Raw genomic sequence first — 143,181 nt, 5'->3', positions numbered from 1 at the left:
AATCTCGTACTGGTTGTTTATGTTTAACTGAGGAGGGTGTTCCAATTTAGTCTTGGTTATAATACTATGACTCTGTTTTCTTTTCTCTAAAGATCCAATTCTTTCTTCCATATGCTTCAACACCGTTTCAAAACCGTTCCATTCTAATTCCTGGACATTTCTTTTATACTTATGAGTAAATGACATTTTTTTATAAAGAAAAGAAAATTATTTAAATCCTTTTAGGATCAATGAAAATCTTTCGATTTTTAAGATCCTTTTTGCATAGAAATCAATTCTTTATTGTTCACCCAAGAGTTGAACGTATCAGGATATCCTAACCATTTTACTAAGGATCTGCTCTTTTGCTTGCGAATGACTTTTTCAATTCTAAATACGTCTTGATAGGACTTTTGCATTTCTTGTTCATAAAAGGTACCTTGTATCTCTTCACCATGATGGTCTGATATTTTATATGTGGGCGGGTCTGTGTACTGAATTTTTGATACAGTAAAAACCTCCTCTGTCCATCTTGGCGTGTATCCTTTTTCAAAATGAGACTTCTTTTTGGCGATCCTCACTTTATCACCCATGGAAAATTTAGGCTCTCGTCTTTCTGCTTGCAACTTTCCATTGAGGCTCATCCATACCCTGCTTTTATTCTTTTCATCGCTCGCTTCAACTGGAGTCATTTTAATGGAAGAGTGTTTGGTGTGATTGTAGTCATCTACCATTTTGTCTAAAACGCCAATGTATCTATTGGTGTTGTTAGCTGAAAAGTATTTAAACATTTTCTCTTTCATCGTTCTATTCCATCGTTCGACAACAGAACTTTTTTCTTCATTTTCAGTAGAGTATAACGACACACCTAGAGCTTTTACATGCTTGTTATAAAATTCTTTTCCTTTATCTACCCACATCTTCATACACTTTCTTTTCTCGAATATTTTGCTAAGAGCGTTGGCTACATCAACTCCAGTCTTACTCTTTAATGGAACAATCCATCCATACTTTGAAAACACGTCAATCACCATGAGCAAATATTTAATCCCGTTGTTGAATTTTGAAAACGATTGCATGTCAACCAAATCAACAGCCCATATTTCATCCCTATTATTCACAAATACTTTTCTTCTTCTAAAATTCTGAATCATCGGTTTATGAAGCTCGTTTGCAAGCTGATCTGTCCATTTTATTTTCTCCGGTGGTTTTTTTTCAGATTTTTTGAATCTGTGGAAAAATCTTTGATTTTTTTCACTCCTAATCCGAATTTGGCTTTGGCTTTGATGATGGGCTCAATTATTTTTCGTTCGTTAATTTCTCTCTGAGTAGGGTTTTGTATAGAGTTCATTTCTTCAAGCATCATTTGATCTGCTAGATTTCTGTTTTGCTTGTCGTTAAAATATTTATAAGCGAGATCGTGATGATAGGCTGCGTTATCCACTCTGTCCACCGGCTTGCTCCAATCTTGATACATGTCTGTAGAAGTTAGCCTTTTGTCTAAATTCGTACCAGGTCCTGCAAAGTTCATCCCTGGGACGTGCATTTCTCCTGGAAACTTTGCCCATGGAAGTTTGATTTTGTTAGAGAGTTTGTTAATCGATTCAACCAAGTCTCCTCCTTTGGCAGACGAAACAAATTTGTTTTTGGGTGATCCGCAGACGGAGCAAGTTCCTTTGAGCATATTTCTATTGTTTTTGCTTATCGCATGACGCAAGTTTTCTGTCTCTGTGTTTCTCTTACATTTGACGCAGTACATTTTTATATTTAAATATAAATTTTTTAATATAAAAATGGATATTACTGATTTGTCATGGAATACCGGCAAAAGCAAAAGAAACAACAATGAACTTTTACCAAGAAGTATACGAGGAATCATTGTTGGAAAGTCTGGCTGTGGAAAAACAACGTTGCTGTTGAATTTACTACTCAAGCCTGGTTGGTTAGATTACAACCATTTACAAGTGTTTGGTAAATCCCTTTTTCAACCAGAGTATAAAATACTGAAAAGGTCATTTGAAAAAAGATTGCCAAAAGAGATCATTCTCGACTTGTTCAAAGTTCAAGGTGAAATAGAAAGATTAAACATGAGCCCAGAATGCGTGATTGAAGATATTTCAAAAAAATGGGGAGACAAAGCAGACATGGAATGTCAATTTTTCGAAACAGCAGACGACGTGCCAGAACCTGAAGATCTCGATCCCTCCAAAAACAATCTGATGATCTTTGACGATTTGCAGTTATACAAGCAAAACAAATGCGAAAAATATTACATCCGAGGAAGACATTCCAACGTGGATTGTTTCTATCTAGCACAAAATTATTTTATGTTACCTAGACAAACCATAAGAGAAAACACCAATTTCATTTGCTTGTTTCCACAGGATTCGAAGAATATAAACCACATTTATCATGATCATGTTTCTAGCGATATGGGGAAAGAAGAATTTAAAAAGTTTTGCAAGAAATGCTGGTCTGAACCTCACGGATTTGCTGTGATTGATCTGTCCTCTAAGAAGGATGAAGGAAAATATAGAAGTGGACTTGACACTTTTTATTTCCCCAATGAATGATTTTTTAAAAGATCTAAATAAAAAATCTCAAATTATAAAATGACAAGCTTTACAATCGACGCTGATGGGCATTCAAGCGTAATCATTACAGATTTTTTAGATAAAATCGTTTTTGATGATGGGAAGAAGTATGAAATGGCTTTTTTAGGCCTTGAAACGTATAACAGCTTTCCAAACATCATCAGTACAAACAATTCTTTCAGGTATAGCATGAACAATGGAGGGAATTGGGAATATATCGTCATTCCAGTAGGGAGCTATGACATTTCTGACATTAACACTTATTTGCAAAAATCTGTTTCAGAAACGATAAAAAATTACACAGCCCAAAGCCCTAGTTTCATTACTAACAATAAAATCAGTTACAATGCTGAAAACATCAAAATTACAGGTAACTTACACACTTTAAAAACAAACGTTAAATTAGGCTTAAATTATATGCTGGATTTTAACGTGAACAACAGTATCGCGTCCGTTTTGGGATTTACAAAAAGGCAGTTGGATCCCAATTCGGAATACGAGTCTGACGACATTTCTAGAATTACGACGATCAACTCGATCAGAGTTCTCAACAATGTGGTTGGCTCCTCCTATGTGAACGGGAAACATTCGACCGCCATTTACACCTTTTATCCAAAAGTAGCACCTGGTTATAAAATCGTTGAAAGACCTGCTCATTTGATTTACCTCCCTGTAAAATTGAGCTCGATTTCCACGATGATTACAAAAATCGTTGATCAAGACGGAGAACTTATCGATTTTCGCGGCGAAAACATTGCTATCCGATATCACATACGAGAAGTGAAATAAATATTTTCCTATGTATATAAAATGAGCAACTACCAAAAAGTACAACTAAACATTTCACAAGGACAAGCTGATAAAATAAAAAAAGCGATTCGAGAAAAGAGTGACGTCAATATAAGACTATCTCATTCAGATCTAGACGGTGAACACATTCTTGCAGTGACGAAAGCCCAATTGAATAAAATTACAAAAGCGTACACCAACGGAACCGGAGTCACCCTCAAACTGAGCAAAAAACAATTATCTTACAACTCCAAAATAGAAGGCGGATTTATCGGTGCTTTGCTTCCACTCTTGGGGATGCTAGGTAGCACACTTGCGACGAGAGTCGTTCCTGCTTTGGCTACCGGATTATTAGCAGGTGTTGGATCTTCTGCAGGAGCTGCCATGGTCGATAAAATTGCTGGAAAAGGCGTCATTTACTTGAAAAAGAACGGAAAAGGAATGAAAATGACTGCTGCAGGATCAGGAATGTTTTTAACACCGTGGGTAAGTGGAAGCTCCTTAAAAGAAGGAGTTTATGCCAAAAACGGTAAAAAATATGAATCTGTTGGATCTGGTTTACTTCTAGGACCTAATTCACCCTTTTCAAGCATCCCTTTTCTAAATTTAATTCTATAATGATGAAAAAAAAAATCTCATTTAAATTTCATGATATACTTTCATCATGAAATTACACATCTAAAAACACAACAGCTTTTAGTTTATGAGATTCGTTTCATCAACGATTTATTACATGTCGGTTCTGGGACATGATAAGAAAATATTCTGCTTCAATCCTAGGTTAGTATGAAATGTCCCAGAACCGGCATTTTCCTACTACTCACGATAACTCAACCCATTTGAGACCATTAAAAGCGCTCATGGTCTCTTAAATGTTAAATAGTTAGATATAGGAGCTAAAAGCTATGTTTTATTTAATTGGTTAGGTTTATAATATTTCGATGGGTTAGGTATACGATATTTCGATTGACTCGGTATACGGCATTTGGTTGGTTTGGTATATAGCACTTCAATGGTTTCTTTTCATTTTTTCAAAGGAGAAAGGAAAAGTGTTTTTAAAGTCATCATGGCGGATAAATTGTTGGCGGATAAATTTTTGATTACACTTTTAGTAAAACATTTAATGCTGTGTTTAATAGTTTAGACTGTGTTAAATCTAGTTCTACATTTTTTACTATGACTGAGGAATTTTTACAATTCTGAAAATTGTTTTTTTATTTCCTTAATTATGTCAAATTACACTACCGGTCTCTGACGTCATACCGATAATACAATTGCTTAAATCAGATTCGTGTAAACCGTGTGAATAATTTTATCAGCCGTTTTATCAGCAAATTTGTTTAACGTGTGCTGTTCGTCTCAAAAAGTCTTATCTAGCACTTTTTTTGCACACTCAGTATTCTTTTATCTTCCCACTAACATTTTCGCTAACGTAACGAGATTCTTCTTGAAAGAAACTTGTAATGATCGGGTATGGCAATTCGAAAGGCCTTCAAAATAAATTTTTCAGATTGGATGAGAACCTCGAGAAAACAATACATGTGTTGGAAATCTTTTTTTTTTCGCAATTGTTTCAAAACTATAAAAGCCGAAAGCATCTATAAAAACTATAAAAGCCAACTGAAAGTATCTGTAAAAACTGTAAAAGCCATTTATAATAAGAAAATACAAATTGTTGTCATTTTGAAGTTAATTTTTTTTCAAATGTCAAAATGAAAACCGCTTCATGTGTTTACATGAAGCGATTTTTGTTTACTTTACAAAGTAACGAACAGGTTAACTACGCTTGTTATCTATTTTAAAAATGTACCTAGTAAATATCAGTACAAGGCATGTTACATCGTGTACTGAGAAAATCTACTTTGTAAATGCTGACATGGACATGTTACGTCCTGCATTGAAACATGTGTAATCTTTGTAAAATGTTTCAGGGAAGGATACTGACACGCCGCTGACCTGCCCACATTACACATCAAAAGAATTTTACATAAAAACTGTAAAAAGGTCAAACATTTAATAGAAGAAGTTAGATGCAAAGTTTGGCTTTAATCCTGATAAACTATTTTCAACTACACTCTTCATATTAATTAGCATTTGATAATTAGTTTAAGAGTAATTCTAAAACAAAAAACAATTGAGAGATTTTTAATGGTTTTTCAGCAAATTAAGTTAGTTGTTTGCACACCTTTCTTCTATATTTTTAAGCAATAACACTGGTCAGCAAAATTTAACTCTTTTTCCGCTGTTTAAAGTTCTGCGAACTGATTTAAGCAAATTTGTGGTTGCCAATTTCAGGAATGGCTTCAGTTTTTGCCTATCACGTCAAGTTCTTTTCTATAGGCCTGGAATCTAATGATGATAATTTTTCCTCTCAAATGAAGGAAAAAGAACAGTTAAACTTCTTTTTAACTGAAAATGATTTTGTTGACAGTTGTAATGCGATTGTAGATTTTCTGGTCTGGGTTATGACAAAAAAAAACACCCGGTGTTTTTGATGGACCGAAAACCAGAAAGTAAATAATAATTTATAATTCACAAACTCCGCAAGTTACATCGAGAAAAGAGCACGGAAATCATTCGTGGATTTTGACAAAAACCTGTCGGGTTTTTCCTAAATTAGATCAAAAGCTTTATTTCCTCCACAGATTTACTCAGTTTTGGAACGTTTTTAAAGAGTCTTAAAGAATCTCATTGTTTTAAGAATCAAATTGTTTGCTTATGCTGCGTAAGCTTAAAGAATCAAGTTGTTTGCTTATGCACTGTAGCAAATATTGGCATAATCGTAACTAGAGGGCTGGTGAGGTTCATGGTAACACGAAATGGTTTAAGAAGTTATTTTTCTAGTTGCAAAACAATCTAAGTTTAAAATCTTTAAAATGTTCAGCATAATTGAGAATATAAATATATATATATATATATATATATATATATATATATATATATATATATATATATATATATATATATATATATATGTATATATATATATATATATATATATATATATATATATATATATATATATATATATATATATACATACTGAAATAAGTATAAAAAATAAATCTCGTGATTCATTACTCAGAAAAAATGAATTGAAATAAATATTTCTTTATCAAAAGGTATTTTGTAAAAGCAGTGGAAAATCTGCATCGCGCTGCTTATCTCACCGAAAGTCTAACCAGTTTCAATATAATGAAGACAACTAGAATTCTATTCCTTTTTTAAAGCCATCAATGGCATTGAATTGAAAACTAGGCATGCGAAACATAATTTCCTTGTGGTAAGAACTGTTCACAGGAGCTGGAAGAGTGTTTTATATTAGATGATTAAGTGAATCACCTATAGCAAACTTACTACATGCTATACCAGACAAAGTATGTGATATAATAAGTGTTATTGCATAAGTGTTATTGAGGATTCCAGCTAATAGTGAAGCAAGGTCAAAAGGTGAGGCCTTTAAACCATCTAAAATCATCAAATCATCATCAATCATCTGAAAGTTGTGTCTGAAAGAGGATTAATTTTACTTGAGTAAAATGAAAACCCAAAAAATTTCTAAGAAAAAGAAGAAAATTTTATTTTTTAAAAGTACATTTTCTTCTGCAAAAGCTTTTTTTTTTTTTTGAAATGAAGAATATAAATGTAAATACATTTGTATATTTATTGTCGTTTTTTTTTTTTTGTGTAAAACAATTTTTTTATTTCTGCAGCTAAATCAATAGCTAGTTGCAATCAATAAAACTATTTAGTACTTCAAAACCTTAAAACTCTAAAAACACATCTTCCGATGGACTTTTTTACTTTTCCAAAAGTCAAACAGAACTATTTAGTTTTAAATTAAGATTTCTTTTACAAAATCGAAAGAAAAAATCTTTACAGCCAACACCAGCGATCATATTTAGGCGACGCAAATCCCTTAAAAGGCAAAAAAAAGGCATAAAATATTTTTAAATATTTAAACGCCTGAAATCACAACTCATGTTTCGATTTCGACGTGTATTTCGTGAAACTTAATTGTTAAACCAGGTTTCTGTTTACGTTTGTTTGCTTTCGTTTCTTACTCAATTTCTATAAATGATGCTTTAGAGAGTGGGCAGCTACGTGAACAGTTTTGACATTGACACGAAGAGCCTACAGAGCCGTTTGAAGAAAGTTATGTAAGCATTTTTCTGCAATTTAAAAATCTTGCTGGTAAAATTAAATACTTTTTATGCATTTTTATTGAGGACTCTTTATTAGAATTATTTAATTTGTTCATCATTCAAAAGCTGAACAATTTTTTATTTTGTATTAATTTATTTTAAAATGTAGTACAAAAATGAAAACAATGCTATGCCTAATGTTCTTGGCTGTGCTGGTTGCTGATGCTTTTCCATTTGAAAATGTTGAGGTTTTTCCATCAGAAGCTCCACGTGAATGTAAAAAAAAGTTTTTAATTCATCATTTAGCTTTGTTATATAAATTATAATTCATTACATAAAACTTGAGAAAAAGTAATCCGTAATTGTATTGATTTTGTTATTCTTTTTATTACATTGATCTGTTTATAAATGTGTATTTTAAGCCTATATCATTTAAACTGGATTTCAAATCGTAAAAATCAGGTGGTATTCTCTATTTGTAGTCAGCAGTAAATAACGAGTATGACATTCGATTGATTACCTACTACAAACCAAAAGTTTATTTTTTAGGATTATTTAAAAAATAAACATAAATCTTATAGAAAAATATTCATTAAAATCATATATAAAAATATTCATTAAAATAGGTGAAGGGGATTATAAACCATGCGGTAGCGGTTGTTACAGCTTGACACACGAGCGATGTTGTAATGATATTCCCCTACCCAACAATGTTTACGGAGTATGCGGAAAGTCGTGCTACAAATTTGATGATGAGATCTGTTGCAACAATGACACTCCTCGTCCATCATCGACCTGGAAGATCTGTGGCGGAGTTTGCAAACAGGTCAAGCAATGTTGATATCGTTTGCGTCTAATAGTTTTCAGACCGTTTAAAATAAAAGTTTTTATATATTCAATGGCGGAGTCCGAAAAGCGATATTTTATGTTGTTTATTTTTTGTAAAAATATTTACATTAAATAAAAGTTGACGGCATCCGAATTCTTGTTCCTACTACCAGAACCATCTCCGTTATACTTTACAAAGCTCAGACATAAAAACTAAAAAATATTGTTTTTCTCTTGTGCAAAAGAAAATTTTCTCTGGGCGCAAAGTGAATATCAAAACAAATTTAAAAATTTTTTATTTCCACGGTTTTTGGTTTTAAGGTTCAAAGGAGATCTTTACAGACACCAACATAACAGCGATCCTATAGTTAAAAGCTTTTTGTCGAGTAAAATTTCTGAATTTCAAAGAGCTGACTTTCACTAAGTTTTACTCAATTTCAATATTTTTTAAAAAATTGGAAAAAAAACGCAGGATTCAGACACAAACTAATGTCCTTTTCTAGAAGATGCGACTACAGCCTCTTCCACATAAGCACTTTTGTTTTATAAGAGCAAATATATATTAAGATCAAGGCTGAGAGTTCCTCATAAAAAGATGAAGAAGATACAAATGTAACTTAAGGAGAATTGAAGACGGAATTTTTCATGATGTTTTAACAAAAACAACATTTATATAAACAAGAAAATCTGTCACTGAAAGCAAATTCTTACATTAAATTTATCAGTTCTCACAATAACTAAAGAAAACTTTTTGTTTACGTAATAGGATCAAGGACTCCTAAAACCAAGACTACCATTTATTGAAGTACAATCTTTATTTTGGAGTCTATTTTGAAGTTTTATGTTTTGTTAAAACTCTTTGACACTTGCTGGTTTTTTTACTACTGAAGTAAATTACATTTTACTAACATTTTACAACACCGAGCAAATATTTAGTAAGAAAAAGATGAAGCAAATTTTACATAAGTTTAGTTATTAATTTTGTTTGTTGTTTTTATTCATTAAGGTTTATTTTTGAGTTGGGAAATATCTTTCAGTTTTTTTATGAAAAGTTTTTTTTAACTTTCGTTTTTTTTTTGTGTACTTTTTTTGAGTTGATTCAGTTTTCAATGAAATGAAAAATAAAAGTGAAGTAAATGTAAAACCATAAAAAATTTATTCTTTGTAACCTCACTTAAGTGAAACTAAAGGTGAGAAAGGCCCCAAAAAAAATGCTTTTTAAAGGAAGATCCTTCGTCTGGCAACCATGGTTTTGCTCTTTTTTTGTCTCTTTTTCGGTAAAAATTTTCAATCATTCTTGTTTTGAACGTTATACTCGCGCGTTGTTTCGCGTCGTTTTTATGGTGGCTTTGCAAATTATTTACTTATCTGCACCGGTAAATGAAGTGCAGTCTTCAAGTTGTTGTTAATTGACTAAGTTGGCGCGTTAATGTTTTTAGAACCATATTTACAGGTTGGAGCAGTTAGCCGAGAGAGACATTTTTAGGTTTTGCGAGTGCATTTTAGGTTTTGCGAGTGCATTTCTTTTTGATATTGAACTTTATACCGGTTTTTTTTTTTTTAAACCAGCGCCGTAATGCATTGCCACAACTTGCACAACATTTTGCATGTAGTAACACAACACAACAACTTGCATGTAGTGAAAGAATTTGGCTTTTAAGTGATAAATTTGATTTCCTTGAAGAAAAAATGATTTCCTGGCTCAAATATTAAAAATGTCCTCTTTCTCTTCCCAGTTATCAAAGCTGATCGAACTTTTCTCTTCCCAGTTATCGAGTGACCTTTTCTATGTAATGTACAGAGTTAATCACCTTTTAATAAATCATTCAAAGAATAGCTTTTACTTATTATTATTATTATTTTTTTTTATTAATGCGATAAGAATTTATAAAAAAGATAAGTTTGGTCTTTTAATTTGAATACTTTTTATCTATTAATAGATGCTTTTTATTGCAATACCACTTTGCCTATTCACGAAAGTGAATACTGGTATAAAGATAAAAGTAAAAGAGGAAAAAGTGAACATTTAAAAATTAAAATTTCTTTAACACTTGAAGCCCCAGGTTTTTTACATACCTAGAAACCCCAAAGTGGATCAATTGATCCAACTTAACATTTATATGCATTTAGACTTATTTTCTTGTTTAAATGTATAAAACTAACATTTAAAACTGTTAATTTTGATGTAAGTTATATTAAATATGTAAATTTCTTTCACCCTACATATATATACAAAGGTTTTATGCCCAAATTACGGCGCGTTTTACTCTAAGTAGAAGCTTAGTAGCATGATTTGCCTAAATCTGAACTACCAGCATATTTATACAGATTATTTAAACCGAAAAAAAAAATAAAATAAAATGCAAACGTTAGCGAATAAAATAAAATATTGTTTCCACGTAATTGGTATAACTATGCTGCCACCACATGTACACCAATATTACTGCTTTACAGTATGAAACTTACTACTATATTGACCTGTAGAAAAATATCAGAAAAGCTATTAATATTATAATGAAACGCTTAAGTTCAGCAAGCGCTTAAGTGCTTCATCATCAAAAACCTCTGTTGCAGCACATCCTCTTTCAATTGACCAATCAGTTACATATCAACGTCCAAAACGTGTGTCGGCGCAACAGCGTTTGTTCATATTACAAGAACTCTCGGAAATCTACAGTGGTGATGAATCAGATTCAACAAAAGAAAATGACGAGGCAAATGTTGTTGAAGATAATCTTTCTGATGACGATGAAAGTAATGCTTTTGTTTACAATTCAGAAAGCAGTAGCGATGATGACGTAGAAGAAAGTTGATGCGGTGGGAGTAATGATTTAACTGTTAAAACTCGTAGAGATGTAAAATGGACTATTGTGTCAAAAGCTGAGGTAACTGGAAGATTTCAAACTCAGAATGTGTTTACTGCCAAATGCGGAACAACTTCTTATTGTCGTAATGTTTTGATACCTATTGATGCATTTAGACTAATTATGAATGAAGGGTTTACACGCTTTATCAAAAAAATGTACTGTTTTATCTGCCAATTTATCAAATGAAGGAATGGAATGTAAGCGACATTGAACTTGATGTTTTCATAGGCCTAACATATCTTCGCGGATGCATGAACGCAAGAAATTTTCTAGTTAAATTCCTATGGTCTGAAAAATATGGCAACAAAGCTTTTATAGAAACTATGCCGCGTTCTCGATTTGAAGACATCATGAAAAACATTAGATTTGATATACGTTCAAAACGTAGAGAGCTCCTCCAAAGTGATAAACTTGCTGTTATGTCATGAGTGATGACAAGATTTGTAGAAAACAGCCAAAAATATTACATACCTGAGGAATCTTAAACAATTGACGAGCAGTTGTTCCCAACTAAAGCTCGGTGTCGCTTTACACAGTATATGCCTAATAAACCGGACAAGTTTGGAACAAAATTCTGGATTTTAGCTGATCCAAAGACTAAATATTGTCTCAGTATCAAACCTTATCTAGGTAAAGATGAAAGCCGTGTAGAAAATTTGGGTACTCATGTGGTCATGTCACTAATGGAACATTATTTAGGCCGCGGGTATAATGTTACTACAGACAACGTTTTTACAAGTGTCGATCTTACAACAAAACTTTTTCAAAAGAAAACGCCAATTGTTAGAACAATTAAACATAGCAGAAAAGAAATTCCAACATTTGATCCACTTCCACTTTACGATTCGACTTTCAGCATAAATGGCCCATTGAACTTGATTGTCTACCAGGCAAAGAAGAAGAAAACTGTAATTTTATTATCAACACTTCATAGAGGGGCGACTAAGCAATGTGATGGGAAGAAGAAACCAGAGGGAATACTTTATTACTATGCGAATAAATGTGGAGTTGGTTTGTTAGATTCAATGTGTCGACAAATGTCAACAAAATCTGGGTGCCGACGCTGGCCGCTTGCTGTTTTCTTAAATATTTTAGACTTGACTGGTGCAAACGCTTGGCTCATTTTTAAAAAAGGTACACAACAAAAAATTTCGAGACGAAAGTTTTCTTTTCACTTTATCTGAACAGTTAAGAGAAGCAAATATTACTCACCGAAAATCTCTTGTTGCTGCCAACAGTAATACCACAGTAGCTACCAACAGCAATACATCAACTCGTTTGGGATGTCAGATAAAAACAAACAGCAAACGTCATCTGACATCAACAGTATGTGCAAATTGTAAGAAACCTGTTTGTGGAAAGTGCTTGTCAAATATATGCAAACATTGCAAATAACCTTAAATATTTGACTAAAATTGTTATGTATATGCACGTTTTCTATAAGGTGGATCAATTGAGTTTAATTGCAGTTGTTTGTTATAGGGCCTAAAATAAGCGTGGTTTGTTAAAGAAGCCTGTCTGAGAGCGGTCGTTGCTGCAGCGCTCGTGTTTTAACATAAAACCAAGATATTCAAGAAGAGAGAGTAGTTTCTTTAACATCTGATTTCCTACGTCGTATTGGCGTGCAGTTTTACTTTTTTACGTGAACAGATTGGAAAAAATTACGTTAGAGAATAAAAGGTGGTTTTTCTTTCAGAAAATGTCGGTAAAAAACGTCGGTAAAAAATGTCGGTGAAAAATGTCAGTGAAAAACGGGAAAATCTAATTAATGGTTGAACCAGATTAATTGTGTTCCGAATCTCGGATTGATTCACTACAGATTTCTACGCTAACAAGTTTAGATTTTATGTACACCAATGTTCACAAATCTCTTCTTTTTCTCTCATTGTGCTCTGCAATCCACGGATTCTCCCAGTCATGTTAGACAATCCACCAAAACTATTGACTGCAACAATTTTGGATCAGCAAGTTTTATCAACATTTTCATCAAACAGCTGAATATAGTGGCATTCTTGATGTTTTTAGAATTGAGCTCCTTAATCTTAGTTTCTCATTAACGCTTAGAATGCAGATCGAAGCTTGTTCCTTGAATCCTACGAAGCGATCATTTCAGATTGTTTGTGCGAACTAAATATTTACTGGGGTTTATTTCAAAAACCCTTTCAAAACGTACGCTTCGTATGAGACTTTCTATGGAATGACGGTGCAGAAGTATTTTCATTTAGGTAGCTTTGGTGCAAATCGTACATAAAAAGTCTTTTCCTGCAGTCATGTTCAACCCATCCGTATTTTTCCATCTAGTTTTTATTAACTAAGTATAATTTTGTCAATACCGCTGTGAACGGCACAACTTGATACCAATTCTTTTCTTTCCTTGAAATCTATTAACATAACTTCTTCATGACACTGTTAAGACAAATTCTGAACAGTTTTTCTCTCAATAATGAAACAACAATAAAACTTCTAAAAACAAGTATAAGCATATATTTTTTTTAAATAATCAAATTGGGTTTACTTTGCAAGCCGAATTTACATTTAATATTATTAATGAATTCTTTTCTTAAAATCTTTTAAGACAAACTGTATTGAATCTTCATTTATTTATGCTCGAACACTGCTGTACTACCTTTAGAGGGACATTTTTCAAAACGAAAATTGATTCTTTCAATTGATTTTTGAACATTTTACGCTTTCCACATTTTCTATTGTAGGCTAAGCTTTTACAATAACCTCAAAAGTTTTCAATTTGGATTTCAAATTTCAGGGCAGTTGACTGAGATATATTACTTAATAACATAATCACAGTCCAACGAAGCAACCACGTTTTTGGTTTATTAAGTCGAAGCTTAATCAGGCCAAAAGACGTAATTGATTTTTTTCGCTTTTTTCCTAATGGCTGATTTGGGATCTATCTTTAAAATAAGCAGCAAACATAATCAAAGAACAATTATTTTCGATAAATTTTTGTTTGTAATTACATATTATCTAATTTTCATTAAAACTAAGAGATGTTTTTATTGAAACATTTGCCATTGCATTTTGCGGAGTTTTTTTTTGAGGATACCCCAGTTAATTTGAATGTGGTGCTCCCGTTACTTTTTATTTTTATGTCAATTCAGCAATGGTGTTTTAGAAAAGAAAATTTAAAGACCTGATCAAAGAAAAATACCAAACTTAATATCATAGGAGGGAAAAGACGTAGAGCTGAACGCATGAAAAAAAAAAATAACAACGAAACATTTACTTTTAAAAGAGATCAGATGTAGCTAAAGTAAATACTATAATGCTTTCAAATATTTACATGTAAACATAAACATATATACAAATAAAAGACCATAAAATGTATGTATGTATGTATGTATGTATGTATGTATGATGTACGATGCTTTTGTGTTTTTTTTATAAATATATCATAGGTAAATTTATACTCATAATGGCAAAGCAAAAACATCAAGTATGAAAATATATGTTAAATTTTAAAATTAAAAAGGTTTCAAAAAAATCTAGTTGTATATTCAATCACCTAGTGACCGAAAATAAGGAAAGTTTATCAATTTATTTCAGTCAGCCTTTTAAGGCGATTTTCAATAACGAAGTCAAGGCCCTCACTTCAGTTCCACTCTGTAGATATTGGGATTAATCAGTAATAAACATACATATCATTTTTCCATCAAGTTTTTTCAAGTTAAAACTCAACTTTTTCTGTTCTTATTTTTAGGAATGACATCAGCTTTAAAACCATCTCTGGTAAAAGTACTTCAGTGACAAATGATACCACCGCCCCATTGAATGAAATTTCACTTTATTCCCAAACTTAACATGCATATCGTAAATGTGACCCTAAATTGCTAAGTTGATACCATGTCGAACTTTTTCCAACTTTTTCAAACAAAAAGCCATTGGAACGGCTTAATTTGAGAGTAAGGTTATTTCAATGATATATATTAAGTGGATGTCTAACTTCACAAAAATTCCGTAAGAAAAAGTGAAGCAAGCTTTTAGAGTTTTTAATGCCGTTTTAAACTGACAATAATTCATTTTTGATTTGCTTTGATTTATAATTGCGTCATTTCAGACTGACAAAACAAAACTGGACTGGCAAAAAATTTGCTTCACTACGGAAGCGCGAGTTAGATATCTGGTTAACATATATCATTGGGTTATTTATGTTTTAAGCGAAAATTCCTCATCTATCACAACACCAATATAAGTTATTACAAGACAAAGACAGTTTTCCACCACTTATTCTAAAGTTCAAGTATTTTGAAAGATTCTGGTTAGTTTTCCTGGAGAAAAAAAATTTATACATTTAACATAACTATTTTTTTTTTACTTTACTTTTAGTACACAATAAGCTTTTACTTGCTCGAAGCCATGGACCGAGACTGGCCATATTCTGATTTATACATATATTTGTTTTGAGTTTGTAATTAATTTAAGATTAGTATCATCAGAAAAATGTTTGATGGAAGCATCAGGATCATTGATACTAAAGAGAAGAGGTACAAATACTACTTTGTTGAGTTGCAGTTGGAATCTCCAAGTAATTTCTGCTTCCTGTATGTCTTTTTTTTTTTTTTTTTTTTTTTATTTCCTTTTACGTCGCATCAGCCATGGGCAGCTGTGGACGGCCTGAAAAGTGTAAAATTTAAAATTCATTTACTTTGGATATTATTATTATTATTTTTTCACAATGGTGATGCCAATGGTGAACCTTTAATTTATTTCAAATAAACAAGAAAAAGATATATTAATTTTATGACGACAATTTTTAGCGGGTACAACTGCTTTCTTAATGAAGATATGAGCTTTAAGACATGTGGATCTTAGAAGTTTGGAAGAAACTTTTATTTTAAAGTTGGAAAAATGTAATGCTCACGAAAAATCCAAAGTAAATGAATTTTAAGCTTCCTGTATGTCTTTTAGCCATATCTTTTTAGATTTCTTGAAAGAGCTTAGAAGCACTAGTTCTTTTTCGATATCCTGAATGGAGTACTATAGATTACAATTGACCTCCCTCCTCCCGCTCCCACCTTACCCTACCTCCCCACAATCACTTTTTAATCAAGTTCAACTTTTTTTAAATCTTCCTTTACTTTTGTTAAAAGGGAGATAAATTTGCTTTGAAACGCTAAAAAGATCATCAAGGTTGATTCAGTGGTTCTTTCAAAAAATTATTTTAAAAATGATATATTAAAAATTGTTAAAATATTCAAAAAATTCCATTGTTTCGTTTTAGTTTTAATCACATGACGATAAATAGTAAGCGTCTGAGTATCGTTATCATTCCGATACAGTATTGGAAAAAAAAAGTGTCATCGGAATGATTACGACAAAATATCGGTAAAAAATTTTTAACCGGTGTTGCAGCTAGTTTAAATCTCGGTATATACCGGAACTCTCGTCATTCCTATGACACTTTTTTTCCAATACCATATCGGAGTGATATGGTATTGGAAAATAAGTGTCATACGGAAATAAAACGATTCGCAGACGCTTAATAAATAGTTTTGGGAATGATTAAGTTATTGTTTTTGGTAATCCTTTATTTTGTTGCAAGCTTCTCGAATTATGCTGATTAAGACAGTTTCGAAAGGGACTTCTCTAAGAAATTGATTCTTAAAACTGGTTTTTGTTTATGATAATTCAACTTTGTCGCTTTTTAATCTCTGTAAATACAGAATTTAAGTAAAGGAACGAAATTGAGAAATCGTATTAGTTATTAATGAATTTCCATAAGATCAGTGATATTTTACAGACAAGCCGTTATGTAAGTATATTACTTAGATTTAAAAAATCTTTTTCGACTTTTTTCGATTATTTTACACATTCTTACAGCGGATAAGTTTAAAAAAAAATTTGTTAAAATGTTGTCATGTATTGAAATAATCTATCTTGTAAATGAAATCTTAATTACTCCTCGATTACAATTTGATAGCAATCCTTAGATGCATAATCTTGTTCGACTTTTAATTATTTTACACATTAATTATTTTACACATTAATTATTTTACACATTAATTATTTTACACATTAATTATTTTACACATTAATTATTTTACACATTAATTATTTGACATCCTAATTATTTGACACATTAATTATTTGACACATTATTTTTTTGACACATTAACTATTTGACACATTAATTATTTTACACATTAATTATTTTACACATTAATTATTTTACACATTAAATATTTTACTCATTAATTATTTTACACATTATTACAGCGGTTAACTTAAAAACCTAGACTGTGTTCTTAAAAGCAACTTTTTTTTTTATTTTAGAAAACAATACAAAGATGAAAAAAATGCTATACCTCATCTTCTTGACTGTGTTGGTTGCAAATGTATTTTCACGCGAAGTTCGACGTGCATGTAAAAAAATTTCGTTATTTAATTTCATTATGTAATTTACAATTCTTTATGCTAATCTTGAGAATACTTAATCCATAGTTGCGTTAATTTTGTTATTCTTTCTATTCTATAAATTAGCTAGTATTCTATATTTCTAGTCAGGTGTAAATAACGAGTATGACATTCGATTACCTACTACAAATCGAAAGTTCTTACTTGAGGATCTAAAGTTTGTTTCATAATTTTTTATAAACTAAACAGTAATCTTACATGAAAATATTCATTAAAATAGGTGAAGGAGGTTATGCTCCATGCAGCAACGGTTGTAATTGTTTGACACATGAGCGATGTGTGATCGGATTCCCAAACTCAACTCGGTTTACGGAGTATGTGGAAACACGTGCTAAAAGTTTGGCTATCGGATCTGTTGTAACAATACTACTCCTCGTCCATCTTCTATATGGAGGATCTGCGCAGGAGTTTGCAAAAAAGTCTAGCAGTGTTGATTGAATTCCTTAAAAGGATATCAGAAAATGATTAGAAAATAAAAACTTATTTTTAAAGAAATCACGACATTTTTAAGTCAGTAATAATATAAGTTAAATGAATTTTTATTTTTTTTGCATTAAGTTAGTATTTTTGATATTTAAATTCGCAAAAATAATGCAGCCTAATAACAGAATTTAATAGTAAAAGAAACACGAGGCAATAAACATTGTAAGATTAGTTGAGCATTAAACAACTTTATTGTTTAAATAAATTTTATTGACAAATGTACAGGTCACATTGTAATTCATTTTTCTAAGATTTAGTTTGCTAACTGTAACCTGCGCACAGCCTGCGCACAACCTGTAACGTATTGCACTTGAAATTGAACCTACTGAAGTACTTCTGTAAGCATTTATTGATTGCTAACCTTAAGAAACCAGTTAGTTTAATAAACTGGTAATCTAGAGGTTAAAATTCCGGAAAAGGAGCTGGAAGAGTGTTTTAAATAAGATGGTTTTGCTAGAGTAGATTTTCTGATTTTATCTTACTTCTTGTATCTCTACTTTAATGTCAAAAACTGACTACCCATGGTTACTTTTCTGTCTCCTTTTAACTGAACCATACAAAGATCTTAATTCTTATAATCAATTTGTCTCAGAATGGGTTAAGATGTGGGTGTGGTAGTACAAAAGCTAGGTTCTTATTCATGGTAGAGTAGGTAATTCAAGGTTCCCATTTATAGTTAAAGAGCTTTTTTATACTTTTTCTCATTTATTAATTCTTATTATGTTAAAGGTAAAGACATTTATAAAGAATAAGTGATACACCCTTGCACCTATGGATTACTTTACTACATAAATCCATTGTTCTCATCGTTCCTTCGATAACATTTTACCTTCTTCTCCCTGGTTACTTTTTTCGCAAATCAAAAGAAAGAAATCACGATTAGATCGACTTGGACATCCAAACGTAGCACAAAAGTTTAGCATCTTTTTTATATCAACTAATTTATTGAACAAGTAAATTATTTAAATTTTAACCTGACATAAAAATAATTGATCCAAAACAAAGATGTGTAAGAATTTAGATTAACTTTGAATATTCCCTTTAAGTGGGTTTTTTTTTTTTTTTTCAATTCAAAACTTTAACAAAATATTGGGAAAAAAACTCACCAAATTAATTCTTGTTAACCCGTTAATTTTAAATTAACTTATAAGTTTTTAACAGTTTCTCGCAATTGAATTCAATTTAACAACAGTTAACTAGTTAATTGTTGTTGTTTTTATAGCTTTTATAGTTTCCCGCGAGTTTGCTTGTGATAATGGCAAACTCTAAAAAACCAATTCTTTGATGTCTGCCGTAAGGGTCTGCGTATCATTTCTAAAGATTGGTTTCTAATAGTTGTAGAAATGTCGTACAAAAGTCGTGCAACGTTCGTTTGATTTGTTGTGCGGTAAATTGTTGTGCAACGCAATGTTTCCATCAGATTGAATTACCGCAAAAATCTTTTAAAAAAAAACCGTTGTAAACAAACAAAAAATGGCCTTCGTAAAAAAAAATCTCACTCTAAATTATCGACTTTTTGTTATAATTTTAATTTTAAGACGCCGAAAAAGCGAAAAAAAAGAAAGCATACGTTTTGGGTCAGAGTGCTATTTAAAAGACGCGTTAAGCAAGGTACGTTTAATTATTTGGTGCAAGAAATGATGCTATTTGATAGGGAACTTTTTTTTATCGATACTTAAGAATGTCTCCTGACAGACTTGAACACCTTTTCTCATTAATCGGATCTTCAAACCTGTTGAAAATCCGAAACTTGTTGTGCTATATGGGAAGTTCTCAAAAAAATATTTCTCAGAGCCCCAAATGGCATAAAAGAATGGCAAAATATAATTAAAGAGTTTATTCAGAGTTAAAACTAAACAACTATTAATTCCTTCCAGAACCTGATGGAATATTTCATTTTGATTTCAGCCACCTTCCATAACTTCTTCGAATGCTTTTATACTTTTCTTCCGCTTGATTAGCAGAGAAGTTTGACAGACGACCAATTTCTTCCCATACATTTTTCTTTTTCCATTTGTCTTTAAATTCCTTATCAAACTTGTCATACAAAACTGGAAACTTTTGAACTTCGCTCATAAAACCTGCATTAGAGATTTTTTCTAACACACAAAATGGAGCCATCGCCATGCTTTGTAAATTATGGTGTTGTGAATAACGTCTTCAAGATGCAATTAGCGTGTGTGTAGGTGTTAATGTATGTAGGTGCTAATGTGTGTAGGTATTAATGTATGAAGTTGTTAATGCATGTATGGTCTTAACGTATTCAATGTGTTAAAATAAGGCGGTTGTACTACTGTGTAAAAGGGGAGCGGAGTTTGTAAATTGTATGATTCGAAACCAGATGGAAAAAATATTGTCAAGTTCATAAAGAAAGTAATGACTCATTAGTGTCTCAGGGGAGGTTAAAATAATTCCTCACAATGGCGTTATTTTGTAAACTTTATTGTTGTACGACAGTTATTGTGTGGTTTCTATTAAAAAAATAAGCTGCGCGTTTTGCACAAAAAACAAAATACCGTTGCAGAAATAGATTTTTTTCAAAACTCACAACCGCAGCTGTACAACATAAAATTTGTTGTACAACCGACGTTAAGTTGTGCAACTTACACTAGAAAATGTTTCCATTATAAAACAAAGTTGTTGTGCAACTGCTGTACGACATTCCTACAACTATTGGAAACCAAGCTTAAGGGTCTACGTATCGTTTCATTTCCGTATTGTTATCATTCCGATATGATGGCGGAAAAAAAAAGTCTCATCGGAATAATTACGACAGAAATCGGTAAAAAAATTTTATTCGGTATTGTAGTTAGTTTAAATCTCGGTATAAACCGGAACTCTCGTCATTCTTATGATTTTTTTTTCAGGTTTCATATCGGAATGATAACGATATTGAAAGGAAACGAACTTTTCTATAAACGTCCGCAAAAAACCATAAAGCAACAAGCGCCATGGCGCATAAAGTTCTCTAAATCAACCACGAGGAAAAACTTGAGAAACATTAATTGCATTTATACAATAAAAAAGTTCTCTACGTTTAAAGTAGAATATGAATGCTTTAAGTAAGAATATGAATGCTTTCAAAAATTTCACCATGTTTAATTGGTTCTAAATCTTCTAATTTTTTTTATAGTTAAATGATTTTTCCAAAATTAATGGCACTTAGTTTAAATTAAAAATTTGAGAATGTAATTTTTCACATATTCTAACAGTTACAGTTCACTTTGAGTTGAAAAACTGTTTTGACTATTAGAAATTTTTTATCTTTTGAAAAAAAAAATTTTTTTTTCATAGAAGTTATAAGGTTTTTGCATTTTCATTTTTAGTTTATTTTAAACGTTATTAAAAATAGCTAAAAAAAAAAAAAAAAAAAAAAATTGACCTAGGAATTTCTTATTTATGTTTTTGGAAAATAGTTTCTTGATAAATATTTATCTTTATAGAACAAATATTATGGCAACTAGCGAAGAAAGTGATTTGTTAAGAATAACACCTCTAGGTGCTGGTCAGGAAGTAGGCAGATCCTGTATATTTATTGAATTTAAAGGAAAGAAACTTCTATTGGATTTGGGAATTCATCCTGGATATAATGGGTTAGATTCATTACCTTTTATAGATGAAATTGATCCAGGGGAGGTTGATCTGCTACTTATCAGTCATTTTCATTTGGACCACTGTGGTATGAATAAAGTTTGAAATAATTTTATCACATCCATGTAAATATATATCCTTTCAGTTTACTATGATTAAGTTTAAATCTTAATATTAATGTAAGGATACATATTTGTGTGTATATGTTTTTGTACATAAGTGTGTATCCCTATATAACCACAATGTTCTAATGCTGATATTCCTTTTAAGAACTTTCTAAAAAATCTTGTATCAGTTAATTTGCTAATATTTCTTTCTGCAAAGTCATAGTTACTATAATCTCTTTCACAAAGTCATTAAAGTAACCATAAGAATCAATGTGCGTAAAGTTTATATATGAATTCATCCAACCTTTGATTTTATTCATTATTCTAAGTAGAAATCTACATTACAAAAGAAATTCCCAGTTTAGAGCAATCATAGTTGCAAGATTTTAAACTCCAGACATTTATGTAAGACATAGAGCTTTAAGAGGTTGTTGACAGACAAATTTTCAACACATACACAAGAAGTATGATAAAAATTACAATTAAGTAATAGTTTGATATCCACCCATACAAATAAAAAATAATTTTGTGATAAAGCTTGATTAATTTTTATTTGGAAATCAAACAAAAATAAGCCAGCTATCAAAAGATACCAGTTCTAAAAGATGGTTGTCTAGTAATATAAGAACTGGCTCAAGTTTCTGTTATTTTGTTATTTTTGTCAAGTTTCTGTTATTTCTTTAATATCTGTTCCTTTGAAACTGCAACTTTAGTAAGGGACTTCAAAGTTTGATATTTACTGAGTTTTTTAAGTCAAGATCAGCTATATAGAGCATAGCTACAGTCAGAGACAGATACCATCATTGGTTATAAAAACTTCTGATAAAAAAATTATCACAATGTGTATCAAACTTGTCCCTGAAGACTTAATCAGTTTAATAAATATTGCATGCTCTGCTTTTTTGATTTCATGAATCAAAAAGCATAGTAAAAAACTACTAAAAAAAATCAAATTTTTGAAAGGATTTAAAGGGAATCAGCTATATCATACCTAATGACATGCCCCTGGTTTATGTCTTGAACTTTGTCAACTTTTCAGATTTGTTTTCTAGGTAGATAGCCTAGTATTTTATGTGATTGTTATGGTTTCATGCTCCAGTTAGTTATTTCTATGGCTAAAATGTAGAGCTTATTACTGATTTTAAACTGGTTCCAATCAAGCCTTTCCAATTCTCCAGTTCTTGAGTTTACAGATGTATGAAACATTTCCTACTTTCTAAGGAATTTTGAGTGCCATGATTTAGTGTTTTTGAAACAAACTTTTTGTTAAAGTTTGTTATTGTTGGTATATGCAAAGTTTTGAAGACAGAAACAAATTACAGTCCTTTAGATGCTTGCCATCTACTTTCTCATTAGATCTTCTGATCCTGTGAAGGGATTGTTTGACAAAGTTTTCAAAGAAATATTCCAAATAGAAACATTTATAGAAACTTAATAGAATGAAATCTCAGTAAAAACATTTTTATGAGAACATTTAAAATATTTCTATTGAGAATGTTTCAATCCTACAATATATCTAAATATAACAAGATTAGTTTATGGTGCTAAAATATATACATAAATACATGCATACTCCTCTTCTTCTTTATTATAGGTGGACTGCCATGGTTTCTTGAGAAAACACATTTTAAGGGTCGAGTGTTCATGACACATCCTACAAAGGCAATATATAGGTAAATTAAATTTAAAAATATATATAGGTAATAAATTATAAAAGTTGGAGTTTCCCTTAAAGCAATGCACTTTGCGATAAATAGAAAGAAGGAAGGTATCAGATGAAAAACCACTAGTGTTGAGCATCACTTTTGCAGCCAAAAAGTTTTCAATAATCTCACTCAACTAGAGAATACAACAAAAAGTGTCAGTATCACTCCATAAATAAAAGTTATTTACAACAGTTCCACTCCATAAATGAAAGTTGCATGAAGATATGCAAAATGGTCCAAAAATGGTCATATTATGCTGTCAACAGGCACAAATATTTATTGTGCATTTGATGCTTTGGGTATGTTTGGCTGGAGAAGCAATTATTTCGTAAAAATCAATGGAATAATTTGAAATTGCTAATCGTTTTCCCACAATCAGGTTTAACTTCCATTATAAAATGAACTTCAAAGTTTTAATTCTTATATTTGTTATTTTTTATATAAGCATAAAATTGTGTTGACACACTCAGTGATCATAGCACACTAAGAACCAGAGAGACTGGTAGGTTTTATGTTGTGTCAATCAAAATTTTTATTATTAGTTTAGTATTAGTCTATATTGATAATTAAAAATATTTTATGACTTATGGCCAATTATTTGATGACCAATTTAATGACTTAAAATGGCTGTCAACTGCTGTTCTTAATCAAAATGCTCTTTTCTGCTACTGAGAATTTTTTGGAGCTAAGTCCAAGTCCCTAGGCATTCTGTTGAAATTTGCTATTATCCTGCTGTAGTTTGCTCTGGTTGTACAAGAAACCTTTACTTGATAAAGTCAGGTAATACACCATCTGGCTTGTGGGAAGAGAAAGTATCAGGTAATTCTCATACTTGCAGTGTAAAACTATTTTTTAAAGTTATTAATTTTTTTAAAAATATTATCATAAAGTATGTCTATTAATCTCTATAGATAAAAATTTGTTTTGTTTTTTTTAACTTATTTAAAAAACTATACTACTACTATTTATATCAAATCATAAATTCTAATGAAGATTATATATTTTAAAAAGTTATTCATATATTGCTTTTGCAGGTTGAATGGAGTAGAAATTCAACTTCAATGCTCCAAAATAGTGAAACCAAACCTATTATTCTTCACCAGATAACTTAAAGCTCTGGAAAATGCTGCACAATCTTAGCACCTAAACATGCCAACAACTGTCCTTCAATTGCTGTAACAAACTTGAACTTTCTTTCCGTAAATCTAGGAAGAATTTAAGCAGAACAAGTTGCAAGGAAATAAAATGACTGTATTTCAAAAGGAAAAACTTTTTCTTTATCAACTGGTGGAAACCTGTTGGTTATAACTGTTGGATGTGCTGCTAACAAGTTAAATTGAAGATTGTTAAAGCATGTGTAACCCATACAATTTTTTAAAAAATAGTCCAGTAAATACTTTTAAAGATGAATTTCATAGATAGTGAAGAGGAAAAGGTATTAATGGTTCTTGTTTATTTTTAAGATACATGTTTCATGCTGGATTTGGTAACTCAACAAGCTCTAGAGCTCCATTCTGCATTTGTACAAATTTCTATAGATGGTGGAGGATCTTTTTTGAAAATTATAATCAATATCTTTAGTTCAAATAAAAGTAAAAGTCTGCAATTTACATAAAAAGTGGTGTTTAGAATTATCAACTTCTTGCAATAGTTGAATATTCCTGAATCAAAGCTGAATAAGAATGATATTAAAAAAACTCAATTTGCAAGATGTCAGGTTTTTTGCAACATTTGATTTTAAAATGCTCTGTTTGATCTGTCAGGCCATGCAGGAAAAAGAGTATTCCTTGGTGTGAAGAATTGAAAAATGAAGAATATGGAAGTCTAGATTGTTGATATAAAAAATATTTGTGGAAAATAACTCCAAAAATCCTAACATGCAACACTATAAATGTAATGCATCCAAGGATTCTCTACCTAGAAGAGAATCCAGATTCTCTAATCCAGCATTTGTTACTACAAAATTACATCTTTTGATTGGAATTATATCTTTTTTTGGATGTCTACTTATGGACATTTGGCCTGAATTTGATGATTGGCTGAAATCTGAAAATATCCTTCAAAGAGGGCACTAAGTAGAGGTTGGGATGGAAGTAATTCAAACAAGATCTTGAAAAACCTAGATGAACTTGGCAAAGTAGCAACATCTCACGTTCCTTAACTTTGACAGTTCAGCGATGTGAAACACTTTAAAGTAGTAGAAGGATTCTTGTTTTGATCAAACTCTTGAGTCAGAGTAAAAGTAAGCATTTGTTTAATTAAAAAACTTATAGCTACCTAAGACCTTGCACAGGTTCTAGAGGAAAATATTTCAGTAATTTGGAAGTTTCACATTTTACTGTTTCATGTTCAGCCTTTTGTTGAATACCATAACTGTGGCCTATTCAAGTTTGCTGAACAGTGTGGAGAGGCTACACATTCTAAATTTCAACCTACCTGCATTAGATTTAATTTATAGAAGAGCAAACTCAGCATGGAGTGCGACTGTTGTCCTCTGTAGTTAATTTTAGTGGAAGAAGAGTTTATTTTAGCATCAACTTTGACATGCTGCCCTAGAAACAAAAAGAAGTCATTAAGTCCAGGACAGTGACTATAATCCTGTCAAAACGGCTATTTTCTTAGCCACAAAAATTTTTAAAAACATTACGAATGGCTTGTTCTGAAATATCTCAAGAGCTGTAACTGACAAGAGCATATTTTATTTTAGTTATGTTTTTATAATCTGCCAAAGGGTTATACAAGTAATAGGTGCCATAAATGTAAAAAAAAAACAAAAATCAGTTTGTTCCTGTTATATTTCTGAAAAGTTTTTTCAAATCATACTAATAGAGTTGCTAATAGTAATACCTGCAATAGAATCTTATAGTTTATAAATCAACAAATGATTTTAATGGAAGAAAATGATTTTAATGGAAGAAGATTCCAGTTATACATGATGAATATATGTAAAAACTTTAAAAATTATTTTTCAAACCTTATTGCACAAACCAGATTTTAAAAATATTTTTAATCAACTTTTTAGAATAAACTAATAGTAAAGATTTTGATTGAGTGACACGACATAAAACCTGGCGGTCTCTCTGGTCAATAGTGTGTAGCAGTCCATTATAGTTAGTAAAACTCGACTAAATACAGATCCTTATTGTGAATTCACTGCTAATGGCTGCATATTTTGTGCAATTATATGTAAACTGTATGTTCATTTATGTTGTTAATTTTTCAGGTGGCTTTTGGCTGATTATATTAAAGTCAGTAACTTATCAGCAGATCAAATGTTATACACTGAAAAAGATTTGGAGAAAAGCATGGACAAAATTGAAACAATGCATTTCCACCAAGAAAAAGAGGTTAGTGGAATCAAATTTTGGGCATACAATGCTGGTCATGTGCTTGGTGCAGCTATGTTTATGATTGAAATTGCTGGTGTAAATATTCTTTATACTGGCGATTTTTCAAGGCAAGAAGATCGTCACTTAATGTCCGCTGAAATTCCTAACATTAGTCCTGATGTTTTGATCATGGAATCAACATATGGTACGCATGTCCACGAAAGGCGTGAACAGCGAGAAAAGCGTTTTACCAGCACCATTCACAATATCATAAGCCGAGGTGGAAGATGTTTGATTCCTGTATTTGCATTAGGACGTGCCCAAGAACTGTTGCTAATACTAGACGAGTATTGGAATCAGCATCCTGAGTTGCAAGATGTTCCTGTCTACTATGCATCATCATTAGCCAAAAAATGCATGGCTGTGTATCAGACTTACATAAGCGCCATGAATGAAAAGATCCGTAGACAGATATCCATATCAAATCCTTTTGTTTTTAAGCATATATCAAACTTAAAAGGGATTGATTCTTTTGATGATATTGGGCCGTCTGTTGTTTTAGCCAGTCCAGGTGTGTTTCAATAAATAAAATTTTTACTTATATTTTAACTTTTCTTAATTTTTTGTAGGATATGTTTTTAATGATGATGTAAAATAGTTGGTAAATGTAGAACTATTGTTGTAAAACCTTGATTTTACATATTGTTTATCATTTTCAAAGGAATGATGCAAAGTGGACTTTCCAGGGAGTTGTTTGAGACCTGGTGCACAGATCCTCGAAATGGTGTCATTATAGCAGGCTACTGTGTTGAAGGAACTCTTGCAAAAGAACTCATGTCAGAACCCGAAGAAGTTACTGCGATGAACGGTCAGAGGATGAAAAGAAACATCTCTATTGACTATATCTCCTTTTCTGCGCATGCTGATTTCGAGCAGATCAGTGATTTTGTTAACATACTTCGACCACCACACATCGTATTAAACCACGGAGAACAGAATGAAATGAGCAGACTTAAAGCTGCCATCATTAGAGACTTCGAAGATAGAGGTATAAGCAATATTCAGGTTTATAATCCAAAAAACTGTCAAAGTGTTGAACTTCATTTTAGGGGGGAGAAAATGGCTAAGGTGATAGGTAGTTTAGCTTCCGGAAAAGCTGAGCACGGCAAGCCGATATCAGGTATTCTTCTTAAACGCGGATTTAACTACCATGTGATGGCCCCATCAGATCTCTCTAATTATACAGATTTGTCTACTAGTACAATAACGCAGCGACAAATTATTGGATTTCGTTCATCATTCTCTCTACTTTGCTCTAGCTTAAAGCAGTTGTGTGGCAAAGTAGAACAGTTTCTTCATGTTGGCAAACCGGCACTTCGTTTGTTTGACGGCCACATTACTGTTTACCAAGATCGTGGTTCTGTCATTCTCGAATGGTTATCTAATCCAATGAGTGATATGTTTGCAGATGCTACTTTGGTTGTGGTATTAGAAGTCGAGTCAAATCCATCTCAAGTCCAATCAAACAAATCTTTGCATAAACGAGCTGGAAACTTCCAGCAACACCTAATGCAGCTACTCAATGATAAATACGGTCCGAAAAACGTGATCGAGAGTGAGCAAGGAGATATGGTGACTGTCGATGTGGATGGGGTGTTAGCTATTATTGATTTTGAAACTTTAACAGTAGATTGCTCTGATGATGGTCTTAAGCATCTTGTTAGTGCGCTTGTAAATAACCTGAGTCAGGCTATGACACCTTTGACATCGTGATAACATATATCCTTACAGGAGATAGCAGACACCAATGTTAAGAGTCATTATTGACACGCCTAGTCACTGATCCATACATGTCCGCAATTAATAGCGGTGGTTTGAACTATCTTTTTAATAGGTGCAGACTTCGTTTTTAGTTGAAAACAAAAAATTTTACTGTGTTATCTACTTGGTAAACTGTTCTTGTTTATCAAGTTTATTTTCGAAGAGAAATTCATAAAACTTTGTTTATTCGCTTTATTATTTTCCGAGCCATATCGGGATAAGTTGTTCTTATCCAGTAAATTTGGAAGAAAAATTCACTTTTTGGAAAGGAAAAAAAAAAATTTTCTTGTAAAAAAAATTAAACATTAAAATCGTAGTTTTACTATGAATTCATCTTATACATAAATAAATAGAGCAATAAGTTTATGTAAAATTTAGAAGGCATGTATTATGCTGGAATATCCAATATATTTCTTCGGAATACCCGGTTGCTCCATTATAATCCATTATAAGTAAACTTAACTGATCACTCAAGTAGGCTGCGATTTGATTTACTAAAATATTGCTTTTAGTCTTGTAAAACGCTACTTTTATTGGGTGTGTACTTTCAAGGATATTCAGATGAATCATTGTACAACAAAAATTTCCTGTTGGTTTTAAGACACTCTAGGGTTCGCTTCGTTTAGGTTTATACTATGCAGTTTAAACACATTGAGCTCTTCGGATAGGTAAATTCTACCTTGTTTCCGACTCGTCTAGTAGGATTCTCGCCCTTACGACAATTAAACGAAATCAGGTACCGCTTATATTGTGCTTTTGAATCATTTTATTCGTATAAAATTACCGTTCTCTTTCTAGATTCACAACTATTCTTTGAGAGGGGCAAATTTAGCTTTTTTATTACTTTTTAACTAAGTTAAAGTTCAAAACTGTATGACAAAAAATGAATTTAACTTAAAAATAGATGTCTTTAAAACGTGTGACTGGGTGGACTTATTGTTGTTCTAAAGTGAAAACACGTCGTCAAGCGAGTAATTTAACTGCCGTGAACAACTAACAAATTTCTTCCAAAGATTCTACATTTGACAAGGGTTAACATTTTTACTGGTAAATGAGGCCTTCATACAATAAATAAAGTATTTCAAAAAGTTTACAGAGCATACGACCCCGATTTGAACCTGTTTTGACCTAAGTATACAAATTGTTCCCGGGTAGATTGAATCAGAAAATAAATTTTTCAAAAGCTCTCTGAGCTTCACGTATGATTCTCATAGTTTTCATTAACACAGCGTTCTTTGCGTTGTATAGGGTGTCCAGAAAGTTAATATAAGAGCAAGTTTTTTATTATATTGGTCTGGTTCTTTTTGATAATAAAATCTTCAAAGCAGAAGATTTTTTTAAAATCTTTTTTTGTTAGTTAGAGAAGAGTCCTTTATTTATTGACACTTTTTTTGTGCATGTGCGGCACTTCACTCTCTTCTATTGATAATTAATCAACTACCGATATTTTATTTGTGAAGAAATGACCATTAAGTTTTTACGAATACTGTTATTTTTGATTCCATTAATCTGACTTCCATTTCTTATGAAATTGATAGCATTTGTTATTTATTAGCTACATGTTATTACTGTTAAAGAACCACATTTGACCGTTAAAGACCGCTTTAAACAATTGAAGTCGTGACTGGACAGAATCAACTGATCTCTTAAAGAGTTTTCAAATTCTTGGTCATGTGTAATTTTTAGTGATGGGGCTATTTTTGAGGTACTAAATCTCTGAGAAAATGTATATGTTAAAAGGTACAAACATGAGAAGTATTCATCTCGCAACGTTATAACAAGATTTACAAGGAGGTGGAGGTTCCACTGGAATATGGGGATGTATTTCTCACTAAGGCCCATATCTCAGCAGTATAAATACCGGAAGAATCAACCAATATAAAACAGCAAAGATACTGAAGAAAAGTGTTTAAAACGGCTAGCTAAATTGTGTTATGGAAAAAGAAAAAGTTGGACATTTCAGTAGGATGGTGCTACAGCTCTCACTGCGCATTTAGTTCAAGACTGGATCGATGAAAAAGGCTACATACTTGAAATGTATATAAATGTATATAAATTTGTAAAAATTCATTGTAAAGTTTTTTTAATTTGTTAATTAAAGCTTAGTAAAGGTGCTTTTCAAAAAATGTTAAAAAATCTTTTGTTTTGACAAGTTTATCAAAAAGCTTGACCGATCTCAAAAAAAATTTGCCCTCGTATAAACTTCCTGGACATACTGTATAAAGAACTCTTTATCTAAGTCTACTGCAGCAGCTGGCAATAGCTGTGTATTGATTTTATGTACGGCTAAGTTATATCCCGTGAAATTAATTACAGTAAATAACGATGTTTTTTTTGTCAACTTAGAAACTAATTTTTTTACACTCGATAAAGTTGGTTCCTTGTTTAATGTTAAGTTCTGTGCTCAATCACATGCTCAAAGACTATTTTGCCATAACCACCGTTTTAATAGGAATGACAAACACAACAAAGCCAACAGATAGTGGTAGTGTGACAAACTCTTGAAAAAAATGATCCTGGATAAATCCTCTTGTGATAAAATTTTAAGCTATTGTTAAAATTCTTGCTGAAATTTAGCATAAATCCTCCATTGTATCTCCATCATACTGCAGTAATATGCATTGATTAACCAAAAAGACAAGATGAAATTTTTTCTATTTGCAGTAATGAATTCTTCCTCTCCAATTATCTTTATGAGGACGAAGATAATGAAATTTAGTATAAATCCTCCATTGTATCTCCATCATACTGCAGTAATATACATTGATTAACCAAAAAGACAAGATGAAATTTTTTCTATTTGCAGTAATGAATTCTTCCTCTCCAATTATCTTTATGAGGACGTAGATAATGAAGAGACAACAGTTTAAATTTCAATTCAGTGTCGTTGAGTTCTAAATTGTTATTTAGGCATACTGACAGGATAGGTGGGAAAGAAAGTTAACGATACTTTGAGCAGCATTTTCAAAAATAAATTTATGTTGATGTTAACAAAAAAGCAAAATGTTCGTAAGAATTTTATTGCATATTCAAAATTTAAAAATTTAAAAATTTTTCTTGCATCAAAATGTAATAATCACAACATATCAGATCATTCTAACATAATATTTTAGATCATTTTAATCAAACGAGCCAGAGACGGAAGAGGACATCCTGTAGGAATACCAGGGTAAGGCCCTGAGGATCCAGCAATATCCAAATGAGAGTACTTTATTGGATGATCGGAGTCGATGCCATGCTATAACATAAAGTTAATCCTTAGCTCGAAGCGAAGAAAAAAAAACAACAAGAAAAGGTATTTTTATGATTTAACTGAATTACTTTATCAAGTCCAGCTGCTTTTATCATGAAAGCTGCAGGGAATTGATGCCCACGAGGAGTGCGACTCGAAGGTTCATTGTTGCACTGAATAATATCTTCATACTCGTTTCGTCCAGCCACAGATTGATAATCCTAAAAAAAAACGACTTTCAATCCTTGGCTAACAAAAAAACTCTTCTACTCAACACCTTTTAGTTTAGAGTCTTCTTGCGAAGTCAACACCACTTAGTTTAGAGTCCTTATTTCATATGTTGTTTTTTAAAATTTTTCATAACTTGATTTTCAAAATGTCGCTCCTGAAGTTTGGTTTGTAACTTACTTATCTGGCACACTCTTAAAATAAAATAAAACGTGAAAATTCTTAAGCAATTCTGTTACTTTTTTTGTTAAATTATGTAACATATTATAATTCTGTTGAATTATATAACACACTTTTAATATGGTTTTTATAATTATATTGTATATAGCAAGTCTTTTATAATTGAAACTAAGATCAAATAGACTATCAATAAATAGAATGAGATTAAAGTTTCAACCATTGTGATTGAAATTGCAAGAGCATTACGAACAATTTTTCTTACCAAAAAAGCAGACAAAAGGCAAGAAATGAGGACTCTTAGCCTAATAGCAATTATTTTATTCATGATTTGAAAAAATTTTAAAAAAAAACACAACTATGGTATTGCAGGCGAGAGTGGTTGTCGTTATTCTGAATGATATCTACGTTACCTCTCTCCTTATTGTTGATATTTCAAAGGGGTCAGCCAAGGTGTCGCCAACTTAAAAAAAGTGTAAATATTATTTAAAAGTTTTAAAATTTTAAATAAAAAAATGTGATTAAACATAAAATACTTCTTTTTTTAATGATTCGTAACAAAAATCGTAACAAAACTTACTCTCTTGAATTTGTCTCGCAAACCCTTCTTTATTAGCTGCTCCATTATCCAAAACAATCTATTTAGAAATTTTTAATTTTTTGTCAAAAACATGTAAATGAAGTTTTTATATTTTTTCAATGAAGGACAAAAAGTATTAGGGAAGACATACTGTGTATTTATCACCAACAGCAAGAATAGCGTGACCAGTTAAAGTTGCAATCGTAAACAGATGAGGATTTGTGCTTGTTAAAGCCTAATTAGGAGATATACAATTAACTTCATGTAAGAGTAAGCAACAAAGCACTTTCTTAACATTAACCAAAACTTGGAAATTGGGTAAATTTTTTATGTTTTTTAAGCAAAAATTTAAATTAACTCTTGTGCTACCTCTTCTTTACAGTGATAAAGTGAATCAGTCATTGCCATTCTTCCTTCTGCATCAGTATTTCCAACACGTACGCGAACACCAGCTTTTGATGTGATGATTTCATCAGCCACATAGCTCTCTAATATTTTAAGTTTTGTTAAAACCCACTTTAATGATTGAAAAGCAGAAAGAAACCTAAAAAATAAAGACTCACCAACTCCAATGCTATTCCTCACAACTGCAAGTCGAGCTACCACTCGAACTCCCTTTGGTTGAAGCTCATTCAAGGTCTATAAAAAAGAAGAATGAAAAGAATAAAAGATGATTTGAAGCATAAAATAGAACTTTTTCTAAAAACTAAAACAAGATTTTTTTACTCAGGAAAATTTAAAGTATATGGGGCTTACAGGACAATCATGTAACAATGGAAAAATTTATAGATATCGAAACAAAAGTCTTACAGCAAAAAGTCCAGCAATTGTTGCAGCACCACATTTATCACTGTAAAACAAAAAATGATGAAGTGAGAGAACCACATCTAATGATATAGCGTGTTCTAAAATTCATGTAATATCTATTATTCATGACAAATATAATAAATTACCGGTGCATTCCAGCCATGTGTCCTCCTGCTTTAACATCAGCACCACCAGTGTCATAAGTCACACCCTAGCAATAGTAATGCTTTCAAGTTAAATAAAGAATTAAAAAAATTATACATTTCATAAAATACAAAATATAAATATTTACATACTTTTCCTACAAAAAAATATGAGCTTTCAACATCCCCCTCACCAGAGTATTCTAAATATATTATCCTTCCTCTGTGACGTTCCACCACTATATAAATTTTTAAAAATAAAAAATTTAGCCAGAAGAATTAAGAAGTAAATATAGAATTTAGAGAACAGGAAAAGAAGTTTAAAAATTTTAAAAGTGAAGATATAAAATTATGTCAAATGTAGAAAAAAGTCAATTTATATAAACCTAAAGTAATATTTTCTATAAAACTTACAATTGGCACAACGATCAACAGCTGCAAACAAGGGATAGTCTGCACGCAGATTATCATGACCCAACACAACTTTTACCTTTAAACAAAAGTGTTTAAGTTATTGAGTTGTAAAAGCTATAACTGTCACCATCATTGTCACCATCTTTATCATTTTTTGTTGCAGACCATCATCAAAACTTAATTTAAAACTTTTTTTCTTTTTATCATTATTATTAATATTATCAAAGAAATATCTAAATATCCATGCATCACCATGACAATTTATCAACATAGGTATTGAAATGTAAAATAGTTATACCGTAATCTTAGTATCTTTAAAAACTTCATGAATAAATTCTTCAACTTTTAATGGACACATCCGCTCAGGGTCAGAACCACCAATGTCTCTTGCAACGATTCTATCATATCAATTAAATACTTAAAGAAGTGTTTCTATAGAGTACAAAACACATTTTTTAAAAACAGTAAAGAAAAATAAGTTGTTTTTTTTTGTTGATCTCAGATCTAGAATTTTTCAAGTATTACTATATTACTGAACTAAGAGAAAAGAAATCTCAAAAACTATGCATCTGGTGATCAAAATATGGATAGAAATAATTCATTTATTATTCAATTATTCAGTAGTTTTATTGAAGATTTATCCAAACACCTTATAAGCATGAGTATCTTCATTTAATAACTTGCCCCACACAGTTTCTAAACTTACCCCATAGGGACAGGTTGAGCAGCCCATTTGTTTAAAGGTAACATATTTTATAAGCAATTCTGAAAATTTTTTTCTTTTAATCATTTAGAACTATCACATAACATAAGTTACAAATCCAAAAGCAACAAAATTATACAAATCAGACACTATTACAGTGATCTGGTAGATTTTTAAAAAACTGCTCAAATAGCCCCATCCTATTCTTTAAAGCTTTTAGGAGAAGGTTGGCAAATTGTTTACGTCCAATTTCTTTCAGTGAATAAAACTGGTGAATAATTTATACTTTGGCCCAACTTTGTCTAAAAAGTGTGTTCATCAACTAAAAGATGTTGTAGTAGAGATGATGTAAATTTCATAACATCAAGTTTCAAATTTTCTATAACTCATACCTAACAAATCCTCAAATAAGAGCCTGGGCCATAATACCTTTGTTACTATTATGAAACATAATGCTATGACATTTACATAATCTCTACTGCAAGATCTTTACAGCTTCTAGCTTTGGCAACAAAATTGAAAAAAATAAATAAGTAAACCAATCTATAAAATACATACAAGCTCATTGTTTCAACTTTCATTTTGACTTTATAAAAAAGAGCTGAGTTAGATAATCATGCAATATTTTAAACTTACCTTCCCCATTCCACTGCACATGCCTTCTTTACTATGGAAGCACCCTAAAAAATAATATAAACTTAATAAAGTTAATAAATATTAACATTAGATGTGGTTATTAGGACTTATAGCAAAAAAAAAATTGATCAAAATTTGAATAAACTAAAGAAATACTTTTTACTTATGGTAAAAAGTACAAAAAAAAAAAAAAAAAAAAAATTTTGTAAGCAGATGGTTCAGTTCTTATCAAAATAGGAAATCAATATTTACTTGTATACAAATTAGTATATGAAGACCACACGGGAAAAAAAAGCAAAGTCACACTTTTGTAGTTTAGAGTTATTTAAATTTTAAAGTTTGAAACCATCTGCAATAGTAATTATGAAACAAAGTATCCCTGTCATTATTTTTGTTAGGAGATTGTCCAATTCACAGTCTAATTCTACAGAAATATTGCCTAAATCTTTTACACTAATAAAGCTAGAAGAATATTTTGTAGGTAGGGTTATAATGGACTCTGCTTTTTTTCCATTGTTTTGGACATTTTACTTTTTTTTCAATTGTTAATGTTCTTAAATTCAACTGAAGACTTATTAAACTAATTTCCCAAGATAATAAAGTAGCTGTTAGAACAAATTGATCATAGGGCCAGTGGAAAAGCATTCATCAGCTTTTGCTGCCAGTGGTTTATTTTGTGGTCAGAACTCACTAGGAGATTTTGTGGTCAGAGCAGTACCTAGCCAACTATATCTTACCCCAACTAACTATACCCATCAAAGCTGAGTAGACTCAGTAGGACTTACACAGAGAAAACAACAAAAATTATGGAATAAATCTAGTATATGGAAGTTCATCTAGTGGATCATCATTAGTTTCATCATGTTTCAAACTGTCATAAAATTCAGGCACTGATGTGAATTTTTTGAGAGCCTGAAGATCTTTGTATTTTGATAAAGAAACAATAATTTTTTTCTTGTATAGTCTTACAGGCTCAACAACAATGACAGTTTTATTTGAAAGGATGGCGTTGGAAAAAATGAGCCCTGCTAGAAAAGAATATCTCAAACCTTTATTGGATATTAAATCAAACTTAGCCAATAAACATGCCCTATCAGTTTGTTACGATTTCAAAACATTTAAATCTTGTAAATTCGCAGTTTGGTCCTATTGTGTGATTTAAAATTTTTTGTTTTTTTTTTTAGTTTTTCTTTTGCTCTTCCAACTACTTTTCTCTTCTTTAGGTTATTTGGAATATGAACTTGTTCAACAACATCCACCATCTTTAATGATGCTAATTATTGCATTAATTTTTGTGACTTAGCTTTTTTTTCTTTGTAAACAATGGACTTTGCCTCTTTTTCCATTGGATAGGGTTTTTTTCTTTTCTAATTTTCCTAATTTTTTTTTCTTCGTTTTTTCACTTGAAAAGTAATTTAGTACATACTATTTATGACTATATGTAGGACAGAGGCATAAACTTAAAAACTTACAAAATGTGACTCTGTTTTTCCCATGTGGTCTTCATATATAGTGTGTGAGAAAATGTATATTTTTATTTTTTAAAAGTAAAGCTTTAAAATTATTTATGGGCTTTGCTTATATATGCAATAAGGATAGTTTCACATGATTTTTACTGTTCTTTACTCCATATAATAAATAAAACCCTATGTTATTAATAAAAAGTTAATAATAAAACGCTACATTATTTAGTTATTAAATGACAGCATGTAACTTTTTTACAGTCCATCAGCAACAGCTGATGTAAAAGATCTGAGATAGTTTTAAAAAAAACAAGAAAAAGAACTCAAATACAGCAGGAATAGCTAAACACAATTTGAAAAATATATGAATAATATATTATGTAATCATAGGCATAGATTGTTCTTTTGATATCACCAGGCCAGGTCTAAGTAATGGCAAACCACAACTAGGCAAGAATTGTGTTAAAGATATTGCCAAGAATTGTGTTAAAGATATTGCCATGAGTTTCTAAAAATATTACACCCAGGGATTTGATGCATGTATGTACAGATTTGATTGTTAATTCAGGTGGAAATATTAAAGACATCACTGTTTCATTTTTCAAGCTAGTAAGAAAACCATTCATGAAAATGCTGCACAACACAAGAGAGGGGTTAAAAAAGTTGCTGAGGAAGCACTTTTACCCATTATAGCTCACTTTGATGAAAAAATCAAAGATATCACTGATGGGAAGAAAGCAAAAAGAGATAGATTTGCTTTCTCAGCTCATATTGATGGAGCCATTAAGCTTCTTGGTATTTCAGTTATGAAACATAGAACTGGAGCTGCTCAGTATGATGGTTTGACTAAGGTATTGTAAGACTATGGAATGTGTGATGACGACAAGAGATTATGTTAAAAATAAGCAGAAATAAGCACCTTTTTAAAAAACTGCTCAACCTATCAGCCAAAGTATCAACTAAGCAACCTTTCGAAATATGTACCCACCACCTCCATCTTATGGAACTGGTGTTTTTGAAAATTTGAAATTTTAGACAAAGTGAGTTTCTGAAACCTAAGTTTTAGTCTTACAGGTAGGGGAAAAACAACCAAAGAAAAATTAAAATAAACAAAATTGCTTTTAATCTCTTCTCATCATTTGTTAAAAAATGAGATAAAAGTTGTAATGGCTCAACTGGCACATGCCCTACTAAATATCTTTACCATATACCATATATAAGTTTATAAAGACTCAATGCATGTTTGTCATAAGTACACTCTTTGTTTCTTGGGTCAGGCTTGCAGTCAAGTTGTTTACATATGATTTGTACACAACTGTGTTTACAAATATGATGTCCATGAACAGGTCCTGTAAATATAATCTAATACAGTACTTCATACTTTAAAGATAAATTTCTGGGTATCTGTGCCATCATATCACCAAAGTGGCCAAAGAAAGTAAAAAAAAAAAAAATACATTTCAAATACAATATTTTTGAACACAATTTTCAAACATTCAAAAGCTAAGCGAAGAAACAAAAAAAATATTTATTTCAGTGTTTTGATTAAAACAATTCCCAATTCCACTGTGGGATTTAAATTAAAAATCTTTTTACTTTAAATGCAACAGTGGAATGAATGAACTGTCAAAAAAAATAAAGCAAAAGCACTTTTCTTAAATAGGGGCCCAGGCTCTTATTTGAGGATTTATGGTATGAGTTATAGAAAATTTAACATGAAAATCTTTAGTTAACAGAGGAATAGAAAACCTGCTTTTAAATGAAATTAATTAGAAAACAAAAAAATTAATCTTGATAAAAATTTTTGATATAGCATTCATTATCTCTGGATAAAAAAGGCTGGATGTAATTTTAATGTTCTACTAGAATTTAATCATAATTATTTAATAATTTTATTATTGAAAAATGTATGATTAAGTACTAGTAGAACACTCCAGTAAAACTATTAAATAATTATGATTCAATAATAGCAGAGCATTCTAACTAGATTGATGTACTTGATTGATATATTTAATTGATGTATTTAATTGATGTATTTAATTGATGTACTTGGTTAATGTACTTGGTTGATGTACTTGATGCATTATGATTTTTGATTGATGTAGTTTTTTTGAATCTATTTATTACTTTTCTAGAATTTTAATAAAATTAAGTTCATGTTCCTTATAATTTAAGCTCCTAAGAGCTAAACTCCAAATCTTGCAGCTGAACTTCTGATCTTGATCAATTTAGACCTTATCTCCTTTTACAATTGATATTTAAATGTTAAACTAGAATAAAAAAGATTTTGACCCAACAGTGAAAAAAATAAACTGCACCAGGATAACATTACTACCAAACTTATACCTCTTCTTCAGATTGAAACTTTGTTGATGAAACTCCAAATTTAGTAACCTTTGAAGCTTTCACAGGAAATTTTTCACGAACTTCCAAAGGCTAAAGATAAAATTAAAAATCATTCATTCATTCATTATAAGCCTCAAAATACAATTTACATTTTCTGAAGCAATACTTAAAATTTTTACTAAATGTATATGTAATTTACACTGCAAGACTTTATTTCTTAACAAATAATAAAATACCACATAGAGAGCTTCAAAAGCTCCTAGGATTGATACAAGCAGAGCATCTTTGTATTTCTCTAATCCAGATGTTGCTGAGTTGGATACAACTAACAACAAATTCTTTTTACTTGACTTTAAAGCTCTATATAAAATTATAGTTTAATTAAAATTGTACAAAAGTCAAAGATTGTATGTAGAAAGTATTCTGAACTGGATAATAGAAAGTATTTTGAACTTTTAATTGACCAAAAAAAAAAGACATTAGAACTTAAACCTAAAATATTTCAAGTTGGTCATTTGTTTTAAAAGCAATGACTGATATTTTTATGATAATTCAACTCTAATGCAATTTATAGTGACTTTAGTTGACCTCATACAACATGGATGAATGTAAATAATGTAACCAACAAAAACACATGAAACAAGTAAATCTACATGAAATAGGCAAATTTTTTTACATAATTTTTTATTAAATAACGGTTTAAAATAAAATGATTCAAATCACTAGAATTTTTAAAACAATTTTTACTTAAAATAAGACACATTAACCTCTTTACTCCTGCAATAGCTGCATCTTTGTACCGTCTGACATCATCATAATCTCTGTTAGTTGGACCAGTTGGTGAGTATACCTAAAACAATTAAGATTGAAATATTAATGATGAAGAATCATAACTATTATAACTTTAAAACGATGCCATGAAATTGTTGTTTCTTAAAAACAAATTTTAAATACTTTAAATTCATAATTTTTATTGTTTTTAAAATCCGCATTGCACACAGATGTTGTGCTCATAAAAATCTACCTGTATCTATGTACTTAACTAAATTAAATGAATTAAGTTCTGCAAAGTATACTTTAAGAAAAGAAAAATCAAAACTTACTACAAATTTGACTTCATGATTTGGAGTTAAAACACCAACAACCTCATTGTATACAAGACCGTCAATCTGAAATAAAGAGGGTAGGGACTTGAAGGGACTGGCATACTAGAAAATAGCATGATGATGATGATGATGATGATGATGATGATGATGATGATGATGATGATGATGATGATGATGATGATGATGATGATGATGATGATGATGATGATGATGATGATAATAATGATGCTTTTAATGATAAAATTTTATAAGGATATATCCAGTTTTGATTTAAATATCTGAAAAAAATTGCAATCACTTTCTAATTTCAATTATCATGATTTGCTCTACATTCTGACAAAGAAGACAGACTGGTTATTTAAGTAGCACCTTTTAACTATCATATTATATCATTTTTCAAATTCTTCAAAAGTGAAACTAAATTTTTGAAACTTAAAACCTTAAAAATTTCTCAAAATCAAAGGTAAGATTAGAATCTAAAAACCTACCTCATTAGCAAAATTGACGGCTGACAAGTATTCATTTAAAAACTCAGGATAAGAATTATTTTCATTGTTTGTATTTTCACCTACTATAACAATAGCGTCATAACTACCATTTTCTAGAGAACTGCGAAACTCAACAGCAAACCCAAGATGATCCATCACAGATTTTTATTTTTTACTTACAAAACAAATAAATAATTTTTCAAATTTAAAACCTATGACTAATTTTAACATTAACTGGTTGCTAAATATTGTTCGTACGCAAGAGATTTCACACAAGAAAGAAGTAAAATCTGTTAACAACGTGTGCGAAAGTCTTGCACAAGATTATTTGAGACCAATCCCTAAGTGATGGGCGTTTAAAACCTAAGACCTGACGTCAAAATGACTTAACTGTGTTGTCTTTAAGGTGTAGATGTAAAAAGGTTCACCGAAACTAAACGATTGTTAATTTTACTTTTTAGTAACAACGGAGGCTGCCAAAATGACGGTAATGCAGTATTGTGAAAAAGTTAAGAACCACTAAATTAAAAAAAAAATTTTTTCAAATAAATTTAATTAATTTTTACTTTAAAGATAACAAAATAGTCTCTTTTTTTTCAAACATATTAAATAGAGCATAATAAAAAAGATTTTTTTTTTTTGAAAATTAATTAATAGAACCTGTAAAAATAAGGATTAAATATTATGTGTTAATTTTTTTAAATATTTTTTTTGTAAAAAAGTTTAGAACCACAAAGAATTTTTTGTGCTAAATGCGGCGGAAACATCTTTTTTAATTTATTTTTACCTTTTTTGTTTAAATATTTTATCAATGACCTGAGTCATTACCAAAAAAACCAATAAAAGTATTTCATTTCAAACGAAACAAAAAATTCTTTTCTTTTGAAAAAATGAGCAGAAAAGCTATTACCTATGAAGCTCGTGTAAAAGTGGTGCATTTTCACCAGGAAGGTAAATCCGCTTGTGAAATTGGAAGAATAATAAAGCGATCACATAGTTCGGTGTTAACAATCATCAAAAGATTCAAAGAGACGAAATCTTACGTTGATCGCCATCGTTCTGGAAGACCGCATTTGATGACACCCAATGATGATCGTTTTTTAATCAGGTTGGTAAAGAAAAATCGAACGATGCCGTCGCATGAATTAAGAAGGGAATGGGAGCTTTCAAATGGACGTCAAGCATTGGCATCACTTGTGCGTTGGAAACTATTAGCTAACAATACGTTATGGAAAAAAGCTGTTCTAAAACCGCAACTTACCAAACGACATATAAAAAAGAGAAAAGATTTTTGCCAAAGCGTCAAAGAATGGTCTAAACAAAAATGGAGGACAGTAATTTTCAGTGATGAGATGAATATCGAGGTTGATAACCGAAAAAAGCGAATTATGATTCGCAGGCAGTCTTCAGAAAAATATAATCCGATTGCATCGTTCAAAGAACAAATCAAGGTGGCGGGTCGGTTGGAATATGGTGCTGCATGACATATTATGGTCTCGGTATGTTTAAATTATTTGATGGTTGACTAAACTCTATTTATTAAGTCGATATTTTAAATAACAACTTGTTACCGTGAATTGATGCACTTGAGCAAAGCGTTCCGTTCATTTTCAAGCAAGACAATGCACCATGTCACAGGGCTAAAACTGTCTCTGAATGGTTCGAAAGCAAAAGTATTGATCATTTAACTTAGCCACCAAATAGCCCAGATCTCAATTGCATTGAAAATCTTTGGAGTTGGCTTGATAAAGAGATTGCCAAGAAAGCACCAAGGAGCCTTGAGGAGTTGCGTAATATTTTACCAGCAATACTTGGAAATGTTCCCAAACATATTTTAGAGAATTTAATAGACTCAATGCCAAATCGAGTGCTTAAAAATTCATAGTAGAATTACACGGTATTAGGTAAAAATTACCGTTTTTTGTTCTGTGGTTCTTAACTTTTTCACAATTTTTTTTAAATAAAAATTACCTAAAAAACTTTAAATACATCTTTTTTATTTGTTTAAAAGTTTTTATCATTATTATTATTTTTTATCTTGTTTGTCTATTTTCTAAAATTTATTATTATTATTTTTTTACCAGAAAAATATATTCGGTTAAATAAAAATTTAAAAATAAAAATAAATTGTGATTTTTTTTTTGGTAGTTCTTAACTTTTTCACAATACTGTAAAAAGATTCCAACCCAAAAATTTGCTAGCAGTATGACTACTAACAGAATAATGCCTCCTATAAGTTAACGAATGCCCGTTTTACGGCAGTCATTCTAATGTTTGTATCTGTCTACTTTGGCAAACAATTTGGAGACTGATCACCACCTATCAGAATTGCAGGATCTCGAAGTCCGCTCGCTGTAATCTTTCAAAGTGAGTTAAATTACAATATTTAACATTTGATTGCTAGCAATATATTTATGATAAATATATTGAGAATTACTGAAAATATAAATCTTTTGATTATAATGAAACAAAAAAAAAAAAAAAAAAAAAAAAGATTTTTTGTCTTGACCAAGAAATAAGTAAGGACCGTCTTGTAAGAAGTTGCCATGCGGTGTCGTCAACAGCGATAAAGGTGAAATCAAGGGTTTTATACAAAAGAATGTAAATAATTAGTTTGAGGTTCTCTTGCAAAAGACTTTTAGAAATCTAAGTTAGATGTTAGAAATTAATGTCCGCAATCGGAAAAGTTATGTTTAATATTGGAGTTTTAGTGAGCACCATAGCTTTCAAGAAAATCCAAGCTCTCTTACTATCTGTAATGATAAAAAGCTAGAAGCTAGAGGTGTTCATCAATTAGGACGATGTGTTCATCAGTTCTTTGAGTTTGTGAAAGGGTTGTTTGAAGGGATTGAAATATCAGAATCATTTTACTGTATTTAGTTTCTCCATTTTAACTTTAAAATCATTTAAACAAATTTAAAGTTGAAAAGGTCAAACTAAGCCATCATTTTTATAAAAAGAAAAGTGTAGCTCAACTATTATTTATGGAAAAGGGGCATACAAGGATCTCCTGTGTGATGTACAAAGATCTCCTGTGTGATGTAAAAGTTTCTAACGGAATATTTGCAACCTTTCAACTCTAAACATTTTTATCTGAATATAAAAGAGAATAATTAGTAGTACCGCTATGGATGTAACTGCTGTGGGTCCAACTGCTATGGATGCAACTGTTGTGGATTCAGCAACTGTGAATTAACTATTTTATGTTAGATCTCCTTTGTCTAATGACAAAAATATTTCTAGCGTGATTATAATAAAAATTTTTTGTGTGTATCCTTTTGTATGTTCTTATCTACTATACTGCTAAAATATACAAACATTCTTACTCTTCAAAAATATTCTTAAACTAAAGGTAACACGAAAAACTGTAAGTTGTAAGTATATATCTTTCAGCCTTCATAACGTTTTTCCATTGTTCGCTACCCACCTAGTCAACAGCGTGTCATATGACCTGCACATTTCACCAATAGTTAACACATCTTCATATTATCGTATTATCGTATTATCGTATTATCGTATTATCGTATTATCGTATTATCGTATTATCGTATTATCGTATTATCGTATTATCGTATTATCGTATTATCGTATTATCGTATTATCGTATTATCGTATTATCGTATAATCGTATTATTCGTATTATCGTGAAGATTGTTCTTGATATCACGAACTTTCTTAGGTTTTGGATTGCTTCAAATGGGATTAATTTACGAAAAGTTTGAAAACAACTCGTTTTTACTTCTCCCTTTCATAATACCCAAGAAGGTATTTTCCCATCAGCTCCTTGAGTTATTTCTCTGCCTTTCCTAATCGCCGACAAACTTAGTGTCATAATGTATGAGCATTACATCATTAACTACCAATTTTTAGGTTACTGACTTTTTGATGAAAGCAAATCCTCTCCAAAATCGGGAGTTATACTTAGATATTGTGTTTTCTTTGTAACATCTTAAGGTATTCAACTGTTTGTATTCAATTTGCTGTGTATATTACGTCCTCACATTAAATGATAAAGGGTAAAGGCTTCTATTATATTATCTTCACTCATGTAGGGTAGCGGAAGACTAATTCGACTTTACATGTTAGCGCTTCTAACTCCTTGTGTTTCTAAAAGATGTTCATCGAATGTCTTCTTCAATGTGATTTTTCCTTATCTAATTAATCTTTCATGAAACCTACCCAAAACTTGACCAAGACGGAATAAATTTTCGAATGAAAAGATTAGCGCAGTCGAGGAAGATGCAACTTCATAAAAAAACTGGATCGTGACAAAAAAAGAGGTGACTCATGTACATACGGGACGAACAATAGAATGTAGTAAACTATAAATACAACGGGCTTTAACAGTTTCTAATGGTTTTCATTTCTAAGCTTACGGGAGAGATTTCATTCCTGGTGAATGAAATGCGAAAAACTTGCAGTGATCAAAAAGCAATTGCCCTTCTACCGTACACAAACGTGTTGCTTCCCGATCAAACCTTGGTAATTTACGGATATTCTAATGTTAACGGTCTGTTTAAAAAGAAACAAAACACTTCTTGTTTTGTTGATTTTAAATTTTTCAAAGATCCCTTATGTTCTTTTGTTCGAGGTTTTTATAAATAGATCCTAATATCTTATTGATTCTTCTAACTCCATTATATCAAGTAGGGCTTGTTCATGAAAAAAAGATACAATCTCGAGAAGAAATGATACGAAGGTTCTATAGCATAGCTACCGTTTAAACCTGATATGTTAAGTAGTTAAATAAGAATTTTATCAACTTCTAACATTTTAGCGAATTTTACTAGCATTTTACACTATTTGAAGGACGTAAAAAAGCAAATAAGACAGAGACCTTGTCTTTTTGCGTGCGTGCGTTAAATTGCATTCGAAAAAGCAACAATTTCGCAACTCTACAGTGAGCATCAAAGAATTCAAGCTGAACTTCTTTCCAACCTGCATGCTCGAATCCAACGCATTTTTTTTTTCATCTAAGTGGGCTTTATGCGCTTGTACTAAGTGGGCTTTATGCGCTTGTACACTTTTCTTTCAGCCAAGTTTTAAGTGTGCTTTTCTGTGACTTTGTCTTGTTTTATTTTATTTATTTTTTTTTTTTCTATGCGTTGTCTGCGTATGCGTTTGCGCAAAACTATTTTGGCAACGTGAACTTTTTGCAGAAACGAAACTCGTTTCCTCAAACAAAGCACTTGTTAGTTTGTTATTACTTTTCAGCGCTCTTATAGCACATATTACTCACAAATTAGTGCAGTTGTTATTTTCACAACTGTTGATTGAAAACGCTATAAAACGCGCTTCTCAAACACAAGCAAGTTCAAACGCAAAGCACAAGAGAGTTCATAAAACCTTCAAACAGCTTGACAATCATGGCAACCAAGATAATTTTCATCGCAGCTTGTGTTCTGGCTGTCACAGCAAACGTAGTGCGTGTAGTGCAAGACCAAGACGCCGACTACGAACACGGGAAAACCGACTACGAACCCAAGAAAACCGACTACGAACCCAAGAAGATCGACTACCAACCAAGGCGCGTTATTTGTGTTGGTAAGAAATTTCTAGAGAACTTGCTTCAGCAAAGTTTTGCTAAAAATTTCGCACTTTTGTTTCACAACCAAGTTGCATGTTTGAATAGAGCGCGGTAAATTTCGCTGTTGTTTTTGAGCGAAGAAGCTCACTGTTTATTCTTATCTTTGAACTTTAGGTGTCGACGTTACAAATGACTGTATCTATCGTGCTGACGGCAATTACGCTATTGACAGCGAGCCTCGATCTGGCTACGTAGTATGTGTCAACAAAATACCAATATGCATGCCATGTCCATACGGATTAGCCTTTTGCACAAAAGCTGGTTACCGTGGTCTTGGACAATGCCTCAGAAAATATGAAGAATGTCCACCCCGACCTTACTGATTGTAGTTTTGTTAAAAAATCCAATGATTTTAGAATGTTTTGAGCATTACTCGTTTATTTATTAGTGTTGCGCTACTAAATCGATGTTGCACGGTTTGCAAAGATCCTAGGTGATCTATTCCGGTCTCGTTCTGGAGATGAGAGAAAAAAACAAAAACAAATAAAGAAACGTTCGGGGAAAGCTACAGCTCCGCAAGAGATTTCGCAAACTTAAGGGACCCTAAATAAAACTGCCTTTTCCACTTTGTTAACCGTTTGATGCGTTGCAGGAAAAACATTTGAAGCCGGTAGAACCCATCCGCGTCAGTGCAAAACTTTTGCTTTAAGCTCAAAATTAGATTTAAACTTCTCTCTCTCTCTCTCTCTCTGCGTTTTTTAAGTTGCAAATGTTTCAAAAAATCTTTTCGAATAGTAAGCTCAGCAAAGGACTCTTATTTTTGAAAGTTTGGCCAGTCGGAAAGCGCCTTATCTGTTCGCTCGGCACAAGCTTGAGGTTTACGCCCCGGTTGTACGGTTAGCGGTTTAGCGTTGATGCGCTTTCACTACCGAACATTAACGCTGATCCGCATAGCCGGCCATCCGGTTAAAGCGATCCCAGTTCGTTATTGATCTCTAAAGAAAAACGGAAAGTATCAGCTTTGCCTTAGATCTTTTGAGTATTTGTTTTAGCAAATGTTGACTTACCACCCAAGCATTTATACGAATCGCCTATTTTCAACATCGTTTCAGACGCGCTTGCATTGGTGACGCTCCTAGCAATCGCCATAATGTTTATCATAACCATAATGCTTACATAATCACGATTTTCTCATTTTACGCTCTTTTGGGTAGATGAATTAATTAAACCAAGAAAAAATTGCAGCTAGTGCTAATGAGTAGTTCTGCCTGTGCTGAATGGGAAAAGATTAGCAAAGCCGAGGAAGGTGCAACTTCATGGAAAACTGGATCATAACAGAAAAAGAGTTGACATATGAACTTACGGGACGAACAATGGAATCTTTAACTCAAATTGAACCTGGAAACAGTTTACACTGATTAAATTGAAGTATGAAGACGGTGGATCTTTGAACCTTTTTGAATACCTTTTTTCAATTATTGAATTTTTGTATTAATTATCATGTTTTGTATTAATTATCATAATGTTTGCTAAAGAAATTCTTATCATCTATTTATTTTTTTCTTATGTTCTTGGTGCAACATTTTGTCGAAGTTTTACTTTTAAGTTATAAAAGTAAATTACTTTCTTCATAAATTTACTTCTGATAAAGATTAGGTCATAATTCTGTTCAGTTGGCCACGTTAAGGATGACATTTTATCAACGTTTGATCTTTTAAATTCATCTGGATTTTAAGATATCGATTTTCTGATACATCTTAAGTGCGCTTAAAATAATGGCATACAAAATTACAGTTAAGAAAAAAAAATCATTCTCTTGGATAAATTAAACACCTAAAGTAACATGAAAATAAACTTTACCAATAAAATTGTCATGGTCAAGTTATGAAAAAAACATTAAATTATAGATTGAAACAAACTTTTGTTGCCCAGTGTTATTATTCCTAAAAATATTTACGAATCAATTTAACTTTAATTTGTGAAGCGAATTATATCCATCGCATTCGGTTCACGTTATGGGTCAAAGTCATTGGGTCAAAAGAATGACAATTTTCCAAAATTTAGCATCCTATAATGCCATATGGCAATGCTGATTGAATTGAGGAGAGCAGAAACATGTAAATATTTGATTCTAAGGCTAGCAAAAAAAATTTGCAGACATCTGATGTAATTTCACGTATTTAACAACACGCGCCAATATTTCTAGTTTCTGCCAATTTTAGCATCTACTATAATGTTATCGCGGGTCTGGCAGCTGTACACTGGTATTTTAAAGACATAGGTAATATTGATTAGTTCAATTTAGGAAATAGAAAATTTATAATGCGTGATAAAGAGTTAACTGACGTAGAAAAAGCCCAAATAATCGGTTGTTGTTGAGAAAAAGTTCCAATCAAAAATAATAATTGAGCGTACGAAGAAGAAACTTTTAAAAACATTTCTTTTAAAATTCTTGCACAAGCTAAAAGTCTTCCTTTTGGAGTAATTCTTTCAGATAAAAAAACATACTGGTAGGCCTATATTAACTACTAAGGGGGCTGGTGCGTTGATTAACTACTGAGGGGGCTGGTGCGTTGATTAAACGAATGATGATCAAGAATCCCCGATTAACTGCCGCAGAACTGAAAACAGCGCATCCATCCTTGCTTGGAAAATGTCTGTTAGAACAAACCAAGTTTGACTTCAAAAATAACTAGGCTTAACATGTCGCATGTCAATGCAAAAAGCACTGCTTACGGCCACGGTTAAGAAAATATTTGCGTTTGCTTGTAGCCATAAGAATTGGACAATAGTCTACCGTCATGTGGACGGAAGAAAGCAATTTTTCGCTGATAAGTACAGGACGATTGAGAGTGCGTCGCTATCCCCCCCCTCCCCCCACCTCCTGTAGTTCTGATCGATTTAATCCCAAATACACCCAAAGAACTGTCAATCATCGCGCATCTCAATCATCGCGCGCGCGTAATGATTTGGGGTTGCTTTAGTAGCAAACAGGGCAGAGGAAAACTATACTTTCTTCCTAAAAATGAAAGAATGAATTCTGAACGCTACGTAAGATTTTTAGAATACAACTCTTCAAGAGATCGCAATTCTTCAACAAGCAGTTATAACGGTGAGGTTAAATGATAAATTTTGGACGGTAATTTTTTTACAGTAAAAATCGTATTCTAACCATTGCTTGAAATTGTCGGTTGTCTTATGGTTAGTTAAATACAGTTATAAGTTGCAAATTTTACAATCTTTTTTTGGTTTTTTCTTCATCTTTATCAGTCACTTATGAAAATTGGCGCTATATTAATGCAAATTATGATTAAACTCGTGAGCAATTGTGTTTGTTTATTTTCGACGTTGTGTAAAATTACTTCGAAAATTTGATTTATTTTAATATTGATAAAGATGTTTGTATTTCATTTGTTATCATACGTTAGTAACGGAAAAACCAAACGGCGATGCTTAATGGGCATAAACTTAAAAGTATGGACCTTTTCAAATGGAACAAACTTCATAAATCAACGAACGTCTTTTTTAACTAAACGTCCGCAAAAATTATCCATAAGATTTAAAGTGTACATTGTGAGCAGTCGCTAAAAATGGCGGGACTTTTTGCCTGTACAAACTGCCATAGTCGTCATGCTTTTGAAAATTTAAGTAAAGAAGATCAGCTTTGTAAGGTGAAGTATGTTTTAAAGCATTTTTTTTTTAGTTTCTCTCAAATTGTTTTAGTTTGACCGTAATTTGTCGGTAATAAATAATTTAATTGCAGCGTTACTACAATTGTAACTGACTGCACTGTTGTTATCACTCTCATAGTAACAATAGAGTTGTCACTGTTATAATTGCAGCAACGCGTCAACAAAAAGATTTCATTTGCTAACAGTTAAGGTAGAAGTAAATATGGTGAACAGTAAATTCCTTCATTTACCTTGTTTTGAATTATTCTTAAAACGAATTCTGATATTACATTAATAATATTTTTTTCAGTGAATCACTATTAGCAACGAAGTGTGTTCTAACACATTTTTATAAACACAGAACGGACATTAATTAATTGATTAAAATTAGAAATTATCAAAGTCTTTCTGAAATTTTGCTTACAAGCAAAATGAAGTATTGTTTTGTTTTCTTTGACATTTTCATGAATTGCTGTATGCTTGTTAATGTTAGATTGTTATAGAAATTTTTATAGAAATCAAAGAATGATCTAATTTGTAGATTAGTTTTTATGTTTTAGTATTTGCAAATCATCCAACAAAGCTACAAGTTTTAATGTCATTGGTTTTGTATCTTTAGACTATTTAAATAGTTTTTTTTAACTGTAGTCTTATTTAGAAAATTCATTATTATTTTTTGCTTTTATAATTTTTCACCTTTTCACTCTAACAGTTTTTTGATAGTGTTATTTTGCAGATGAAACTTTTTCAAAATAATGTTTTAATAAGTTTTGCATAGGCTAATTTTTGAATTTGCTGAAAATTTTATAATCTTAACTCATAGTGATTCTCTCATCTTAGTTGTTCATTTCTAATATATTTTGAAAATAAGGGGTTATTTTGGCTTACATTTATGAAAAAAAGTTGTTTAGGCATGCAGAAAGAAGTTTCCACTTGTTCAATGTAGCTATTGCCGTTTGGAATTTCACATATTCAAGTAAGTCAAAATATTTCATTCAAATTGTTATAGATTTTGCATGGAAAGATTAATAGGTATTCATTTTATATAAATACCAATGCATAAAAATTCCTGTTTTTCCCTATTTTGTATTGGTATCATAGGACAGTTTTCATAAAGATTGACTGATCCAGTGACCACACAATACATTCCATACTGAGACGATGATGTCTATTGAAAATATCATAAATTTTGCACCAACATAAATTTCTTGCATTAAATGGAAGAAATAGTTTAACTAGTCTTTCACAGATGGCTCTCTGTAATTTCTTAGTTGTATTAGAAATGGTTAAAAATTTAAATAAATAATTATTAACTAAAAAAATTTTTATCGAAATTAAATGACTTAGGGTGTAAAGACTTATTATAACCAAAAAGTAAAAAGTGTTTCTCTCTCCCATTTTTTTATTTCCCAATTTTTAATTTTTTTAAATACAGATCTTGGTTTTTATTTTTTCTAAAAATTTCTTGCAGATCAGAATCTAGGTTCAGATCCAAACCCAATCTCTACTATACACTAATAAGTTATTTTTGCAATTATCATATTTGGTATCTTTCTTATTTCTTTCATGGTTTTAGGAAACTTCATGGAGTACCAGTTTGCACAAAGTGTTCTTACAATATCGAAACTTATGGGGAGGTAGTTTTAATTTTTGATTTACTGTCTTATCTGAAATAAAAACTATATATATATATATATATATATATATATTTGTATAAGCGCTTTCCAATATTAGTTTCAACATTTTTGCTAAACGGGGGGTTATACCATATAATTTTACGTTTACGATATTTACTTTGATGTTTGTCTATTTGCGGTTGGTAGGTGAGTTTTGAATTGTATCCTGATTTACATAAAGACTCTTCATACGGAAGAATAGAGTTATTGAACACAGTTTCATTTATTGCCATAGTTGATAATCCTGACTCAATAGTGATTACATGGAAGATTGTAGCACAATGCAAGCCCTACAATCAAGCAGCAAAAGTCTGTAATCTTTGTCTTCGTGAAAAATTTCATATATTATCATACAAAGGAGAAAACTTACTTAACAAAAGATATGAAATAATATCAAAGTGCCTTCATGCAAAGAAATTTTTGCTATCCTTATTCGACACCAGGGACTAAAACCTTTGACGTCTTTTTGTTTAGTTTCGGTTTAGTAACGTCAGAACTCGTTCTACCATGATTTTAATTTGTAATTTTTAAACGGTTTTTAAGTAACGATATATACTATATATATAGTGTATATCGTTACTTAAAAATGAACACATATATGTATATATATATATATATATATATATATATATATATATATATATATATATATATATATATATATATATATATATATATATATATATATATATATATATATATATATATATGTGTGTGTGTGTTCATATTCATATATTCATTTGAATTTAGCCCAAAAAATGCAAGTATTGTCAGACAAATTCTGCTTTCAAAAAGAATCTATGCTCCCACTGTTCCAGTTCTGAGAAGAAATATGGTAAACCTTTAAAATGTCATCAATGCAAACATGATTGTGCTTTCAAGAAAAATAGTCAAGACACACAGGTTTACTTGATTCTTTCAAGAAGTATTTTGATTTTGTGTTTTTGTCATCAAAAAGTTATAGAATTTTTATTTTGCAAACAAATTATCATAATTAGTTATCAAAAAAAAAAAAAAATTATTTTTTAAGAAAATGTTTAAATTAAAGTTTAGAATATATGCTTAAAAGATGATTAGGATTTAGAACGGTAAATAACATAAGTTTCTAGAAAATTTCCGCTTTTTTTTGGGAAAGAAATGATATCTAAATATATCTAAAAAAAATTGGTTGTGAAAATAGATACTGCAGATGAACTCAGACTGCTTCTATCATTAACTTGACCACCTGATAACAAAAGCAGTTTTTTTTTTAACCACTTTTTAGTATTATCACTGTATTGGTTTCTTATAATATTACTTTGTTTTTTACTCTTTTATTTATGTAACATTTACAGATTGGAAGACTTTTGTGTTTACACTGTACAATAGAGCATAAAAGAAAGCAGCATAAGTTGGAGAAACAAGAGCGTAAAAAAAACGAAAAGCAAGATCAGAGTGCTAAAATGTCAGAAAAGCAGGAACAAAACTTTAGTAAAATCTCTAAAGCACTCAAGTAAATATAAAAATTTTGCCAGGTTTTTTCTTCTAAAAAGTAATTCTAAGGGGAAGTATAAATAAACAGTTCAAATATATATTGTCCAATTTTTTTCATATTCTTTTAAATTAGCATATGCACAACTCTTTGATTTGAACACCATTGAATTTCATAAAATTAGTAGCTCTGCTTTAGAAACTCATCATAATATTTCGGCCATACACTAGTGGTAGTGATCTATCAAGTAGAATATTGGCAACTTTAAAAGCTGAAAATCTAAAAATATTTTTCAAGTGAAGAGTTCAAATGAGCCCAACAAGTAGGGGGAAAGGGGGGTAGTTCTTTCTTAGATAATATTCTTTAGTTGCCTAGCTTTTAGTGTGCAAACTTGTGTTTTTCAAAATGTTTTTTAATAAAAGTTAAATTTAGTAAGTATTCTCTTTTTTTTTCAGCACAGATAAGGGAGATAAGGAAGATATGTTTGTTGATCCAATCTCTAATATCACAAAACTGAGAGACCAGGTATATTTCTGCATAGTTATGAAATTTTGAGGTCTTTTAGACCAATAATGAAAACATAGACACAATTAAATACTGTTAAATAGTAGAAAAGAAATCAGGATATGTTAGTGAAAAAATTTAAAAATATACAAATTATTGAGTAAATTATTTAGTTATCAAAAAACAAATTGTTTGCAGCAGGTACTTAACATATTTAGGTCGTAATTAAGCCTAAAGGCTTATTATTATTGTAGATTAGATACAAGAGGTGCATCTAGAAGTATTGTGATGTTGCAATGAGTTAGAAACTTTCAGTTTTTAGTTAAAATAACAAATTTTTCTGAAAATTTAGATAGCGTCATTAAAGAGGAGTATCATACAGAAAGAAAAAATCATCTTGGAGAAAGATAAAAAGGTAATTATTTTTAAAAAATGTTTGCAATCTTGTTTTTTCCAACTTAATATCCCAATTTTCATGTAAACATAGTTATCGCCTACCAATTTATGAATGACCAATTAGCAAAGAATTGTTTATTAGACTTTGCTTCTTTGTTTTTGTTTTATTTAGATAGCTGAATTTCAAGCAGAAACATGGGAAAAAGATAGAATAACTCGTCAAAAAATCCAAGGGATACAAAAAGAGTTTAATGAACAGTTAGAAAGCTTAAAAGTAAATTTTATATTGTGTAAGCTCTAAAGATTTTTTAATTTTTTTTTTTTTTTTTTTTCTTTATTTTTTTTTTTTTTCTGTTGTTTTTTAGACTGAAAATCAGATGTTAAAGAAACAAATCTCATCATCTGCCAATGTAAAAAAGACACCAAAAACCAATCATCCTATAAGTCGCATACGAATTGAGCCGGATAAACTTTCTAATACCATAAATTCCGAACGAAAGGTTTTTACTGCCAACACTGAAGAAAACATAATAAATGAAGTTGATAAAGTAGGATTGATTTAAACATTTCGTATTTCGTCGTTTATTTTACTGGAAAGAAAAAAAAAATTTCTGTGTATTTTACATTTTGTTTTGTTGATTTTTAAGGTAAAATTTGAAGTAAATGAAGATAAAGCAAATATTGAAGAAACGTCACCATCACAAGCGACACCGTCATCACCACAGCGTCACAAGCGACACCGTGGCGATGACGATAGTGATATTGAAGAGTACAATGAACAGCAAATCATAAAGAAAAAGAAATGCAAAGTGATTAGTGATGATGAAGATGAGAGTGACAATAACTTAGTCGGAGTTTTAAAGAACGAGACCCCTGCCATTCAAGGACTTTTGGATTTAAAGGAAACAAGATCAGAAATGTTAAGTGAGCCCCATTCTTCAGATGATGAAGGGACATTTCAAGGATTCTCTGATGGCGAAAATTAGCATACATCTGAAATCCTGTATCGATCTTGAAGGTTAAATGATTTCTTTTCTTCATTTGTTTCGCTAATATTTATCCATTAATATCCTTCGTATTTTTTCTTAACCTTTCTTTTTTTTTTCTCTTTCACTTTAGCAGATGGAGATGTTAGATGAAAATGGAGATGACACGGAGAGGACGAAGTTTTGTTTACCCTAAATGATCACTTTTCTCTGATGATGTCACTTTTTGTTTGTTTGTTTTTCGTTTTGTTTTTTTCCACCAAATTTTATAAATCTATATTAATTTTTTGTGAAAGTTCCCCTTTCTAATTGTTATAATATTTATTTGACCTTCTGAAAACGATGCTACGAAAGAATAAGCATGTTATATAGCAAATGTGCTGCTTTTAAGATTAGTGAATTATAATCCGCTTTTGCGTTTTTTTAAAAATTACAACTCCAGAACTAAGTTTGTCAGAAACAAATTATGCGGTACAATAATAACACTAAGAAACGATTTATTTATGTCTATGTTCCTGCAGAAAGAAATGCTAGTTATGCGATTATTGTTTGACTTAATGATAATTTTATAATATTCATAAGAAAATTATAACAGTTATATATATATATTTATATGTGTGAATATTTGACAATGTGATTGTTTTCCATTTGGGGAGCGTTTAATCTGATATTTGCTCTCTCATTTTTTCAGCTATATCATGCTATAGATCCCCAATTTCCATAGCAATAATCAATTGTTTTTTTTATGATCAAGACTATGTAAATATTAATTTTATGGTTTTGATGCCAGTATGAAAAACACTCGTTTTTGTTACACCACTTATTTGTTTTCTAGTTTTATTGCTTTGCTGTAATTTCAATAATCTGCAACTTAGAGAATAAATATCTATTTAGAGTGAAATTAACCAGGTTTTGCAGTGGAACTCGTAGGGTGATAGGGCCATTGGCTGATGTTATCTAGATAACGGGTTTTTTACTTATATGTCAGTTATTAATTTGTTATTAGTATTATTGTTAGGGTGCATGTGTCTCGTCAAATGATACTCGTGTATGGTTTGTGTAATGGTAGGCTAGTTGACTTCTAAGATTTTAGACGTACGTAAAGTTTTGACAATAAAATTTTACAGCAATTAATACTAACTTCTGAATTGAAAAAGATGTACTAATACCACTTACTCTGGTAGTCTTTCGCGTCCTTTTATCATACTTAAATTTCGATGAATTTTTAAAACTCAGTGTTTCTTAAATCAGGTGTTGTTCTAGAATAAGAAATTAATTTTATCTGCAAGGTCGTGTAGTTATTTTATTTCGACCTCTAATTTATGGTACTCTGCAACATATTTTGTCTCTGGTCTCGATCCATTTGTATAAATTATATTACAGTTACTGTCAACCAGGATAATTTTGGCCTTTATTTGCGATTTTGTTTCCCTGCAAATTATTTATGTTTTTATATTTAGTTCTGATAAATTATTGCCTAATGAAGTTCTTTCTGATCTATTAATCTTAAAGGAACAAGAAAATAATTTGAAAGAAAGCAAAATCACAAATAGTGGCCAAGAAAAGTCACCTTAATTGACGGTACAGAACTGTCGTCAACCTTATTAATTGAACTACTACAATTTTTTTCAGTATAGTTACAACCGAGTTTCAAGTCGTTATTGCAAAAACAATTTCATATTGTGTAACTGTTTTGCTTTTCATGCAATTTTTGTCCACTCTGCTTTTTAAGCTGTCTCGAACTTTTCGATGAGTAATTTGTCTGAAGAGTGAGAATAACAACATCTATAATAATAACTATACCCAGAACACTGTTTATCAATTTTTCTGAGTCGAGTAAAAAAGTAAATCTTATGTTTATTACAATAAGCAAAAAAAAAAAAAAAAAAAACCCTCGCCAGAATTAAAAGTAAAAACTATGAGCGTATTTAGAAAGAAAAAATTAAATAGCTTTTTGAATTCGTATTTTCTCTAATCAATCTCAAAAACATCCGAAGAACCTAAACTTAATCTCGTAGAACGCCTACTAAAAACCTATTGTATTAATGAACTAAGCAAGAAAGCAGGTTATGGTATATGGGCGTGCATAAATTACAACGAAATTGATTGTTTTAAGAATTTTAATGGTTGTTTAGTACAGGTACATCCCTAAAAAAACAACTTTGTATTTCCAGTTTATATGTAACATTTTAAAAGATTAATTTGGTTCAAAGACCAAACACTGAAGTTATGAGAAGGTCATCAACAAAATTATTTGCAGTATCCATCTACAACTTTTTAAAAAGATTGCACCACAATTCTATAAATGGTTACAACTTTTTTTTTACGTTTCTAGAAAGTGTTTAACTCATAAAACATGTGATCGTACTCAAACTTTTCTTATCAAAACGTTAAATGAGTTCCAAATATGTTGAGTAGGATGTTCTTCCAACGTGTAAACAAACACTTAACAATTTAATTAAAATTGAAGTTTCTTTTGAAAAATTTTTAAAAGTAAAAAAACTGTTCTTTGCTTGATATTAAAATGTTTGTATAGCGTTAGAATTGCCTCTTAAAATTTATACTCACCATGTTACCTATTGTTCGCTTTAAACTCACCATCTCAAATCAGCATGAAAAATATAGCATCAGAGGTAAGCATGAAATAAAAAGTTCATACTAAGCTATTAAAGCTTAGTATATGAGCCATTTATTTCAAAACCATCGTTTTTTATCAACGAATTATAAAGAATACATCTTATAGACGTTTTGTAAATTAATGGCTAAATTACAGCACATTAGAAATTTTGCCAAGCAAGTTACTAGAAAACACGGCAGTAAGTAAATTTTAATTGGCTGATAAAGATAACAAGTAGTTGAAAATACTGCAATTAAAAGTAAAATTGATTTTTTTAAAGAAAGGAAATTTCTTGCAACTAAAAGAAAATTTATTGAATGATTCGGATCCTCAATTTCCGAATTAAATTGCGTCGTTGCGTCTATATCCTTCATTGGTTTTTTCAACCATGTTTTTAGCGTTATTTGCAAGATGATTATCAGGTATCAAATTATCTATTGTCTCCTGCTGCGTCATTACGTGCTAGTAAAGACAATTATTATTTAAAAGGACCAACAATATTTTATGTTTAGAGATATGTGTTGGGGTTGAGAGAGAGAGAGCGAGAGAGAGAGAGAGAGAGAGAGAGCGAGAGAGAGAGAATATGACACGAGGAGTGACTTAAATATCTTGATGATATTTAAGTCATATTTAAATATGTTGTTGATATTTAAGTCGGTCCTCGCGTCGTATTCACTTTCTTTCTCAAACCCGTTATTGAATCTCTAATTTCTCGATTGTTCCCGCAATATTAGTTAACCTTACCTTTTGGTTCCAACGGAAATTTGTTACTTATTTAAAACCATCGATTCATCTTAGTTGTTTTTAACAGTCTGAACTTTTCTAAGTTTTATTTTCTTAAATATTATTGATAGATTAAAAAAAAAAGACATTAAAAACAGAATAAAGAAGAATTGTTTACGTTTAGAGAAATTTATTACGTAAGACTTACGTAATCAAAATTACTTTTTTTTTTTTGTTTATTAATGTTTGATATGACGATTCGTTAACCCGATCTGCACTGGGCTCTGAAAATAACGATCTAGACCTGTGGGAGTTAGATCCGCCCACAGCTTACATGTTCTTTTAAAAACAAGTTTACTGCGAATTATTCAGTATTTTGAGGTTTAAATCACAGTTGTAGCTTTAAGGTGGATACACCCCACCATAAATAAATTCTTTAAAGTAATTAATAAATAATCAAAAACCTTCGAAATAAGTTGAAATTATTATGCCTAATAATTTTTTTTTTTTAGAAGAAGAAATCTTGATTGTCCGACTTTTGCCTAACTAATTCAATGCAATTTACCCAAAAGTGAGGATGATTTAAAACAAGATATCTCTAGATCAATACAACCTGTGAAGCTGAAATTTTCAGATTATATTCTTAAAAGATCGGTAAAGATTATAAACCAAAATAATTTATTGTGGATGCATGGGACATTTTAAAATATTCATAAAACATTTTAAAAGCAATTTTTTATAGCTTTTGAAATTTTTTAATAAAAAAAAAAGCAGAAAAAACTTTGATTCTATAAGTATTTGTAATTTGGTTCATTAAGTCAATAAAAAAAAGTCATTCAAATGAGCCAACTAATGATAAAAACATACTGAAAATTCAAGTCACTAATGTGTTCCAAACTGAAAATATCATGTTTTAAAATTTACGAATCGCTGAAAAATGACTTTTTGATAAAATTTAAAAGAAAACTTAAAATTTAACATATTGTTAACGAAACATCGACAAATTAAAATCCTCCACTCCTATCTAAATCACCAATCTTTTTTAAAATCCCCAATCCTATTATATCGTGAGTCCTTTTCTAGTTCTTTTTAAGATCTGTAAATCTTTTATAGTTAGTGTTATTTTTAGTTATTTTAGTGTTTAAAATGTTTCTAGAGCTGGCTGAAAAACAAGGATTAGAAAATGATGTACAAATCTGAATTCAAGGATTAGAAAATGATGTACAAATCTGAATTCAAGGATTAGAAAATGATGTACAAATCTTTTCATTGAACTTACTACAATAAAACAATAAAAAAGTGTTATAATACCATTTAAACATATTGTTAAAATGCAATGTTTTTTTTTTGCTAGCTTTAAAGTTATTATTTTACCGATAAAGAGGCCAGCCCTGCTAGAAAAAGCCAAGCTGACCTCGATATCATTTTTTATTTTTTAGCAAAAATTCATATAAGCGCAATTTTAAAACTAGCTCGTTTTCCGGGCTAGCTCGGCAAACGGACTAGCATAACTTTTTTTTTATCATCAGTTGGTTTGAAATATTTATATTATATATTTACATAATTATAAAACAAAAAGATCAGGATAAAAATTGTCAGAGTATTGGAATTATTTTAGATTTTAAAGCCATCTTCAGCGCGAAATTATTGCAATGCTAACGTGTGCCGGTATAGTTTATATACTAAGACATACATTTATTTTATATTAAATCCATCAAAGTTTGCTTTTTTGGAAATTCTTTTTACGATGACAGAAAAACTATATAGCTAAGTCCGCCATATTACTCATTTTAAATCAAACATAAAAAATGAAACACACAATATGGTTTGTTTGGGGCTGAAGTAAATATTGTTTGTTTGAGATTGGTTAAGTAATGAATACTTTAGAATTAGAGGTTTTCAAACGCCATCACAGGGGCAAATAAAAACTTTTTGATTCAAAGATTTCATTAAACATTCTTATTCGAAATATAAGATAATAAATTAGATAATAAAAATTTGTTGTTAAAATCCAATTAACGGTTTAAATTATTATATCAGAACTAAAAATCATAATTTAAATCTAGAAAAAAATATAAGTTAAACGTTTCGTTAAAACATAAAAACCATTTGACAAATTTAAAGTCACACGGTTCGTATCTTACAAACAAAACAATATTATTTATGAGTAATTAATGATTTCAATCGTCGAAGAACAGTTAAAATAATTAATCATTACGGAAAATAATACATTTATTAAGATTAATTAAATGATTTCATCAACGGTTAAGCGTAACAATGTGACGATTGCGTTTGTTTATTGTAGTTTTTTTTTTAGGGCGTTTAATTATTGTAGTTTTTTTTATGGCGTTTAATTGAAGCGGAAGTTTCACTAAAAAAAAAAAAGCCACCACAATTAATTGTGCCGCAGTGAGGTTTGAAATGAACACTTATTTGGGGGTAAGTCCCGTTGGGATCAGGTTTGTTTCTTCGTCAGGTAAAAGAGTTGACGACAATAAGTATGAGTGGTACCGATAGTTTGCAAGTCGATTTTTGCGGGTAGAAAAGTTGAGTAAATAATCGTATATGTTCGGTTGCGACTGATCACAAGTTAATCGACAATATTCGGTTATGAGAAGGATTAAGTTTTATCTAATCATTGAGAAGTAGGAACTATGTGCGATTAATCATTGAGAAGTAGGAACTGTGTGCGATTAATCATTGAGAAGTAGGAACTGTGTGCGACTAAATATTGAGAAGTAGAAACTGTGTACGATTAATCATTTAAGTTGGTTTGCTGGTACTTTTACTTATAAGATAATTGACATCTGTAATGAACAAGACCGATAAATCGCTGATCGTTCCGGTTAGAAACGATTACCGATTTTATTCTCATATGAAAGCATGATTAAAGACATTACGTACCGAATGAGGCAAAAGCTAGACAAACCATATTTTTTAATCGCAACCGAGCACGTGCAATTAATTTTTAATTGTCGGTAACCGGTAACAACCAGCGAAAAAAATGGAATGGTAATGAGTTACAATGTAGGTGAAAAAATGAATGAATTAAAAGACAAATAGCGTTTTTTGAGATTGTCCTTTTTTAAAGATGGTGATTTCAAACACTATGGTGAAAACAACCAATATTGTAAAATATCAGTATTACAAAATGATTGTCAAGAACTTGATTACCTTCCATATATGGGCGTTCATGAATATACTAAGCAATAACGTTCTTGGGGTTGCAGTTAAAAGCCCTGAAAGTAAAGTTGCATTAGAGTAAATTGAAAAGGTTTTTTTTTTACTTTTTATTCATTATTTGAGTGGTGAAGTTCTAAGCTTCTTATCTTGCATACACCTGAAGCAAAAGATAAAATAATAAAGGTCTACTTTTTAAAAATAAATATTTTATGAGTTGTTTTAGTTGAATAATATTTATTAACAAATCTAGCAATACTTTTCTTTTAATTTACTGAGTTTGTATATTTTAATTTGTAACTCTGAAAACTCTTCCAATTGAAAAACTTTTAATAATTCCGATTTTCTTATTGGCTGATTTTTAAATATGTGAAAAATGAAAACAGTTCTTTTATTTCTGTGCAACTTATTTTTATTGAAACATTAGTGTAACTTTCATAACATCCTTAACATATTTGATATCACCCAGCTACGATGTTTGGAACGGAAAAGAACGTTTAATCTTCAAGTTGCTATTTTTTTTTTACCGCGTTCAAATCAAGAAGCAAGTTTTAAGAAATTAGAGAATTTTATTTACAGTTACAGCGATAATTCATAAAAAGTAAAGAAATCAAACAATTATGAAGTAAGCCATAAAAAGCGTGCTAATTCTCAAAATAACTCCCACGGACTTGTTTTTGTTTTAGAAATTAGTAATTTATATGTATTCGTGTATTGACATTTACAATAAAACTATTTACAGCAAATACAGAGCATTATTCATCCTCCGCACAAACCATAAAACAAAAAAATTAAATTTTCAAAATAACTTTTTGAATAAAACAAAAAATATATATATATATACTTTTTTTTTTCGATTTCGCCGACTTTTAAAAGTTAATGGTAATATATATTCTATTAAATTGATAGATATTAGTTTTCTTTGGACAAAATTTAAAAAACCAGTCTTACATTAAGTGTTGAATTTGACGAAATAACATCCAAATGTTACAATTTATCAAAAAGCAATATTTGTATGTTTGATATAAATAATGTGGTTCACAGAAATCAGTATTGCATAAAAGTTCTGTTACTAAGCAATTAAACAGTTAAATGGATTGATGAATCTTTACAACATTACAACTCAATGGGAAAAAATATTTACATAACTTGACATAATTGTCATTAATAAATACACCTTGACTAGTTGAATAAACGAAAACCAGACGAATGACCTTGTAATAAACACTCTAAAGGATCAAAAACTTTTAAGTACATAAAAAATAAAATCAAAGTCTCCATGACAACTGATATAATTTTGAAAAATATCCAAAACTTTATCCAAAAAAGTTTCTTTTTTTTTTTTTTTAATGTTCAATTAAAATTATTACAAAAAATGATTTTGACACGATTGTTGCGCACGCGCAATACATCATAAAATTCGATTTTATTGTAAATGTACACTTCAAGGAAATATTCGGATGTATTTTCGGCTTTGAATACAAAAATATAATCTTAAAACAACTTCAACAGTCGATCAAAAACTTTTCCGTAATATTTTTAAAATCTTAGAAGGAGGAGATCGAATTAGACTTTTTCCAAATAAAACTCTGAACGTCGTTGCATTTTTTTAAATTGTTATTATTTGATACGCTTATTATCATTATTTTTTTTTTTAGAAAAAAAGCGCGTGTGTCATAATTATGTGCGAGTTAAAATTTTACTTTTGGACCTGAAGCAAAAATGTCATTCAATAAAAACCATTGAAATACTTTTCCGCATTAAGTTTATAAAATAAACAAAAGATGCAACAACTTGCATATATAATTTTATAGTTTCGGCTTATCGTGAGTTAAAATGTAAGATTCATAGCGACCAGTCACAAGGTTTAGAAAAACTCTCTTTTAAATAGCTAAATTTTTGCAAACAATGTAATATGGAATCAAGGAAGTCTTGAAATAACAACATTCTTCCAATATTCGTCATTTTTGTAGCAAAACTATTATTCATTGAGTTTGAGCTTTTTTTGTTTTCTTCTCTCCGTATCATTCAGCTTTCAACTCGTTACTTTCTCCTTCTTTCTTATCACCCTTCATAAGAATTTGTGACATCTTATTAAATAATCTTCATTGCATGTTCATTACATGATATATTATACGATAAGGCGGCCAATTAAGTGCATTCCGCGGATTTTTGGATATTTACGATGTCGCATTTTATTGACATTCCTTTTTGCTTTAAATTTGTATATTTTAATTGGCAGACACTCTTATTAAAAAAAAAAGTCAATCCTTTTGAAAATCTATTATTTAGCTAGTGCACTGTTCAATTTAAACCATTTATTAAGCTTTATCTCTCAGTTGTTTTGAGCAGGGTAAATAAATGCACGCACGTCATCAAGAAGTATAAAACATGGCTGCTCTTTCTCTTATTACAAATTTTTAAAATTGATATTCAGTTATTCCTTGTAGCAGATCACCGATTTCTTCCAACAAACGTATTAATAGACTTTACTTGTGGTGCGTTATAGCATAAAACTAAAGTAAATTCGTTGTGTAAAAGTTGCATTAAGCTCTTTACAAGTTTATGACGTCATAAACTGTTTCGTGCATTTTGTCACTGTGCCTAATTGCATTAGTGGCACTCTTAATAGTTTAAATAATTAGCTGCTTTACAGATGGTCTTTTTTGCCTTAACTAAAGAAAGGATAAACTTTATTAAAATCTTACTCGATTGTTGTGGATATCATGCCTTTGTACTTAACTATTTTTCATTTTTAACAACCCCCTCCCTTTCGATTACGCTCACAACCCTTCCCGCTCCGCCTCCCCCCTCTTCTACTCTAAAACTCTGTATTGTTTATACTGATAAAGAGATTTACTTTTCTTTTTAAAGTGTAAAAACAAACTAATTATCTTCACGAAAAAAATTGTTATTTCCTAATTAGTTATTAACTACCATTGCCTCGATGTCACGATGAGTAATAATGACAACTTAAATTTCAGATTAACGAAGGAAAAATATAATCGTGCATATAGAGTTCTCTCTTAAAACTGTATATCTATTTTAAGAAATAAACACATCAATGAAAATATAAAAAACGCTATTAAAACAACATTATTATAGAATGGAGATGGTTTTTGGCAGTGTAGCTCTGTGAATGTGGTTTCTTATATAAACATTTCGTTCATCGTGAACGGGATTTCATTAACAGGAGAGAGCAATTTGAAGTTTTTTTATCAGTAGCGCTTTTATATGCCTTCCGATGTTCGGTTTACATGCTTGGAACTGGTTTACGCTAAAGGATGTGTTGACAGCGGCGTATAAATCTCTTCTAAGAAAAAATTTTTTGTTTAATGTTTCGGTTTTATTGTAAATCGCATATTATGAGTCTTTTATCTTTCTACAATGAGTTTTTACAAAAGAAATAATCGGAGATATTTTAGATATGGCTTTTGAAGTTCGACGGAGACTTAAAAACCTATCACAAAATGCTTGTCAAAGAGTTTCAAAATGTTTTAAAAATGGCTTCTAAAATAACTTTTGTATAAGGAGTTTGAAATGATTTTTGTATAAAGCGTTATCTGTGACACGGTTTATTATGAGTGGATTCTTTAGCAACTTATGAAACAAAGTACATTTGAAAAGTATCCTTATCTGACTCGCATCGAATTAATATTTTACCATCAGCATTAATTTAAAGCATTAATAATCTGAGCGATATTTATTGTTTGTTTGTTGTTGTTGCTTTTTTTTTGTGCATATTAAAATTTTTTTTTTATTTAACTTAATGTTTCTTTACTTCTTCTGAATTTTTATCTCAATGTTTGTGTTTCTTTTATTTTACGTTTTTTTCTTTAAAGTTACACGTAGACAAACTTAATTGATATTTATTGCTTTTGCTTATTCCAGCAGCTAGTTGAAGACTTTGCAGTTTGGATTTTGTTAGTTTTCCCAGAGTATAGAGTAAACAATCTCAATTGGTAAATTTTTTTATTTGTTTTCGAATGAGTTTAACATACCTTCAAAACTCCGCACTTTTTAAGAAAATATTAAAATCGTCATTTCACATTTGGGTCTACTTCGTAATACTCGTTGACAAGAGAACCTAATAGAAATACTAATTGTAAGAGGAGCTGGTTGAGTGAGATATTTTTACAAAAATATACAGAAAAGCAGTTTTTTTTATACAACAGTTGTGTAAACGCTTATTGTGGTCATGCAGCCCGACTTTATTAGAATATTATTTTAAACCAAATACTTAAAATTGAATTAGGTTTATTGTTTGGAGCTAATATAAGGATTTTTCTTCAAACCAACATTATAATACATACTTTCTCAGGAAATTTGTTTTAAATCAGAAAAAAAAAAAAATTAAAAACGAAAAAAGATATATTATCCAACTTTGTAATCTTTTTTAGACAAATTTTTGATGGCAACAGAAAACTTAGCAAGATGTTTCGACAACATAACAAATTTTAAACATAAGATGAAATTGTAACGTAATATGATATATAAAGATCGTGTTATAACGAAGTATTACAGTGGTTAAAAACTAATGGTATAATTTTTATTAGAACATAGAGTATAAAAGTAATATATGGAACACCTACCAATCGAAGTGACGACAGTAAGATACGAGGAACTAGAATCGTATCAAAATGGAAAGAAAGTTGGGAACTACTTACTTGGAGCAACTTTGGGTGAAGGGTCATTTGCTAAAGTCAAAGAAGCTATCCATATAGTAACGGGTGAAAAAGTATAAACTTCTTTTATTAATCCTCGAGACAAACTATTTTACTAAAGCTAACAGTTACTCTCCTCTTATTCTCTCTTTTTCTGCATTTACAGATATTTTTGACTAAAGTAAAGTTTTTTTTATTTTTAGGTGGCAGTTAAAGTTATAAATAAAAAACAAGCGAGTGAAGATAGGTATATATGCAAGAACCTACGTCGCGAGGCACGTATACTGCAACGTGTACGACACCCGAATATAATTCAACTGTTGGAAGTGCTTGAAACTGAGAATTATTACTACTTAGTTATGGAGTATTGTGCTGGAGGTGAGCTATTGAACTACATTTGTGCGAACAAAAAACTCGATGAAAATACAACTAAAAAGCTTGTCCACCAACTTGTATCTGCAGTACTAAGTATGCACACAGCAGGAGTCGTCCACAGGTTTGTTTTCAAAATCTGCATAAACTTTTGACTGAATAGATTTTTAGAAATTTCACAATTTGTTTTTTGTAACTTTTTACTCATTTGGATACTTTAGGGATTTAAAAATTGAAAACTTTCTTCTTACTGAAGAAAAAGAGCTAAAAATAATTGGTAAGAATCTTCCAGAAATATTTAAATATATGTAAATTTATTTATATATACGCTTTCTTTTAATATATATAAATATATATATCATATTTCTCTTTGATTTAAGATTTCGGTCTGAGTAACACTATCTCCGAAGATAGCATTGAAGCATTTCAGAAGACAGGAATTTTCCCACAGCTTCTGACAACGCATTGTGGAAGTCCTGCGTACGCTGCCCCCGAACTTTTAGCACAAAAAAACTACGGACCTCAAGTGGACGTTTGGAGCATGTAAATTATAAAAAAATTATATTTTTTGTTATTTATTCGCGTTTTTAAAAAACTATTCATGCTTTATTTTGTTATAGCGGTGTAAACATGTACGCTATGTTAACTGGATACCTGCCTTACATGACAGAACCTTTTAACGTGATGAAAATGTATGAAAAAATGATGCAGCGAAATATGACACCAATACCAAACTTTTTATCAGAAGGTAAGTTTAATAGATCATTTATAAATCAATTTTAGTAGCTCAAACATTTAGAGGACTCTCAAATTGTAGCGCCAAAAAACATTTGCTTTTAGAGTGTAGAGATCTGATAATGCGTCTTTTGGAACCTATCCCAGAATGGCGAATTACATTAGAGCAGGTTCTACATCATAAGTGGTTCAAATCTTTGGAGAGTATTCCGCCGCACATGTCACTTGATGACATGATGACCACTAAAAAGCAACTGTGTAAAAGCGTCCTGTCATATATGCAGCAAGTTCTAAACATTGACTATAACGAAACAGCGACGGCTGTTTTTTCAAACAGGTCAGCATTTCAAAATAGTTAATGAACATTTTTTTCGTATACTCGATTTCAATACTATTTATCTTATTGCAAACCTTTTTTATGAATGCATATTTTGTCATTTTTAGAGCTACTTATGCATCAGCCGTTTATCATTTGCTGGTACGAAGGCTTGATCGATTTTTAAGAAATACATCGTCGTACGATAACCTTCACGTTGAAAACTCAATAAAACCTCCTGCAGAAACTAAATCTCCAACACTCAAACCCTTTAAAGTGAAGAAATTTTTATATCAAGGGAAAAAAATAACTTCGTTTTCTAAAACACAAACTACTTCATCTGAAAAAATAGACAACAAATGCAAAGTAGACTTTACAATAAACAGCATACGTTTGTCAAGCTTTGAAAAGTTAAATGTCTTAGCAAAAAACTTCGATAAAAACGAGAAACAAAATTCAAGAGAAAAGATTTCCGTTTTAAATACTGATGTACACAAAACTCCTCATCGAAGAACATGTTCGTTGCTCGACACTGCTCTATGCAACGACGCCGACGTTCAGAATAAAGTTCCGACGAATAAAGTTCCGACGAATAGCGGTACGAAGATCAAAGATTTGCCAAATGTTTCGGTATGTTTTTAAGGTGTTTTATGAAATTATTTTTTTTGTTTAATCGTTTCTTTGTGAAATTTTTATTGTAACATCTACTGTTTCAGCCTCATATGGCTTCTTCCGAATGGAAGCTAACAAAAATTGTGAAAAAACCTCTGTTGGCTGCCGACGAAGCAAGTTGCCAGAAGAAATTTAATTACAGTAAAATTCCAAATAACAAAAGTGATTTAAAGACATTTAATAATAATAATATTACAAATACATCAAACTTCTTTGAAACTATTTACAAAACTTCTAATGAAACAGCATTTTCTACAAATACATCTCAAAATATATTGTCCCCGGAAAAAGAACTTCCTACACTGTGCATTACGCCATCGAATTTTGACGAATGCCATACGATCAAACAACCAAACAGCACAGAGACTCTTCAGCAATTTAGCTCAATGAACTTAGACCAATTAAAGCAAGCATTAAAATTTAGTCGGAAAAAATTCCTAGAAATGCATCAAGAAAACGGAAAAAGTCTAACTAACTCAATATTTAACACCGAAAATCACAACGAAAAAACTGAAGGATTCTCTTCAACACTGACTCAGTGTCAGTTTCAAGTTCCAGCTTCAGCAATAGTTGATAAGTTATCGCGGGATTTAAACGCAAACTGCGTTGTCCAAGACGAGGATGTATCGAGAATTACGGCTGACGAAAACAATAACATATTAAATAGTTTACGCAACTCAAACAAATACAATGATGTAGAAATAAACAAAACAAACGCTCCTTTTTTAAATGAAATTAAAAACCACGTTTCGTCATTAACAGATGATCAGACTCCTAAAATAGTAAAAATTGCTCCAAACAAAAAGACTCTAGAACTTAAAGTAAAGCAATTTGCACAGTTTAAAAGCGAAAATAATTCGGACAACAATCATGTTAAAAAGTCAACCAACAGTTTCCAATTAAAACCTTTGGAATTTAATCTAAATTTTCGAAACAAAAAGAAATCTTATAATCAAAAAAAGCAGACGAGTTCTTTGGTAGATGTTGTGCCCATAGACGACCTTGTTAACAAACCAATGCAAGAAGACTGGAGTATCAAACACAATCAGAATATAGGTAGGAATAAGAGTTTAAAAGAGCACTTTCTATGTAATTATTTAAATAGTTCAAATATCATGCACATCTATATTTACACACATAGTCGGCATTTACATGTAGATAAAAAGACAATTATGCATTACAACATTTAACATTCTTTTTAAGAAGTTTATTTGGTGAAAAGACATCTTACTAGTATATAAGTAATATTTGTGACGGAAGCTATTTTCATTACGCTAATACTTTTGAGCCACATACTTCTTAGCGCGAGTTAATCATTTTATTATTATTAACATAATAAGGACAGTTTGTTAAACCAGCAGGCGACTTTTGAATCTTCTGGGCTTTTGACATGCGTTTAATCTCAAAAAAAGTATACGTTGGCGGGATTCTTCGTGACATTTTTTCTCTCAAAGAGTTTATTTATGCGTGTGAACACATGCATTTTATTTTTAGTATTAATGGTGACGAGTAAAAATAAACTTTGCTTAAGAAATAAGGTAACTATATGATGAATCAAGTGTAAAGTCCGGTGAAATTTTATTTTCTTAACAAACAACAACTTAACTACGTAAGTTGTCTTTATTGGCGTGCGTGTGTGTGATATAGATATATTTGTATGTGCGTGTAGTGTGTGTGTGTGTGTGTGTGTGTGTGTGTGTGTGTGTATATATATATATATATATATATATATATATATATATATACGTATATATATAATAGTGTTTTGAATAAAAATGTAACGAGCGTTAAATTATATTGAACGAGTTTTAGATTTATACGCTGATTTATTATTAAATCTGTTAATCTTTAACTCGTTTTGTCTGTGGTATTTTTTAAATATTTTTTTTAAAAATTTTGTATCATTTTTCAATGGATTTTATGGAATGTTTATTAGAAAAATTGTTCAACAAGAAATTTTTTTAAAGAGTTTTATGATGTTTTAACGATTAATTAAATCTTTGATAAAGACTTATATTTTTTCATCTAGGTGAAACAACTGAAGACCCTAAGATATCCGCTGAGCAAGTATCACTCAGTAGAAGTTATGAGATGGATGCTAAAAGTACCCTCCCGTCGTGTAATTCTTCTAATGATGGTGACAGTAGCGTTGCTGAAAATAAAACAGGCACAAGAACGCTAACCATCCATAAAACGTCAATAAAAATCTCAACGAAAAATCAAAATCGTGAGATTCAAAAGTCTTTAGAACCTGCCAGTATCAATAAAGAGACAAATGAATCCACTAATCCTTATGACAGTGGATTTTTCGGAGCGAGCTCAACAGAGGATGGGATCAATAACAGTCCAACTGAAAGCATTAATAAAAAAGATTTAAATAAACCAGATGATTTCCAGAGCCATAAGATTTTTTCTAAAGTATTAACCAAAGAAAAAGATTTTTTTCGTCCAACGTACACCCAGACACCGACATTGAACAGAAAAGTAGAATTTGGAATAGTTAAAAGTAATGGCATGCATAAAGCATGGGGTAGCATGGAATTGAACAATAATGAAAGTAGTATATTATCACAAAACCCAACATATCAAAGAGCTAATTCAAAAATTATGGACAATAAAAACAAGCAGTTTGCACAGGAGATCAGAAGAAATAATTGGAGTTACGCATCTCTACCTCATTCTAGAACCAGATCATCAAACATATCAAAAGAACACAGTATTGAAACGCATTTGTGCAATAATAAAATTAACAATCCCCCGTTAGTTACTCAAGTGCCTTCATTACCGAGACAGCAGTCGGTAAATACAGAACCAGGTTTATGTAGTAGGTCTTTTAAAACTTTTAACTTAGCACGTGCTTTGGAAAGCGCTGCGCTGAGAAGACGAGGAGCTAAAAGTTCCTTAGATAACTACTAAACATCAGTATAGATAAAAGTAAAAAAAAAAAGAATAGATTTTTTTAGTATGATAGCTGAACTTATATTTGAACATGCTTATATGTGTGTATATTTTATTTAAAAATCTTAGTGTTAATGTTTTTCGTAAACCTGTTATTGCAATTTGGTTTTAAATTTCACAAAACAAATTATAACTTATTTGTATAGATGATAAACAAAAGTATCCGTAAATTCTTTTCATTCTTCTATCAAATAACTGTTTTAGTTTTTAAGAGTCCTTGTAGAGAGCACGTTTCCTTTCTTATTGCTGGTATTTTTTTAGTAAAGAAGCTCCTCCCTTTTTATCTGAGGCACTTGCTATTGGTAAATTTTTATTATTTTAAAGTTCCGACGACTAAAATTTGATCACATTTTCCATCACTCAATACTCTATCACTTTTCCATCGCTCGATTGATCCTCTATCACTTTAAACTTCTCATTTCCTTAATCCAATCAAAAAAAAAATCGTTAAAACTTCATTCCTTTTTATATTTTTAACAAAACGCAGATAAACCAACTTGAGTTTGAATAATTTCCCATTCGTAAGTTTGTTAATACAAAGTACATAAAGAAAATATTTTTTAGCGAATGCTAAAAATATTTTCTACTACAGTATTACAAAATGCCTAAATAGAAAAATAGAAAACGAGTACAAAACGAAAAGGAGGAGCAAAAACTATGTGAAAAACAAAATCACTTTCTGTACCTAAATAAATATGTTGAGCGATATCTTCAAGAAAACAAATATTCATCTTGTAAATGATAATAGAAATCTTAAATCTCGCATTCAGTTTAAGTATTGTAATTTGCCTGACAGGGGGTACAATATATATATATATATATATATATATATATATATATATATATATATATATATATATATATATATATATATATATATATATATATATATATATATATATATATGTATATAATACCTTTTTTTTCTTTTCGATAACCATTTTACCCTGTTTACAATTTTTTTGTTCACTTACTGAAATAAGTTTGTAAATGTGCGTCTTTCCCAATTATGATAATTATGAAACATTTGTCAATACATAGATTACTTATTACTTATAATGTAACAATGATAATAACTATCTTATTACAATTTTTTATTTACTATCATAAACTGTGGTGGAAACAGCACATAATCATTTGTTGTTATGTCCGGTGTTTTCTGGTTCTATTGCTTGACCTTCCTTCGTAATCAATCGTGAAGAATGCAGTCATTTTTTAAATCAGTATGAAATCCGCGATGCGTTCGAACCAAAAAAATGATTCGATCCATAGATAGATTTATGAAATCCCGCAATTTTTTATTGTATATTTTATTTATGTTTTTATGTGTTAAATAAATTTGGTTGTGTTTCTGTTTAAATCTCTTTTACTAAATATAAATCCTAAGTATAAATATAAATAAATATAAATACTAAATATAAATCCTAAGAGCTACTAAATACTGGCTAATGATGAAGCAATTCTATTGGTTGTAGTAAAAACAGTCTGAGTTTAAAAGCCTTCATTATTTGATGGTGGAGGAATCTAAAGGGTGATAATCGAGATAATGGAGATATCTAAACCTGTTTTTTTGTTGGTTCCCCTCTCTTTTTTCATTCTGTGCAGATGATTCAATTATACATTTGTAAATTTTTAAATAGCTAGAATATTTTCTCTTTGCAAAACACTTAGTTTACTCATGGTATACCATTAAATTTGTAGGCGCGTGTGTTGGTGTGCAAGCGCGTGTGTTGGTATGCAAGCGTACAAGCAAACAATTCTTTATCCAACCGTTGGACAGTTTAGAAAATAATAGTTCGTTCGAACTATTTTTTTGAACTAATCTCGATTATTGCCTTAAGAAACTGGGCTAAGAATGCTGACTAAAAGCTGCTTATTTGATTAAAAAACTGTTTAAATATTAAAAAATATATACAAAATTTGATTAGAAATTTGGAATTTGAGAAATCTTCAGGATATTTACTGCATTGTCAAAATGATAAAAATATTCGGATTTTCATCATTTTTGGTATAGACACTTTTTCAACTGTGTTTTACGGAAGCTTGATCAACATTTCAAAAAATAGATCTTGAAACTTACAGTCTGGTATTCAGTTCTGTTGCAAAAAGTTTCTATTTACATTAAAGTATTTATGTTCGACTATTGCAAAAAGAGTATGCACACGTGTTCAGAACACTTTAATTATTAGTTCAACTATAAACACTTTATTTACTAAAAATTACATAATAGTATATGCTAATTTATTAAAAACCACATTAGAATATAATTATATGATAGTTTAAGAGAGTAAAACGTCATGACGTAACTAATTTAGTTTTGACTAAAAACGTCTTCGTCAAAAGATTTATTCAAATGAAAAAAATGCATTGTAATTTTAAGAAACAAGTTTAATGATGGTATTTAACGGTCTCATCAAAGAATTCTTGTTAAATTTTATAATTTTGTATTTCTGAATTCCTAAAATGTTATAAACTCGACTTATGTAAATCAGGTTTACACATTTTACATATAAGATATCTTAGAAAACGAATAATATTTGTGATAAAAATTGCAAATGAACACAGAAAGTACAGTAGAAGTGCAAATAGAAGTAGGTTTCAAATTTTTTCAACTCGCCAGGTTAAATATCTGTCGAAATAAAGCGGATCTGAACCCTTTCTTAGTGGACGTTTATGAATCTGACCCCAGTGAGATATCATTTTCTGTCCTAAAATAATTTCTAAAATACTTGTTGATAATAGTTAACCAGCTTTACTAAAAGTCAGTTTTTTAGGAAAGGGAAGATCAGCGCCCCTAAATATGTTTTGGGTTCTATTTGTTCAAGATCAGGGATTTTGAGTTTCATGATCAGGAATTTTGAGTTTCAAGATCAGGGATTTTGATTTTCATGATCAGGGATTTTGAGTTTCAAGATCAGGGATTTTGAGTTTCATGATCAGGGATTTTGAGTTTCATGATCAGGGATTTTGAGTTTCAAGATCAGGGATTTTGAGTTTCATGATCAGGGATTTTGAGGGTTTAGTTTTTGAAAATTTTGATAAACTAAAGGGATACTTGTGTACTCCCTTTAGACCTAATTTTGAAGTTTTTGAATAATTTTGCTAATTAATGGCCTAATATTTCATTCGATATTTTTCTATGATAAAATTTCGTTCTTAGGTTTGAGACTTTTAAAAAGTATTTTATAAAGCTCTGATCACTTTTTCTGAAATAAAAGTTTTTTTTCTTTTAATTAAAGATCTAAAACTTTGAATTTTACCTTTGTTAGTTCTTAGATTTCCAATTGTTCAAATGGTTGAACAAATGTACCCGGCTATCTCTGCGGACATTGTAATTCTCTTTTAGCTTGTCATTTGATAAGAACTTAGATGGTTCAACTTTAAATGAAATCTTTGGGGAATGTAAAAAAACAAAAATTTACTCTCTTTTCTTCAGTTCACAGGAATCATAATTGGCAATAAAGTTTATTTTCCTCGATACCATTTCCTCGATCCATTATTACATGTGGTAAACTTAGTGTGAGAAAGCCATGTTATCTTGATCCATAAACATGGTTCCAAAATAAAAAAATAACCTTTATAAGAAAATTCAAAAAAAGTTTTTCTTCAACCTTAACGAACAAAACAACCAGCAATATAACAAAATGAAGTATTTCGCATATTTTCAAAAACAAATTAAAAACCACAAACACACGAAGAATGTCTCATAATATATAAAGACCTGCCTCGACAGGTCTTTATTTTATATTAGACATTGAGACATTGAGAAACTATTTTAAACACTGGTTAATTAAATAACTTGTTGAAAGGGAAATTTTCAAATGACTCATAGTAGGTTTCTCAGCACATTATTGTTGTTGACTCGCCCTATTGTAGTGAAATCACACATTATCATGTATCCAAATTACTAAAAACGATAAAAGAGAACAATCCTTTGACCCCAACTGTAAAAAAATCCTTAAGCCCGCAATAACTCAGTAAGGATCAGGTGTTATTGTTTCTCATCATTTGATTTAAATTATTATATTTTAATTAAAATTTTAGTAGCTTCGTGGCCGTCAAATGAGAGTATGGACGTAACATCGAATCATTTGTATAAACAGACAGCTGCTATTCTAGTTTTCTTTCCTATTGTATTTCTATTAATATCATTCACTAATATCCACGGTAATTATACCCTTTTGTTTTAGCTTGATCCCTAAGAAAACAGTCTCGTTTCTTGAGGCTGAAGGGAATTTAACCCCGATAACCATTTATTTTGTTCGTTATATAAAATGTATATACTCAATATCTTTTGCGGCATACCAAAAGAAATTATTAAACCTTTAGTGTCTTTTTGTATTCAGAAGTGGCTCCATGATAGAAGTCGCAAAACGTTGTTTAAATTTAAACAAAGTTTTGCGACTTTTATCATAGAATTTAATCAAAGTAAAAACCTTAGATAATTCAAAATTCTATTTCCATTTAAATTAAGAGTCGTTAAATAATTTAGATTAAGCTTTATTTAGAGATTAAAGGTGTACGACGGTTTGAGTGCGAAATGATGTCAATAGTTTGAGTGCCAAATGATGTTTCGTATGAGTAGCTCCTTAAAACCCCGCCCTCTTTTTAAATTTGTTAAAATCTTAGCGGTTTTTATAATGATATATTATGAACTACATCATGAAATTTATTGTAACAATAAAGCGATGAAAAACGGCTCCAAAATATAATCTCTACATATAAAAAAGGAAAAATATATTTGCATAATTGCGTTACATCTCGATTTAAATAACTTTAGTGCGAGAGAACGCACTTCTCCCTTGGGGTCAAACGCAAATTTAATGTGATAATTATGATTGGCTTTACTTTAGTTTGAAAATGGTAGGTTTATTTCTCTAGTTGATCATTTGCACAATTATTTGGATTATTGTGAATTTCCTAAAAGAAATGATTTAAATGAAAGTTTCATTTTGGATTTACTGAAAAAAAAAAAAAAAAAGAAAAGAAAAGACATATGAACTTAACGATTCGAATGTTAACCTACATCTGCTGCGTTGCTGTATCTGTATGTCTATAATAAACGCAAACCTCTTTCTTTTCCAGGTGCGGGTAGACAAATAATAAAAATGAAATTCTTGCGTAAACTATTTTGATCTCATAGGTAGATTCTAGCAAGACAGTGTTGTTTCTCATAAAGAATGCAAATCTTTTACAGTCAATTTTTCTGCATGTCACAGGTATCGAGAAAAATTGTTACATGACATTGACAGTTAAGTTTGACTTATTCAAGCATAAGGCATTGACTTATTCAAGCATAAAGCATTATAAAAGAGTTCTAATAGCAGTTTATTTAATACTGATACAGTTTTGTTAGTTATAGCAGTTCATTTAATACTAATACAGTTTTGTTAGCTATAAAGTTTAGATTTAATATTTTAGATCAGGACAAAGTCACCTGAAAGCTATAATAAACTATAGCTAAAATAGTGTTTTTTTTTCTTCTTTTAAAAAACAGTTCAGTTTTATTAATTTATGTTTTCATCAAAATCTTTCTTCGGTTTATGGATTAATATTTTATTGAGGGAATTATTTATATTTTTCTATTGGTAGATTAATATTCTTTTTTTCCACTGATAATTTATTTTGTGTGAATAATTCTTCTGTAAAAGATTTATTATTGCATTGTTAGTGTGAATTTAGTTTTTTTTTTAAAATAATATTCTGATTTGAATGTAAATGGTTTTTTTTGACTTTTTAAAGAATTTTTTAAAAATAGGTAGTTTTAATTGCTCTTCTTACAGGTCTATTGGTTTCTATAAGTTCAGTTTGTTATATAAAATATAACTCTCTGTTGTGTATAAAGTATAAAAACTTTGTTATGTAAAATATAAAAACTCTAAGTTCTTTTTTTTTTAAGTTAATAGTATAATTTAATCCACTGTAAAGTTTTGTTTTTGACAAAAAGAACATCACAAATCTTTATAAGTTTTATATAAGTAAAATGTAACAATATAATAAAATATAAAATTATAATTTCATGACAAAAAAGAATTGTTTACTGTTGAGAACATTGAAAAAAAAAAAGAAGAAGAAGTTAAATGAGATTTTATATGGGTAACTAGAATGTTTTGAAATAGTTTGAATGAAATAAAAATGATCTTTTTATTGAAAAAAAGTCGAAACTTTAAGCTCTTTAAAAGAAAATTCTGCAAGTAAGTGATATCCTTTGACCCTTTGAGTTTTAGACTTTTTTTTTTTTTTTCTGATCATAGTTTATAGTTAAAAGGAAATCTCTTGCTTTCTTATATTTGATGACATAAAATTAATATTTAAATTTTATTCAAAATTTACATGGAAATAAATTTTGTTTGTAAAAAAAGGTAAAAAGCATTAAAATTTATTCTTAAGTATTATTTATATCAATACTTTATTAGTTCTTTTCACTTTGAAAGTTAATAATAAATTTGATATTTTATTGTTTTCATGTCTCTTTTGCATTTTAGTCACAAACAAACTAGTACAATATGTCATTTGATTGATTGAGGATGTCCAAAAATTGCCCTCTAGTTTCTGGAATTACATAGTATATAAAAAATGGTTGAAAGAACCCCTTTTCAGCCAGTTGAAGATTGGTTGCGCAATCTTGGCCTTCTACATTATGCCCAAAGTTTTTATGATAATGGCTATGAAGATATTGATACATGCAAGTTGATTAAGGATTCGGATTTGGATGTGATAAATGTAAAGAGTGAAAGAGATCGCAATGATATCTTATCTGCAGTTGCAAATTTAAACAAGAACTTATACTTTGAACTTGAACAAGAAGCACCTGCAGTAGAAAGGGTTAAATTAGAAAAAGTCCTTTTAAAATCCAAGCTCAAAGAATGTTTAAATATGCACAATATCCAATTAACTGAACCTCCATATTTTAACCCAGTATGTATTTAAGTTATTAAATTTTTTTTTTAAAGATAGTTGTTTTTAAAGTACAAACCTAAAATAAGTTGATAAGATCAAAATCTATTAAAAAAAAAAAAAAAAAAAAAAAAAAAAAAGACCAAATCTATAAAATCACATGTAAATTAGCGATTTCCTGTTAACAGTTGTATATTTGTGAAAGTTCTTGGCTTCATTAAGTCTACATCAAATCTCTTGTCTAGAATACTGGTTTTATTTACAACTTCCATTAAATTTCAGTTAACAATATTAGTAAATTAAATTAAAAATCAAATATGGTTATGAGACTTATGAGCTTTTTTGCAAAGCATTTCTCATAGAAGTTTTTTGCAATTTTCTATTGGTGAGTTTATGAATGTCTTTATTTAGATTCTTTTCTTAAATTCAATATGATAATCATCTCTAGTTAGAATCCTCTTAAAATCCAAGAATGAATCAGCAGTCTGTTGTGCCCTTTGTTAAGCAAAGATATAATAGCGGGAATTAAAAAAAGACAGATTTTGTAGTTTACATTAAAACAACAATTTGCTATAGTATAGATTTAAAAAAAAATTCTTAGGAAAGCAGTAACTATGGTATAATTGCTGTTACATTCTTTTTCTGCGATTATGACTTTAGCTGAAGAATCACTGTTAATTAACTGTACATTTTGAAACTTATGGAGCTGTTTCCATCACTTTGTTTAAATTTTTATGGACAAGTTTATTATTTCAAATAATCAATTTTTGTTTAAAATAAAAAAATTCACTAGATTATTTTAAATTGAATTTTTTTGGTTCTTAATGTTCTAAAGGAATAGTTTTTACTGATGATTTTTTTTAGGCTTGTTTAAACAAATACAAGTTTTTTACAAATTATATAACTATCATGTAATCTGCTTCTGAGTTTAATTACAAACAAATCATATAAACTGAAAACTCTTAAATTTTCATTTTCACCTTTATAGGTTAAATAATTTCTTAAGAAATAGTTTTTGGCATTTTTTAAACGTAAAGGCAATAATTTTTTCTTAAGTTAGCCAATTTTTATCAATATCACTTAGTACTTTAGCTCAAATCACATTCTATGTGCTTTTAAGAAATGACACATAGAATGTGATCTGGTCATTTAGCGCTAAAGAGTTGTTAAACAAGTGTCTTTACAGGAGGTTCTTTGCATTTGTTTTCAAATTAATTATAGAATAGTTTTTCAGCCTCATTCAACCTTGTTGCCATCATTAGTATTATCATTGATCACAATTGCTATTTTATTTTTGTTCTAATCATTTTCTTCAAATTCATCAATAGAGTTTGGTGTTACATATTGATATGACATACTGTTATATAAATTCCAGGTGTATAGAAAACGGGTTTGATATAAAAGTGTTTTTATTTTTAGAGATTAAAAAAAAATTTAAACAAATTTTTATCATTAACTTGTACTAACAATACCACTATCAAATTCAAATTTAGTCATCATTTTACTAACTTAAGAGTTTGTTAATGTTTTTAAAAATATGAAGCTCACAAGTTAATAAATTTAATAACTGAATTTGAAATTTGTATCAAATGTGTTTAACCACTTTAAATTTGTTTGTTTTTTTTTTTTTTTTCTAACTAAAGTATAATATTGTTTAAAGTATTAGGGCTATATCTATTTGTTATCTATGTTGATATGTGAATAAAAGGGTATTTAAATTTTTTTTTTTGATCTTAAGTTGCAGTTATTTGAGTTGATATTTGTTATTTTAGGATGGGACTCTAGGTGATTTATACACCTTGGCCATTAGATTGGCTGATGAACTGGAGACTTATTTTGAAGATGTTCTTGAGGCTTTGGAGGTTTTAAGAAAACGTCAACTCCCCGTACAATCATACAATCAAATGAATGAAGTATTTTATAATTTTAAGGAATATTTTTGCTAACAAAGTTTTTCTGACTACCACCTCTCTATTTCATCATATTATGTTATCTATCTCATATATTCTTATATTGCTCATTTGTTATTATCTATTTTATATATTATGTTATCATTTATTATAGTATCTGTTTCATTTATGTTATTTATTTCATGTACTAGATACAAATTTGGTATATAAAATATAAAATACTTTTAATCTTACAGGATTTGAAATAGTTGTAGTTTAAAGAAAAATACTAATCACATATACAAATATTAATAAATTTTAAATCTGGTTTGTGCTCTTTTTCCTTTACCATTTTTAATCGACAGCCCATTAAAAAATGCAATAAAAATAAAAAGTTTGCGCTTGCAATTTAAAAGTACACATAAAATCATAATGTAAATTATTGCAATAATATAAATTGTGTTGAATTATCTTTTAAAAATTGTTATTGGAAGAATATAAATGTAAAGCATTAAAAACTTCCTTTACAGACAAACTTACATATTTGTGAAAAATTTTTTTTTCTTCTGAAAACACTTTCAAAAAACAACAGTTTCACTCAAGTTAAGATTTTTCAAGAATTTTCTTAGCCATCATCTTCAAAGTGCAGTGATGTGCAGTAAAATGATATCCATACAGATCTGACCATAATACGTGGAATAAGTCATGCAGTAGATGTATAATGCAGTAGTTGTATAAAAACTACTCTTAGAAATCCAGCCTAAAATATGTTATAATGTATAACATTAAAAGCGATTGTTTTACAACGTGTCTCTACATTATAATGCTATGGTAATGTCTTGGAACTCTTTTTTTTTTAGATTCCCGTTTCAAAAGTAGATATTCCGTTAATTAATGATGTGAGTGTTAATTGAACTTTTCAAAAATATATAAAGGAGTTTGTAAAAAAGTATTACAGATTTGAATTTGATTCTTCCTATATGAACTTAATTTTATATTATTAGCCAGCAGAATACCTAGATGTTGAAACACGTAAAAAAAGTCGCACATTAAGTACCTCAAAGTATGACACTAGAATTACAAAGAGTACAACTGACTTAAGTTTAGGTATTTAAAAATTTTTAATTCAATTTTCTGCCATGTATCACTACTATAGTTCATACTTTTTTTATATGAATAATTTTGTTAAAATATATTTTAGATTTATTTCGAAACACTGCTACACCTTCAAACAAATTAAAGCCTGAAAAACCTGCATCCAAGCAGCGTTCATTTATAAACATATTTAAAAGACATAAAGATGAAGTTAAAGGAAAAGTAGATCAACGCAAATCTGCTTATGACTTTAATGCAACAGACGTAACTCTCTCTCAGACTGAAATAAAGAATCTTTTTGAGAAAGTCAAAAGCAAACAAATTAGTCAAGAGGATGCCCTAGCTACAGTTCAAAAGTAATTTTTTATTATATTTTTTTAATCTTATACTTCTTACAAATGCATCATTGTTAGTATGTTCAAGGTTGAACTTTTTCTATAACTTTTCCTTTATAGACGTGGTTTATCTAAATCTTTATCAGGGGATGGAAATGAACATAGCATCCATATAGACTCCAGCCCCCCATCTGACACAGTATCATTAAACAAGTTTAAAAAAGGAAAGTCATCAAAGTCAATGAAAAAACCATCTTCATTGTTTTATGCAGGTGAAGAAAATTTCTTATCTGTTTTTTGTTTTTTTGGAAGATAAAAAAACATTTAATCATTTGATTATTAAAAAAAAGTGTACAAAAATAAAAATTAACAGAATAGTGTATCATCAGACATATTTATAAAACTAGTTGAATAACCAAACAAACTTACCTTTAAATCTCAAACTTTTGATAAATTATATGAAAGAACTAAATTTTAAAGATTTTCCTCAAATAATTATTTGCATTAGTAAAATTTAAAAAACCATGCAGCAATTAATTAAGTTTATAGTTAATTCTAATATCTTTTATACCACTATATTTAACTTTCTTTATTCAATTTGTTTTATATATTCTATTATCTATTATTACACCTAAATTCTAGTCACCAGATTTTAGATAGAAAAAAATGTTTAAACAATGTTGTAATGATCTTAACCTTTAAGAAATAAACTCATTTCCTTGTTTATTCCTAGCCTTAGTATCATAAGTTCAATATGACCGTGTTATTGTATGACAAACATTTTAAAACAATATCTCAATTAGAGAAAATGTTAGAATTTAACTCTTGTTTTGATAAGCAGACATCCCACCTTCTCATTGAGTTGTGTTCCTGTCACAGTCTGATAAGTACAAAAGTATCAAATTAATAAGGTTTTAAAGCTGTCATGCTATTTAACAAAATCAAAATAGGAGAAACACTAAAGCCTGAGAAAAGAGTGGAGCTTGTTTTTATCTTATCTATACTCTTCTTGTACCAATTGATATAACATCACAGCGTGGCAAGTCAAACCATTACAAGCCTGTAGCAAATGCAAAACTCTAAACAAAATTAAACTTTTGCTTTCTTAAAAGAAATTCCAAGTTTCATGAAGTTTTTTTTTTTCAAATAAATTTGAGCTTGATTTTTGGAATTGTGTGAACAAAAAAGAAAGTTACTGATTTTTGAAAACCAATAAGAGATTTAGCTTCTAAGTTCTAAATTTTGAAACTTTTAGAGTATGTTTTGGAATGGTTAATAAATTTATGTCATTGAAGTTGTAGAGCTTGCCTTAAGATGCTTTTCTCGTTAACATAGTATTGTAGTATTCATCACTTAATTTTAGCTTATCTTTTAGAACTAAATAGGTGTTTTAATTCTCATTAGCAATTGAACAAAAACTTTTAAAAAATTTACTGTAAGTTTAGCATGTTACTAAAGCATGTTTTTGAAATTTTTAGATGATGTTTCAAATAGTGAACTACTATTAGTAAAGCTACAGGAAAGAGTAAGATTCATTCCCTTGATATTGCTTTATACAATCCTTTTTATATACACTTTTAATTAAAAATTTTCAATTATTATCATAGAGAGCTAGTGTAGCAGGAGATATGGCTTGCTCTGCAAAAACAAGTCCAGATCTTTCTAAACCTAGTTTATTAAAGATAATTCGGGGTTCACTTCGTAAGAAAACCAAATCCAGTGATGGAAGCTCTTTTGATAAAGATGGTAGGGCATTTCTTTTTAAGGGATTTACTTATTAAACTTGCATGCATTTTACATATGAATTTTTAAAAAATAGTTTTCTAAAATGATTTCCTGCTAATGTTGCTGAGTTTGAACTTTATACGATACAAATTACTTTCAAAATATTTTTTTGTGCCAATATAAAGCTTGTTTAAAAGTTACGTGACGCTTTAATATTTTTTTTGAAATTCAGAACAATTGTCACTCAGCGAGACAAATGATCTGCCACCTGATGGTTTTCTAAATACAGAAGAAGTTAGTAATTTACAGCCACAATATGTTGACTTACAAACTGTGCAGCAAAATGCTGAAGTAGCAAAAAAAGAATTTCGTATAGCTCCCCCTCCTCCTCCAAGGCTGGATCTCAAAAGGAATGCTAACTCAAGTCCTACTATCTCTTCCTCTCAAGATGTTGGCGACAATCCTAGAGAACAAAATGAGGCAGAACCGCCTTCATTAAAAGAGCGGCATCCGTCATTAAAAATAAAATCCTACACGAAGTATCAGGAAGAGATATCTAAGCGAAAGCTTACGGAAAACAAAGAAGAAACTCTCGCTTCTTCAAGATCTCAAAATGACAGCCAAATTCAGAATATTCCAGTTAGCTCAACGTTAATCGTAACGAAACCACCTTCGGCTCCTCCCCGACCCATACGTAGAATTCAATCCCTATCTGAAACTAATCCAGTTGCTCCTCCCAGACGTCAGAAGACTACTAATGCAACGTCTCCATTGAATGAAGATAAAAATTTCGATGATATTGGAAAAGAAATGAGTAGGCTAATAGACGATTTGAATGATGACTTAACGTACTTAGATAACAACTCTCAAAGGACTAGTAAAGCGGATGAGAGTAAACCTCCTCAAAAACCAGTAATTCTTCCCAGACAGAGGTTTACTTCCAATATACAAAACAATATTACTAGCTCAAATAATCCTGATGTACAAAATGAACAAAATATAAAATTTACCTCTCAAAACTTGCGAGGGACATTGGTCGATAGCAGTTCTGTAAAATCGCTTGAAAAAGGTGACAATATAAAAAAAATAGATCACAACCTGAAAAGTTCTGATAAAGAGGGTGAAATTGTAGAGCAAAAGAAATTGTCCGTACGACCTTCTTTAAACCAAATACTCAAAAAAAAGCTTCGGAAAGAAGAGATAAAACTCTACGAGTCTCCATACTCCAGTTCGGTAAATGATATTTTTAGATTTTTTATTCATTATGCTCAATTGATCGATTTTCTTTAAAGATAATTTTTCGGGTGTTCTTCTTTTTTTATGTCTAGGGACCTTTCTTTTTTTTTCTTTTTTTTTTTTTCTAAGGATGGCTTTTGGACGGTGCCATACGCATTGGTAAAACGCTATTCGGACGAGCTCCAACACCCTGCCAACGATATCGCAGTTTTATTCGAAGCTATTAGAACAGAAAAAAGAATTGAAAAGAAACTTCCAGTGGTGGAGTTTTGCTTTTATTCATAATATTAACATGGGAAAAAAAAAATTATACATCCTTCTTATTTTACATGCATCAAAAAATACAAGAAAATAATTTTAAGCGTAATGTTATTGATTTTAAGGTTCCGTTGGACATTAGCAGACTTCATAACGACGGTAGTTTACCCAAAAAAGTATCGCTTCAAGATTGGCTCGTTCATATTGGCCTTCCTATGTTTATAGGCGATCTTTCGGATGCTGGCATAGACAGCATTTTTGATATAAGCGAGATGTCTATCGAAGAGTTGAAACAAGTGAGCGTTTGTGATGAAAAACACATGGCTCTACTGATAAAAGAAGCCAAAAACCATATTAAAGTTCTAAATTAAAGTTTTATTAATAAAAAATTTTCTAATAGAGTAGTAAAATATTTTTTAATTTTCGTGTTTTACTTTTTAACTTTTTTCTATGTTTTTGTGAAACCTGTTAATTCTTTTTATCGACTGTGTGATGTTTACGTGAAACGTCACATGTTAAATGTACTAATGTCATAACATTAGCGCCGTTTTTCTGCGAGCTTCCCACGCTGCTTTTCTCATTTATTAAAAGAAAGTGTTGTCATAATGTCTTGTTTTAAAAATAGATTTCGTTGTCATGTTAGTTCGGTTTAATAAAAACCAGTTTTATTGGGTTAAATGTCACGACAGGTGTAGAAAGAAGTTTTTTTTTTTTTATATTGAAAAATTTTTTGACACCTTTTTATATCTATTTTGTACGCTGTAATATATCTCACTATTGTTTATGAACTCTATCCCTTTTCTTTGCGTATATATTACTTTTTTATTTTGCTTTACCTAACCTTAGATTGTGCGGTATATTTTTCAATTTGGAAATATCAGCCTTTGAATACTGAAGCTGAGAAAAATCCTCGAGTACTTTTGATAATCAAAATTATCAACAGCGCTTAGGGCTATGTCCAATGCGTAAGAGAGTACAATTTGCTTTACTTCGACTCAGTTCTTCGATAAGTTCTTCGATAAGTTCTTCGATAAGGTCTTCTCTCTCTTTAACCTAAGGGAATAAGATTTCCTGAATCGTTCTTTTTTTTTTTTTTTTTTTTTTTTTGACAATTTGTAGCACCTTTATATATGAATAAAAAATCTCAATTCATGTAAACGGAAAATGCAACAGCAATTTTTTGGTAAAGAAAGCGTTGATTGGGGGTTCGTACAGATCCACTTTGCGACAAGCAAAGAGGCTAGATAAAAAAAAAAAAAAAAGCAAAGGCGCTCGGTCGATTGAACCAAAGTTGTTGAAGAAAGTAAAAATCAGGAACTGTTGACTTCGGCATGGCACGTTTCCGTCAATTGGATACCGCTAACAATACTTTTACAAATTTGCCACCATAAAATTACAGTTCTTCCTTCTGGTACTTCGTTATCAAAACCAATGCAATTTCCTAAAATACACGATAAAAATTGATGCGAAGAACAGATAAGACTAAGATAACTTTGTACAGCCAAGTTCATAACTATATGTAATCAGTTTCGACATTTAAAAAAATTTTAGAAGAGGGCGTTTAAGCCAAAATTCTATTAATTTAAGAACTTAATTTCTAAACTGTCCAGCAACAGGCAAAAACAAATTAACCAAACGAACACATATTGATACTTAAGGTCCTGGAAAAGCCACGAGGGAGCTCCGAAGTGTGCTTCACATCGTATCTTCGTCTGGTTGGCATTCCTGCCGAACTAACAGAGGAAGCAAAACCCCTTATTGATCAGGATTGCTTTCCCGTCAGGTAAGTATGCTTAACTGACAAGAAAAAAAGTCGCTTTGAATCTTAGAAGAATCCAAATAACCTTTATCTCGTCACAAGATCTTAAGAACACGTTTTTCTCGTCAAAATCAACTTTTTTTTTTTTTTTTTAAATGTTCGTAAGATCTCGTAAAAACCAATTTTACTTAACGAGATTTTTTTTAAATAACAATTAAAGTCAATAAATGTAACAGTCTGTAAATAAATCTATAATAAATCTAACTAAATCTAAAGTCTAACAATCAATAAATGATAAATCGAAGTCAGTAAATGTAAATAAGGTTTAGAAGAAAAAAGTAACGTTTAAAGGAAAAAAAAAAAAAAAAATCAAGCGGAACATTTTTAAAGGAGAAGAGGAAAGCAAGGTTAATAGAAAGTTACGTTTTATTGGATTTTATATGTTGACATGCAAGAAAGTAGGTTTAAAGTGTAGAACAATTAGCGATTTCAATAAAACTCTTTTTTAACAATGTTAACTTTTGCTTAAAAGCTTTAAGCATGTTGGATTACATACGCGAATTTTTGCGAGTGTTCACTTTTGCGCACGGCAATTTTGTTAAGAGGAAAATTTATCAGAGGTCATCAATAAATTAAACACTCGTTAAGACGTTTTCACTTTTTTATTTAAAACAACATAAGAAATTTTTGTATTTTTAAATATTTTACCATGACAAAAAAACTCTTGTTTGAACAATGTACATGCAACTGACACCACAATCATAGCGGAATAGCTAATATGTAAATTGCTTTCCGACTTTATTAGTGACTTAAGACCGTACTTACTAGGATCTTTTCTATAGTATGCGTCCCGTCTTTGTGATTCAACAAAGACAACCACAACAACCATGATGATGAGCTGTAGTGATGTCACCTGAGCGTGAAGCTTAGCCGTGAGAATGTCTTGCGACAATCCCACAGCTATTGATGACCGTTCCATTTGCATCTACTGCGAATGGATGGTGGTGTCACCAGCTGAATGGTTTTCTCTGCAACGAAATAAAAGCATCTCTCCGCCCTCTTGAGGGGGCATGCTGAAGCAGTGCGTCAACAAACACAAAGTAAAAAGCAGCAGAAATAATCCACTCCGTCAAATTATCCATAACACTTTTCATTTGAGCTACGTCAACTCACTCAGAAGTTCTTTTCACAACAAGCTGAATCTTTGAAAAGTGTCAGAGCTGCATAGAGCTCATCAGCTAAATCTGCAGTCTTTGCTCTTTTGTTTCTTGTACAAACAACTGCCAATTCCTTATCTGGTTTTCCTGGTCTAATGCGAAAAGACACGTCGTAACTAATGAGATTTTTTCCCAGCAAATTATTTTCCAATTTTAAAAACTTTTCACAGCTTCTACAACTTTTTTTACAATATATTTACGTCTAACCTTTTCATTTCACGTTTCAAGCTAGCTTACCCACTGAATATTATTATGACAAAACGTGAGCTGATGCTTTAAATTTCAAAATAAAATATTAACATTTTTTTGAATAGTTTATAAATTTATGCAAACTGTTGCAGTTAAGGTAACATCCCTCTCCAAAACATCTAACAGGGACATAAATTCATTAGAATTGTTTCCACCAAACCATACGCCATGTTACCCTCACATTAGTGTGTAATGCTTTCAACCAGGTTTGAAAAGCTGACCAAACGCATAAAAAAGTACACGGTTTATCCAAAACTCCCATCGTAATTTGGAGCTCAGGTATGGAAACAATGTGTTTGAGAAAAGTTTATTGACCTTCTTTTAAGTAAATTAAACAAGAATTTATTACATTTTTGTATTTCTGCATTTTCAACCATTTTTTTTTCCAACATAGACATTCTGATCACAATATGATCAGAATGTCTATGGTTTTGAGGGAGCATTTTCCTTCATAATATAGACAAGAGTTTTTTCTTCCATACTTTAGATTAGAGCTCTTTAAGTTTAAAAGGTGCAAGTAAATTTTGGAGATTCTGTTATATCAACTGAGATCATCTCCACAATCATAAGAATATCAAAGTCTTTCACAGTAGATTCTTCATATATTTCATAGGAAGAATAATAATTTTTTGGATAGAAAAGATTAATAATTACTTTTGAAAGGTATTTATCACAATCTAAAGATATTCTTACCATTACGTTAACATTACAAATAACTCTTTCTTCAATTATAAATTTGATAAACTCAGTTGTGTTCTTGGCATAAATTATATCTTTAATAACTATTTGATCACCGTCAACAACTTCCTTCGTTTTACATTCATATAAAATATCTACAGTTTACTGCATATCAGCCATTTAAATAACAACACTTGATTCTATAACAAGTTGGATTCCTGCATAGAAAAAAACATGATTTTTTTGGTTTTATTTTTAAAGAGTTCAAATGCATTCAATCGCACCATAATATTTTGGAATGAAACCTGATTAATTTTCTTTCGTTTTGATTTAATTTTAGCCAACTAACAGAGAGATTTCCACATTTTGACAACTTGAACTGCTCTCCATCTATTACTATGTGTATGTTTTAACAATCCAGATGAAACTTGCTCTGTATTTTTATTTCCAAGTGACTCGCTGATACTTATGATATTGCTTCCAGCTTACTTTTGCAGCAATCATGAAAAACTCTTCTAAAATTAATAATAAAAAACTTATAATTTTTTAATAAATAAATTTAAATTGAATAAGAAATAAAAAAGCAGAAATCTATTGAATCAAATTGTAAGATAACATAAAAAGAAAAAGTAGTTCAGTTAACCTTATACTAAAATTTCTAATCTATAAAAACAAAATTTTCATAACTATAAAATAACACTTTATCATTTTTAGCCTTAAAATGTTAAAGAAAACTACTTTTTGGTCAAAAATCAGATTCTCAACTCTTGAGAGAAAATTCCCCATGTAAATAAAAGGTAAATAAATATGTAAGAAAAAGTAGTTTTATCACTATGAAGACTCAAGGTATCTTTACCTTGTTTACCACCATCTTACAATATTTTTGTTACTTCACTGAGTACCTATACCATGTTCAATTTTGGTGAAACAAAACCAACAAACTAAATAAATCCTACAGTATTTTCTGCAACCTTCTACTCTTTTAGAAGATATTTTAAATGGATTCATGCATAATTTTGTCAAATACAACACCCGCCCCTCTCTTTTCGTTATAAACATTTTTCGGACGTTTGTGTAATATACGCTTATCTATCATTTTATTTTGACATGAACCGCTGATCTCAAAATATAACTGGATAGCGTATACGAGAAATTTTTTGAAGGCAGTTTTGGCCACCCAAGATAGCGGCGGAATTAACGAGCGAATTTAACATCAAAGAGGTCCCACATTTCAGCGAACCATGAGAGCATGGATGTATAAGAGATGAACATGCAACGAGATTTTTTTTTTTTTCGAACCATGCTCGTTGCGCATTTTACAAATCTTTGTTTTAAACAATAGAAATTAAATTATATTAATATCTGTCGGATTCGTCAAAAATTTCGGTCTTGTCTAACCAGTCACACCAACTTCCTTTTAGTTATTAAAGATAACAGCAATAGAACCATGTTTTAAGCTTAATTTTATATAGCTAGACATTCTTAATAATTTAAGAAATTTACTCTGATGATTATATAGAAATTGAGATCATTTACTTAACTACTTTAGTACATTAACTACATTTGTAGTTAATGTACTAAAGTAGTTAACTAGAGATATAATAAATAATACAAAATTTAGTTGAAGTTTAAAACTAGTTGAAGTTTCACTGCTCCACAAAATCTCAAGATACTACTTTGAGCCATGCTAAGAAAATGACTTATATTGGCTGAAAGCCCTGTGCATCCAGACTCCAAAAATGTAAGAATTGAAATCCATCTATTTTGTCCACAAGAGAAAATCAATTTCAAATTTTATTAAAAAAAGCAGTTGAAACATAATGCAACATATTCTGTTGTTACTTAAGGCTGATAATACAGAATATTTTTACACTGAAATAAATAATCTTTAAATTTCGAATTAGATCATGTTCTTGTTATTCTGAAAATCTTTAGTTCTCATATTCTCGAGTTCTTTTCACAAGTGCTTACTATTGTAGTCATTAATGCGGGTCAAATGCTTTTGGCCATAGTCAGGATGACCAGGAGATCGCTTGTATCTCTGCCTGTGGGCACTAAATTGGTGATGATACGCTTCTGTTGCTTGTTCACCAAAAATGCCAAGAGGTGTTCTCTTTATTTCAACAATTTGTTTGATGTGAAAAAATACAGCATGAACCTTTGGAGTAACACTACACATTGGCAGTGCCAAGAAAGAGGCTTTGAACTGGTTGATGCTTTCTGAGTAATCTGACCCAAATTTTGTGCCAAAGCAAGAAGATACAACCACTTGAAATTTTCTCATGGTTTCCACAAAACCATAAGCCTGAAAGGCAGTACCTTTCTCTGCAAGATGCTGAAGCAATGCCAGATTGTTGAGGAGTTTGTAGCATTGATTTCCTGCAAAGTGTCCTCCATGGAAAGGTTCTTCATCAATATGAAGAGCAGCAGGCCATTGGATGGCTTTGGGCTAAACATTCTTTAAAGATTTGTACAGGTGATTTACCACACCAAGCAGAAGATGGAGCTCCATTGGAGGTATCAGCTCTAAAATCAATGATTCAGAAGAACCAGTGATTATTGGCTCATGAACCACCTTGCCAAATGATTTTGCCACTCTGACATCATCTCCAGATTGTTTAAATGCTTGGTAGCAGTTCATCAATAATCCAAGTGTCCTAAGTGAGCCACAACTTGAAAGGTATCTTGAATCCACATCACACCATGTGCAAGGATGTGAGCTTGCATGGTTTTGCAGCCCACACTTGATGTTAGTTAACTTCAAATCACATGAAATGATGAATTTTGATGAATTCGCTTGAATCAGTGACCAGATGTGCTTGACATTCAGATAGTTTTCAGGTAATTCTTCAGGAATGGCAACAATCAACTGTTGTTTGACACCACTGTCCATGGCTATTCTCTGAGTCAAGAGTTGCTTTGAAGGTGGGGAGCTGACATCCTAACTCTGGCTTATTTCAATGATTCCAAGGCAAACCTTCAAAAATCTACCACCTCCATCAATCCCAACCTTGATCAAATGATCAGAGAAAACTTTTCTTGTCAAAAGAACCTCATCAATTAGCTCTTCCAAGCTTTTGCAGTGAACAACAAGGTTCTCTGTCTGTTCAGTACTGTTTTCTGGTTGTGATGAAATTATTGTCTGAGTGAAAAAGTCGGACAAAAGCTTTGACTTTAGCTGAAACTTGGCTCGAAAGTTGGGTTCAACAATCCTTGATTTAGCAATTTGGTTAATGATTGAGTAAAGCTTTTCAATTCCATTGTTTGATAGCCCAGTATTAAGCTTAACTTGAACAAGATATGCTGTTGTCATGCTGGGCTTATGCTCTTTGCACTGGATGGTCCTTTAACATAAAAAATAATTTATTACCATTTAGAAAAGAAAAATAATGATTGAGCACAAAGTCAAAGTATTTTCAATTTGCAAACCAGATCTTCATTATGTTACCTGCTCTTACACGAAGTTGTCGACCTCCTTGAGGTTGAGAGATTTTGACTGATCCACCAGGAGTTGCATCTTTTGGTTGTGATCATTTGTGAGACGATTTGCTCTGCTGCTTTTGGGTCTTCAGATGCAAGCTGTTTCAAACTCCGTCGGTACTGAAACTGATTACACTTGTGTGTCAAACCTTTGCCAATAAGGCTCAGGCAGGTAGAGCAACGTTTTTGTGGCTGACAATACTTCATTTCCTTGGATTCTAATGGACTTCTTTCATTCAGCTTTGAGTGACCTATCTGGCATATTATGCAGTGGCATTCTTGGTCTCTGGTTGCTATTCTCACATTGATAGACTTGAAGTTGAAAAGTGAGGGAAGCTCAACATCTTTTCCTTGTTCTTTTCTCAAAAGAGTAATCTGGCATGCTGAACAAATGCCTCTGGGCACTCTTAGGTCTAGGAAGTCGAGATTTTCTTCAAAGATTTTTTTCACTCTGTCAGCTTGAAACTGAGTCAGTTCTCTAGTAGCCTTCACCATGCATATAAAACAAACGGTTTTCCTGCAATCTTCATGATCTTTTGCTTTGTTAGGCATTTCGACGATTAAAAAAGATCTGCTACGATTGCACATTTCAAAACAAATAAAGGCTTTTCGTAAAATAACCTGTGGTTTTTCAAATTTGCAATAAATATGACGTAATTGGGTTTGAAGTTTGGGTAAAAATTGGGTCAAAAACTACAAGTAAGCATGAATTTTTAATAATATTTACAGGATTAAAGGGCTAAATAATCTGTATCTTCAGCAGCAATAACTGCAACATATAATTGTTTATTATTATTATTCTTACTCCTAAAAGACTGCAGGTCAGGTTTGTATGTTTCTGGAATATTTTGATGTAGTTTTTGGTGCTGTAAAAATGAAAAATTTTGAAAGGCTGTCATTTCTTCATATTGTGCAAAGTAGGTAAAAACTAAAATCTAATTTTCTCCAACGGACAAAAAAGGTGGATTTCAATTTTTACAATTTTGAAGTCTGGTTGCATAATGGTTTTAGCCTATGTAAGTCATTTTCTTGGCACAGTTCAAAGTAGTATCTTGAGATTTTGTGGAGCAGTGAAACTAGTTGACATTTTGCATTATTGTTTATTATATTTTGTATTATTTTTTTAATAAAATTTGAAATTGATTTTCTCTTGTGGACAAAATAGATGGATTTCAATTCTTACATTTTTGGAGTCTGGATGCACAGGGCTTTCAGCCAATATAAGTCATTTTCTTAGCATGGCTCAAAGTAGTATCTTGAGATTTTGTGGAGCAGTGAAACTTCAACTAGTTTTAAACTTCAACTAAATTTTGTATTATTTATTATATCTCTAGTTAACTACTTTAGTACATTAACTACAAATGTAGTTAATGTACTAAAGTAGTTAAGTAAATGATCTCAATTTCTATATAATCATCAGAGTAAATTTCTTAAATTATTAAGAATGTCTAGCTATATAAAATTAAGCTTAAAACATGGTTCTATTGCTGTTATCTTTAATAACTAAAAGGAAGTTGGTGTGACTGGTTAGACAAGACCGAAATTTTTGACGAATCCGACAGATATTAATATAATTTAATTTCTATTGTTTAAAACAAAGATTTGTAAAATGCGCAACGAGCATGGTTCGAAAAAAAAAAAAATCTCGTTGCATGTTCATCTCTTATACATCCATGCTCTCATGGTTCGCTGAAATGTGGGACCTCTTTGATGTTAAATTCGCTCGTTAATTCCGCCGCTATCTTGGGTGGCCAAAACTGCCTTCAAAAAATTTCTCGTATACGCTATCCAGTTATATTTTGAGATCAGCGGTTCATGTCAAAATAAAATGATAGATAAGCGTATATTACACAAACGTCCGAAAAATGTTTATAACGAAAAGAGAGGGGCGGGTGTTGTATTTGACAAAATTATGCATGAATCCATTTAAAATATCTTCTAAAAGAGTAGAAGGTTGCAGAAAATACTGTAGGATTTATTTAGTTTGTTGGTTTTGTTTCACCAAAATTGAACATGGTATAGGTACTCAGTGAAGTAACAAAAATATTGTAAGATGGTGGTAAACAAGGTAAAGATACCTTGAGTCTTCATAGTGATAAAACTACTTTTTCTTACATATTTATTTACCTTTTATTTACATGGGGAATTTTCTCTCAAGAGTTGAGAATCTGATTTTTGACCAAAAAGTAGTTTTCTTTAACATTTTAAGGCTAAAAATGATAAAGTGTTATTTTATAGTTATGAAAATTTTGTTTTTATAGATTAGAAATTTTAGTATAAGGTTAACTGAACTACTTTTTCTTTTTATGTTATCTTACAATTTGATTCAATAGATTTCTGCTTTTTTATTTCTTATTCAATTTAAATTTATTTATTAAAAAATTATAAGTTTTTTATTATTAATTTTAGAAGAGTTTTTCATGATTGCTGCAAAAGTAAGCTGGAAGCAATATCATAAGTATCAGCGAGTCACTTGGAAATAAAAATACAGAGCAAGTTTCATCTGGATTGTTAAAACATACACATAGTAATAGATGGAGAGCAGTTCAAGTTGTCAAAATGTGGAAATCTCTCTGTTAGTTGGCTAAAATTAAATCAAAACGAAAGAAAATTAATCAGGTTTCATTCCAAAATATTATGGTGCGATTGAATGCATTTGAACTCTTTAAAAATAAAACCAAAAAAATCATGTTTTTTTCTATGCAGGAATCCAACTTGTTATAGAATCAAGTGTTGTTATTTAAATGGCTGATATGCAGTAAACTGTAGATATTTTATATGAATGTAAAACGAAGGAAGTTGTTGACGGTGATCAAATAGTTATTAAAGATATAATTTATGCCAAGAACACAACTGAGTTTATCAAATTTATAATTGAAGAAAGAGTTATTTGTAATGTTAACGTAATGGTAAGAATATCTTTAGATTGTGATAAATACCTTTCAAAAGTAATTATTAATCTTTTCTATCCAAAAAATTATTATTCTTCCTATGAAATATATGAAGAATCTACTGTGAAAGACTTTGATATTCTTATGATTGTGGAGATGATCTCAGTTGATATAACAGAATCTCCAAAATTTACTTGCACCTTTTAAACTTAAAGAGCTCTAATCTAAAGTATGGAAGAAAAAACTCTTGTCTATATTATGAAGGAAAATGCTCCCTCAAAACCATAGACATTCTGATCATATTGTGATCAGAATGTCTATGTTGGAAAAAAAAATGGTTGAAAATGCAGAAATACAAAAATGTAATAAATTCTTGTTTAATTTACTTAAAAGAAGGTCAATAAACTTTTCTCAAACACATTGTTTCCATACCTGAGCTCCAAATTACGATGGGAGTTTTGGATAAACCGTGTACTTTTTTATGCGTTTGGTCAGCTTTTCAAACCTGGTTGAAAGCATTACACACTAATGTGAGGGTAACATGGCGTATGGTTTGGTGGAAACAATTCTAATGAATTTATGTCCCTGTTAGATGTTTTGGAGAGGGATGTTACCTTAACTGCAACAGTTTGCATAAATTTATAAACTATTCAAAAAAATGTTAATATTTTATTTTGAAATTTAAAGCATCAGCTCACGTTTTGTCATAATAATATTCAGTGGGTAAGCTAGCTTGAAACGTGAAATGAAAAGGTTAGACGTAAATATATTGTAAAAAAAGTTGTAGAAGCTGTGAAAAGTTTTTAAAATTGGAAAATAATTTGCTGGGAAAAAATCTCATTAGTTACGACGTGTCTTTTCGCATTAGACCAGGAAAACCAGATAAGGAATTGGCAGTTGTTTGTACAAGAAACAAAAGAGCAAAGACTGCAGATTTAGCTGATGAGCTCTATGCAGCTCTGACACTTTTCAAAGATTCAGCTTGTTGTGAAAAGAACTTCTGAGTGAGTTGACGTAGCTCAAATGAAAAGTGTTATGGATAATTTGACGGAGTGGATTATTTCTGCTGCTTTTTACTTTGTGTTTGTTGACGCACTGCTTCAGCATGCCCCCTCAAGAGGGCGGAGAGATGCTTTTATTTCGTTGCAGAGAAAACCATTCAGCTGGTGACACCACCATCCATTCGCAGTAGATGCAAATGGAACGGTCATCAATAGCTGTGGGATTGTCGCAAGACATTCTCACGGCTAAGCTTCACGCTCAGGTGACATCACTACAGCTCATCATCATGGTTGTTGTGGTTGTCTTTGTTGAATCACAAAGACGGGACGCATACTATAGAAAAGATCCTAGTAAGTACGGTCTTAAGTCACTAATAAAGTCGGAAAGCAATTTACATATTAGCTATTCCGCTATGATTGTGGTGTCAGTTGCATGTACATTGTTCAAACAAGAGTTTTTTTGTCATGGTAAAATATTTAAAAATACAAAAATTTCTTATGTTGTTTTAAATAAAAAAGTGAAAACGTCTTAACGAGTGTTTAATTTATTGATGACCTCTGATAAATTTTCCTCTTAACAAAATTGCCGTGCGCAAAAGTGAACACTCGCAAAAATTCGCGTATGTAATCCAACATGCTTAAAGCTTTTAAGCAAAAGTTAACATTGTTAAAAAAGAGTTTTATTGAAATCGCTAATTGTTCTACACTTTAAACCTACTTTCTTGCATGTCAACATATAAAATCCAATAAAACGTAACTTTCTATTAACCTTGCTTTCCTCTTCTCCTTTAAAAATGTTCCGCTTGATTTTTTTTTTTTTTTTTCCTTTAAACGTTACTTTTTTCTTCTAAACCTTATTTACATTTACTGACTTCGATTTATCATTTATTGATTGTTAGACTTTAGATTTAGTTAGATTTATTATAGATTTATTTACAGACTGTTACATTTATTGACTTTAATTGTTATTTAAAAAAAATCTCGTTAAGTAAAATTGGTTTTTACGAGATCTTACGAACATTTAAAAAAAAAAAAAAAAAGTTGATTTTGACGAGAAAAACGTGTTCTTAAGATCTTGTGACGAGATAAAGGTTATTTGGATTCTTCTAAGATTCAAAGCGACTTTTTTTCTTGTCAGTTAAGCATACTTACCTGACGGGAAAGCAATCCTGATCAATAAGGGGTTTTGCTTCCTCTGTTAGTTCGGCAGGAATGCCAACCAGACGAAGATACGATGTGAAGCACACTTCGGAGCTCCCTCGTGGCTTTTCCAGGACCTTAAGTATCAATATGTGTTCGTTTGGTTAATTTGTTTTTGCCTGTTGCTGGACAGTTTAGAAATTAAGTTCTTAAATTAATAGAATTTTGGCTTAAACGCCCTCTTCTAAAATTTTTTTAAATGTCGAAACTGATTACATATAGTTATGAACTTGGCTGTACAAAGTTATCTTAGTCTTATCTGTTCTTCGCATCAATTTTTATCGTGTATTTTAGGAAATTGCATTGGTTTTGATAACGAAGTACCAGAAGGAAGAACTGTAATTTTATGGTGGCAAATTTGTAAAAGTATTGTTAGCGGTATCCAATTGACGGAAACGTGCCATGCCGAAGTCAACAGTTCCTGATTTTTACTTTCTTCAACAACTTTGGTTCAATCGACCGAGCGCCTTTGCTTTTTTTTTTTTTTTTATCTAGCCTCTTTGCTTGTCGCAAAGTGGATCTGTACGAACCCCCAATCAACGCTTTCTTTACCAAAAAATTGCTGTTGCATTTTCCGTTTACATGAATTGAGATTTTTTATTCATATATAAAGGTGCTACAAATTGTCAAAAAAAAAAAAAAAAAAAAAAAAAGAACGATTCAGGAAATCTTATTCCCTTAGGTTAAAGAGAGAGAAGACCTTATCGAAGAACTTATCGAAGAACTTATCGAAGAACTGAGTCGAAGTAAAGCAAATTGTACTCCCTTACGCATTGGACATAGCCCTAAGCGCTGTTGATAATTTTGATTATCAAAAGTACTCGAGGATTTTTCTCAGCTTCAGTATTCAAAGGCTGATATTTCCAAATTGAAAAATATACCGCACAATCTAAGGTTAGGTAAAGCAAAATAAAAAAGTAATATATACGCAAAGAAAAGGGATAGAGTTCATAAACAATAGTGAGATATATTACAGCGTACAAAATAGATATAAAAAGGTGTCAAAAAATTTTTCAATATAAAAAAAAAAAAACTTCTTTCTACACCTGTCGTGACATTTAACCCAATAAAACTGGTTTTTATTAAACCGAACTAACATGACAACGAAATCTATTTTTAAAACAAGACATTATGACAACACTTTCTTTTAATAAATGAGAAAAGCAGCGTGGGAAGCTCGCAGAAAAACGGCGCTAATGTTATGACATTAGTACATTTAACATGTGACGTTTCACGTAAACATCACACAGTCGATAAAAAGAATTAACAGGTTTCACAAAAACATAGAAAAAAGTTAAAAAGTAAAACACGAAAATTAAAAAATATTTTACTACTCTATTAGAAAATTTTTTATTAATAAAACTTTAATTTAGAACTTTAATATGGTTTTTGGCTTCTTTTATCAGTAGAGCCATGTGTTTTTCATCACAAACGCTCACTTGTTTCAACTCTTCGATAGACATCTCGCTTATATCAAAAATGCTGTCTATGCCAGCATCCGAAAGATCGCCTATAAACATTTTGCTTTGCTATTTGTCTTATCTATCTTTTTTACTTGTCGCAAAGATGGAAAAACTTTTTGTTTTTTAACATTTTTACTTCAATCCTTTTGCTTGGGTTTGCGACAAGTGTTACGGTTTACGCGCGGTATTTAACAATCAAAGTCAAAGAAATTGATTTTAGCCTTCATCACAATCTTCATTTATTCTTTTTTGGCGTTTGTTTTAAAACTTTATTCGTGTAATAAATTTTGAATGATTTTAAAAGTTAAATTTTCAATACCAAAGTTTTGAAAAAACGTTGTATTCGTTGTAATTTAAGCCGAAAATGGGAATTGTTGTATAGCAAAGTTCTTAAAAATGGAGTGTACCTATGGTTAAACAAATAAAGTTTCCAACCCCTGTAATGGTCTTTGGAGTCATCTCTTCAGAAGGTTACATCATGTGTTTGGTGGTTTGTATGGGTTTTACGTACGAACAGGTTTCACTAATAATGCGGGGTGTCCGTAGTTTTTGTTAAATACCGCGCACATCCCGTATTACTAGTTGACAGCTAAAGCAAGTTGATTAAGTTAGCAATATTGAAAAACACCAACGTTTTCCACGCAATTATAACTTCACGAGAATGGTTTTCTCAACTTGTTTTCCAGTACAACAAGCCACTGACAATAAGAGCACATTTTAAGTTTTCACAGTTTTAATAGATGACTGTGTTTAGCTGATATTTAACAGATCATTCGATAAAATTTAGAGTCTTTTGATTGTTGAAGTGAAGAAGATGGGAATTAATTATGAGTGGTTTTTTCTTCTAAAATATTTTAAAAAAATTGCATTTATAAAAGTTTTTATTAAGGCAAGGGTAACCCATCATCAAAGCGGCATAAAATAAAAATATCCTTACGCTTTTTCAGCTCTTACGGAGTATTTTATGAAATAAAACAAATGAAAGATTTACATCATTACATGGCATAAGTAATTTTAACTCATTAAGTTATTAGTTAAATTATGTGAAAACAAATTTAACAAATAACTTAACAAAATGAATGTCATCAAACGCCTAAGCGTTAATGAAGGAGCCAAGAGACTTGTAGTGTAGACCGTGGCGATTTCGCCACTTTTGATATTGTGGGTAAAAGAGGTAATTTTTATTACTTTTGTAATAAATATGACCTGCAATATTTATTACTTTTATACTATCATCTACTAATTATTGATTGATCCTAGTCGCTGCTTAATTCTATTGGTTGTTGGAACTTTTAATTATGATTTGCTGTTTACTGTGATTAATTGAGATTATCGTGTCACTCTTTCTCCTTGTGGCATTCTTATTTTTCTTTGTGAAATTGATTCAAACGAAGTTTGACGATGGCTGTTAAGGTTAGTTTTCATAAATTTGTTAACATCATCTCATTGCCGTTTGTGGTGAATACTTTAAATAGGTTTTTGTCGAAGCACAAATTAAGGGCAGGGAAAATTTAATTGCAATTTAATTGTTTAAAAATACGCTACCAATTAATTTATTGCAATTATTATTCAGTACAATCAATTAATTGCAATTTTTGAATAGTTCAATCAATTTTTCCAATTAATTGCAAATAATTATTGGTTTTTTAAAATGTCTAAAAATGTTAAAAACAGAACATAAAATGATCATTTTTTATTAAATACTTAAAAGATTAATATTGTTGGGTTATTACTTTAAATATATATATTTAATCATTACACATATATATTTAAAGTAATAACGTACTTTAAACTGGAATTATACATCACATTGTAAACTGGAATTATACATTACATTGTAATGTATAATTCCAGTTTAAAGTTCGTCTTTAATAAGAACTCATAAAAAATAAATTGAAAACCAAAATTTTTTGAAGAGTAAATCACTAAAACAATCAGTTAATTTCATTATTCATCATAATATCTGAGAGCATTTTTCTGTCCCAAAATCGTTTGTTAACACACAAAAACATTTGCATTTCAAGATTGGATGGAAGTATATTGTCTCAAATGGCCAATTGCGTTACCTGCCGCACTGCAAAATCTTTCCGCAATATTTGACGTTAGCACCAGAAACTTGCAATTCATATATCTTGAATCCGAAGACATTTTTTTAAATTTTCTTTTCTTTAGCAGCTTAGAAGCAAAGTCTAAATCATGATCAATACTAACTGGCGTGATCTCAGATTGCTTTAGAAGTTTATTTACACTTTCCTTTTTATTTAAAAATAATTCGTACTCTCTGTTGTTCAATATTTTACCTAATGCACTTTCAAATGTTTTAGAATGAATAATATCTGCATTTAAAGATAAATAGGTACCCATATTAACATCGTGTCTAATTATTTCATTAAATAAAACTCTTACTTCTGAATCGCCAATAGATTCTCTTTGAAGTGCAATGGTTACTGAGTTAAATTTTTGCAGAGTCTCGTTTAAAAACTGAAGATCATTTTCTTCCCTGGCAGACAACATGTAATCTATTAGCTCGGGCATTTTATCAAAGTTCCCTTGGGTGAAAAATAGTTTAAAACGAAAATATCGTTTTATCATTTCTGAAGTACTTGACCATCGTGTTGTGTTTCTTTGAATTGCACAAAGAGAAGTCAACAAACGGAGTTTTCCAGCTAGCTTTAAATTTTTGAATTTACCCATAAGCGTATTTGTCTTATCGATGATATCTTTTTTTGGAGTTGCAACAATTGCATGGGTAAGTTGAACCTGTGAGAGGCACATCCTACTAATGGGACATTTCACAGATTTGCAAGGGCCTTGTACAGGTAAAGGGATCTCAAAATGTTAGGTGTTTTTAAAGATTTTGCTAAGCCCCAAGTATTTGAGCATATACTTTTTTTTTACTTTTGAGAGTTGAAAAAATACTCCTGCTATATTGCCAAAAAATTTTAGTAGTTTTTAATACAATTTTCATATGCCTTTAGATAAATATTTAGGGCATGCTTTTTTCGTTAGGGACCTCAGAATGTCAGGTTTAATAATAGGTAGTATTGTTGCCAATATTGCTTAGTTAATCATGAATTTCAGCATATATTATTTATTTTCAATGCTGAATATATTTTTAAATGTTTTGTTCACTTATCTTTTATACTTTTTGCATTCCACTACACAATGCTAGCTTAAGGGACCTCAAAACGCTTGGTTAATGAAAGCTAATTAACATATAAAAAAAAGTTGTTTGCATTTAGTTTCTTCTCGACATTATGAAATGAATATTCTGCTTATAGTTTCGTCACGAAACCTCATTCAAAACACACTTTAGTGTGTTTTCTTTGTTTGCTTTTGAAAAAATGAATTAAACTAAAGTGCAATTACTAAAGTAAGGTGCAAGTACAAAAGTGTGTTTTGATATTCCTTTCAGTAAAGAATAAATAAGAAATGGGAAAGTCCTTTAGAATTAAACCAACAAGCAAATCAAGATGCAATGTTCTAAGAGATGTCATAATGATGAAAAGTAAGCAGTTAGAGGAAGCAGTTGAGTGGTGCCGAATCAACAATAAACGTGGTTGGGCCGCAATCAATTCAGGAAAATTTCCACTAATTAAAGATCTTAGAACAATTAATAAACGAATTAATGGTATCATTGGAACTGGAAACGAGAAGGAATATTGTTCAATTTTTACAAAAGATGAAGAAGAGTTGTTAGTCTCTCATATAAGAAAAAGAATAGGTAATATCTACACAAAATTAAGAAATGAAACATTTTTTTTATAAACTGTTGTAAACTGTAATAAAATCCTGGTTTTTTAATATTGTTCATTTAGAAAACTAAACTTATACTATTTAGTTTTCTTGTATTATTATTTCAATAATATATTTAGGTGCCTCCAAGGTTTGAACAAGTCGGAGTTGACAAGGATAATGTTGAATGTTTTGGAAGTAAGAAAGCAAGCCTGTAGAAACCTTCGTGGACGTCAAGATCACTAAGCTATCACCAAATGTTCAACGAGCACTCCGAACAAAGAAGCTTAGCAAGTCTTTTTGGAAGCGTTGGGATGCAAAATATCAAAAGTACATAACCAAAAAGAGACAAGGAACTGTATCCATAAATCGTGCCCTTAACTGCACAAAAGCAATGGTATGTAAACACCTCAACGAATTAGCTGAAGAACTTAAAGAATGTAATATTTTCATTGATGCAAATCAATTAGAAACAGGTGTATGGCAGGGATATATAGATACCACTAGAATTTACAATCATGATGAAACCCCCCCAGTTTATAAACTATGGAGTTGATGGTACTCCAAATGGTTTAGTGTATGCTAGAAGAGGGGAAAGTTGTCAAAAGATGATAAGAGAAAATAGAGAATGCGTAACTATACATCCTTTTGTTTCCTTTGGAGGAGACATAGCAATGTGCCAAATCATATTCAAGGGAAAAGGGATTAGTGCCCACATGGCTTCAAAAGAAGCAGTTATACGTATTCCAAATCTTCTAATCTCCACAAATGAGAGTGGAAGCCAGGATCACAGTACACTTCTAAGTGCATATCAAATGTTTGACCAATTTTTAGAAAAAAACAATATAAAACGGCCTGTTGTTGTTCTATCTGATGGTCACTCTTCAAGATTTGACAGTGATGCATTGACATTCCTAAGAAGCAAAAATATTAGACTTTTCATCACTCCACCTGATACAACTGGCGTTACCCAGCTCCTTGATCAAATTAATCAGAAACTGCACTCTGAGTACAGAAGTGCTAAGTCTGTACTTTATTCTCCGTTTATGACAATCAACAGAGAAAGTTTCATGAATATACTTGCAGAGTTATGGCCAGAGTGGGCATCAAAACAAACAATCATAAATGTAGGTAAAAAAGTTGGCATTTCAAGCGGAGGACTTAGTGTTAAGTGGATGCAGGAAGATAAGTTTTTACGAGCTGAGCTAAGTATTCATGAAAATACCGAAAAATATCATATATCAACAGCAGTAACAGTTTCATCTCCAAAAGATGTTCGCTGTGGCTCAGCAAGATATTGGAAACATAAATACGAAAGTGCCATGGAAGCTTATCAAACAATATCTGATAAATCAATATCACTGGAAGAAATACCTAACTTGTTGCCTGTAACCAAAGTAACACCTAAATTGAAAAAAGAAAATGTTAGAGTTACCCAGGTTCACGGCTCAATGGAGCGGAAAAAAATATTGGAAACGGTTTCTTTAATCAAGGAAGACAAAGCCAAAAAGGAGAAAGCAAATAAAGTAAGGAAAGCCAAGCTACAACAACAAATTGAGGGATTCTATAAATTTAAGGAAGAGTGTACATGTGGAAAGAATGTTTGCGCAGCAAATAAACTTCGAGAATGCTCGTGTTGCCATAATGTTTTGAAATCTACATGTAGTAAAGCATCATGCCGAGGTAAAACAGGCTTAAAACCGAATATGATCAAACCATTTTGTGAAATAGGACCCAAAAAATGCCTTCACTTTGAGTCTGATGAAGATCACATTGAAAACGTCCTATGACTGATTTAATCTAGAATACAACCTAGCGTTCTCCATTCGCCTCTTTTTGAATTAAACTTTACCTGGATCTTATTTCAACCTAGCGTTCTCCATTCGCCTCTTTTTGAATTAAACTTTACCTGGATCTTATTTCAACCTAGCGTTCTCTATTCGCCTCTTTTTGAATTAAACTTTACCTGGATCTTATTTCATCCTAGCGTTCTCTATTCGCCTCTTTTTGAATTAAACTTTACCTGGATCTTATTTCAACCTAGCGTTCTCTATTCGCCTCTTTTTGAATTAAACTTTACCTGGATCTTATTTCAACCTAGCGTTCTCTATTCGCCTCTTTTTAAATTAAACTTTACCTGGATCTTATTTTTGTATTTTTTGTTCATTACATTTTTTTTAAGTTGGTTAATGTTATAAAAAAAAATAATAAAAAGTAATAACTAAAGTTTGTTATATAGTTTTTGATTTGGTACCTCAAAACGTTAGGTGCAGCACCTCAAAATGCTAGGTATTGAAAAAAGCGATTTTAAAAAAATTGTATTTATTCTGCGCACGCATCTTTTTAGCATTGTTTTTGGAGTCTTAAGGCAACATTTCTGATAAGGTTCTGCAAACTTATTTTCAGAAGGGATTGAATTATTTAAAATTATTTAAAAAAAATAAGTTTATTGCTTATAGACTATTTTCAACGTCTTCGTAATTTAGATTACTTTGTAAGGATTATATGTAATATTTTTTTGTTTATGACTTAACATTATATTCTTTAATTAGATTATTCAACGCTTTTAGAATTTAGTTAAAAAAATCGAGTTTTATGTTGGTTTAATTCAAACCTGACATTCTGAGGTCCCACTGCATTCTGAGGTCCTTTTACCTGTATGTTTCACAGTTGTCACCTATTAAAGATGTTTCGTTAGTCATACTTTTTAGAAAAATATTTTGAAGAACCCATGGTAAATAATGAAAGTGGGTTTTTGCTGTAAACTCTGTTTCATTTCCATAAGGTGAAAAGGCAATTAATGCAGTACTGTACTCATTTTCACTGGCATTATTAGGATATGATACAAACAATGCCACATAATGCGTACTTATGTTTGATCATCTATCAAAAATAATTGCGAAATTTTCTGGAACTATGTTAGCAACTTCTACTTCAACCTTTTTAGTCAGCAAATTCATGTACTTTTTCATAGTTTTTATGGAAATGTTTTCTAATTTTGAGTACTTTTTCGTGAGAGAGTTTTCTACAAATGAAAATGGTTTAAGGCCACAAGTCACACATTCTATCCATGAATACATATTGTTGGCACTCTTTCCTATTATTGGTCCTGGAATATGAGTAAAACCACTAAACTGTGTAATCGGCTGTTGTGTTGAAGTTAAAGAAGTATTATATTCTATATATTCTGGATGCATAATTTTAACATGATTAAATAAATTGGTCCATCCTGTCCCAATTTTCTGGCGTAGTTTTTTTCCGCACTTACAGGTCCAATTACTGTCATTAGCTTCATCTTTCTTAAAGTAAATGTTGTCTATTTCTTTTGTATTTATTGTTAGCGAGATTCGTAAAAATCCTAAAAAGGAATTTTTTTACTTTATGTGCACATATAAACATAATTAATAGTACAATTGAAATGAAAATACGTATACATGCGTATTATTGGTTATGCGTCAATCTATCATTAACCTTATATGCGTATACAGCTCGAAATATTTATACATGCGTATTATTGCTTATGCGTCATTCTATCTTTAACTTTTTATGGTTAAAAACTAAAAATTACATAAAAGTATAATATAATCTCGGTAAATAATATTAATGGCAAAATTTATCAATTATCGATTAATTGCAATTCTGACCCAATCAGTTAATTGGTTTAAAAAATATTTTCAATCAATTAATTGGTATTAAAAATTTTTCAATCAATTAATTGCAATCAATTACTTGCAATTAATTGTTTGCCCAATTCATTTCTCCCCGCCAAATCATGATCATGTTAAGGAGATAGTGGTATGGTAATTTGATTTGAAAAATTATTTACAATTATTTACAATTATTTACAATTATTTTATTTTACGTAGGTAAAATAAAATAAATCAATTTAAAAGATTTCAAATCAACTTTCAAAGATAAAGTAGTTTAAAAATTAACTAAAAAAAAAAGTTTTTAATAACCAAAATGTTTTCCTAAATGTCATATGACGCAATCTACCCCTATTGTTGATTTTCAAATGAAAACATCTTCCTAATTTATTCATGTTCCCAACAAGAACCTCTTTGAAATGTAGTTAATCGGGTTACATTAACAAGACATATTTATCGAATATTTAAAGCATTTTAATAACTATCAACAAAAGGTCGAGAGGAAGAAGTGTTTACTATATTTAGATGGTCATAAAAGTCTGCTTTTCCATCGACATGTGCGCAAAATGTTCTCAATTTAGTTAAATATCACATATATCTAACTCATTTTACACGGGCGAAATCGCCACATAAATAGCGAAATCGCCTCATATGTATAAAACAAATTTCGATTTATGGATGCAATTAAAAATTCTTGATTTTTTAAACACTGTCGAACTAAAAATAAATAATTCTATATCATTCAGTTTTTGGTATGAGGAAAAACTTGTCATGCCTAACAATTAGCATTAAAGTAGAAAAGTGGCGAGATAGCCCCCGGTGTACCCTACAAATAATTAAGAGAACATTAAACACATTGAGAATAGAAACGTCAAAGAAAAATTACAAACGTTCTTGGTTAATTATCAATCTACACCAGCTATTACAACAGGGACTGCTCAAAGTGGACTGTCAATGGTAATACGCGTCTGCACAAGAATCGAACTAATGAAATCAAGTTTACAACAAAAGATGAGTTATGCAATAAAAATGAAATATTCTCAGCAAGTAGGGCGTCAAAGCTTGTGTCAATTCAGCATTAGAGATAAAGCGTTCGTTAGAAACCACCCAAACGAAAGCAAATGGAAATCTGGTGCTACAATTCAAATAATAAGTGACAAAACATTTCTGTTAAACATTGGTAACAGAAGCATTTGAACATTTATAAATTACACAATGAGAAACAACAGTGATACAAACATTAACAGATAAAGATATTACTCCAACAGAGTGGCATAACACGGAAAGAAGTTAAGATTATCAGGTCCCCAAAAAGGACTTTTTTAAACTGTTCTTGAGGTGTGGGTGAGAAAAACGCATCGAGTGAAATGGAATGAATAAAAGTTAAAGTGAGAGTGTGTTATGTATCCAGTGAATTAAGCAGTATTTAAGACCCAGTGAGCTGCGCCGTCAGATAGAGAAAGAAGAAGAAAAGAATGCTCACGTCGGACGTAAAATGAACACTAGTAAAAAATCCAATGACAATGTAGAACAAAATGTATTTTAAAATCATTCATCCGCGAAATTTCTTGTAAGAACTTAAAAGTATAATCAATTTCAAATGTGGGCAATCTTAACTTTATAATAAAAAGAAATTAAATATGTAATATATGTTTGGTTCCTTAAAATGAATAATAAAACCATAAATAATTTATTTTTCGATATCAGGTTAAGAAGAGAAAAAAAGTTCTTATCATGACACCTTTTGCAGAGCGTGGTTAAATTTTTCAGGTGAATTTTGTAATTCTTTTTGTAAATTTTTTGAAAAGTTGGTTTAAAGAAGGAAAAAATATAAACAAAGCTGGTCAAAACTAACAAAAATTAAAATATCGAATTTTATTTTAAAAAATTTCAAGAGACAGATCTTAGTTTCCTGACACATTAATCTTGAAACAGCAGCGATGATAATACGCGTTCCTTAACTTAGATTAGTTTTTTAGATATGAGTATTGATTCGTGTGAGATGATTTGTTTTGATTCGTGTGCGAGTATTGATTCGTGTGCGATGATACGAAATCAGAGTTCTTTTCAAAAGTAGCGACTTTATAGATGAAATACATTTGTCAGATTTAATACGTAGTTTTTGTTAAAATTAAATGTATAAGTTATTTTATTCCTATGTCATTAATGGATCATTGGCTTTTTATTATAAGAAGACTCATTCGGAAGATTCACCTCCGTAAAAACCAACTTCATTAGTACTACAGAATTCATTAGATTAATAAATTCTGTCCGAAAATTAACAAGTTCTGCCCGAAAAAAAATCATTTGAAATTCGTTCGCACAATTTGTCTAGTACAAAAAAAAAAAAAAAAAAAAAAAGGAAAAATTAAGTGAATTTAAATTTCCAAACTTGCACCAAATTTCCGAACTTGCAGTTAACATAGAGCATGAATAAAACTTTAAGGCACCTTTTCACTCCCAAAGACGCAGCAAAGAGGAGGCTTTTTATTGACAACAATTAGCAAAAAGGAGGCCTATTTAAAATTTCCTTTAAGGAAGTTTTTTGAATTTCAGCAAACTTTTTGCATTATTGAAATGGATCAACAACGTAATGCGTAAAACCAAACGTAAGCTTTTAACTTCTTTAAGTCATAAAAGGCAAATCTTATCTGTCGAGATGATGAAACATCTGCCTTCATTTGAAAAACGTTTTGGAATTAATTTTTAATTCTTGTATGGCTTTTTCTTTCTTTAAATGTAATACTTCTTTATATGAAACGCCTTAAAAGTTTTTGTAATTCAACTTTACACTCCACCTCCGTCATAAGTTTGTTGCAAGAGATTCATTTTTTAAAATTCATCAAAAGTCATGCAATGATTGTCCTTAAGTGCGGCGAAGTTTTAAAAGAATTCAACAAATGTTTAGGTGAAAATAGAAATGAAGAAACGTTTCATACTTTTTTGATTTAGCTTTTACATTTGACAAAAGATTTTCTATAAAAATAAATGCGGACCAGAATGGGTTAATAAATAAAAATAGAAACAGCCAGTATAGAAAAATCGGCACGACGTTTTTTAATAACAAAAGCTTTGAAGGTTTGACATACGTTTCCTTACTTGAAGATTGAAAATCTTTAAAAAAATTTTGTTAAATGTTGTTTTGAAATAAAATTACATTTATTTTATTATAAATAATATTTTCATATGATATTTCCAATTTAAAATTTCGATTATAGCAAATAATCAATTTAAATTGGTTACTTAAAGATAAAAAAGTGAAACTCACCAAATGTTTAAAAAATGGCATTAAAAAGCGGAAACGGATGCTGCTGGTATCAGACTGAAATCATTGTGCCAGCAAAAGGAAGAGGTGTACACAAAATAACAAATTCGCTGGCTGGTAAGTCTTTTTTTTTTCAATACTTTTGATGTTTTATTTTTTTTTATTAATTATACACATTCAAAGATGAACCTATCCCATAATTTTAAAGAATGCAGAACGTCCTGTCTTTCTTTCCAAAATGATTGGTACCTAGGTTTATCTTCTTTATGATACTGATGAAATATTACGAAAATGGCAACCATGAAATAAGGACGTCAAACGGAAAAGGCTTACATTTTGTAGTTTTTATCAAGAAGTTATTAACAAATATTCTGTTAAATAATTATTTTCAGGATAATTTATACTTAAAATTCATTTGGGTGTTTTAATTTTCGTTGTTAACAAATTTGTTTTTGGGCACGGTTTCTTATGATAACGGATACTTATGGTAGCGGTTACTTATGGGAAAGGTTACTTAAAGGGGAAAATGCAAATTTTAGCAAAATGTTTGTAATTATTTTAAAGATTATAATACGTTGTCCTATTTTACGTTTTGCGTGGCCCAAAACAAAACAAAGAAAACTGTTTTACGATGCCGCTAATAAAATTCCCAAACGCAACACAAACAGCTTATTGTGAATAATCAAACCGAATAACGCAAGCAGTTCATCGTGGACAATCAAACTGAATAACGCAAGCAGATCATCGTGAACAATAAAACCGAATAACGCAAACAGCTTATCGTGAACAATCAAACCGAATAACGCAAATTGTTTTGCATTATTCAGTGTATTTATCAATGTGAAATTGTTTTATTCTTCAACTTGTTCAGTGCAAAAAGAATAGTAATTGATGATGATGATGATGAGGATGATGAGGATGATGATGATGATGATGATGATGAGGATGATAATGATGATAATGATGATAATGATGATGATGATGATGATGATGATGATGATGATGATGATGATGATGATGATGATGATGATGATGATGATGATGATGATGATGATAAAGATGATAAAGATGATGATAATAAAGATGATGATGATGATAAAGATGATGATAAAGATGATGATAAAGATTATGATGATAAATAGCAATAATAATTATAGTACTTATTGACCGAAGATGAAAATAATACTATAGAAAACCAAGGACTAATTGAGTGTAAAGACATAGGTTGACAGGAATATTTTTTAGGCTAACGAAACTGGCCACTGAGTAAAGAAGGTCTTAGAGCTTCGGATTTTAAGTAAAATGTGAACAAGTAATTAGAGGAAGTGACAAAAATGAAATTAACAAACGACAAAAATTATCATAATTAAAAACTAAATTAAGAATTAAAACTAAAAATAAAATATCAGTTTATCTAACATCACAAAAACTTATATTGTAAACTTTTTACATCGATTTAACCATGTTTTCTTCAGAGTTTGTGACATTCAAAGTTGTAGCTTTTTATTTGCATACTTTATTAGCTTTTTACTACGTAAATTTTTATAAACAAAGTCATTTTTTCTTTATTTTTAGAGCTATCTTGCCTCCGCGATATTAAGATAGGTGTTTGCCATGTTTCATTGAAGCAGACGTCAGCAAGTTTATCAGTGAACGAATGTTGGGGTGATGACGTTGGAGCTGATATGGATATGTTTTTAAACACAATTGTTCCTGAGAACGCACCCTACCTTCACTCCATCGAAGGTCCTGACGGTATGACTGCTCACATCAAAGCAAGTTTAATTGGTTCTTCTGTGACTATTCCAATAACTGACGGTAAACTAAATTTGAATACTTGGCAAGGAGTCTGGTTATTGGAGCATCGTTATCATGGCGGACCACGAACATTAATAGTTACAATACAGGGGTGTAGTTAAAATAAATGCTAGCCAATCATTAAAATAATGACAACCAGTTATTAAATTTCTTTTACAAATTCTTTTTAAGAAAGATTTTTAAAAAAATTTTCTTTAAAAACTTTTTAAGGTTTTTCTGTGACTTTTCTAAATATTAACCGAAAGAAAAAGGCGGCAGAAAATAAAAAAAAAAAGTTGTTTGTGATTCAAAAGCTACACTTTATTAAAATCTAAAAGCTCTAATGATTGTATATAAGTGGCACAAGTCTGGTACATTAAAACCTTTTTGTTTTGGTATATATATGCATGGTGTATAGACATATGAGTATCTCCTGTTTTTTAATTTAACGAATCTATTATGCAAATTTAATTTACTGTTGCTTTACTTTTATATTGTAAAGTTAATCCTGATAAATGCATAAAAGATATAGTAAAATTTAAAACCGCGTTTATTTCAATCTTTTACTCAATAGATTAATTACAAGATAAGAAACATTCTTTTGAAAATAGTGATAAAACAAAAGAAGAAGCGTAAAGGAGTTAAAGACCGCGCAATTGTACCCAATAAGTACTGCTTATCTCATGCTAATTATCAGCTATAAAAATGAGTTCAGTAAAACCACTATCAGGGTTTTGCAATCTCCTGCTGTAATAAACAAGCATTTTGAACTTGTATTTGTGGAGCACAAGTTTAGTTTTAACTATAATCAAAGTATATGAGTATATAAAAGGTTAATTCATTTAAGATATTCTGTTGTTAATGGGGTTTGATGAGATGGTAAACTTGAAGTAGAGATAAAATTTTAAAAACCATAATAAATAAAACCTAAAAAGATTTGTTAATCTGTCCATTGCGGATATGTTTGGTGATCTCACCCTTGCGCCAATTTATGTAGGTGAGTTCAAACTCTCTTCATTTTACTCCCTTGATATTGTTAGTAATTGGATAGGACCTCTGTTACACTATAAATTACAAGAACGGAAATCCAGCATCCAACATTTTCTCCAATTTTTATGGTAAGTGGTATGGACTCATAGTTGAGTTTTGGAACCAAAGTTTGCATACATTTAAAAAAATTGATGAATAAGGTAGCAGCTTCAAATTGAGGATCTAAATATGAAAGTATGCGAGTATGTACACAAGAGTATGCTAGTATGTACGCGAGAGTATGCGAGTGGACGTAATATGTGACTATGTGGGCAGACAAAATTCGCAAAATTTGGAAATTTGATTTTATCACCAAATTTCTCAGAGTACAAGGCATTATATTCTCTTAATTGATAGAAAATAATTTAGTATCCGTCATGCTTCCAACAAAATCTTCATACTTCCAACAAAATTTTTGTAAGTCCGACCAGATTTTTCCTCGCAGTTGTAAAATCTTTAAAAAAAAGGTCCGAAATATTGATAGTAAATCAGAAACATTTTTTTTATGAATAGTGTTTTAGGCAAATAGAAAGATTATTCTTTCTCGATTGTCTGATTACCTTCCTCATTTATCGTGATAGCCTTGTTAAAGACGATTTTGCGCGTTTTAATGCATGAGTTTTAAAGCTTAAATGCTTTTTCTATATGGTTAAATGAAGTTCAAACAAGAATCTCTGAGGTTTCTGAAATTCCCGCTGTTCTCGTTTTCGGAAAGTTTCCTGTCTTTCGCCTGTTGCTCTGACGCCGATTCTTGTCGAGGCTGGCAAAGCTCAAAAACTATAGCCTGTCCTCGTCAATTCTGGTGCCCAAAAGAACACAGATATGTACATCAACAACCTTGGGAAAATGATAGGCTATAGATTGATTCAACCTACTCTCCTAATATAAAAATTGTATTTTAAGAGGATGGAGCATTTTTTTTATATAGCAGAACGCCACAAGAAAATCTACAAAATTAAGGCTGTGATTAATGCTGATGGGTTTTATGTTGGGTAATGTAAATAAAATTCATGCTAGAAACCTATGAAATAAGTCATTGTTGCTTTGAGTTTTTACTTTTTATACTTTGCACTAAGGTTTGCGCGGAATTTACGGCTACATACTATAATTTTATTTGTGTATATGCGCATGTAAATATGTGAATACCTTATATTCTTTTTTTTACCTCCATCTGATCTCTTTTAAAAGTCTGTTTTATGTGCGTTGCAATATAAATAATATGAAAATCTGCTTTTATTAGGTGTTTAGTTTATTTCTAATGATATTTTTGTATTTTCTTTATCTTATTTAGATTATTGCATTTTACTAGTGAATCAGTATTTTGGATTGAGCTGCTTTTTTATTAATTTTTTTGTAACGTTTTTATTAACATAAAATTTATATTGATACTAATTAAGGTGATACCAGGGTAAAGGCAACTTTTTAACAAAAAATTGAAAACTATTAATAGACTTTAGTTTTTTTCTATTAATTATCAAAAAAAAAATTGAAACAGTACCGAAAAAAAATTTTTTTTGTGATGACGTCATTAATTATGCGCATAATTAGTGTTGTTTTACCCCCAAAACTGCCTATTCTTTCATCTAGTATAACAAACTCAAAAAGTGTCAAAACTGTTTGAAATTTTGAACATGAATTCTTTAATATATTTATAATGTTGTCTATGAAATAGAATTTTTTAAAACATTTTTAATTTTACCAGGTTGACATTTGAACTTTAAAATATAAAAGTTAAGGGAAGTTTGGGACCCAAAGCATGATAAAAATGAGTTTTAAAAAAAAAAAAATTTTGCTTCATAGACAACATTCCTAATATGTTCATCTTTAAACCTGCAAATTTTCAGCCCATTATCTATTTTCTATAAAAAGTTTTTTTTTCTGAAAAATTGAGATTTTGCGAGAAAAAAAAGTCGCAGAAAAGCTAAAATAAGTTTTAAAAAGTTATATATTCTAATTATATGGTAACACAAACTATTTAATAATGACCATAACCATATGTCTCTCCCTCTTCTAATTTATCTTTATCATTATACCCTTTTTTCATGGCTCTGAGCTTTTTACGTCTTTTTTTAACACAGTCTTCTGTAATATGGTCCGATTTATTTACAAAATTTTTTGTAATATTCAATGCTGTATTACCGTTATTTCTTGTAACTTTTCCTCTGAAAATCTTTCTTTTTTTACCTTTAGAGGACTTATATCTGCTTGCAGAACCCATTTATAAATAAAAACACTAAAAAATCTTTAATTATAAATCAATTTAAACTGAAGGAAGACTGACAAAAAAGTAACCACCATCCTTCAGGAGCTCTACTTTGAGAACAATTTTAGTGGTTTCAACGTACAGCTTAAAGCTTTAAATAATATTTAAGGAGAAGCCAAACGTCTTGAGCATTGTTTAGCAAAAATTTAAAGTTAATCGCTTTTTTGGTTAAGGAGATGTTGGAGAAAAAGCGTTGCTAAGGTCGTTGCTATGAAGCAAGAACCAAACTGCTCTTTAAAAAAAGGGGAAATTTGATTAAAATTAAGAAAATTTTTGACTTTTTGCAAAGCGCACATTGAAATAGGCAGATGTAAGAATTCAAAACATTAATATTGGTATTTTTCAAAATTTTATCAAAAATAGCCTTTTTTTTACCCTGGTACCACCTTAATGTTAGAATATAATTTATGCAAATATTTTTAAGAGTATTTTATTAATTTATTGGAATTGTTACTGCTTAAGCTTGACATTTTGTAAAACCAAACAAAAATTGTAATTGTTTACTACAAAATATGTGTAGCATCTTCTCCAGCATCTTCCCCAGCAACATATCTTTTGCATCTCATCTGAGAATCGATATCGCTCTGCATTTAAAATTTTACCAACGAAAGTGAAAACAAGTCTTTACCGCCAACTGATGTTTTATCTATTTGTTGAAACTTTACTCTGTTTTCACTATACCCCCAGAATTCCGAAGGAAATGCATTTTTTTCGTCTCCAATCTAAATATTTTTCTAACTCTGATGATGAAGAGATTTTCTAAAAAACTATGTGATTTGTCGCCAGCAAAATGCAAACTGATTGCGTCAGGTGAACTGGTCGGTTGTTTTTTTGGTTTAGTAACCAAAAAAATTTTTTTCATTTCTTTAACCAAGGTACTTCGCGCTTCTTTCTCTTGAACATTAATTGACCTCAACTTGAATAGTCGATAGACAATATACGGTTCTTTACATGTTTGTCCCAAAATACGATCAGGGAGGCTTTCACTGATTTACAGTTGTACAGTATTTTGGGATAAAATTTTCTTATATACTCTTAATTTCTATTATCAATATTATTACCATGTTACTGATAAATACATTTCAGCTTCCAGTTTGACATTTGCGATAGGACAAACAAAGTTTTAAAATCTGCTAAAGTTTCAAAATCTTTTTCCGTCAGTCAATCCGTTAAATCTGTAATGACGAGCAGACCTTTGTGGTTTTTCTCAATTTCAATCACAACTCTGATCATTACGAACATATTATTCTATTTAGTTGCATTTGCTCTATGAACTGTGAGATCTAACAAAACGCTCCTCATTCATATAAGCAGATAATGGATAATATGATCATATAATCCGATGGTCATATACCATCCTCTGATGATGATGATGATGATGATGATGATGATGATGATGATGATGATGATGATGATGATGATGATGATGATGATTACTCTAACAGCTTTCAACTTGCAACGATAATGATACTGAAAACTTTTTTTATACTAGTAAGAAGCGGTAACTTAGAAATCACCAACCACTTTTAAAACCTTAAAAGCACTTAACTAATACTTAACCGTTAAAAACCGAAAGCAGGATTAATTTTACATTTTTGAACATTAATTAGTTATTTAAAAATCAATTCAGTATTTAATTTTTTCCTTTCCTAATGTCATATACAACCGATTGAAGATCTCAGCGGAAAAAAAGCGGTATTTCACATTTTTTAAGTTTTTGAGTTGTTATCGTTTTTTAAATATACAGGATTTATTTCATTTACTTTTAAAATTATCAAGTGAAAAAAGCATCCCAGTCCTTATAAAAGAAGATGAAATGAAACAGAACCCAATGGAACAAATTAGACCGAACCCAATGGAACAAATTAGACCGAACCCAATGGAACAAATGAAACCGAACCCAATTGCACAAATGAAACAGAACCCAATGGAACAAATGAAACAGAACCCGATGGAACAAATGAAACAGAACCCAATGGATCAAATGAAACAGAACCCAATTGCACAAATGAAACAGAACCCAATCGCACAAATGAAACAGAACCCAATGGAACAAATGAAACAGAACCCAATTAAACAAAAGACTGATGTCGGAGATTTAGAGCAAACAATTTTTTTCATTTTTTTTTTTTAAATAAATTGTTTGATGTAAATATAATCATTCTATATTAAAAAACCAAAAAATAAAAAATAAAAATTGGGGGATGTAACTGCAATTCTAAGGAAAGTTTTATATTTGATTTTCAAAAAATAAGAAAAATCTGACATCGCTGGTTTTTCCACTGAGGTCTTCAATCAACATTTTTAATTAGAATAAGAAAAAAAATTAGCAAATTTCCTAGTTAGTTAGTTAATTATTTAGTTGTTTAATTCATTAACTCCCGTCACAGATTCTAACTTATATTAATAATATTGATGTTATTTTTAACGTCTCTTAACTATTTAAGAGAAATATGGTCTTTTACTAGTCTCCCCACATTCTTATAGTATCTCATACTTGATTACTGGAGTTTATATTATAAAAAAACTATGACAATTGATTATATACAAGCTTTTATAGAAACTATTGTTAAAATGTGCTTGATTTTTTATATCCTTAATATTAGAGAACGAAAAAAAAAAAAAAAATCGTGAAGCGGCTTTTAAGTTTGATAATTACTAAGTGTAACAAATACCTCCGTTTTTTGAAAAGCATGTCCTTCCAGAACTTTCGCACTGTATACTGAAGAGCTGGAAAGTCGGTAGTCTCATAGCATCAACCCATTTCCATATACTTAGATATAAAATAAATTTGCCATGGCTCTTCCAATACCAAAATCACTTTTACAGTCTATGATGAAAGAAGGTGCCAAGGTGAAATATTTTGTTATAGTATACATATAACCTTCAATGAACCTCATAAAGAAAAAGAAAGGTTTTTAGTGTAAAATAAATGGCTTTACGAGTTAAGTTTGATTGATTCCTGGTTGCAAACAATCAATTTTGTAAAGTTTATATATTCAATGTCCATTGTTTCCTTAATCTATAACTTCATTATAGACAAAAGCTTTCATTTCAAATCTAGCTTCTTGATTGTCCAATCCTTACCAAAAAATTTATCTCTATATACAATATTTTAAGGGATGGATGCCTAATTAAAAGTGTTTTTCCACTTCATGTATCCATTAGTTAAAAAGTTAACATATTTAGGTAAAGAAATTTCTCAATACTTTTCAAATCGTAGAGCAGTCTTAGAAAGTATATTTATGAATGTGCATTTATGTGTGTGTTTATGTATATCAAAGAAATAGAATTTTCATGGTTTTTATTAAGATGCTTTTGTATGTGATATGAAGAAGAGCTATCACCATTTAATGGCTGTAAAGATTTAAGATTTTGTTAAGTTTTTTCATGGAATGAATGCATTTTAGTTAAAGCTCTTCATGTTAATTGCATTGTATATACAAATAGTATAATAGGTATTTAAGTTTTTAAAATGGCATTGTTTTCTTTTCAAGTGTTTTTTTTTTGTATTTATTCATAGCTCAACTCTCTAATAGTTTCTTTTTTTATGAGATTTGATAATTACAAAATTCAATAAAAGCCATTTATTAATGTATATTAAGTTATATTATAGAATAGTTTAGTTCATTATTACTTCATAATCTTAAGCTATAGATTAATCAAGCTCTAATAGGTTGAAGTGCTTGGTTATATGAACTTTACTTTTAAATAACACTAGGTTAAACCTAATGTATAAATGAAGTTTATCTTATTTGTTTCTGTAGTCTTACAGAGGACTTGAAGAAGCAGTTTACAGAAATATTGATGCTTGTCAGCAGCTAACTAAAATTCTACGGTCTTCTTATGGACCCAATGGTATGTTAACTTGTTTCTAATTATATTTACAGAGTTTTAAAACTGATTTGTAACAGTTTTTTTATTTAATATACAAAGCTCAAATTTATAATAATTATATTAAGTAAAAAAACATCAAAGTTCAAACACATTTTCTTTCAATCAAAAGCACTAGTTGTCTGTCATAAAACAAATTTTATCAGTTAGTGGCCTCTAAAACCCTTTAACCTGAGTTATAGGTTTATAGCAAATCATCAGAAAATGCATTTATGTAATGGCTGTTTCTCTTACCTAGAATAGTTTAGTAATTAGTGAGTGTTAATTGTGTAGCTTGTTAATTATGTAATTTTAAGATCAGTACTAGTCTGATAGCTGGATTTTAGCTGAAATTAAAAAAAGATTTTACTAAAAAAATTTGGTTTCAATTTTACACTGTATTGTAGAAACCCACCAATATCGTCTAAGTTGTTGTGAGCCATTTCGGGCTATTAGACTGATCTTTTGAGCAAAATATTAATTAATGTTCTGTATTGTATCATTCAGGTTATAGATTTAATGTACAACTATCTAGCATGACATGAATACTAATTTATAATGTATATTCTTACTGCTTAAACTAGGAATGAATAAGATGGTGATCAATCATCTTGACAAACTTTTTGTTACAAGTGATGCAGCAACACTATTGAAAGAGCTTGAAGTACAACATCCAGCTGCCAAGCTGCTTTTGTTTGCTTCACAAATGCAAGAACAAGAAATAGGAGATGGAACCAACTGGGTTCTTATATTCGCTGGTGCATTGTTAGGAAGTGCTGAAGAGTTATTGAAAATGGTAAGAATGTAAGCAGTGAATCTGATTAATGACATTTTTTTTTTGAACCGATACCCTTTTATAATGCTTATACACAAATCAGAGGTATGTTCAAGTTTGACAAATGCACTTAAACTTTTTACTTTCTTAAAAATCCTATTAAAGACAGTTGATCTGCAGAAATAAATAACAACCAATCAAGCAATTATATTTGCTTCAACTTCAGTTCTAGCAACAGACTTTAATAAACATAATGCTAGGATACTCATTAGATCAAAATGACCTTGAATAGCATTTAACTTGAATTATGACAGGGTGGGTTTTTTCAAATTTCCCTTTTCTTATTTTTGCAAAGTGAATTAATATTGTTTTAAATTATAATAATTTTAAGGCAATCTGTGATAATTTAATGTTTATCAACTTTAAAACCTTCTCAAAGCGCTGGAGTTGACTTTCCCTAAAATTAATCAATTAAAACTACTTTTAAAACAAAGTAAATTCTACTCTTAAAGTAGATTTTTTTATTTATTTTAAAAATAGTTTATTATTTTAGGGTATGTCCCCAGCTGAAGTAATTGAGGGTTATGAGATGGCATGCAAAAAGACTTTAGAAATATTACCAGGTAAATATTTTTTACTTTATTATAAAATTTTAGTGATACTTATTTAAGCAATTCTTTTCTATGCTCATTTATGTTAAAGCTATTTGTTATTTTGTAAATGATCTGAGAGATGTTGCAGAAGTAGCAAGTGCTATGAAACCAGTTTGTCAATTATATTCTATGCTATTTCATTTATCTTAGAGCTAGTTTGCTATACTGTAAAAGATCTGAGAGATGTTACAGAAGTAGCAAATGCTATAAAACCAGTTTTATCAAGTAAACAGGTACACACCAGTTTTAAAATTGTTACAATTAAATTTCAAAATCTCTGTTTCAGTTGCCATAGTATCTAATGGGTAAGATAGATGCATGATTGCAATATCTTTTTTTCTTGTTGTTATACTTCCTTCCACTTTTTTTATATTTCCTTACTATTTAGTCAATTTTTAGTAAAGTAAAGAAGTTTTTGTTTATGTGCTTTTAATATTTCATCAAGCTAATTTTGAAATTAACTTTTTATAATGTTATTTTAGTATGGAAATGAGGATTTCTTATCACAGTTGATTACCAAAGCATGCTGTAAGTAGTTTCACATTTCTTGGTCACACTTGAAAAGTATTTTGTATGTTTCCATCATGTGTTAATGCATTTAAACAAGTGTTTTGACTATTTTAGATGTTCAGTTTTAATCCCAAAATATCCTTCAAATGTTTTCTGTTCTGTTAAATCTTTTATTGTTAAATTTTGATGCATTAAAGGATAAGCAATTAGGCTTTAATCATGAAATAAAATTTAAATCTTTAAACTCTTGACTTGATGTACCAAGAATTAACTCATTTGGATTTGGCTACTGTATCCAAAAATAACTTGATTACATAATGTTAGGTTACTAATCCTCTACTTGGAAACAATACTCAGTTGTTCTTTTATCTATTATCAAATCTGATGTTAAAGAATCTGGAACAACATTTTGTAACATTTCTAATGTAGTGAACATGACATAAATTGAGTTTCAGTTCGATTGAAAAATTTTTTCAATTAAGACCCTAGTTCTTTTAGTATGTTACGTGTGTGTAATATATAGAAACCCTTTGTAAAGTTGAAAGTTTTTTTTTAGTAAATGTCTATCCACAGAGTGGTCACTTTAACGTGGACAATGTTCGAGTTCAAAAAATTATGGTAAGTCTTATTTTTCTTGTTATCAGAAAAGTAATAAATTAAGCTAAATGCATCATGAAAGTAATTAATTACAACATATATATATGTGAAGAAAAGTAAGCTTTTATTAACTTCATTAGATTTTAAGAAAATACAATATAACACAGAAAGATTTGCATATACATTTGCTACATTTTTTTTTTTTTTTTCTTATTAAAATCTTAAAACAAAAAGGGAAAAAATTAAAAGTTATTTAAAATATTGTATTTGCTTTTTTTTAGAAAAAAAAACAAGCTTTTTTTTAGAAAAAAAACAAAACAAAAAACTAGCCACCAATTATTGTATATTTGTTCAATATTAAATATTTAACATAGTTTAATATATTTTAACAAATAAGATAGATTATAATAATGATAAAAAATATATATATAATATAATAATTAAAAAAAATTCTTTTTCTTTTATATGCTGGCTTCTTACTATATTTTAGGGTTCAGGTGTTTATATGTCAGATATTGTCAATGGAATGGTGTTTAAACGAAATGTAGAAGGAAACATAACAAAAGTAAAAGATGCAAAGATATGTGTTCTGTCTTGCCCATTAGATAGTATGGCAACTGAGACAAAGGTTTGGAAATTTTATTTTTACTCTTTACTATTTACTTTTTTTTTAAATTTTGTAGTCTTTTTCTTAGGGCTGAAACCAATACCCATCAAGTTCTTAGTCATATTTACCATTGCTACTCCTCATATAATGTTAGCATTTTAGAGTTTAAATAGTGTATGTAAGTTAGGTGGTCCTAAAAAATAGTCTTCACCAAAAAAAAAACCTTGTATAGAAAATATCATCATTGATCTATGGAAATGTTGAAGAAATTAATGTTCTTGTTCAATTCTTTTAGGGTACAGTTCTTATTAAAAATGCAGAAGAGCTTATGGACTTCAGTAAAGGAGAAGAGAATTTATTAGAGGCCCAAATAAAATCAATAGCAGACACTGGCTGTAATGTTATTGTTACAGGTGGTAAAGCCGCTGACATGGCCGTTCATTTTTGTAACAAATATAAAATCATGGTTGTGCGACTTCTTTCTAAATTTGACTTGAGACGGTTGTGTAAAGCTATTCAAGCAACTGCTCTTCCACAAATGACTCCTCCTACACCTGAAGAAGCTGGTCGATGTGATGATGTATTTTTATCTGAGATAGGAGATACACCTGTTGTCATATTCAAACAAGGTCAGCTTAAAGTTATGCATTTTTGAAATACAAAATGTTTGAAACTTCTAAAATTCTTTTTAGGTAATTTTATGTATTTTTTAGTTTCTAATACTAAGTTTATATATCTGCAGACCGTGAAGACAATGCTGTTGCTACTATTGTTATTCGAGGTGCCACCTCAAATGTAATGGATGACATAGAACGAGCTATTGATGATGGAGTCAACTGTTTCAAATCACTAACTAGAGATGGGCGAATGTTGCCTGGTGCAGGAGCTGTAGAAATTGAGCTTGCACAAAGACTTGCTAGCTACGGACAGGTTTGACTATATGCACTTAAATTTTTTTTTTTTTAGGGTTTTAAAAAAAATAGTAATTAAATTCTTTTTGATATCAGACCATACCTGGTTTGGAGCAATATGCTATCAAAAAATTTGCTGAAGCATTTGAAGTTGTTCCACGCACCATGGCTGAAAATGCTGGTATAAAAGCTACTGAGTTAATTTCCAATTTGTATGCTGCCCATGCCTCCGGAGAAAAAAATGTGGGATTTGATATAGAGGTATATTTTGTTTATGTTCTAATTTTTATCATTTGTTGTTTAAAATCATTTCATTTTGTTAAAGTGTATTTACATTTCATTACATTTATTTGTAGGGAGAAAATGCTGCTACAATTGATGCTCTACAAGCGAAAATTTTAGATTCATTCTTAGTAAAGTATTGGGCTTTGAAGTTCTCCAGTAATGCAGCTTGTACTGTTCTCAGAGTTGATCAGGTTAATATCTCGTTTATTTATTTATATTTCCATCAATGCAGCTTCTCAGAGTTTGGTTAACCTTTTGTCATGTTGCAAAAAAAGAATCACAAATACAGCTCTATATATTATTAGTTTTAAAATTAAAACTATTTCTATTAGATTATTATGGCAAAACAAGCCGGTGGGCCAAAAGCAAAAGAGAATCCTGATTGGGACGAAGATTAAAAGAGTTGTATAAAGGCCTGGTGAATAACAGAATCTTTACCGCTCAAGGTTTCTGACTTCCATTGTCCGGACTGCTTCCATCGTTCGGGTTTTGAATCTGCAAATCCCTGAGTTTACTTTATTTGCAACTGAATAATCGAGACTATTTTGTTTTATTGGGGATTTTTTTTTTTATATACAACAACAGTTTCAAGAAAAATTATTCTTAATCCTTTCATTGTTTTTATTTAAAGTCTTTATGAAAGTAGGAACAAATATTTCGTAAATAAACTCATAGTTATAATGATAGGTCTTAAAATTTTTAAATTACCTTTTTTTATAAATGGTCGTCTGTTGCAAGTGTTACAATTAGGGGGAAAAAAAAAGTTTTCTGCTGGTTTTAACAATTCTTAGAAATTTTCTTCGATGAATACGAGTTCTCTAGGTTTTGATTCTGTCGGCTGGCATCAGTTAGAGATTTCAATTCGTTTATATGCATGGATATATTTTTAGGGATCATTTTTTGAATCGTTAAATTTTGAAAATTAATTCAGAGTTGAAGGTCATTGTTATTTACACTAAACGTAAAAATATGTGCTACGTGGTATAAAGCTTACAATATAAAATCTGACTAAAAATCCAGCGTAAAATACTGATCCCTTAGGCAAGGAAGCTTATTTTTGTCTCTGTAACTCGAAGCGTATTAAGTTATTTGCCGTAGCCTCCCCCTCCTCCGTGGTGCTCGTGATGGCAATCGCAATTGCCATGGTTAGTATGATGGTGATCGTGGCACAAATGATGATGCCTCCCGCACTCATCTTGATGGTGCTCAGTCACGTGACAGTGTTCATGACCGTGTCTATCAACTGTAATGTCGTAATGAGTATGATGATGGTGACCTAAATGATCTTTCCAATGGTGATGATCGTTTATGTGCTTCCCACCATTGCAGTCATGATGTTCACTGTGGTGGTGGTGATCGTGATGCTTTTTAATGACTTCATGGCTCGTGTTGTTTGCCACAAATTGCGTTACGTTTTTCGCTGATGGGCCCAACGCCATTTTGTCTGTTACTATAATTTGATCTCCTTTAATCGTAGACAAAATCTTTGTTGCTCTTATTTTAGTCGGCTTCTTTTTCTTCTTTGTCGGCTTAGAGAAAACAGTTGTTACAATAAGCACAAAAATAAACGCAAGTAAGAACCATTGAAATCTACTTTTCATGATTAAAACCTGTTCGCAATAAAAATCTTGCAATGAAAGAAGACCTCGCAGGCTGAATGATTATTTCTAAAGTCATTTTGATATTAAACTTGAAATGTTTTCTAAATTAATGCCTCGATGATTTTGTTTACTTGTCGCTAGTTGAGTGCAATAAACAAGTTAGCGACAGCAGTGTAAACATTTCTTGAGACGACATCTAAAGCAAGCTTTTAAAGAGAGTTTCTCTTAAAACTAATCACACATTTCAAAAGAATGTTTTTTCAATTCAGTTTTAAGAGTAACCTTCTATTCAATACCTTCCAAGTTAAAAAGCTCTAACCTAAAAACTATCAAACTTAATACTCTCAATTCACCGCTCACAGAAATATCACACCTATAAAAACAAAAAAACATAATAATCATACACAAGAAGAATTTCGCCCGTTCGCCCACAAGAAATGTAACTCAAAACATTTTTTAAAAAATAAGTTTTTACTAATAATTGGTTTTTAATCCCTACAACGGAACACAACTACATATACTATGAAAAATGATTTTTTTTTGGAGGATGGGGTGGATAACCTTAAACCTTAAAGATAGGTATTTAGTCATGTTTTCCAGTTTTGAAGAATTTTTTTTTTGCATGCCATCGCTGATTAAATTTCATTTCTTATATAACATATTCGGTCATTACACAAACTTGTAGATGACTTTGAAACAGAATAAGGAAATGCTTCTCATAATTATCTTCATCTTTTTATTTACTGGTTTAATTAATAATCTTCACAGTAATTTTACAATTTCTACCCCAAGTCTTCAATACAAATCAAGCAATATATAGTCTATAAGTTCACCAGAATATTTTTTGTAACTTTGGTTGATTAACAGAGAAAGAGAAAATAGTTCCCTCAAGTTTATTATTTGTGGCCGTGTTCGTAATGGCAGTGGCAGCAGTGATGTCCGTGTGGTCCATGATGCTCATGGCAGTGCTCATGATGGTGCCCGTGGCAATCGTGGTGGCAATCGCAGTGATGGTGATGGTGGTGGCATCCATCATCATGATCACAATGATGATGATGATGATGACCGTGTTCATCGTGATGGTCTTCATGATCGTGACAATGGTGGTGTCCGCAATGCTCGTGTTCGTGATGACAATGACAATGATGGTGACATCTAGCGACAACTTTTTTTCCTTCTTTTGATTCTTCGCTATCTTCTGTAGTAGTAATTGGAGCATCATGCTCTTCAGCAACACTTTGCTCCCCAGCAACCTCACCAGGCTTAGGGATAGCAGCAACAGATTTTGATTCAGATCCTGTAGATTTAGACTTTACTTCTTTTGCACTTTTACTTGGAATGGTTGCTGGCGATGCGGGCTTTAAAGATGTTGCTGCGGGTGCTGCTGCCGCCGCTGCGGGTGCTGCTGCTGCTACGGCAGTAATCTTTTTAGGTGCTTTTGTTTTTGCCTCTGAATCACTGCTATCATACTCTTCAGCTGAACCTTCATCAGCAATGGGCATGCACAGAGCAAAGCCAACAAAACCAAAAATCAAAATAACGTTTTTAAGATTCATTTGCAATTATGAAAATTAGTCGCTGATACTTTTTCTATGCACTGAAATTTGCCACTACAAACTTCTTGCTAGACAAAATTAGCTTTGCTATTGTTGAGTATTTACTCACTTGAACAATTAATTAGCAGAGCTCATTGGCTTTATTTACTAAACACATGTAAAATTGATAGATTACAACACCAACACCTAATCAAGCAATGGATGTCCTGAAGTAGAGTAAGTAAAAAATTATCTCATTTGCGGCGTAAATTTTTCACTAACAATTTATTGACTTATAATTTATACTTTGAGTATGTATTTATTTTATATTTCTTACATACTTTTTTATATTATCTTAGAATCCGTTAAAAATTTAGGCATAATATCGAATATGAAAAATAGGAAGTGATGATCTACACTTTAGGTAAACGATGTAACCTCGGTCCTTCTTAGCACAATTTAAAAACCGCAAGCTTTGGCTTACGGTGCGTATAAACTGTGCGTAGAGTGCGTTTGGGGGTGACTGATAAATTTTATTTTTATTTCTTTTCAAGTTCTAAAAACATAAAATAATACTTTTTCCTTTAAGAACCAAGATTAACAAGTTTTCAAAATTTCTTGTTAAAAGGGCGAACAAGTGGTTCTGCTTATATGAGCGTCATGGGTTAAAGAAAGCTGCAAACGAACACTGAACATCGACGTTTGATATGTCGCAACCAAACGACAATCATATCACTTGTAAATTTATTGGTATAAAAGTCATTATTGGTATAAAGATAAGGTCTAATTAATTATAAATTTTTATATAATAGACAATATAACTTTATTATCAAAACGATACAAAAATATTGTCGCTAAGAATAGCCTGAAACACGGCGTTCAAACAAATACATGCAGAATATATTACTAATTACTTGAATTTTCTATTTTTTCTCTTTTCGTAAAATATATAGAAAATGATATTTCAATGTAAAAATACCATAAAAAAAAATTTAACAAGAACTTAAACAGAAAAAAAAAAAAAAAAAAAAAAAAAAAAATTACAAAAACATACTATACACGATATTATTATTTTTTTTTAAATCCACAAAACCTTTTTGCAATGATTTTTTATTTAAATTAAATGAGGAGATTTGGATGGGAGATAGAAGGTGATAAGTTTCTTTGAAAAATATTTCTTTTAGTAGATTAAGTCAACTTAAACTATGATCTTGGATGGTTTGGAGAACTTTTCAAGAAGCTTCTAAAGTTGTAAATAAGAAAGTGAAAATGTTAATTTTTAAAAACTAGATTCGCTTTCTTTCCAAAGTGCATTAGGCGTTTGATGCATTTCGGCATTTCTTCATTGTTTGAAATTTTATGAAAGTTTTGGAAACATAAAAAGTAAGCAAATCTTAAAGGTGACGTTCCGAAATGGGCAATCTCTTGGCCAGATACTTTACCCAAAGCAGGCAAGATGACATCTTTCACATCAGCATAACAGCTGGACAATACCCCGTTTACTAAAATGTTTCCACACATCGTGAAAGGAGCATAAAAACCAACTAAAAATAAAAGTAGAAAAAAACAAACTGTAATTCCGTTGCAGAAAGTTCTAGAACATTTAATGACGTTTAGATTTAATAGTTTTAATAGTTTTTACCAATGAAAACCAAAGAATTGTAGATATGTTTGCGGCTATTTGTGACGATTTTTGAAGGATATTTTAGGAAAAGTATACAGAATAAATGGAGGAGAAAATTTGTAAAAAAGAGTTATTGTTTGGAGAGAAGACTGTCACTCTTTATTGATTTGTTTATTGCGAGAAATCTACAAAAACAGAGTTAATAGAAAAGATATGCATTAGTCTTAAAAGAGTAAAAATCTGCTATTGGTTGAAACCACTCATTTATCAATCACGATGTTCTTTCGTTGGAAACTTTTTCTCAGAAAAACAGCTTGTTTAAAGGATATATTTTTTACTATTTTAAAACAACTAGCAACAAGTATGCTACATCCCATTACGCTTATTAGTTTTCTTTCACCAGATGTTGGATAACATCTTGTTAAAGTTTCAAAAATAAAAAGGATTTCTTTTAAAGAGTATATATACCTGAAGCAATTCTTTTGATTGCAACAACTTTGCTGAGGCTTACGGACTGTGAACCAGCTTCAAAGTTTCTTGTCCAAAGCCCATCTCCAACTTGTATCTGCTCTGCATATTTCACTTTAAAGCCATCAGTGTAGATGAGATGCTTATGAGAAAGAGTGACTTCGTTTCCATCGCTGCAAAAGATGTTGAGAAAGTCTGATAGTTCTGTTTCATTTTTGTGAGCGATCATGTAGACCGTGGAGAAAACTAATTTCTTTATCGTTAAATCAAACGACAGAACGTTGTCCCCAACTCTCAAGTCCTTGACAAGTGTGACTTTTGGACAACTTTTCATTGTGACCACTTTTCCGTTTCCAGGGAAACATTTAGAAGGAGTAGGTTCTGCTGCTGCAGCAGCAGATGCGCGAGTAACTTCCTGCACTACATCTACTCTTTTGGGAGCAACTGCTTTTTTGCTAACTTGTTTCAAGTTAGATTTACCAAGTAAATTATCCAGAGCTTTTTGGCAAGCAATACCTTTTTCGCGATTTAAACGAGAGACAATCTCACCCATCGATTGCAGCTTTAAGTTTGTATTTAAAACAGAGGGTTTTACATCTATAGAATTCTTCCAGTTTCTATAGATTACCGTATTTGCTTTAGCCAACTCTAAAACTTCATTTTCTGGTGTTCCGCCAACCCAATGAAGCTGTATATTTGTTGGCAAAACGTCAGTCCCAGGAGTAGCGCCAGAATCCAGGTTGTATTGATTACCATGTCGAAGTATATTTAGCCCAATATCTAAAATGAGTTTCATTCTATCATTTGATTCTTTTTCATTTACAAAGGTGTCGGTCATCGTTAATTCAACACTTCCGCCTAAAAACGCAGAGGTAATAACATAATGACCCCATTTGTTAAAAAACATTTGGAAAAATTCCGTGTAGTTACGATTATTTTCAACGTATTCGGACGGAAAGTCATTAGACATGACGTCATTTATTAAATCGTCGTTTAGTTTTAATCTTGTTGCATCATCTACATCCAACCTGTACCTCCTAACTTCATGAAGGTATGAAAATTCCGATTTTGACGAAGATGGTCTCAGATCACCACTAAATGTTGTTCCAGTTTTGTTTTTTTTTAATGTTAAAAACTTGGGATCAACTATTCCCATTAATCCGACATCTTTTAACCTCTGAGAAACATAGGATTCCATATCCGCTCCATAAAAGATAGACTCTTCTTGATCACATTTAGTTAAATTCACACCTTTTTTAATTTCAAACCCTAATTGCTGCCCTGTTGGTCCTGTTTCAAAGATGTCGTATGTTTTTATTTCGTCATGGAAGACGTCATAGCCTTTACCGAAACAGATTTGACCAGAAATCGATTTTCGCACGTTTATTTGGGACTAAAAAAAAAGCACAACGTTAGTCTATTTCCAGGCCAAAATCTACATCTACAGGCCAAAATATTTGAGAACATTATGAAAAAAATAGAAAATGAAAGTTAAAGAATAATTCAGCACAGGGGTAAGGTGTTAGCAAAACTAGACAATAATAAACAAGAAAACTGACTTAAATATAAACAAAATAAAATTTATTATGAAAATTAATTATTAACTTGCTAGAATAAAAATAAATTTCAGCGCTTGAAATTTGTTGTAATAAGTTTTAAAGGCTGCAAAGTACCTTGGCTGAACTTTAAAGTTTTTAAAGATTAAATAATGAAATTCAAGGTAATAATGGCACGTGCATTTTTGGACATGGCTAAAGAAAAATTCCACTTACGAGATCAAAAAATTATTATTATCCAAAGATAAATATTTATCCAGCTTTAAAACAACCCCTCACTCGTCAAGATATCGTGCTCTGTAGATGGTTATCAAAGACCCCCATTTTTGATCAATATGTGTTAAAGCAGTTAGTAGCTATTAAAACAGTGCAGTTTAAATGAAGATAGCCGCAAATTTTTCTTTCCCCAATCAGACAATATATTCTTTGAAACCACAGCTCAAGACTATGTGGAGGCTGAATCATGTTCTTCAAAACCGTTTTACCTTCTTTTTGTGCAGTGGTTTTATCTGACACAATAACTATTCTGCAAAAGCTACAAGTATATTAAAAAAAAAAAACCAAAACAGTTGCAATCAAATCTGGACCTTTATAGTTACTTAAAGATAATGTAACACAAACTGAAGCCAACTCAATATAAAATTAATGTCATTCATCAGTAAAATAGTATTTTATAGTGTTTTCATCACAAATTAGTTCAGGTGAATGATTATTCATTTTGTTGCAATAAAGCGTGATACTCAGCAGGGAACTCTTTTCTGAATTTCATGTTGTTGCTGATGTGGCAGACTAAACTCTTAAGAGTTTTGAGAGCAGGTTCTTTATTGTGGAGCACCAATAATTAAGGGATGCAGCCTTGTAATTATGACATCATAAAGGATGCTGCAGTGCAATCCATACTTCAACCACACAATTCAATTTCCAGCTCTTCACCTAGAAAGGACCATCTACAATTATCAGATGAAGAAGATGCAAGTATGATTGCTCTGAGTAAGAATATATTTCTACAGTGGCCTAACCTTATCTGGCTGGCAGAGAAGTTTCTTTCTGTTCTTGTCTATTCAGCCAAAAGTAAAAGACTATTCTTATCTACTGGTCATGTAGCTTTTGAAAGAACAACCAATCTTAGCACAGAAAAAATAGAATCGCACATGAAAATGTACATGAAAAAAAGCATGAAATGATTCTAAGAGTATATTAACTTTAAAATAATGAGTACATGATTAATGTAATAAAATTCTGATCTTATTTAAAGAATATAAACTGAACATTCACATATGGCCTTTAGCTCTTCAGTGATGTGGTATATGGTTGATGTTATAAAACAGTTTAAGGTTCCTACTTATTCCAAAGCTAACTTTTAGGTGCCAAAAATTACTTGAAATGTAAAAATTACAAAATATTAAAAAAAAAAAGAATTTAAAACAAGTCAAAGTCTGTAGCTTTTAATTTATTAAACATTAAAAATTTTACATTTTAAGTGACTTACTGCACCTACAAAAATTGGAAGCATTGGAATATGTTATGGACATAAACTGTTTTATAATATTGGCCAAATGCCACTGACACCATTCTGTGTGCGTTGGAACTCTTAATTTTAGTTTTTGCACAAAATTTAACACAGATTTTCTGATGATTTTCAAATGGCTGATCATGTCAAAATATGTAGGGAACCTGTGTACCAACATAATTAAACAAAAAATCAAGAATCAAATGCATATGAGAAATTTGAAAAATAACCTTTTTTTGAACATACCTTGTATCTTCACTACAAAGTTGGAATTATAAAGTAACTCTATTCTACAAAATATCTGTGTTCTATTTATACTCACTCATTATCCACAAAAATCCCTAAAATACCATCATGAAACAAACTACTCCAACAATATTTAAAAAGATCTCTAGTTGAAATCCATTAAGAAGGTTTAAATTTTTGAAATATATTAAAATAAAGCAACTATGTAATGTTCATTTCCTCACTTCACACAATTATTTGAGCGCAGTGCAATTACATTATTGTTAAAAGTGTCATTAATAGTGCTGTCATTTGTGCCTACCTTGTAGCTAGCTTTGTCAACCAAAGCTACTATGATACTAATATCTAAACTGAATTCGATATTTAAAAATTACAATACTTCTATAGAACAATTTGATAAACTGAACTATCACTGATGATATTGTTGAGAACTGAAATAAGTTGTCTCTATCAGCTTATTCCAGTTTATATATGTAACTCTGGATTTATGTTTATAAATACATCTCAGAATAAGTGCAAATTATTAAATTGTCAGTACAATGACACTGATATAATCCTATTCATTTAATTAAAGAATCATAATTACAAAATTAACTTTAAAAATGAAACAATACACATATTTTATTTAATGGGTGGAGCCTAAAATCAAAGCAGCCACAGTTAAAAGTGCTGCAGGGTTGTGTTACAGGATTTCAAGAGCTACAGAGGGGTTTCACAACATAAGTGAATAAAAAAGTGAAAAAAAAAATAAATTAAAGAAAATTTTTTTGTATGTTAGAAAAAGTTGACGTATAAGTAAAGGACAAGAAAAATGAATTTAAAACTCTCACTTTCAAAAATGGAATTTTCATAATAAGCAAGCAGCTAGAAGTAAAAACTAAGTTAATGAGGAATTTCGCATGCATATTTTCATAATTGGTAACTTTGGTAAAACTTTTACAGGCTTTGAAACTGGTAGGATTTTATTAGAACTCTTCATGTTTTAATTTTAATTTTATTGAGAATAACAATGATAAAATATAAGGCTAAAACACTGTGATTCACTAAGGCCCATAAGTTTACAAAGTATTATGTGTGAGACATATAAACATAGTCTGTTTACCAACACATGCCTAAATGGTATTTTTATATTTGAGCAAAAAAAGGAACAAAATCAAATTTTTTTAGTGTGTTGGATGATTTAATAACTCAATGCTTTCATTTCCATTATGATAACATTTGGCAAAGAAAGCAAGCATTACTATATTTGTTAATTAAACCATAAAACTCAGTATAAAAAACTAGTACCAGCCCTCTTTTTAGAAGACTAGTACCCTATTTTCACAGAATGCTACAAATAAATAAAATCTAATAAACTATACAAGGTTGAATGTTTTTTTATATATATTCACCGATGATGTTTATAATCATTTATACTGACCAAAGCTACAAATATGAATCAAATTATTTAGTTAATTTTAAAGGACATTCCTTGAAACAATATTTCTTAAAACCGTTATCTAGTAGTTTTCATGTCTTTTGAGTTTTTGTTTATAAGAAAAATTTAACAAATTAAAAAAAATTGTATTTCATTCCAGCCATACCTGTTTGATTGTCTTATAACCATCGTAGTAATCTTTAAAATCATACACTTCAGGTGTAATTTCATAACCACCTTTTTTTCCAGCAAAAAATCTGGCAAATGTTGCCATACCAAGTGGATCAACATCTTTTTTACATTTGCTGCCTCCTTTTAGAACTTCTTTGGCACAATCAAAGACATTGAGAGGCTGATTGGTACCATCAGGAAGTACAGTCCAATCTCCATTTTTTTTCAAACTTGTAACATCATTCTCTACATAGCACACTGATACAGTTATGCGTAATTTTTGTTGACACAAATCTACTAGCATTGATTTTTTCTTTTCAAAAGCTTCAGGATCATTTAAAAATGTTGATGCATAGGTAAAGAGACAGATAACATTTGGATGGGATAGATCAATTAAACTGGTTTCACTTAGCTTTTCAAGGGCCTTAACAAATGGAAGATCATTGTTAAATCTGTTAACGCAACCATGAATTACAACAATGATAAGGTTGGGATAATAGTCTCCTAACTTATCGTCCTTATACTTTAGTATTGCTCTATGATTTCTTTCATCTTCCTCAATACCTTTATCATCAAAATAACCAGGAGTATCAACAATAGTTAGTTGTAGATTTGAAACACCAAGTGTAGGATCATTCATGCTTAAAACAATCTCTTGAATATCTCTAGAAAATGTTTTTAAGAACTATAAAACCTTTGATATTAGAATGAGAAATGAGTAGAAAAACAGCAAGAAAAAAACAAAACAAAACAAACCATTTTGGGGCAAGCATATTGTGCAAGTGTAGAAACTATTATGGGACAAGAATATAGTGTAAGTATAGAAAATGGCACCAGAGTTTTAATAGAAAATATTTGCAATAAAAACTGAATGATATGGGATTAAAACACTGCAAAAAGCATTTAAGATTACTAAGGTACTATGCAAACAATTTAGCATTTGAATTTTTCATTTATGCAAACATATGGGATATATAAAACTAACACCATAATACAGTATTGTGAAAAAGTTAAGAACCATCAAAAAAACAAATCATAGTTTATTTTTATTTTTAAATTTTTATTTAACCGAATATATTTTTCTGGTAAAAAAAATAATAATAATAAATTTTAGAAAATAGACAAACAAGATAAAAAATAATAATAATGATAAAAACTTTTAAACAAATTTAAAAAATATATTTAAAGTTTTATAGTTAATTTTTATTTAAAAAAAATTGTGAAAAAGTTAAGAACCACAGAACAAAAAACAGTAATTTTTACTTAATACCACGTAATTCTACCATGATTTTTTAAGCACTCATTTATACGATTTGGCATTGAGTCTATTAAATTCTCTAAAATATGTTTGGGAATGTTTCCAAGTATTGCTGGTAAAATATTGCGCAACTCCTCAAGGCTCCTTGGTGCTTTCTTGGCAATCTCTTTAACAAGCCAACTCCAAAGATTTTCAATGCAGTTTAGATCTGGACTATTTGATGGCCAAGTTAGACGCTCAATATTTTTGCTTTCGAACCATTTAGAGACAATTTTAGCCCTGTGACATGGTGCATTATTTTGCTGAAAAGTAAACGGAACGCTTTGCTCAAGTGCATCAATTCACGGTAACAAGTTATTATTTAAAATATCCACTTAATAAATAGAATTGAGTTGACCATCAAATAATTCAAACCTACCGAGATTATAATATGTCATGCAGCACCATATTCCAACCAACCCGCTACCTTGTTTTCTGAAGGCTGCCTGCGAATCATAATTTGCTTTTTTCGGTTATCAACCTTGATATTCATCTCATCAATAAACATTACTGTCCTTCATTTTTGTTTCGACCATTCTTTGACGCTTTGGAAAAATTCTTTTCGCTTTTTTGTATGTTGTTTGGTAAGTTGCGGTTTTAGAACAGCTTTTTTCCATAACATATTGTTAGCTAATAGTTTCCAACGCACAAGTGATGCCGATGCTTGACGTCCATTTGAAAGCTTTCATTCCCTTCTTAATTCATGCAACGGCATGGTTTGATTTTTCTTTGCCAACCTGATTAAAAGGCAATCATCATTGGCTGTCGTCAAATGCGGTTTTCCAGAACGATGGCGATCAACGTAAGATTTGTTCTCTTTGAATCTTTTGATGATTGTTAACACTGAACTATGCGATCGATTTATTATTTTTCCAATTTCATGAGCGGATTTACAATCCTGGTGAAAATGCACCAGTTTTACACGATCTTCATAGGTAATAGCTTTTCTACTCATTTTTTTCAAAAGAAAAGAATTTTTTGTTTGAAATTAAATTTTTTAAAAGTACTTGAAAAAAATTAATTTTTTTCAAATACTTTTATCGGTTTTTTGGTTAAAGACTCAAGTCATTAGTAGAATATTTAAACAAAAAAGGTTTAGCACCAAAAATTCTTTGTGGTTCTCAACTTTTGCACAAAAAAGATATTAAAAAAATTAACACATAATATTTAATCCTTATTTTTATAGGTTCTATTGACTAATTTTCAAAAAAAAAAAATTTTTCTTTTTTCTCATGTTCTATTTAATATGTTTGAAAAAAAAAAGACTACTTTATTATCTTTAGAAGAATTGATTAAATTTATTGAATTTATCTTTAGAAAAATTAATTAAATTTATTTGAAAAAAATATTTTTTTTTATTTAGCGGTTCTTAACTATTTCACAAAACTGTAGTTATTTTCAAACTTTTATAATCTAATTTTTTGCATTTGAACTTTACATCTCTACAAAATAACATTTATAAAACTAACATAATATTAGTTATTTTCAAACCATTACATTTATCTTACAATTATTTATCTAGAACAAAACAAAACAAAAAACAAAAAAGAACAAAAAAAAAACAAACCTGGTTTCTGAGTGAACAGGATTTGTCTTCAACAAGTTTAATCCAATCAAATGATTGATAAATGAGGTTTTGCCTGAACCACTTTGTCCAAACATCATGCTGGAAGATGTCAAAATATTACAGAATGTTAAACTCTCTCATTTATTCATAAGTTATAAATAAGTAAGTTACAAATAAGTAAGATATAAATAAGTAAGATATAAATAAGTAAGATATAAATAATTAAGATATAAATAAGTAAGATATAAATAAGTAAGATATTAATAAGTTATAAATAAGCAAGACATTGCTGCTAAAAGAATTCTACTAGCAAATTTTTTAAAACTATCATCGCTGAAATTGATAAACAAAATAAATAACTCATTATAACAAAAAAAAAATAAAAAAAAAAAGATATCAAAATTTTCATAAATAGCCATACAGCTTGATACAGTGCTTAATGTTTAAGATATTAAAAACAAAAAGAGCAACAAAAAAAAAAGTAAAAAAAAAAGAGAAACATTGTTGATAACTTCAAATGGATTAAAAAACTAAACTCTATTAACTAAATTCTTACTGTCTTTTTCACATACCAAGTAACTTTAAACGGAGAGCGTTTTTTTTTAAGAGAACTGTACATGAAAGAAATGAGCTTTTGACGAGGCATCAAGCAGTCAATGTTTTTATAGTTTTTAGGTAGAAGCCCAAGTTCTGTTGCTTCTTGGCTCATTCTTTCATATGACAGAGGCATAGGAATTGTCTTTTGAGGAATTTCATCAGTTTGCAACATTTCTTGTCTATCTGTTTCATATAATGGAGTCATAGAAGTAGCCGTTTGAGGACTTTTATCAGCTTTTAACTGTTCTAAAGCAAACAAAGCATTTTCATTGCCTTTAAAAACATTTAAAAAACTTAAAGTTACTGTTGATTTTCACAATAAATAACGACACTCTTTTATTTAAACAGATATGAATTTTAGGAAACACATTTCATGGTCACTTTTATTACCAGTTGGTTCTCCAGACAATGAATTTTTAAAGCATATTGAACAATTATAGTTGGTTTCAGAACTTCCAAAAAATTCACAATTCTTGTTCACACATTTGATATTCAAACTTTTTTTATCCTGAAACACAAAGTTGTTTTTTTACTGTATGCAAATAAATTATTAACTTCACTTTGTTTTTTATTTCAATATTTTAAACACCAACTGATCATGGAATAAGAAATCACATTTGACAAAAAAAAAGTAATTCTAAAAAATTTGTAGATATTTGGACACTTATGTAAAAACAAAGATATCAAATTTACTTAAAATTCTTGATGCAACCAAGTTAAATAACACAAAAAATAATTTATCACATTGCAAACTTTACTTACTGGTTTGAAATAACTTAATTGCTCATGTTGGCTTGCATAGCATCTCTTGCATATTGAATCATTAAGAAGATCAGCAATGTGGATTTCTTTTTCACATACTAAACATTTCATTCTTTTTTGAATAATCAGTATTATAATTTAAGACAGAAACACAAGCTGATGGTGGCAAAGTATCTTTTTTTGATAAAATTTCTTCATGACTCTTATTAGTAACTGTAACAAGATTTGGCCTAAAAAATTTTTGATAACAAATTAAACATAAACCTCCATCATTATCAACAGTAGAATTATCACAACGCAATCAGCGACATTTATGGAACGCTTCATGTGCTTGTCACAAAGTGTCTGATGTCTAGAGATAATATAAGAACTGCAACCAGTAACTTTGCAGAGCAGCTTTATCTGGTAATAGTCTTTGTTCATCTTTTTTAAAGCAACTTTAACTTTGTAATTTAAAGTATTAAATCACTACCAAAAGTATTATGCATAAATCTTTTGGAGGGTAAAGAGCTACATATATTGTATATAATCACTAATCTCAAAATATAACTGGATAGCGTATTCAATTAATTTTTTTTTTTTAATTTGAAGCCAAAATTGGCCTCCCATAATGGTGGCGATCAGAGCTCTTAGTGGTTAAAGATGTACATTTTTTGTAAGGCTTTTTATTGAAATATGAAAGAAAATAATTAAACAGAGTTTTGAAAGAAAAACTATAAAATAAAGTTTTAAAAATTTTAAAGAATTTAAGTGGTTTTTAAAAAAAGACAATTAAAGAAATTACTTAAATGTTAAAGTACAAAATATTCAATATACTTTTTAAGTACAATTTATGACTAAATTAATTAATTTTCATGCATAATTTATGAACCTTTTAGTTCTTAATTACCCAATGTAGTGTGCTAGAAGGTTGATAACATAACTACATGGTAAGCGGCAGTTGTGTCTACTTACAATTTTGACAAATTTTATATTTTCAATTTTTGTAACAAGATACCAGATATGTACATGCTGCATGAACTATTAGCTGAGTGCTGTAAGTATACACAACTCAGGGGTTCCTTCTAGGATTATTTAATACATGAATGTAAAAAATAGATATAATATTTAATAAGAATATTAAATACAAAATATAGTATTTTACTTATATATCATTCTTTGAGATATTCCAGCTCTCAATAATTGAGTCAATTGTTTTTGACTTGTTATTCAAAACAACTTATTAAGGAAAATTTTTGATAACATATTTTGTATGTTATCAAACGCTATCAACATTATATATCTTATCAAAAAATGTATGATGCATAAATTTACAAAAAACCATCTGCATTTAATGTCGGAATGCATTAGTACTTTCCTATCGTTTCGAACAAACCAGTTTTTTAAAATTTAAAGACAGAGAAGGGTAAATTAAACCAACCAAACGTGTTATCATGTGAAGAAACTGAAAGATGTTTCCAAAGATTGCTTGCCTTAACAAATAGCAAGCTTCCAAATGAAATAGGGAATCCCATTTCTAGTGCTGTTTTGAGACCAGTTGATTACTCAAAAATATTTAATGAACAAACTTCTCATATGTTTGACTCAGCTGTAACTGATAACCATTTATTTTCACTGACTAAACTTATTTCAGAAAAATATGCAAAAATATGTCTTTATCATCTGAAAGAACAAACTGTCAAAATAACTGAAAAAAAGCTTAAGAAGCAATTAACAAAACTTATCCTATTCAAAAACCAATGAAAAATATTTTTATGATGATATGATAATATATATATATATATATATATATATATATATATATATATATATATATATATATATATATATATATATATATATATATATATATATATATATATATATAAAACAAGTATTTACATATAAAAAATTTATAGAACCAATTAACTCTAGAAGGAACCTCTGAGTTGTGTGTAATCACAGCGCTCAGCTAATAGTTTATGCAGCATTTATAACTTTGTAGTACCTATCTGAAAAACTAATGCATGAAAAATGCTTTATCTCAAAAACAAAATCAGCTGCCTACCATGCAGTTGTGTTATTAACCTTCTAGCACACAGCATTGGGTAGTTAAGAACTAAAAGGTACATAAATTATATAGCAAATGCTAACTATTTGAAATCTGAGATTTCTGCACAAGTAAACAAATACTTTTTCTTCACTCCTATTAAACAAACTAAATTGAAACAAACTAAAATCAAAACTCGCACTTAGTTAGAAAAAGCCAAAGTTAATACAACAAGTTATTGTAAGAATATGTTTTGTTAAGTATAAAAATATTTTTATTTGAAATTTATGCAAATATGTAATATTCCGTTATTTTTATGGAAAAAATCTTATGTTTGACAAAAAAAAGATTTTTATTAGAAAATCATATATTTATCAACATTTGAGCTTAAGATATAAAACTTGATTATCATCAATTTCTTAATTTTCATATCACCATTCGTTAGTCCCGCTTCTATCTTGGGTGGCCAAAACTGGCTTCAAGAAATTTCCTGTATACGCTATCCAGTTATATTTTGAGATCAGTGTATATTAGGGGGTTGACTTTTTCACAACTATACTTGGGTATAGTGCCAAAATATGACATTCTACCTTAGATTACCGATTTTAAAAGTTCTATTAACTCAAGTTACAAAAACGTCCCCCGCAACTAGGAGAATCTGTTTTTATTTGAGAAATACATAAAAATCGACAAATTACCAGATAAATAACAATTTATTTTGACAAAATAACTTTCAGTTAAACAAGGTACAATTTAAAAGTCGTTTTGCAGAATAAATCTGTAGTTCATTCTGTCTATATCTCTGGCATGAATTTCTTGCATAACTTTTATGGCTCTTTCAGCACAAATATTGGATCTCTGAATTACTTGTATTCTGCTGGGCTCCTGTGACCAAAATCTTTTTAAAGGTCTTCATGGCTGAAGTTGAAGTTATTGTTTGTTCTAAATTTTTAAAACCGTGTTCTGAGTATTGCATGTCAGAAAACCATATATCAGACCAAGTTGATGCAATGAAGTCGCAAATCAAGTGCAATTGATTATTATCCGATTCAGTTAAAATAAAAGCCAGAAGGGCATAGATTGCTCTTGAATTCCATCTGGCATTATGCAACAATGGCAGACTTTTGAAGTTTATAGCTGGAAAGCTGCCATTCACCTTCATGCGTCGTACCAACTCGAACAAAAACTCCATGTCGTCTCTCCGTTTATTAGTCTTCACTTTACAAATTTGTTCACCTTGCTTGAAGCTTACTTCAAATTTTCATAATTTTTTTGCAGGTTTTCAATAAATTTGTAATGTAATTCTGGCAATTTTGACACTCCTTCGTTAAGAATTTTATTCATAGTATATTTCAAAATTGTGTCCAAAACATGATGCTGACAACTAATAAATTGAAATGGTTCAAGATTTTTTCTTTCAAGTTTTCTTTGCAGTTGAATTAAAACTCCATTTCTACTCCCAGTATTCACACTTGTAGTATCAGATATTATATCTTTAATATTAATTCATAGTTGAAACTTATCCAACACTTTAACTATTCCACTGTAAATGCTAATAGCTTTCCCATCATCTAGTTTTAAAATGGCTACAGTTTCACCTCCTTTTCTGCATTTTTTTAAAATCAAGACTTTATACTCCTTCTCTGACATTCTTTTACCGTCAAAATGTAACATTAAATTACTTAAATGTAACATTAAATGTGCTTTTCCATTTTTTGAGCTGCTGACATTGTAGCTCTATAAACCCCAGGTTTAGATGGGGCTTGTACATTGACACCACATTCAGATAAATTTTTGCAAACTTCTGCTGATTTCTTAATACTTAGTTTTGACTTCTTAACTAAGTTAACAGCCACAGTGGTGTTCTGCCAGCCTTAGATGGATGTACTTAAACAGTTTTTGATGTACAATAACCAACTTGACCATTAGTATCCACTTGTAAGAAATAAAATGGTTTGTCTTCGTTGCTAAGCCAGTTACCATTTACTTTAGTTATATCAAATAAAATAATCCCACTTTTCTTCAAAACATTGTTTAGATTTTTGAACTGAATGATATTTGTTAATGAGAATTTCCACATCTTTTGTTATAGATCTTTCATTTATTTTTGGTAAACTAAGCTTGAGCCATCCCAGCAAGCACACAACGTTGAAACAACGTAGAAATAACTTTAACCAACGTGGATCAACGTTGTTTCAACGTTGTGTGCTTGCTGGGATAAAACAGATAATTCTGCGCCAACTCTTTTACATCTCGAATAAACTGACTTCTCTAAATTTGATAAGCAAATAAACGGACCAATAACAGAATAAGCTTTTGGCATTATATTCAAATTATCAAGTGGCTCTAAAACTTTGGGTATGTGAGATCTTGTTGATTTCTCAAAGTGGACTAGATTTTAAGACCAGGCTTTGATATTTTCATGTTTTTCAGCTTTCTTCGAGCTTATTCTTGACAATTCTAAAATATAAAGTATGCGTTAATTATAATTGTAAGTTACATATGAAGCTTAAAATTAAACCTATTTTACATTTTAAGCACACATAAATAACCTTTTTTAATTATATTAATTACAGATTTTAGTAAACACAAAATAATCACCTTGATTTGAACACGCTTATTTTGACAGCAAACGACAGTTAAAGATGACACTTGCAGAAGCAATTAGCATTTGATGAATTTAAACAATTTATACATAAAATTATATATGTATATATAGTCGTATCATACAAAAAATAAAAAACGTATAAAAAAACGTAAAAAAGATTACCTTTTTAGCTTGTTTAAAAAAAAAAACGTTTCTACGGGGAATGTTTTTGCTACCAAAGATCTAAAAGCATGTATTTCTATAAACAAATTTAATAATGTCAGCTTTTAAAAATATACCCATTCATTTTTAATTGAAAAAATTGAAAAGTCAACCCCCTAGTGTATATAAATAATTTCGCTTTGTTTAAGTGTCGAGGTGTTCAATTAATAATACTGCGGCCGAAAGTAAAAGTGAAATTTGAGAAATAAAATGTAACATGGCCTAATTTATTTATAAATAAACAGGCCATGAATGTAAGAAACGAAAGAAAAGCTCGAAACTACTCAGATCAATTGAATTTTTTGCATTTTTTGACTATTTCATTTTGTTGCAAAAAACTTTTCCAACTTGCGGTATCTATGATATTCCGTAAAAATCAGACATGCGCCGCGATAACCTTAGGTTATCAATAATTACGTATTCGTGTGGTCTGTAAAAACAACTCACGTTTTGCGCATGTTGCACAGACCACTTGCGGGTTTATTTTACATGTTGCGGTAACACTGAGTGCTTGTTAATTGATATTTTGTATTTTGTTAAAATAGTTGCATTCAAATTGTTGCTGAGTGAGGTTGCGTGAAGTTTAAATCACGTCCGACAGTAGTAATATAATGGATTTTGACAGAGAAAATAAAAAAGGGAAAAGGCGTGATTATATCAAACACACTTAATTAAGAGGGTTCGCACATAAAAAACCACGTCAATAAAAATGTTCCTGAACGATCTACAGGTCCTGAAGAAAAATCTGCAAAACAGCGTTTACATGATTACATTGAAAAACACTATACCGACTTCGAAGATTGACAGATTTGAAAGTTCTTGATAAAACACCAGTAGATATGAGAGGGAAAAAACGAATTTCTAATGCAAAACCAGGAGAAGTTTGATAAAGATATTTGACCATATTAGCTCATTTGATACGAAGACTAAAGATGCACAGTTGAATATAAAGTCATTGTGCAATACATTTTTGCATAAACATCCAGGAATAAAAGTTTCATGTTTTCTAAGGGAGATGTTTTAAAGAAAATTTTAATTTACGCTTTGGCCATCCCCAAATAGATGTTTGCAGTAAATACGAAGAAGTAGGGTGCAAAATTAAGTTACTTGTTCTGAATAAAAATGCTAAAAAGGCTGATGTCGCAGAACTAATAGTGCACAGAAGGAGAGCCCAAAGTCGACAGAAGGAGAGCACAAAAATTATATCAAG

The 143,181-nt window shown here is 30.4% G+C and overlaps 12 protein-coding genes, 3 long non-coding RNA genes and 2 other non-coding genes across 29 annotated transcripts; 12 read left to right on the top strand and 5 right to left on the bottom strand.

Moving 5' to 3' along the window:
• The first annotated feature begins 6,461 nt into the window (after positions 1–6,461).
• Positions 6,462–8,483, top strand: LOC149891303 (uncharacterized). Of its 2 annotated transcripts, none has more exons than XM_090083154.1 (3): positions 6,462–7,522; positions 7,677–7,783; positions 8,134–8,483. In XM_090083154.1, the coding sequence occupies exons 2-3, from the start codon at positions 7,684–7,686 to the stop codon at positions 8,346–8,348; spliced, it is 315 nt and encodes a 104-aa protein (XP_089939280.1). In that variant the 5' UTR covers positions 6,462–7,522; positions 7,677–7,683; the 3' UTR covers positions 8,349–8,483. The 2 variants fall into 2 exon arrangements, with proteins under 2 accessions (XP_089939280.1, XP_089939281.1); XM_090083155.1 differs by lacking the exon at positions 6,462–7,522 and adding an exon at positions 7,533–7,556.
• Positions 8,484–16,662: 8,179 nt separating this feature from the next.
• On the top strand, positions 16,663–18,339 carry LOC149891302 (uncharacterized). The gene is made up of 3 exons (XR_016451001.1): positions 16,663–16,972; positions 17,494–17,583; positions 17,855–18,339. It is a non-coding gene; the product is annotated as an uncharacterized LOC149891302 (long non-coding RNA).
• Positions 18,340–21,561: 3,222 nt separating this feature from the next.
• LOC145202484 (cleavage and polyadenylation specificity factor subunit 3-like) lies at positions 21,562–28,855 on the top strand. The gene is made up of 4 exons (XM_090082479.1): positions 21,562–21,796; positions 23,410–23,488; positions 26,745–27,421; positions 27,572–28,855. The coding sequence occupies exons 1-4, from the start codon at positions 21,571–21,573 to the stop codon at positions 28,621–28,623; spliced, it is 2,034 nt and encodes a 677-aa protein (XP_089938605.1). The 5' UTR covers positions 21,562–21,570; the 3' UTR covers positions 28,624–28,855.
• A 2,822-nt stretch (positions 28,856–31,677) lies between these two features.
• Positions 31,678–41,429, bottom strand: LOC145202485 (putative aminopeptidase W07G4.4). The gene is made up of 18 exons (XM_090080806.1): positions 40,995–41,429; positions 40,504–40,569; positions 40,168–40,250; positions 39,637–39,760; positions 39,401–39,490; positions 35,592–35,635; positions 34,551–34,650; positions 34,253–34,328; positions 33,992–34,077; positions 33,842–33,906; positions 33,699–33,738; positions 33,452–33,527; positions 33,258–33,376; positions 33,040–33,123; positions 32,889–32,946; positions 32,722–32,771; positions 31,993–32,124; positions 31,678–31,909 (listed from the first exon to the last, which is right to left on the bottom strand). The coding sequence occupies exons 1-18, from the start codon at positions 41,148–41,150 to the stop codon at positions 31,781–31,783; spliced, it is 1,578 nt and encodes a 525-aa protein (XP_089936932.1). The 5' UTR covers positions 41,151–41,429; the 3' UTR covers positions 31,678–31,780.
• Positions 41,430–41,884: 455 nt separating this feature from the next.
• LOC149891301 (uncharacterized) lies at positions 41,885–42,478 on the top strand. Its single transcript, XM_090082073.1, has one exon. It carries the CDS (start codon positions 41,885–41,887, stop codon positions 42,476–42,478), a length of 594 nt encoding a protein of 197 aa, XP_089938199.1.
• Positions 42,479–50,005: 7,527 nt separating this feature from the next.
• LOC145180523 (protein FAM76A-like) lies at positions 50,006–56,048 on the top strand. 4 transcript variants are annotated; one of them, XM_090082944.1, is made up of 12 exons: positions 50,072–50,192; positions 50,753–50,801; positions 51,096–51,168; positions 51,769–51,829; positions 52,619–52,771; positions 53,203–53,360; positions 53,795–53,864; positions 54,196–54,258; positions 54,412–54,513; positions 54,605–54,787; positions 54,887–55,257; positions 55,359–56,048. In XM_090082944.1, exons 6-11 carry the CDS (start codon positions 53,311–53,313, stop codon positions 55,223–55,225), a joined length of 807 nt encoding a protein of 268 aa, XP_089939070.1. In that variant the 5' UTR covers positions 50,072–50,192; positions 50,753–50,801; positions 51,096–51,168; positions 51,769–51,829; positions 52,619–52,771; positions 53,203–53,310; the 3' UTR covers positions 55,226–55,257; positions 55,359–56,048. The 4 variants fall into 4 exon arrangements, with proteins under 4 accessions (XP_089939069.1, XP_089939068.1, XP_089939070.1 ...); XM_090082943.1 differs by lacking the exon at positions 50,753–50,801 and having other exon boundaries at positions 50,006–50,192; positions 51,104–51,168; positions 55,362–56,048; XM_090082942.1 differs by lacking the exon at positions 50,753–50,801 and having other exon boundaries at positions 50,006–50,192; positions 51,104–51,168.
• An 8,684-nt stretch (positions 56,049–64,732) lies between these two features.
• Positions 64,733–71,632, top strand: LOC145202482 (uncharacterized). The gene is made up of 9 exons (XM_080075440.2): positions 64,733–66,483; positions 66,613–66,905; positions 67,003–67,058; positions 67,162–67,324; positions 67,402–67,529; positions 67,622–67,853; positions 67,961–68,462; positions 68,549–69,560; positions 70,534–71,632. Exons 1-9 carry the CDS (start codon positions 66,325–66,327, stop codon positions 71,418–71,420), a joined length of 3,432 nt encoding a protein of 1,143 aa, XP_079931566.2. The 5' UTR covers positions 64,733–66,324; the 3' UTR covers positions 71,421–71,632.
• A 6,316-nt stretch (positions 71,633–77,948) lies between these two features.
• On the top strand, positions 77,949–85,705 carry LOC145199308 (uncharacterized). The gene is made up of 11 exons (XM_090081925.1): positions 77,949–78,380; positions 80,132–80,272; positions 81,109–81,147; positions 81,253–81,355; positions 81,450–81,699; positions 81,799–81,950; positions 83,157–83,203; positions 83,286–83,424; positions 83,636–84,636; positions 84,769–84,900; positions 85,023–85,705. Exons 1-11 carry the CDS (start codon positions 78,039–78,041, stop codon positions 85,266–85,268), a joined length of 2,592 nt encoding a protein of 863 aa, XP_089938051.1. The 5' UTR covers positions 77,949–78,038; the 3' UTR covers positions 85,269–85,705.
• Positions 85,706–87,302: 1,597 nt separating this feature from the next.
• LOC149891300 (uncharacterized) lies at positions 87,303–89,864 on the bottom strand. 2 transcript variants are annotated; one of them, XR_016450953.1, is made up of 3 exons: positions 89,657–89,858; positions 89,106–89,315; positions 87,303–89,018 (listed from the first exon to the last, which is right to left on the bottom strand). It is a non-coding gene; the product is annotated as an uncharacterized LOC149891300 (long non-coding RNA). The 2 variants fall into 2 exon arrangements; XR_016450952.1 differs by having other exon boundaries at positions 87,303–89,315; positions 89,657–89,864.
• On the top strand, positions 87,468–87,679 carry LOC145180830 (small nucleolar RNA U3). The gene has a single exon (XR_013845765.2). It is a non-coding gene; the product is annotated as a small nucleolar RNA U3 (small nucleolar RNA).
• Positions 89,865–94,140: 4,276 nt separating the features above from the next.
• On the top strand, positions 94,141–96,702 carry LOC149891299 (uncharacterized). 2 transcript variants are annotated; one of them, XR_016450946.1, is made up of 3 exons: positions 94,147–94,348; positions 94,690–94,899; positions 94,987–96,702. It is a non-coding gene; the product is annotated as an uncharacterized LOC149891299 (long non-coding RNA). The 2 variants fall into 2 exon arrangements; XR_016450945.1 differs by having other exon boundaries at positions 94,141–94,348; positions 94,690–96,702.
• Positions 96,326–96,537, bottom strand: LOC145199309 (small nucleolar RNA U3). Its single transcript, XR_013851127.2, has one exon. It is a non-coding gene; the product is annotated as a small nucleolar RNA U3 (small nucleolar RNA).
• A 4,953-nt stretch (positions 96,703–101,655) lies between the features above and the next one.
• On the top strand, positions 101,656–104,484 carry LOC149891298 (uncharacterized). The gene has a single exon (XM_090082648.1). It carries the CDS (start codon positions 103,089–103,091, stop codon positions 104,358–104,360), a length of 1,272 nt encoding a protein of 423 aa, XP_089938774.1. The 5' UTR covers positions 101,656–103,088; the 3' UTR covers positions 104,361–104,484.
• Positions 104,485–107,927: 3,443 nt separating this feature from the next.
• On the top strand, positions 107,928–111,816 carry LOC145180205 (uncharacterized). 2 transcript variants are annotated; one of them, XM_090080757.1, is made up of 3 exons: positions 107,928–107,987; positions 109,436–109,599; positions 111,058–111,816. In XM_090080757.1, exons 2-3 carry the CDS (start codon positions 109,500–109,502, stop codon positions 111,399–111,401), a joined length of 444 nt encoding a protein of 147 aa, XP_089936883.1. In that variant the 5' UTR covers positions 107,928–107,987; positions 109,436–109,499; the 3' UTR covers positions 111,402–111,816. The 2 variants fall into 2 exon arrangements, with proteins under 2 accessions (XP_089936883.1, XP_089936882.1); XM_090080756.1 differs by lacking the exon at positions 107,928–107,987 and adding an exon at positions 109,275–109,295.
• Positions 111,817–117,231: 5,415 nt separating this feature from the next.
• Positions 117,232–123,391, top strand: LOC145199885 (T-complex protein 1 subunit theta-like). Its single transcript, XM_090081230.1, has 13 exons — positions 117,232–117,424; positions 118,339–118,429; positions 119,029–119,240; positions 119,773–119,842; positions 120,023–120,105; positions 120,355–120,400; positions 120,939–121,000; positions 121,470–121,607; positions 121,882–122,215; positions 122,329–122,516; positions 122,594–122,758; positions 122,854–122,973; positions 123,115–123,391. The coding sequence occupies exons 1-13, from the start codon at positions 117,368–117,370 to the stop codon at positions 123,178–123,180; spliced, it is 1,632 nt and encodes a 543-aa protein (XP_089937356.1). The 5' UTR covers positions 117,232–117,367; the 3' UTR covers positions 123,181–123,391.
• A 1,705-nt stretch (positions 123,392–125,096) lies between these two features.
• Positions 125,097–126,829, bottom strand: LOC149891297 (uncharacterized). The gene has a single exon (XM_090081231.1). The coding sequence runs from the start codon at positions 125,937–125,939 to the stop codon at positions 125,280–125,282; it is 660 nt and encodes a 219-aa protein (XP_089937357.1). The 5' UTR covers positions 125,940–126,829; the 3' UTR covers positions 125,097–125,279.
• A 183-nt stretch (positions 126,830–127,012) lies between these two features.
• LOC145199873 (uncharacterized) lies at positions 127,013–142,062 on the bottom strand. 6 transcript variants are annotated; one of them, XM_090081223.1, is made up of 8 exons: positions 141,933–142,062; positions 137,134–137,363; positions 136,762–136,879; positions 136,347–136,617; positions 135,775–135,873; positions 132,906–133,575; positions 128,011–129,403; positions 127,013–127,462 (listed from the first exon to the last, which is right to left on the bottom strand). In XM_090081223.1, exons 2-8 carry the CDS (start codon positions 137,242–137,244, stop codon positions 127,191–127,193), a joined length of 2,934 nt encoding a protein of 977 aa, XP_089937349.1. In that variant the 5' UTR covers positions 137,245–137,363; positions 141,933–142,062; the 3' UTR covers positions 127,013–127,190. The 6 variants fall into 6 exon arrangements, with proteins under 6 accessions (XP_089937349.1, XP_089937352.1, XP_089937350.1 ...); XM_090081226.1 differs by having other exon boundaries at positions 136,331–136,617; positions 141,933–141,965; XM_090081224.1 differs by lacking the exon at positions 141,933–142,062 and having other exon boundaries at positions 137,134–137,365.
• Positions 142,063–143,181: the final 1,119 nt, after the last annotated feature.

Source organism: Hydra viridissima, unplaced genomic scaffold, assembly GCF_058129835.1.
Source record: "Hydra viridissima isolate aposymbiotic clone 2 unplaced genomic scaffold, HvirCarnegie_v1 scaffold_3, whole genome shotgun sequence".
Taxonomy (NCBI): domain Eukaryota; kingdom Metazoa; phylum Cnidaria; class Hydrozoa; order Anthoathecata; family Hydridae; genus Hydra; species Hydra viridissima.
Note: the sequence above shows the minus strand (reverse complement) of the source record. Positions and strands in the feature narration are given on the sequence as shown.

Bases quoted from the DNA above. Each gene is read 5' to 3' on its own strand.
- LOC145202484 (XM_090082479.1), top strand. From the start codon at position 21,571: ATGGCAACTAGCGAAGAAAGTGATTTGTTAAGAATAACACCTCTAGGT. The intron at 21,797-23,409 runs GTATGAATAAAG...TCTTTATTATAG, and splicing joins TTTTCATTTGGACCACTGTG to GTGGACTGCCATGGTTTCTT. The intron at 23,489-26,744 runs GTAAATTAAATT...TTAATTTTTCAG, and splicing joins CCTACAAAGGCAATATATAG to GTGGCTTTTGGCTGATTATA.
- LOC145199885 (XM_090081230.1), top strand. From the start codon at position 117,368: ATGGCTCTTCCAATACCAAAATCACTTTTACAGTCTATGATGAAAGAA. The intron at 119,843-120,022 runs GTAAATATTTTT...CATTTATCTTAG, and splicing joins GACTTTAGAAATATTACCAG to AGCTAGTTTGCTATACTGTA. The intron at 122,974-123,114 runs GTTAATATCTCG...TATTTCTATTAG, and splicing joins CTGTTCTCAGAGTTGATCAG to ATTATTATGGCAAAACAAGC.
- LOC145199873 (XM_090081223.1), bottom strand. From the start codon at position 137,244: ATGAAATGTTTAGTATGTGAAAAAGAAATCCACATTGCTGATCTTCTT. The intron at 136,618-136,761 runs GTAATAAAAGTG...TGTTTGCTTTAG, and splicing joins ATTGTCTGGAGAACCAACTG to AACAGTTAAAAGCTGATAAA. The intron at 129,404-132,905 runs GTATGGCTGGAA...CTTTTTTTTTAG, and splicing joins GTTATAAGACAATCAAACAG to TCCCAAATAAACGTGCGAAA.
- LOC149891298 (XM_090082648.1), top strand. From the start codon at position 103,089: ATGATGAAACCCCCCCAGTTTATAAACTATGGAGTTGATGGTACTCCA.
- LOC145199308 (XM_090081925.1), top strand. From the start codon at position 78,039: ATGGTTGAAAGAACCCCTTTTCAGCCAGTTGAAGATTGGTTGCGCAAT. The intron at 83,204-83,285 runs GTAAGATTCATT...TTATTATCATAG, and splicing joins TAGTAAAGCTACAGGAAAGA to AGAGCTAGTGTAGCAGGAGA. The intron at 84,637-84,768 runs GTAAATGATATT...TTTTTTTCTAAG, and splicing joins AGTCTCCATACTCCAGTTCG to GATGGCTTTTGGACGGTGCC.
- LOC145180523 (XM_090082943.1), top strand. From the start codon at position 50,112: ATGGCGGGACTTTTTGCCTGTACAAACTGCCATAGTCGTCATGCTTTT. The intron at 50,193-51,103 runs GTGAAGTATGTT...AAAGTTGTTTAG, and splicing joins AAGAAGATCAGCTTTGTAAG to GCATGCAGAAAGAAGTTTCC. The intron at 54,788-54,886 runs GTAGGATTGATT...TTGATTTTTAAG, and splicing joins TAATAAATGAAGTTGATAAA to GTAAAATTTGAAGTAAATGA.
- LOC149891297 (XM_090081231.1), bottom strand. From the start codon at position 125,939: ATGAATCTTAAAAACGTTATTTTGATTTTTGGTTTTGTTGGCTTTGCT.
- LOC149891303 (XM_090083154.1), top strand. From the start codon at position 7,684: ATGAAAACAATGCTATGCCTAATGTTCTTGGCTGTGCTGGTTGCTGAT. The intron at 7,784-8,133 runs GTAAAAAAAAGT...TCATTAAAATAG, and splicing joins ATCAGAAGCTCCACGTGAAT to GTGAAGGGGATTATAAACCA.
- LOC145202485 (XM_090080806.1), bottom strand. From the start codon at position 41,150: ATGGATCATCTTGGGTTTGCTGTTGAGTTTCGCAGTTCTCTAGAAAAT. The intron at 32,947-33,039 runs GTATGTCTTCCC...ATTTCTAAATAG, and splicing joins CTGTTGGTGATAAATACACA to ATTGTTTTGGATAATGGAGC. The intron at 32,772-32,888 runs GTAAGTTTTGTT...ACTTTTTTTAAG, and splicing joins TGCGAGACAAATTCAAGAGA to TTGGCGACACCTTGGCTGAC.
- LOC145180205 (XM_090080757.1), top strand. From the start codon at position 109,500: ATGGCATTAAAAAGCGGAAACGGATGCTGCTGGTATCAGACTGAAATC. The intron at 109,600-111,057 runs GTAAGTCTTTTT...CTTTATTTTTAG, and splicing joins AATAACAAATTCGCTGGCTG to AGCTATCTTGCCTCCGCGAT.
- LOC149891301 (XM_090082073.1), top strand. From the start codon at position 41,885: ATGAGCAGAAAAGCTATTACCTATGAAGCTCGTGTAAAAGTGGTGCAT.
- LOC145202482 (XM_080075440.2), top strand. From the start codon at position 66,325: ATGGAACACCTACCAATCGAAGTGACGACAGTAAGATACGAGGAACTA. The intron at 66,484-66,612 runs GTATAAACTTCT...TTTTATTTTTAG, and splicing joins ATATAGTAACGGGTGAAAAA to GTGGCAGTTAAAGTTATAAA. The intron at 67,530-67,621 runs GTAAGTTTAATA...ATTTGCTTTTAG, and splicing joins ACCAAACTTTTTATCAGAAG to AGTGTAGAGATCTGATAATG.